The sequence below is a fragment of the Akebia trifoliata genome, chromosome 12, assembly GCF_017979445.1.
Source record: "Akebia trifoliata isolate Shusen 1 chromosome 12, ASM1797944v1, whole genome shotgun sequence".
NCBI classification, from domain to species: Eukaryota; Viridiplantae; Streptophyta; class Magnoliopsida; order Ranunculales; family Lardizabalaceae; genus Akebia; species Akebia trifoliata.
Genome location: NC_141386.1, coordinates 26,318,506 through 26,462,684, shown reverse-complemented (window position 1 = coordinate 26,462,684; position 144,179 = coordinate 26,318,506). Strand labels below are relative to the sequence as shown.

General features: G+C 33.0%; 6 protein-coding genes, 3 long non-coding RNA genes and 1 pseudogene across 29 annotated transcripts; 5 read left to right on the top strand and 5 right to left on the bottom strand.

Annotated features, from left to right (window-relative positions):
- Positions 1 to 1,589: 1,589 nt before the first annotated feature.
- On the bottom strand, positions 1,590 to 3,609 carry LOC147389188 (uncharacterized). Of its 3 annotated transcripts, none has more exons than XR_015170861.1 (4): positions 3,187 to 3,609; positions 2,671 to 2,698; positions 1,858 to 1,898; positions 1,590 to 1,772 (listed from the first exon to the last, which is right to left on the bottom strand). It is a non-coding gene; the product is annotated as an uncharacterized LOC147389188 (long non-coding RNA). The 3 variants fall into 3 exon arrangements; XR_015170863.1 differs by lacking the exon at positions 3,187 to 3,609 and adding an exon at positions 3,108 to 3,179; XR_015170862.1 differs by lacking the exon at positions 2,671 to 2,698 and having other exon boundaries at positions 3,187 to 3,540.
- A 25,862-nt stretch (positions 3,610 to 29,471) lies between these two features.
- Positions 29,472 to 32,653, top strand: LOC147389187 (receptor-like protein EIX2). Its single transcript, XM_086419950.1, has one exon. The coding sequence runs from the start codon at positions 29,491 to 29,493 to the stop codon at positions 32,578 to 32,580; it is 3,090 nt and encodes a 1,029-aa protein (XP_086276076.1). The 5' UTR covers positions 29,472 to 29,490; the 3' UTR covers positions 32,581 to 32,653.
- Positions 32,654 to 46,357: 13,704 nt separating this feature from the next.
- Positions 46,358 to 49,714, top strand: LOC147389186 (receptor-like protein EIX2). The gene has a single exon (XM_086417480.1). The coding sequence runs from the start codon at positions 46,372 to 46,374 to the stop codon at positions 49,432 to 49,434; it is 3,063 nt and encodes a 1,020-aa protein (XP_086273606.1). The 5' UTR covers positions 46,358 to 46,371; the 3' UTR covers positions 49,435 to 49,714.
- Positions 49,715 to 55,857: 6,143 nt separating this feature from the next.
- On the bottom strand, positions 55,858 to 63,250 carry LOC147389185 (transcription factor MYB62-like). 6 transcript variants are annotated; one of them, XR_015170600.1, is made up of 6 exons: positions 62,764 to 63,250; positions 59,185 to 59,908; positions 58,973 to 59,098; positions 57,289 to 57,396; positions 56,960 to 57,109; positions 55,858 to 56,099 (listed from the first exon to the last, which is right to left on the bottom strand). XR_015170600.1 is itself a non-coding variant. In XM_086418389.1 (3 exons), exons 1-3 carry the CDS (start codon positions 57,437 to 57,439, stop codon positions 56,059 to 56,061), a joined length of 342 nt encoding a protein of 113 aa, XP_086274515.1. In that variant the 5' UTR covers positions 57,440 to 58,931; the 3' UTR covers positions 55,862 to 56,058. The 6 variants fall into 6 exon arrangements, 1 of the variants encoding a protein (XP_086274515.1); XR_015170599.1 differs by lacking the exon at positions 62,764 to 63,250 and having other exon boundaries at positions 55,860 to 56,099; positions 57,289 to 57,399; positions 59,185 to 62,747; XR_015170601.1 differs by lacking the exon at positions 59,185 to 59,908 and having other exon boundaries at positions 55,861 to 56,099; positions 62,764 to 63,196.
- Positions 63,251 to 64,397: 1,147 nt separating this feature from the next.
- LOC147389184 (receptor-like protein EIX2) lies at positions 64,398 to 67,573 on the top strand. The gene has a single exon (XM_086419872.1). The coding sequence runs from the start codon at positions 64,404 to 64,406 to the stop codon at positions 67,434 to 67,436; it is 3,033 nt and encodes a 1,010-aa protein (XP_086275998.1). The 5' UTR covers positions 64,398 to 64,403; the 3' UTR covers positions 67,437 to 67,573.
- Positions 67,574 to 68,286: 713 nt separating this feature from the next.
- LOC147389183 (uncharacterized) lies at positions 68,287 to 74,378 on the bottom strand. Of its 5 annotated transcripts, XR_015170605.1 has the most exons (10): positions 73,992 to 74,376; positions 73,766 to 73,871; positions 73,585 to 73,641; positions 72,161 to 72,248; positions 71,858 to 71,958; positions 71,541 to 71,667; positions 71,315 to 71,390; positions 69,606 to 69,725; positions 69,273 to 69,510; positions 68,287 to 68,565 (listed from the first exon to the last, which is right to left on the bottom strand). It is a non-coding gene; the product is annotated as an uncharacterized LOC147389183 (long non-coding RNA). The 5 variants fall into 5 exon arrangements; XR_015170606.1 differs by having other exon boundaries at positions 71,559 to 71,667; positions 73,766 to 74,378; XR_015170603.1 differs by having other exon boundaries at positions 73,766 to 74,374.
- Positions 74,379 to 77,604: 3,226 nt separating this feature from the next.
- LOC147389182 (L-3-cyanoalanine synthase 1, mitochondrial-like) lies at positions 77,605 to 92,924 on the bottom strand (annotated as a pseudogene). The gene is made up of 8 exons (XR_015170997.1): positions 92,894 to 92,924; positions 92,420 to 92,635; positions 92,098 to 92,234; positions 91,942 to 91,991; positions 91,602 to 91,681; positions 91,372 to 91,431; positions 78,472 to 78,552; positions 77,605 to 77,852 (listed from the first exon to the last, which is right to left on the bottom strand). The product of XR_015170997.1 is annotated as an L-3-cyanoalanine synthase 1, mitochondrial-like (transcript).
- On the bottom strand, positions 85,658 to 122,850 carry LOC147389180 (L-3-cyanoalanine synthase 2, mitochondrial-like). 9 transcript variants are annotated; one of them, XM_086418383.1, is made up of 11 exons: positions 122,282 to 122,847; positions 121,954 to 122,089; positions 121,795 to 121,848; positions 121,457 to 121,536; positions 121,229 to 121,288; positions 120,642 to 120,913; positions 86,764 to 86,844; positions 86,526 to 86,603; positions 86,368 to 86,433; positions 86,203 to 86,283; positions 85,658 to 86,108 (listed from the first exon to the last, which is right to left on the bottom strand). In XM_086418383.1, exons 1-6 carry the CDS (start codon positions 122,513 to 122,515, stop codon positions 120,749 to 120,751), a joined length of 729 nt encoding a protein of 242 aa, XP_086274509.1. In that variant the 5' UTR covers positions 122,516 to 122,847; the 3' UTR covers positions 85,658 to 86,108; positions 86,203 to 86,283; positions 86,368 to 86,433; positions 86,526 to 86,603; positions 86,764 to 86,844; positions 120,642 to 120,748. The 9 variants fall into 9 exon arrangements, with proteins under 9 accessions (XP_086274509.1, XP_086274508.1, XP_086274514.1 ...); XM_086418382.1 differs by lacking the exon at positions 86,203 to 86,283; XM_086418388.1 differs by lacking the exons at positions 85,658 to 86,108; positions 86,203 to 86,283 and having other exon boundaries at positions 86,366 to 86,433; positions 120,642 to 120,936; positions 122,282 to 122,850.
- LOC147389181 (receptor-like protein EIX2) lies at positions 110,253 to 113,806 on the top strand. Its single transcript, XM_086418379.1, has one exon. It carries the CDS (start codon positions 110,262 to 110,264, stop codon positions 113,673 to 113,675), a length of 3,414 nt encoding a protein of 1,137 aa, XP_086274505.1. The 5' UTR covers positions 110,253 to 110,261; the 3' UTR covers positions 113,676 to 113,806.
- A 14,205-nt stretch (positions 122,851 to 137,055) lies between the features above and the next one.
- Positions 137,056 to 139,633, top strand: LOC147389179 (uncharacterized). Its single transcript, XR_015170395.1, has 4 exons — positions 137,056 to 137,145; positions 138,141 to 139,019; positions 139,213 to 139,291; positions 139,384 to 139,633. It is a non-coding gene; the product is annotated as an uncharacterized LOC147389179 (long non-coding RNA).
- Positions 139,634 to 144,179: the final 4,546 nt, after the last annotated feature.

The following is a 144,179-nucleotide window of genomic DNA, read 5'->3' as shown; positions in this document are numbered from 1 at the left end:
TATTAGGCGAACTACGTCCGTTATCAACTTTAGTAGACAGCTGATTAAGAAGAATAGAAAATGATCATAAAACAACTCACATGAAATATTTATTGAACATTTTAAATATTGTTCATGCAAGGTACCTTGTATTTTGTGGAGGAAGAGAATGATACTTCAGGTGAATGGTTCATTGGTATTGTTTCAGATGTCTTTTTACATGATTCAATTTCTTCTTCTTCTTCGTGAAGTGGATACTCATTTGGGCAAGTATTCGTTGAGGGGGATGCCTTGTGTATACCAAAAGGAACACTAGAGCCCATTGTCGGAGGCGATGACTTAGGTATACCTAAAGGATCGTCTAAGAGCCCTGGTAGGGGTCGATGCCTTAGGCATATCTGAAGGATTGACAGAGGTGTTGGTATGGGGAGATGACTTGGTTTTCGAAGGTGCAAAGTCCGAGGCTTTATCGAATTTAACGTTATACTGTTGATATTAAAACAAACATTCATAATGATTTCTAAGTGGATGTAACCTATATGTGGATTTATCACACATAGTAGAGAAACAATACCTTAGGGGCCAGATTCATTATATGACTTCAAACATTTGATGTCCTTTTTCAATTCTTGGATAACTTTAGACTGATCTTTCAACTTCTGTTCCATCACCGTCATTTTCTTCTTCAACTTATCAACCTCCTCTAAGTTTTTCCTTTTGACCGAACACCATTTCCTCTTTTCCTCCTCTTATAACCCTTACAAAATGAGCAAGAACAGCCTCACAAAGTTCATGATCGGTCAATTTCAACTTATTGATAATCTGTTAAAAATGATGATACATGCATATAAAAAAATTTGTATTAGATGGAGGTATATATATATATATATACGATTGAAATCGTAGTTCAATAATTCATACCGTGCAATTGACAAACTTATCGACGTAAAATTGTCGTTCCTCATTTAAATAATAAGGATACTTCAGGTACCTTGGAAAATGATTGGCAAATATGCGGGGGGCTATTACAGGTATATGTTCGAATGCCCATACCTACAAGTGCATAAGAATACAGGACGAGTGCTTAAATAAACATCAATAGTTTATAAAACTAGTACTTCGCGAAGTAAGATTAAATTAATAACTCAAATTTTTCTTTACCTACCTGAAGCACCACCAATGCACAACCATAAAATGTACATGTTTACCAGTTTCCTTAAACTTCGTCGCACAGATGCGTAAAGACTTTAAAAGGTGGTTGTGTACTAATCTGCCCCATGGGATTCTATTGAAGATCTCATCGCACCATATCATACTTAAAAGTTCTTTATTTATCTTCAGTCTGTCCTTAGGAAGTAAAAATGTAATAACTATGTATAATAAAAATTCTTTTAAATTCAATAATATTTTCATTTTTTAGACTGTATTAAGTATAGTCTCAAAAGAATCTAAGGTTATCTCTGTTGGCACGTCAAAGTACTTATTCCAAAATAATTGTACACAAAGCTCGTCTTTCTTTGAGAGAACCGATTCCATCACTACTATACAAACCTCCCAAGCTAATATCAATGCAACCTCCCTTCTGAAATAGAAATATCTTTAATTCCAAATGAAAAATAACCATTTTTAGGATTAAATTTCTCTATGAGAAGAAAAATCAAATTGCTACACATTGGGACGCGTGGCATAGATAGTAGTGGAGCAAAACAAGTAGAATTTAAACATGTCTTCTGCTCAAATGTTAAATTTGAGAAGAATTGTGAAAATCTTTCCGCGTTACACACAACACGTGCCTGCAAAATATATATTGCTATGTCATCGTATTTTCAAAATGTAAAAAAATATGATACTTAATGTCATAAAAAGAGGATAACATACCATGTCAACGTAGATGAAAGACTATTTCCAATACGATTGACCTAACGTAGACCCATTCAAAATAATTAATTAATTCATAAGCAATACAAATAATATCATCAGAATGATACTTTTGACATTATATCAGAATGTATTGTATATAATGTCGGAAGGAACCTTCTGACGTGAGATAAAAAAAACATTTGACATTAAATCATAACAAAAATAAATTATAATCAAAATGATTCTCTATGTACAATTTACATTTGACTAAAATAGTTATGATCTAATGTCAGAAGGATCCTTCTGACATTAACTAAAATAGTTCTGATCTAATGTCAAAAGGCTTCTCCTGACATTGGTTAAATAGTTCTGATCAAATGTCAGAAGGATCCCTTCTGACATTGAGTAAATAGTTCTGATCTCATGTCAAAAGGAGCCTTTTGACATTGACTATAATAGTTCTGATCTCCTTCTGACTTTTACTAAAATAGTTTTGATCTAATGTCAAAGGAACTTTCTGACATTGAGTCAAATAGTTCTGATCTAATGTCAAAATGTGCCTTTTGACATTGACTAAAAATAGTTCTGATCTTATGTCAAAAAGTACCTTTTGACATTGACTAAAATAGTTTTGATCTTATGTCAAAAAACACCTTGTTACAGTCCTTTCATTATCCTGAAAATATCATGGTTTAATGATATGAGGACTACATCTTTTTTCCCCTAACGTAATTAAATTCATCAATAATAAACTTTCACTATGAATAATTTGCATTCCATTCATTGGTAGAAACAAAAAAATTATAAATTAAAATCAAATAAAATGGTCACCTTGAAGTATTCAATTTTTCCAAGGTTCCTGTTGAAAGAGATTTAACAACAAGCAAATAATGACAATATTTAATAAAAAGTCAAAAAAGAATTTGGACAAAATATTATGGAAAGTTTAGGGTTCGAATACTCCAAAACACAAACACAAACACTTTCGATTCAAATTTCTCAAAATCTCCACAACGGAGAGAGATAGAAAGAGACTTGAATCAAAATTATTTTAACAATCTCCACAACAAAGAAAGATAAATTTGGAGAAACTTGCAAGTTTCTCACGTTCTCCACAATGGAAAGAGATAGAGAGAGGGAGAGGGAAACTTGCAATATTTTCTACATCTCCCCAACGGAGAATCTCCACAACAAAGAAAGATAAATACGGAGAAAGTTGCAAGTTTCTCACGTTCTCACAACGGAGAGAGAGAGAGAGGGTAACTTACAATGTTTTCAAGATCTCCCCAATGGAGAGAGAGAGAGAGAGAGAGAGAGAGAGAGAGAGAGAGAGAGAGGGTAACTTACAATGTTTTCAAGATCTCCCCAATGGAGAGAGAGAGAGAGAGAGATGGAGGTGGCACTCTTCGTCTTGGACTTGCAGAACAAGGAAACAGTAAAACTGAAATTACAGACATTTTTATAAAAGAGGCGAGGATAAAATGGTAATTTCAGTCAAAATTAACAAAAGGGCATTTTCGGAATAAAAAAGTAATGGATTACTGTTTTTACCGTTTTGGTAAAATAAATTAATTCCGAAAACGGTAAATTTACCGTTTTCGGAATTAATTGCTGCAGTGTACCGTTTTGGTAAATATTTTCCAAAACTGTACCGTTTTGGTAATTTTTCCTTCTTTTTTTGCATGTGGATAAAATATTAGCGTATCGTTTCAGCATCACCTTCACCAAGCCTCAAACATCTTACGCTTTCAACATAATTTCTAGCTTTTTTTTCACTAAATGAAAATTTTTCAATGCCCCCTGCTCGGGCAGTAAATGAAAGAAATGATTTGCATACTGGTATCCCGACACTATCGTTCAATTCAAGTTATTTTTTCACCTGTTCATTCAATCTTTTATTGTTCTTATAAAATCTTGAATTTGCTAGACTAACCATATGATTATGTTCGGAATTCACTTTTGTAAATACCATATACCATCTATATCCTGTTTTAAATTAACTTTACCCTCCTTAACACATGTGAAGAGGCATTTTATCATTTCTTCTTCTTCACGCCAAGTGCTTCTAATTTTGGTACCAAATCCTATTTTTCGAGCATAGATATTATAAAAAATATAAGCATCTTTCGAGCATAGATATTATAAAAAATATAAGCATCTTTCATTAAATTGAACTTCATTTCGGTCTTCGGTATTATATCATCTCCATCCATTCCTTCCTTTAGGGGACTCTCTTCTACCTCACCTAATTCCTTTTCTTTTCCCTTATCTTTCGACGATAACCCGTCAATGACTTTACGATCTTCCATATCTTATATTTAAAAAAATATATTAAATAAAAAAAATTAATTCAAAATAATGTGTATCTATGATTGACACAAAAATAAAAAATCAAAGAAGTTCATATAACGCCCATCTGACAGGCCATGGGAAGGCCATCCGATAGACCATTGGGTAGGCCATTGGATAGAGCGTTACTAAAAAAATAAAATAGTTCAATAGAAAATAGAATACTTTTATAACTTTATAAACTATTGGTGGAGATGAGACACAAAATTGCTCATCACACCACCAAACCATGAATTGAATCCCAAAGAACTTATTCAATCGAAACATGCTGTACCTTTTTCATAGACAAGTTAAACTGATACTCAATTAAACAATAGATACACTCATGACAAGCATAATACCATAAAATGTACAAATTAGGGATATTTCCACCAAAATTTAAATTCAAAAAAAGACAAAAAGAAAAACTAAAAAGGCAAGCATAATGTCACAAATCAGGGGGTTTGGGTTGTTGGAATGGTGGAGGAATAGTCGGTTCATTGCAATATTCGAATTAACGTTGCTATGATTTAGTGAAGAATGGGGTTCATTGTTCACGAGGGAATGGTTCAAACTTCAATGGAGCTTTCGAAATTCAAAGAGAGGACAAGACAAGACAAGAGAGAGAGAGAGAGAGAGAGAGAGAGAGAGAGAGAGAGAGAGAGAGAGAGAGTGTGTGTGTGTGTGTGTGTGTGTAGCTTTCGTTCAACGTCGTTAATGAAGTTTTCAGTGATTAAGAAGAATTGAATCTTCCAATAATTCATTAAAAATACCATTGTTTATTAAAAAGAAACATAACCCAGTATTCATAAAAACAAAACAAAGAGAAGAAGACAAGTCCAAGTGGAGAAAGAAAGACCCATCAATGACAATTATTTGGAAAAAATCACAAATCCACATATAGAAAACTAGAAAGAAATTTGAGAAGAACCCAAAAGGCCAAAAGAAAATACAAACAAATACCTAATGAGCCATACATCCTTGAGTATTTGGGCTTGTTAACTTCAATCAAGAAACAAGGAGAAAAGAGTCGTCTCGATCGAGTCATCAGTATGAAATCATAGATTATAGCTCCACCACACATCTTATCTTGTTCACTTGCAAGATTATCTGATACGAATCAGAAAAATCTTGTTTTGGAGAAGTCTATAACAGATTGGTGAACTAATTTGAAAAGTTGAGAATCAAAACAAGGGTTTTAATAGATCGTAGATTGTTTTGAGGTTCTGCAAAAGAAAAGAGACACAGAAAATAGGACAAGACGTTAGTTTTCTTTACCAAGTTTTTGTTTTATTTTTTTTAATAATAAAAGATGACGTGGCTACTGATTCATTAAGTGGGTGACATGGATATTAAGCTATATCAAATTGTGAGAATCACCATATAAGGCATGTGTCACCTCAACATAACTCTGAATTTATGGGAGTAAAAAAATTTATTTAATTCATATTTTAAATTTACAAATATACCCCTAATTTCTTAATATAATAGGAAAGAGTGCCCGGGTTTATTAGCAAATGAAATTTTTTGTTGAAAGGGCCAGAATTCGAAAAGGAAAAAGTGAAAACTTTAAGGGTATTTTTTTGAGAGTGGAGCTCTTAAACACTGCAGCTGAACAGGAAAAACTAAAGAGAGGATCACGAAAGTTCCATGAAGCTCACTTTTTCACTTTCTTTTAATTAAATAGACTAAAATCTGTCCTAAATTACAAAACTACCATATTTTTTTTGTCTAAATCAGCAAAATCATCATATTCTTGGGTGTGATTTTTCATCTCCTGTCGTAGAAATTGTCCTTTTTTTCTATGGTACGCGTGGCATATTATGATTGGGATCCATACTCCCACTAATTACCCTTTTTGAACTGTACGTATTGGGGCCTCTTAGAGGACCTGACAAATCTCCTCTTAGTGTCCCCACTCCAACTAGGGGTGCAAGTTGGTTAGGTTTGGTTCGATTTGAAGTCAAATCAAATATTGGTCAATTCCACAAAATAAGAATCAAAACCAAACCAAATTCCATTGAAATCAAACCAAATTAAAGATGATTTGATTTGGTTCAGTTCTATGAGTTGCCAATATTCTATAAATTGTTAGTCACATTTTTTAATGAAAAAATAAATATATAATAAACATAAAAATTTATACAATAAATCATTAATTTACATATAAAAAGCCATTAGTTTATCCATAAAAGATCATTAATCTATGTCTTTATTCCTAAAATAATTAATATATATATATTAATCTCATAAGGGTTTGGTTCTCAATTTGATTTGGTTCTCCATTTTCGTAATTCGGAATCGAATTGCAACTTATTCCAAACCACCTCAAAGCTATCGATTTGATTCAATTCTCGATTTGAATCAGACCAACTTGCACCCCTAACTCCCACCATACCATTGCTCTTGATGATTCTAACCCTTTAATCTATCATATTCTTCAAGACAGCAAGAAAAAGTAAAAATTAGTATAATATAAGGATTTCTTGATAGTTTTCCCCCCACGTTTTTGAAATAATTCAGGGAGTAAAGTTTTTTTCAACTAGATAATCCCCGACTCTAATGAAAAAGAGTAAATTATCTAAGACACCCTTTTAGTAAAATTACTTGTTAATGATTTTCACTCTTATTTCACTAAGATTCTAACAATAAAAATCAAAGCATGGTATTCATTCTCAAAAAATTGTTTTCGAAAAATACGTTTCACTCTTCACCTCATTCACAAAACTCAAAATAAATTAACAACAATTTCACTGCTTGGTCACCACAAGCAACAACTTTGCATAAGTTGTGGATTTCAAAATGATGAATTCATAACTTTTTTAGATATCTAAGAAGTGAATTCGTTCCTTCTAAATCCAATGAACAAAAATGTTGCTTCCAGAACAAATTCATTATTTCCAAAAACTAGGAAATCCCTATTTTTTTAATTCCCTATTTTATTTGTTACAAAAGAATAAAATCTCTGTCTAACAAAGGCGGTTTCATTACATTATGTATAAAAGTGAATTTTATATTTTTCGAAGAATTTTATATGCAAAGAGAACTTATTAGATTCTTAAACTGACCCAACCAATTAGGTAAATATGCCCACTAAGTAGATTAAATGACAAATCTAGCATATCCAAAGCATCCAAGATGCACGGGAAGATGACGTCGAGTTTTCAATAAGCATAAATTCCTCATCAAGGCCTCTTTATATGGGATTCCACTCATGTTAAGGTGTTGAAATGGGGGACGGATCCTTTGTAACTCCATTTTCCTATAGCGCTTCTTCTACAGTCACAAACATCACAATTTATAAAAAAGAGTCGTGATGAATGCACGCGGTGTTGGTGCATGGTTGGATACGCAGCTAACATGGCAAGGGCATAGAACAATAGATCAATTTCATCGGGATAAATGGGAAAAAATGTGCAGTTTTGTGCCCTGCCACGTCAGCTGCATACCAAGATTGCGTGCATTCATCATTATTCTTTAAAAAAAAAAAAAACTAACATTTCAGATCTCTTGGTTTGGATTAGATTTTTATAATAAAAAAAAAAATTCTTTTTTTTAACATAATCCAAGCCTCTGGAAATGGACGGTCAATGAACCTCTAACTTTCAAACAATTTTCAACGGCTTACTTTCAATGTGTTGTTGACGTGGCACTATCTTAACCATTTTAAAGTGCGCTATAGGAATAAAGAGCTACAGAGGATCCGCTCCGTTGAAGTGGATGATGGGTTCTATGCACAACAACACATGAATTAGTGAAAAAGCAAAAAATGATAAGTAATAAATTCCCACATGATTTGAAATGGGAATTTATAGGCAAAAAGTGAAAAAAGAAATGGAAATTTCTTGAATGTGTGTGGTTACTGGTTGGTTAAATGTATTTCACAAAAAATGTAAAAAAGACGATTAATATAGAAAGATTTTACAATTAAATATATTAATAGAGAAATATTTGATAAGTTGTAAAATCTTGGGGGAATTACTCCACCGATAGTGAAAATGTTTAGAATTCTGAAAAGAAAAACTAGGTGAATTTTTAACTCTGAAAATACTAAATTACCATTTTCAAAATTAATTTTTTTTTAAGTGAGGAATAAATTTACTATTTTACAAAGTAGAATTTTTTAACCCTTTTATTAAAATGAAAGCAGAACAAATATTTACTATTTCACAAAATAATAGTTTTTCACTTTTTCCCCACTTACATAAAATGTTTTAATTCCGAAAATAGTAATTTACAATTTTGAAATTAAATTAATAGTCTATTGTTTTGGGAATTTTACAATTTCCAGACTAAAATCTTTCCATATTTGTTATTGGTTGAGTTCATGTTAAAAATAAAATGGATTATTAATACATTATTTGGCAAGTTGGGAAATATTTTGGAATTAATTTTCATATATAAACGCCAGCCCACTCCTATACGGCTATACCATGATGTAGGATGGAGTGCTCAATGAAGGAATGCAACATATTGTTGTTGTCTTTTTCTTCTTGTTATGTTATTTAAGGATTATGCTACACTGTACTTATCAATCTCAAAGTTTGATCGATGTTCTTGGCATTTCTGGCAATGCAACATATTGCAGCCCGTCTAATGCCTCTAAAGCGATAGGGGCTGCTTGAAAAAGCTGTGACAAGGACTGTTGGCGGAGAAGGAAAAAAGAAAGTATTAGACACCAAAATAATGCTGCTTGAATCTTACAATTAAAACATGAGATTATTCCTCCTCTTCAAAGAATTACGATATCTCGTGGGAAGTTCCTCCAATGGGGTGGCTTAAAATAAAGAGAAATTTATCAAAACGGTACAGTTTTCGTAATTAATTATCAAAACGGTAAACTATAGCAATTATTTTCGAAAACGATAATTTACTGTTTTCAGAATTAATATTTTTTATCAAAATGGTAAAAACAGTAAAATGCACTTACCATTTTAACCTTAAAAATAAATCAAAATCCAACTAAATCTTTCTCTTCTTGTTAATCTTTCCAACACTAACAAAAACCCATACTTCGTCTTCTCCATCTTCTCAAATCTGACCCAATACAAATGACACCAAATAGAAATATGAAACAGGGGAGGATTTTTTCATAATTCAGTAAAAAAAAGTTTACATTTTTTTTTTTAAATAAATAAAAATACTTATATGTAAATATATAGCATCGGATTTGGATTGAATTAGATTGCCCAAAGCCTCAACTCGAATTCAATTCAAGCTGAGATTTCCTAGTAGGCTCGTCCATCAATTGGGTTAGTCTGCCCAAATTGCAACACTAATGGATAGTGACTCAAAATTCTATCTAAGAAAGACCTTTTATGCAAAAAAGACAAATTGTTTTAACTCTTATGTGACAAACTAATTAATAAGAGTCCACATTGAAACCCTCCTTCCACACCTCAACTCATGCCATGTAAGGCACAATCCAAGAAAATTTTAAAAATGAGATATTTTAGGCGTCAATCTCTTGGATTGTGGTTTAGTCACATTCGTTGAGGTGTGGGAGGAGGGCTTTAATCCTCCGCCCTAGGTGCATAGGATCCGGACTCAATAAACAAAGACTTTGAAACATTCCAAGTCTCTAGCGGGTTTAACATGTCTTGAATTTTAACATGTAAAGTGTGTAATCATTAATAACATTCCAAGTCTCAGCTGGCGGGCCAAACATTTCATGACTTTAAACTTTTACAATTGTAACATGTAAAGTCTGGACTCATTAATTCAGTTTTCTTGAGTTTGTAGCATTTGAAACATGCATATCAATAGTTAAATTTACATAATTGATTAACAAATTGACTTGAGGATTGTATAGAAAATATGAATGAGAAGGAAGTGGCGAAACTAAAAGTGTTTCTAAATCAAAAATGGCTATGTCCGACAGCTCGATTGTAATATTTATGTTTGAGATATTTGGAATTGTAGGTCATGAACAAATGTGATGAGCTCTTCTTTGATATGGACATCAGTGTCTCAACTTGTTAGGTTTAATACATATAAACACCCTATTAAGTATTATTAAGTGAGTTTTTGTTAAAAAAAATTACAAAGTCATAATAAAAAATGTTTTAAATTCTTCATTAACTATCAAGGAATTATATTTTTATTATTATTCAAAAGTAATTATTTTCTTGTTAGTTATCTAACGCAAGCAAAAACCACACAAATGAAAAATACAAAAGTATCTTTAAATAGAAAAATGCTTATATGTATTTTTTATATCTAAACTACTTAAAAAATGAATTTTCTGATCCAAATGTCGAACGTGAATTAAAAATTGAATTTCACCCAGAATGCATATATAATTAAGAAAAACAAGTAGCCATAGCACAAAGGGTGACTGAAAAAAGTTAAGATTTTGGCAAGGCATCATTATTCTATGCGTAATAGGTATTAGTAGAATTGATTTTGATTTCAGCGATCACACATTTGAAATCGATATTTTATTTAGATTTTTAAAATCATAAACATTTAGAACTGTTCCATTGACACATCCCTAATCCTAACTATATCTCGAAAATTGATGTCTCTAAAATTATATTATGGTATTCTTATATAGTTTCCTGGAGAGAATATTTTTGAATTTTACCAAGGGTAAATGAAAAATCAACAAGTCAAGAACATCCAAGTGCACATCAAGGGTAAATGAAACAGTGATACTTTTGAGTTTTGACTATTACACCTTTCTCATATTAAAAATAAAAACAATTTTGACTCTTTAGTGTGTGTGTCATGTCATGCCTAGCAAGGGTAATTTTATAAATTAGGGATGCATTCAATATAGGGGGTTAATGTGATTGGTGGATCCCAAATTCTATGAGCAATTTTTTTTTCCACATCAGACCAATATCTTCCTCTCTCAAAAGGAAAACAAATAAAAGAAGAGAGTTATTATTAGTTTGCAAACTGTAGTGGCTTTGAGAAGAAAGATACAAACATAATCAAATCTCAAACAAGTTGGGAAATCTCATGTAATTAAGTGGATGAATGTGATCTCCCACCACAAAATTGGGATAATCAAATGGTTGGACCATTGAGAAAATAAATTTTTTGAACATATTTGAATTGTTGATTAGGTCTGATACACACTTTTAAGATCATTGACCCCATGAAATGCAGGAATGACACTGGTGGCAATAAAATCCTATGTCAATCTTGATGGAAAAGAATTGATTAAGCTTGATACTTAATCTATGCTTCGTTGTGACACTTCAAGATGCATATATTTAACATCTTATATTCAAGACAAAATAATTCACTCATAGTACAATAAAGATATACAAGAGATTATACACCCCTTTTTGTAATCATTTTTGTTAATTTTTGCCAATTTGTGCATTAATTTTTACACGTTCCTAAGGGCCCGATTGATTCAGCTGCTTGAATCTGTTGTCAGCTTCTGCTGTCAAAATCTGAAACACTGAAAAGCTTGTTTGATAGAGCTTTTGTAAAAGTGTTGTGTTGTCAGAATCTGATGATTACTGTTTGATACAGCTTCAAGAATTTGCTGTATTAGGGTAAAATGACCAGAATACCCTTAAGGTTGATAATGCACCCAGAATACATTAAAAATGATCAAAATACCCCTATAAATATATAATTACACTAAATATATATAAATATAATAAAATTATATAAAAATTAAAAAAAATTTATTTTAATTTTAAAATTTTTATAATTATAAAAAAAATTATAGAAAAATTTATAATTCTATAGAAATTTCGGCAATATCTCCTCTTAAAAATGGATATATGAAAATTTCCTAATAAACAAAATACCTATATAGTATGCAATCCAAATTTCACATTTTACATAAGCACTTAAAAGTACCAAAGACCAATCAATTGGCACATGTTAGGAGATAATGAATTACCTTTCAACCCCCTTTAAATGGAACCCACGATTAGATATCAAGCTAATATTCACAGAGACTCTAATAATTACAACTAAGGGAGTTTTGGTTATTTAATATAAAAAAATCCTAAAGGAATTACTTTAAAAAGGAAAGTAATTTAGACAGACATACACCTCTACATTTAAGTGAATATTTGAGATGCACCCTTGGTTTTTAAATACCCTTAGATGTCTTTAGTAAGGTTACTATTTTTATATCTGAATCTATAATCAAGTTAAACTAATAAAAATATCTATCCTAAAGAGTAAATTTCACTAAGGTATGAAACAAAGTAGCCCGTGAGGTTCGGCTGTAAATTCTTTAAATTCAACATAGGACATATAAACTGAGTTCACCTTTACTATCCCCAAGAATTGCATTTATCACACGTTTCACCCAAAAAAAAAAAATACAAGACTACAACATGTAAATCATCGTCCTCTATACAATAGTTGTCATACTTACTTTCCCTATAAAACAACGTTATGAGCTCCAATATTTTAGCGGAACAAATATAAATGGAAGTCTTATAAAAAAATTTCTTATACCCATCAAAAGAAAAATATAATAAAAATTCATAGTTTCACAGTTCTCATTCCTAGCATGCTGTACAAGGTGAGGAGATCATCCTCACAAATGTTTATGTTGTCTAAATTTACGCACGCAAGTATACGTATCGAAACAAGTAATAAAGCGATTAGAAAGTATCGTTCCCACGGAGACTAAATACCAATCTATTGTTAATTACCAATTTATCTCAATCTAATTTTATCCAAACAAAAGTAAAAATATGATTTAAGACTAAACAAGAAAAGTAACGGAGAAAATAAATTTGTAAATTAAAATCAATGAGTGATGAAATCTAGGTTTATAATTTCCCCCAAACAATCCACTTAATTAGATTATCTTTCCTTCTATGATAAATTAATCCACTATAATTATCACCCAAGAGCACTAAATTCTCTACAAGCCTCTGTCGATGGTCATGTAAAAATATCCTTCTAAACTAACTCCCTATATGTCTATGAGAATTAAATCAAGAAGGATTCATTAAGAATAAGCTCTCATAAGGGATGCACACGCAGTATATGTCTATCTCAAATTAGCGTATGTTACTCTATCTAGGTCATGAACACAAAATAACTCTATCGATATTATTAAAGTTCATCGAATCAATTCAATCAATGGCCAGTTAATTAAATCGCATTAAACATAGGACAGAATAAACAATCACATGTGGAATCAGAGAAGAAAGAAATAAAACTAATCAAATATCATGAATGGGTTCCATTATAACCTTAGAATAGAAATTAGTTCATCATTAAAAAGAAAACAAAATCACAAAAGTATTCAACCATTCTTAGAGATTACAAATATCAAGAGAAGAGATAAAGTTCAGAAAGATAAAACTCAAAAGTCGAATCTCCAGTTCTCGTCCTCCTTTTCGATCTTGTGCCTCCAAGAAAAATCCTAAAACTTCTGTCCCCAAATAAGGGTTAAACTTTCCTATTTATAGATATGGAGTCATTAGGGTTTAAGAGTCCCAAAATCCGTCTCTAATTCGGTCACCACAAATTAACGTGTAAAGCTGGAAACGTAAGCAGGTCATGGCCTCCCAATATATCATGCCGCAACTTGCATTTTCATATTTCTATTGTGCAATTCTTGAATTCCCGCCACGGCCTCATTTTCTATCAAGCAGCGGCTTGAAGACTTTTTAGCTTGTATGTTTAGCTTCCTTCTTCCGAGAGTGAACCAATTTGGAGTCAGAATTTCTCCTAAACGTATGCAACCATCCCAATGTTCCATATTGTTCCTAATCTGTAAAATAAGCATAAAAATCAAATAAAAACATATAAACACATAAAAAGTATAAAACTAACTAAACTTAAATAAAAACAACTAAAAGACTCTAAAATTAACAAAATATTATATTTAAAAGTGGTTAATTCGTAGGTATAAAACCTACTCATCCGTTTAGAAGACTGGAAATACGTAATTTTTAATTCTAACGTTCATCTTTAACACTTAAAGAATAGGTTATATATTTATTTATGAATAAAATATAAAATTATGTTCTGTTTTGTTTCGATTTTTGGAATAAACGATATAACTCAATGATAGTTAAATCATGGTCGCACCCAATCAATAAGCTCTCACCATCCTAGATTGGCTTCACTTGGCCTTGACTTGTTGACTTTGAGATCGATATTGTGATGGGTATACAGGTAAAACCCATTTTCTAAACCAAAAATCCCAAACTAAAAACGTATCCGATCTACAAAAGAATCGAAATGAGAAGCATACCTGTAAGAGTTGATGAGTGCTGATGTAGAGGTCGAACTCCTTCAAGATCCATGCAAGATCTGTGTGAGAGAGAGAGAGCTTTGAGAAGGAGATGGATTTGTGCGAGATTTGTGCGAGTTGGAGATCGAATAACTGTGCGCAGCTGTGTTAAACGTTTGAAGACAAAGATGATACAGAGAGAGAGGTGTCTGAGAGCAAGAAAGAGGTTTGAGAGCGAGAGAGAGATTCGAGAGAGCTGTTGTGTGCCCAAAGAGAGGTTCGAGAGAGCTTCTGTCGGTCTATTCGTCTATTCGAAGGAGAAAATAGGCAAGGGCAAAAATGTCATTTACATGAACCGTTTATTCGGTATCTCAATCTCCCGCAAACACAATTTTAAAAAGCTCATCTATACTGCTTCACTTCTTTACATTTCAAAACGCAATATTTCAACGCAATTTCAAAACGCAGTTGCTGGGTAATTATAGGTCGCGTTTGATTAAGCTTCAAAACCCAACTTTTGACCACAAACACAGGAAAATCTGCGTGTTGAAGCTCAATAAATCAGCCCCTAAACAATTGCACGAGCTGTAAAACGATCTTATAACTATTCATGACTTGGAGTGATTTTCGCTATGTTCAGAAATGGGCGATGCAAGCATTTATGGTCATCACTCACCATCTAAATCTAGACCGTTGAATAGGTAGGTCCACTAAGTTTAGTTTTCATGGGTTATAGTGGGCCTAATCAATGACTGCCACCTGTAAAGCAATTGTGGCCCCGTACAATTAAGACAAATCTTTTATTATTAGTTCTTCCTTTATTTTGTTTTTGACTAAATTTTACCGCTATGAAGACGGTAAACCACTTTCCGTCATCTAAAACCACTATTTTTCAAGTGTGTCCGTTATCTCTTTGTACAGTTTGATGATTTTCTTTAATTTAGGGAATCTTATTGTTATGGCAATAAAAAAAATTATTTAATTAATATTTTAAATTTATGAATATATCCCTAGTTTCTTAATATAATAGGAAAGAGTGCCCGGTTATTAGCAAATGAAATTTTTTGTTGAAAGGGTCACATTTTGAAAAAAAATAAGTGAAAACTTTAAGGGTATTTTTGTAAGAGTAGAACTCTCAAACAATGCATGAAAAACTGTAGAGAGAACCACGAAAGGTCCTTGAAGCTCACTTTTTTCACCTCTTAATTAAAAAGATTAAAATCTATCCTAAATTACAAAACTACCATATTCTTGACTAAATTAGCAAGACCATCGTACTCCTTGGTGTGATTTTCATCTCCTATCCAAATACAACAAAAGATGATTTGATTTGGTTTGGTTCTATGAGTTGCCAATATTCTATAAATTATTAGTAATATTTTTTAATAAAAAAATAAATATATAATAATATAAAATTTTATATAATAAATCACTAATTTAAACATAAAAAAATAATTAATTTATCCATAAAAAATCATTAATCTATTTCTTAATTCCTAAAATAATTCATATAAATTATTATATACATATATATTTATTTATCGCATAAGGATTCGGTTCTACACAAGATTGATTTGAGAATCGAACCAAACTGATCGGTTCTCCATTTTCGTAACTCGGAATTGAACCGCAACTTGTTCCAAACCACCACAAAGTTATCAGTTTGATTCAGTTCTCGGTTTGAACTGGACCAACTTGCACCCCTAACTCCCACCATGCCATTGCTCTTCATGATTGTAACCCTTTAATCTATCATATTCTTCAGGACAACAAGAAAAAGTAAAAATTAGTATATCACCACTTAGTATAGGGATTTCTTACTAGTTTTCCCCCTAACTTTTGAAATAATTCAGGGAGTAAACTTTTTTCAACTAGATAATCCTTGGCTCTAACGAAAAAGAGTAAACTATCTAAAACACCCTTTTAGTAAAATTACTTGTTAACGATTGTCACTCTTACTTCACTAAGTTACTAATAACGAATATCGAAGCATGGTGTCTATTCTCAAAAAATATTTCGAAAAATACGTTTCACTCTTCACCCCATTCACGAACTCAAAATAAACCAACAACAATTTCACTGCTTGGTCACCACAAGTAACAACTTTACATAATTTTTGAATTTCAAAACGATGAATTCATAACTTCTTTAGATATCTAAGAAGTGAATTCGTTCCTTCTAAATCCAATGAACAAAAATGTTGCTTCCAGAACAAATTCATTATTTTAAAAACTATGAAATCGTTATTTTTTTAATTCACTATTTTATTTGTTTCAAGGGAATAAAATCTCTATCAAACAAAGGCGGTTTAAAAGTAAAAATGAATATTATATTTTTCCAAGAATTTTATACACAAAGAGAACTTATTAGATTCTTAAACTAACCCAACCAATTAGGTAAATGCCCACTAAGTAGATTAAATGATAAGTAGATTAAATGACAAATCCAGTATCTCCAATGTATCCAAGATGCACGGGGAAGATGTTGAGTTTTCAGAATAGTACTGGTCAGTTTTCAATAAGCATAGATTCCTCATCAAGGCCTCTATATATGATTGGACCATCATAAGTGAAAGAGTTGATGAGATGAAAAGATCGAGGACAATAAGAGAAGTCATGTTCCAAAGAGCAGTTGGGATTGGACCTCCCAAATAATTTTTGCTTCTATATAATTCAAGCTAAGATCAAGGATGGAAAGAGATGTGAGATTATTAAGAAATGATGATGATGAAAGACTACTAAGAAGAATTGAATGTAGTACACATTTAGACAAGCATAACTCTTTCAAAGAAGGAAGAAAGTTGATCACTTGTAGCCAATCATGATGATGATGATGATGTCTAAATTTTAGAAAGTGGGATTCCACTCATGTTTAGGTGTTGAAGTGGGGAACAGATCCTCTTAGCTCCATTTTCCTGTAGTGTTTCTTCTACAGTCACAAAATATCACAATTTCAAAAAAGAGTCATGATGAATGTGTGAAAAATCGAAATAGCAAAGATAACACAATAACACAAAACACAAGGATTTACGTGATTCGGCAGTGTGCTTACGTCCACGGAATAAAACAAGAACAATCACTATTTGGAGATCTAGATTTATATAACCAAGAGTTACCAAAGCATGTAAAACTTTCCAAAACAGAAACCCCCAAAAATAGAAAATCTCTTAGTCTATGTTTGGATTGAGAGAAGTGAAGAGAAGAGAAACTCAATTTCTCTTCACCATGTTTGGATTGATAAGAGAGTACTTGGGACAACTTTGGAATTTTAAAATATCATAAAAGAGATCAAGAGGTAGAGTTGGAATTTTAAAATACTTTATAAGGATTTCTCTCCTCTTCTCTCCACTTCTAGAGAGAAAGAAAACTAACATTTTTTTTTCTCTCCTTTTCCCTCCAATTATTTTTTCTTCTCTCCCCACTTAACAATTCAAACAAGAGAAATGGAGAGAAACTCATTTATTTTCTCTTCTCTTCTCTTCTCTTTTCTCCATTTCTCTCAATCCAAGCATAGCATTAAGAAAATATTACACGATTGCCCTTTTCATACTAATTAAAGAATCTTGGAATGGGGTCTCCATCTATTGACTGGGCAGCGGGACCCCCACAACTCTGTGTAGCGTAACAGAATACAAGACGTTTACAAAAAAGAATGCAGATGACCTTGGTATGCAGTTGACATGTCAAAGGCACAAACCACATATCGTTTTCATCGGGATACACAGGAAATAGATGGGCGATTTTGTGCCTTTGCCACGTCAGCAGCATACCCAGCCTTGTGCATTCATAATTATTCTTTTATATATATAAAAAAAACTAACCTTTCAGATCTCTTGTACTCATGGTTTGTATTAGATTGGAAGAAAATCAGAAAAAAGTTTTATTTAAAACATAATCCAAGCCTTCATAAATGGACGGTCACTGAACCTCTAATTTTCAAACAATTTTCAACGGTTTACTTTGAAGGTGTTGTTGACGTGGCACTATCTTAACCGTGTAAAAGCGCTACAGGAATAGAGATACAAAGAATTTGCTATGTTGAAGTGGATGATGGGTTCGATGCACAACACATGAATTGGTGAAAAAGCAAAAAAATGGTAAGTAATAAATTCCCACATGATTTGAAATGGGAATTTATAGGCAAAAAATAAAAAATAAAAGGAAATTTCTTGAATGTGCTTGCTTGGTTAAATGTATTTTACAAAAAATTTAAAAAAGACTATTAATATAGAAAGATTTTTCAATTAAATATATTAATAGAGAAATATTTGACAAGTTGTAAAATTTTGGGGGAATTACCACACCATTAGAGAAAAAGTTTAAAATTCTGAGAATAAAATAATTTTTAACTCTGAAAATACTAAATTACCATTTTCAAAATTAAAATATTTTATTTAATTCATGTTTAAGATAAAATCAGTTTAAAATCTTTCCATATTTGTCCTTGGTTGAATTCATGTTTAAAATAAAATGGATTATTAATACATTATTGATTATTTGGCAAGTTGTGAAATCTTTCGAAAATATTTTGGAATTAATTTACCATATCTATGTTGCTATAAATTCCATAAAATTTTCCTATAGCCCACTCCCATGCCATGATGGAGGAGTGCTCAATGAATGAATGCCATTGTACTTGTCTTTTTTCTTCTTGTTATGTTATTTAGGATTTATGATACACTATACTTATCAATCTCAAGAAGTTCGATCGATGTTCTTGGTATTTCCGACAATGTAACAGCGAAAGGGGCTGCTTGAAAAAGTTGTGACAAGACTGTGGAGGTTATTTTTGTGGTTGATCTCGAGATCTAATTTTTAACAAGATCATTCACTAATAAATCATAAAAATCATGAAAAAATAACGAAAAAGAGAAAGAGCACAAAAATGTTTTTTACGTGTTCGGCAAACATGCCTACGTCCACGGTCTCGGGGAGTCGTGTCACTATAGATCTCAAATTTACATAACCTCCTCTCCCCCTCTCCATCTTTCCTCCCCCCTTTTACAATGGCGTCAAGGCCTTTAAATAGAGAAACCTAATTAGAGTCTTAACCCTAATTAATTATAATTGACCACATTGTCCCTTATCCAAAATATCAATTACATAAAAAAAATGGGAAGAATCCATTTAAATTAAGATTCTTCTTTAATAAACTAGAATACTCTTCAAATAATACCACGTGTCTGCCTCGGGATGTGTATTTATAATGTAGATGAACAATCCGGATGAAAAATGATTTTATCCCTTCACACAACCCCCTCTCGAATGTGAAGATTGATACATCTAGATCCGCCTTCAAGAAATACTTCTGACTTGATTGAGTACCATCGAACTAGTGTGATTATTGATCCCTCGGACTTATTTTTTGCAAACTTGATAATCAACTCAATTGAGCTCCCATAATAAATAGATGTTTTAATAATATACTTGACTGTGAGCTAGACTTGATTTCTTTAATGAGCCAAAATTTCGATAAATGCTAGAAGAGCCGATCGAAATCCCAGATCGGACTTGGATCCCAAAATTATCGAAGACTTTGATAAGTAATAAAAGAACCGACCGAAATCCCAGATCAGACTTAGATCCTAAAATGATCAAAGACTTTGATAATAGAAGAACTGATCGAAGTCCCAGATCAGACTTGGATCCCAAAATGATCCAAGACTTTGATAATAGAAAAACCAACCGAAGTCCCAGATCAGACTTGAATCCCAAAATGATCCAAGACTTTGATAATCAATAGAATAACCAACCGTATTGAATTTCGCATCACTCACCTCATAGAGTGACGCTTGGGTCCGGAAGGAATCGACCTTATTAGAGTTTTGTGCCACTCACCTCACAAAGTGACACACGAGTCCACAGAGGGAACCGACCTTCTTAGAGTTTCGTGCCACTCACCTCATAGAGTGATACACAGATCCGCAGGGGGATCCAACCTTCTTAGAGTTTCGTGTCACTCACTTCATAGAGTGACACACGGGTCTGCAGAGGGAACCGACCTTATTAGGAAGAACCGACCTTCTCGCCTTATAAAAATTTGCTGAATATACCTGAAAAACTTGAACCAACAGAGATCACAACGTTCATAGAATATTATCATTTTGTCTTTGTGGATTAGAATTATGGGCTGAACCTCCCACCTCAACAGAGTCCCTAAACTCAATCAAGTTGAATACGAGGTTAGCCCCCATACTACTTTTAAATCGAATCTCCCAAAATAACAAATTGAGTCACATGGGACCTTTATTACGAGCTTGAACTAAGCCCCCAAACATACAATAATGGATTATAAATTGAGTTACTTAACTCAGTGGAGTCTGTAGACTCGACCGAGTTGGACATATAATTAGTCCCCAAAATTTTATTTTTGTCGAGCCAACTAAACAAACGAATTGGGCTCAAACTAAGCCCCTAAACATTAGCTCCTACATTAATTTCAAGATGAGTTAAGTCGCGTAATAATTGTGTCACGTGGCACTTTATTATGGGTGCGACCCCAACCCCTGAGCAATACAGTTGTTTGATGTCCTTCTTGTCTTGTGTTTCCTTATATAAGAATGTGGATTTAATATACATCAAGTATTGATGTGTGTACCTTTTATTACTATTGTTATTTACTTTATTGAATAAGCAATAAGCAATGTAGTAAAATTAAATTTTCTATATTTACCTTTTTAATGTATATAATACTTGATAATATCGGTGTTTCCCGTATGCTTCGAGCGGAGTAGCCTTGTTGTGGTGTATATCTTCGTGTGGAATACCTTTGTTGTAACCATTGAAGCGAGAGTGCACGGGTCCCTAAGCATTGCAACTGTTGATGACAACCCATGGCTATGTAAATCAACATAGCCTATAAACCCATTAAACAAACTTGATAAACTCATATTAGGCCTGGTGATATTGAAATTTTTGCAACCTAATGCCTAACACTTTATCTTCCTGATGTTGCCTCCATTAGAACCTTTTTACTTGTTGGATCTTAGCCCCCCTTGACTTAATTAGTCAATGAACTTTATTATTTGATTCTTTCTCTCTCACAGAACCCAATTTTTCTCTCAATTTGTTCATCTTAGAAAAGAAAAACTTAGATTTATCCCTGCCGCTAGTGCTCCGATCATGTGTCAAAAATGATGGTCCGATCAGTTCCAATCCACAGATCAAAAATCTGGTTGGACCGATCAAGGATGGAGAGTCATGGGTTGAAGGTCAACGTCATCCATAACAAGATGTAGGAGTTCTCTTACTGGTTTCCCGACTCCACCATTAATGAAACCTTCACCTCCTTTTGTTTTCTCAACAGCATACCCATGGCCACGTTTTCTTCTTTTATTATTCTATATCTCTCTCCCTGAGAAAAATTTGTCAATCTCTTCCTCTAATGGCATCTTCTCCTTTGTTGACTTGTGATAATTCGCTTGAATTGGCCTCTTTTCTGTCGAGTTCAGATCGTTCGATTCAAAGTGATCACTTGGTGTAGACGTCTCTCTCCTTTTTCTGTTGAACAAATTCGTTGAGTTTAATCCTTCAAAACCCTCTTCCTCCAGATCTACCACTGATCTCCTCAACCTTTCGGCCATCGCCGCAACTACACACACAAACTTGTTTTTTTTAATTTTTTATATTCTCTTCAGCAGTTTAGCCCCTTGTCGCTAAACCCATAGCCCTTACATTCCATATTTTTTTCTTTTTTCTTAGCAGTATTGCGATTTGTCCTTCGAGAAAATGCGATCTGAAACCCTAGATTCGTAAAGGTTGAAATTGACGGTAACCCCCCATTTCTGATTTGGAGCCCCGATCGTCCCATGTGATTTGTCATGAATTTTCCCTTTCGTTCCCACGAACGGCGCCAATTGTGGAGGTCATTTTTGTGGTTGACCTTGAAATCTAATTTTTAACAAGATCATTCACTAATAAATCATAAAAAAAAATAACGAAAAAGAGAAAGAACACAAAAAGGTTTTTTACGTGGTTCGTCAAACGTACTTACGTCCACGGTCTCAGGGAGTCGTTTCACTATAGATTTCAGATTTACATAACCTCCTCTCCCCCTCTCTATCTTTCCTCCCCCTTTTACAATGGCCTCAAAGGCTTTAAATAGAGAAATTTTAATTAGAGTCTTAACTCTAATTAATTACAATTGACTACATTGTCCCTTATCCAAAATATCAATTACATAAAAAAAAAGGGAAGAATCCTTTTAAATTAGGATTCTTCCTTAATAAACTAGAATACTCTTTAAATAATGCCACGTGTCTACCTCGGGATGTGTGTTTATAGTGTAGATGAACAATCCGGATGAAAAATGATTTTATCCCTCCACAAGGACCATGTCTAAGCATTCCCAAAATGCAAACATTTTTAATTGATAGATGAGTTACCTTATTTGAATAAAAATTGATTTGAGAGATTAAGATTGATTATCTTCCTTTTAGGACTTTTATTTTTATATATTTAAAGGGAGTGGAATTTGTCTTTTTAATCTTTTTTGTGATTTGATTGATTGAATAAGCATCCAAGCAATGATCTAATTTTGATGGAGGAATTTTGGGAAATCGATGGCTTTCAAATTTTTTCTTAAAATTAGGGGGATTTAGAAAGAAGTCCCCCATTAGGGTTTGTTATGCCACTTGTGCTGCAACTGTTTCAGAACGTGTACAAATTAATGCACGAGAAGTTGTAGATAATCATCCAACTATAGAATATCCCGGTCCTGTATTACAATATCGAATTATTTTGTTTTGTCCTGCATATATGACTCTTAGATGTTAAATGCATGCATGTATCTTGAAGATTATTAAAAAAAATAGAAAGGAAACAATCGAAAGTTCAACAAATTAACCCAACAAACAAACTAAGAAGATCCCCAGAGAAGTTCTATACAATTGAAAGTTCAACAAATTAACCCAACAAACCATTTTGTGTCTTGCCATGTGGCACTCTCTTTACTGTTTAAAAGTGCTACATGAAAAAAGTGTTATAGAAGATCCGTTTCCGAGAAGTATGTTGTTAGGATGGAGATTGAATAGAAAGTTGATTGGAGTTTGATCCGAGAATAAAGTATAGGAGGTTCATAATTTTCTTCTTCTACGTCATCCTCTTCTCTTAATTTTTTTTTTAATTATATAATTTTACTCAACAATACCTTATAGGTGTTATACTACAATCTTATTAGATTGTAGCATAGGTTCCATGCTAAAAGAGTTGAATAACTTTTTCTTAAAAAAATTTCACTATGTAGAGGATAAGGGATCTTTGATCTTTGGGTGTTAATTTTTGGATCTTGTCAAACAAATAATTCACTTTTTAAAAGCATTGTATTATATATCTCACCCAATTCTCTCGGGTACATGTGATTCCCCACAAACCAAACATACCAGGTAAGCTGGGATAAATCCCTGTGAGCGGCTGATGCTAAGTAAAAAACCCTTATTTTATTGGATCACCATGAAAACACAATTTGAATGATCTCTACCAAAGGCTTTGAATAAACTTAATGAAATGTCATCACACTAGTAGATCCTAAATATTGGGGTCAACTCTCTTTCTCTAACTGTAACCAAGAAAAATAGACACAAGGGAGTACAATTCCATTTGTAGAGGAAAAAAATCGGATCTTGTCGATTTATCAAAATTCTATCATCAAACTTAGATCTTTGCATCAATGCTTGTTCAATCAATCACACCAAAATATAAAATATAGAAAGAAGAAAAATTTTGTTCCTTTTAAATAGATAAAAAAAAAGTCCTAATATGAAGATAATAAATCCTTATCTCTCTAAGATCCTTACTACAAATCAATATTTATCCAAATCAGGTAATTCACTATCAATTAGGAATACTTACAATTTAAGCTTATTTTCCTTATTAGATAATATCATATTTGAAGGTGCTACCTTAGGTAAGTTGGTTAAGTTTATAGAGGGTTAATACCTTAACATGGTTCAAAATCATTGAATTCACCTTCACGTTGACCACTAACCCCTTGCTTGCCAAGTAAAGGAGAAGGATATAAAATTATATTTTGATCATGCCATGTGAGACAATATATGAGTTTGATTCTTACCTCAAGATATGCACCAATCTATTCTCCTAAATTTGAACCATCCTTAGCATCAAGATTCTCACTTTAATTTGGTTTGCCCGATCCCAATGAAGTGTCATTTTATTCCCTCACAAATTTGAATGTTGGTTAAGCCGCATAAAACATATTCTTCACTCAAATCGTTTTGAGGCTAAAAAATTTTAGGATTAGGATCAAGTAATGTGTCTCATTCCTATACAATAGGAACGGTGTCTACATGGCACCTTTTGGTTGGGCATCAAAATACGTCGAATTTCTACTTAGCATAATCTCCAACCAAATGTTATTATAAGCACAACACACTTCTATGGATGGTAGGGCTGCAAGCTGAGCGGGTTGGAGGGTCAACCCAAGTTGTAGAACCCTCAACCCGAACATCGGGTTAGAGCTCATTAACCCAAGCTCAATCCGAGATTGAGCTTCTAAAATCGGGTTGAATTCGGGTTAGCCCAAATTAGGTAATTTTGGATGGGTTGGGCTTATTGAGAAATTCTAATTTCATTTTGAATAATACATAAATTTTATTTTATATCTTAAAAAATAAATACACTATAAACAAATAAAATCACTAATAAATAAATTTGCACATAACCTCCAAATCCATTAATTTTACAAATATATTTAAGAAGAGATAACTACTATTTTTTTTAAATTAATAAAAATATTTATAAGTAAATATATAACATCGGGTTCTGGTTGAATTAGGCTGCCAAGAGCCTCAACTCAAATTCAATTCGGGTTGAGGTTTCCTAGCCCAAGCTTAACTTAATTTCCATATAACCTGATCCAGACTCATCCATCAATCGGGTTAGCCGCCCAAGTTGCAACCCTAATGGATAGTGACTCAAAATTCTATCTAACAAAGACCTTGTATGTAAAAAAGACAAATTGACTTAACTCTTATGTGACAAACTAATTAATAAGAGTCCCGATCATATGCACTCAAAGTGGAGGATTGAAACCCTCCTCCCACACCTCAACTAATGCCACGCAGGGCACAATCCAAGGAAATTATAAAAAGGAGATATTTTAGGCATCAACTCTTGGATTGTGATTTAGTGGCATTCGTTGAGGTTGGGGAGGAGGAATTCAATCCTCCGCCCTAGGTGCATAGGATCCGGACTCAAATAATAAAGACTTTGTAGCATTCCAAGTCTTTGGTGGGCTTAACACGTCTAGAATTTTAACATCTAAAGCGTGTAATCATTAATAGCATTCCAAGTCTCAGTTGGCGGGCTAAACATTTCAAGACTTTAGACTTTTAGCATGTAAAGCTTGGACTCATTAATAGCATTCCAAGTCTCTGACGGGCTTAACACATCTAAAATTTTAACATGTAAAGCGTGTAATCATTAATAGCATTCCAAGTCTCAATTGGCGGGCTAAACATTTCAAAACTTTAGACTTTTACCATGTAAAACTGGGACTCATTGATAGCATTTGAAGTCTCTAGTAGGCTTAACACTTGTAACATGTAAAGTCTAGACTCATTAATTCACTTTTCTTGAGTTTGTAGCATTTGAAACATGCATATCTACAGTTAAATTTGCATAATTGGTTAACAAATTGACTCGTGGATTGTGTAGAAAATATGAATGAGAAGGAAGTGGCAGAACTAAACCAAAAATGGCTATGCCCGACAGCTCGATCGTATTATTTGTGTTTAAGATATTTGGGATTGTAGGTCATGAACAAATGTGACGAGCTCTTCTTTGATATGAACATCAGTATCACAACTTGTTAGGTTTAATACATATAACAACTATTCAAAATGCTAGGTGCCCTAATTAGCAATCCACCCTATTAAGTATTATTAAGTGATTTTTGGTATAAAAAAAATTACGAAGTCATAGGAAAAAAATGTTTTAAATTCTTCATTAACTATCAAGGAATTACATTTTTTATTATTATTCAAAAGTAATTATTTTCTTGTTAGTTATCTAATGTCGGCAAAAACCACACAAATGAAAAATGCAAAAGTATCTTTAAAATAGAAAAATGATTATATATATATATATATATATATATATATATATATATATATATATATATATATATATATATTATCTAAGCAAGTTAAAAAATGAATCTGATGTTCCAAATGTCGAATATGAATTAAAAATTGAATTTCACTCAGAATGCATATACAATTATGAAAAACAAGTAGCTGTAGCACAAAGCGTGAACGAAAAAAGTTAAGATTTTGGCAAGGCATCATTATTCTATGTGTAACGGGTATTAGTAGAATTGATTTTGATTTCAACGATCGCACATCCGAAATCGATATTTTATTTAGGTTTTTAAAACCATAAACAGTAAGGATTGATCCATTGACACATCCCTAATCCTAACTATATCTCAATAATTGATGTCTCTAAAATTATTTATGGTATTCTTATATTGTTTCTTGGAGAGAATATTTTTGAATTTTACCAATGTATGTTGGTTAGAAAAATCGACGGGGCAAGAGCGTAAAGTTAAGTGCACATTATGGGTAAATGAAATAGTGATACTTTTGAGTTTTGACTATTACACCTTTCTCATATTAAAATTAAAAACAATTTTGACTCTTTAGAGTGTGCCATGTCATGCCTAACAAGGGTAATTTTGTAAATTAGGGATGCATTAAATATAGGGGGCTAATGTGATTGGTGGATCCCGCATTTTGTGAGCAATTTTTTTTTCGACATCAAACCAATATCTTCCTCTCTAAAATGAAATACAAATTAAAGAAGGGAGTTATTATTAGTTTGCAAACTATAGTGGTTTTGAGAAGAAAGATACAAACATAATCAAATCTCAAACAAGTTGGGAATTTCATATAATTAAGTGGATGAATGGGATCTCTCACCATAAAATTGGGATAATTGAATGGTTGGACTGTTGAGAAAATAAATTTTTTGAACATATTTGAATTGCTAATTAGGTCTGATACAGGCTTTTACGATCACTGACCACATGAATGCTTGGCCATCCCTTGCACACTAATACTAGCTTTAAGATAAAACACTTTTTTCATCAAAATTGAAGTGCAGGAATGACACTGGTGGCAGTAAAATCATATGTCAATCTTGATGGAAAATTTTTGATTAAGCTTGATACTTAATCTATGCTTCGTTGTGACACTTCAAGATGCATGCATTTAACATCTAAGGGTCATATATTCAGGACAATATAATTCGCTCGTAGTACAATAAAGATATACAAGAGATTATATACCCCCTTTTGTAACCATTTTTGTTAATTTTTGCCAATTTGTGCATTAGTTTCTACACATTCCTAAGCAATTGCATGAGTGGCTAAACGATCTTATAAGCTTTCATGACTTAGAGTGATTTTGGACAAACTATTTGTTTGATACCATGGCATGGGTTCAAAATCGTTGAACTGGCCTTCATGCTGGTAATATACCACCTTGCTTGCCAAGCAAAGAAGAAGGATAGATGAGTTTGGTGAATACCTCAGGATATGCATCAATCTATGCTCCTAATTTTGTGCCATATGCCCATTCCATATGAAGTGTTGGTTAAATTGCATAAACGTATGTACTAAAAATACAATTCTTTTCTCAAATCATTTGAGGTTAAAAAATTTCAAACAACAAAAACCTTGTGAGCAAAAAAGACAAATTGAATTGACCACCCATGTGAGTGGCATAACAAAGTCCTTTTCTAGAGAGAGAAACAAAGGGTAAGACTCTGCAGCATTTCAAGTCTTTGGTAGGGTTAATACGTCTAGACTTTTAACGTATAATGCTTGACTCATTAATAGCGTTCCTACAATTCTTGTCTCAAATCATTTGAGGCTAAAAAATTCCAAACAACAAAGACCTTGTGAGCAAAAAAGACAAATTGAATTGACCCCCTATGTGAGTGGCATAACAAAGTCCTTTTCTAGAGAGAGAAACAAAGGGTGAAAGACTCTACAGCATTCCAAGTCTTTGGCAGGGTTAACATGTTTAGACTTTTAACATATAATGCTTGACTCATTAATAGCGTTCCAAGACTCTAGCGGGCTTAGCTTGACCTTTAACATTTGAAACTTGCTCATTAATTCACTTTTCTTGGCTTTGTAGCGTTTGAAACACGCACATCTATAACTAGATTTACGTAATTTGTTAACAAGTTCTTTTTTTTTTTTTTAAATCGGGAATCAGACTGGGCCTGTATCTGGGGTTTATCCATTCCATAGGCCATGGTCTTGTCTAAGGAGTATCTAATATCTCCCTACATTCTCTTTTGGCTATTGACACTCCAACTTTTACTTATTACACCCACATTTCTTAAATTATTTATCACTCCAATTAACTATTAAACAACACCACTCAAAATTAAACATTGAAACAAATTTAATATTTGTTTACAATAAGGATCAAGCCCATATAAAATTCTAAATCATTGAAATTTTATTTTATTTATTTGTGTTGAAATAGAGTACCCAACTTCTACTTATTACACCCTAATTAAAATAAAATAAAAATTCAATGATTGATATTAAGTAAAAGTTGGGGTGCCAATAGAAACTCTCTATATTTTCTTAGGACTTCTATGGCATAGATTTAGAATGTTATACTGGCTTGATCCTTTTGGTAAACAAACGTTAAATTTGTTTCAATGTATAATTTTGAGTGGTGTTGTTTAATAGTTAATTGGAGTGTGATAAATAATTTAAGAAATGAGGGTGTATAGGTAAAAGTTGGAGTGCCAATAGCTCTAATTTTTCCACGTAGAGACAGCAGGAGGTGTTAGATATAGAAAATTAAATTGAGGGTAGAATGGATATTTAAAAGTGTATAATGACGTGGATCTGATTAAAAGGTTTATTGAGGTACAAATTTCATAAAGCAACGTTGCCTTGGAGCTGTCCGAACTCCAAGAGAGTTTTTGTAATAAAAAGGCAACAATAAATCTCTCTTTTTTTATTTTCTTCTCTGTCAATGTCAAGGAGAAAACAGAGAAACGAAAGGTTCCACGAAGGAAAGGGAAGGGGCCACCACTTTGTTCTATAAATAAATAAATCTTGTTAATGTAAAAAAGGAATTAAAATTGAGGAAGAAAGTAATGGCTAGATTCATGACTAGTGTTGTGTTGTTATTCTCTTGTATCATCCACTTCACTTATTGCTTCAGTGAAGAAGATCCCAAGTTACTGCTACGTTGCTTACCGAATGAGAGAGAAGCTCTACTAAAGTTCAAAGAAGGTCTCATTGATCCTACACATCGCCTCTCTTCTTGGGTCCTCTCCCAACAACGACAAGAAGATTGCTGCACTTGGAATGGAATAACCTGCGACAATACTACCGGACACGTCATCAAGCTTGATCTCCGAAATCACCCATTTCTTTACGAAAAAAGTCTGGTGGCGAGTAGAGAGGTAAATCCTCTATTGCTTGAGTTGAAACATTTGAATTACTTGGACTTGAGTTTTAACAATTTCTCTTATTTCAAAATTCCCAATTTTTTTGGATCTTTCCGTGAATTGAGATATCTCAATCTCTCTTTTGCAATGTTTCGTGGTGTTATTCCACCTCATCTTGGTAATCTCTCCAACTTGTATTCTCTCGATCTCTCTTGTGCCTTCCATTTGGACTCATTATCCATGTACTCAATTATTTCCACATTCTCAAATGCTATTGAAAATATGAATTGGATCTCTCATCTTTCTTCTCTTCAACACCTTGACATGAGTGGAATCAATTTTTCCAATATTACTAGTAATGAGGCATCACAATTCATCAACTTGCTTCCTTCTTCTTTAAAAGGGTTGCGCTTGTCTAAATGTCAACTATCTCATCTTTCATCATCTTCATTTCTTAATAATTTCACATCTCTGTCCATCCTTGATCTTAGCTGGAATGATTTTGAAGGTCCAATCCCAACTGCTGTTTGGAACATGACTTCTCTTATTTATCTTGATCTCTCCGGTAATTATTTCACTTCTAATCGTCCAATTCTTGATGCTTCAAGGAATCTCTGCTCATTGAAAACATTATACCTTTCTGGAAACAAATTAGCAGGGAAAATAACTGATAAGTACTTTTCTTCTCCATGCTTCATGGATACTTTGGAGTCACTGGATTTGATAGCTAATGAACTCAGTGGGTATTTGCCTAATTGGTTGGGCCAGTTTAAGAATCTAAAATACCTTTCTCTTTCATCCAACTCATTTTATGGTCCTATTCCCACATCTCTCGGCTCATTGTCGACTTTGAGAGAATTACATCTTGATGGCAATCAATTGAATGGTCCTATTCCCACATCTCTCGGCTCATTGTCAACTTTGAGAGAATTATATCTCAATAACAATCAATTGAATGGTTCTATTCCCACATCTCTCGGCTCATTGTCGACTTTGAGAGAATTATTTCTCACTTCTAATCACCTGAATGGGACTGTTCCAGAAAGCCTAGGACAACTTTCAGAGCTAAAAGAATTGGATCTTTCTTTCAATTCTTTAAAAGGTGTTGTATCTGAGGTTCATTTTGCTCAACTCTCCAAATTACAATATTTGGATATGAGTTCCAACTCTTTGATTTTGAAAGTTAGACCTGATTGGGTACCTCCTTTCCAACTGAATTCTTTGGGAATGTCATCTTGCGTAATAGGTCCCCTGTTTCCCAAATGGCTCCGAACACAAACTACTGTTGCTTATTTGGATATCTCCAATGCAAGCATTTCAGATTCCATTCCAAACTGGTTTGTGAACCACTCTTCTCATTTATACTTCTTAAATCTCACTCACAATCAGATCTATGGCAAGGTGCCTACTTTTGTGGAGTCAAACAATCACGATTTGACTCTGGATTTGAGTTCCAACAAATTCGAGGGTCACTTACCACATTTTCCTTCCAATGTTTATATGTTGGATCTCTCCAATAACTCAATTTCAGGAACTATACCACAAAGTATAGGTGATATGATGCCTGGATTAGGGATTTTGTCTCTTTCTGATAACGTTATTGGTGGCAGCATTCCTCGTTCATTATGTAAAATAAAGAACTTACGGATTCTTGATCTCTCAAAAAATCATTTGTATGGACATCTCCCTCATTGTTTGGGTAATTTATCCTTGGGAGTTTTAGATTTATCATCCAATCATCTCTCAGGAGTTATTCCAAATTCAATGGTTAATCAATCATTGCTACAATCATTGCACTTGAACAACAACAGCTTTACTGGAATGTTCCCCTTGGCCTTGCAAAACTGCTTAGGCTTGACTGTTCTTGACCTTGGAGAGAATAAATTATCCGGGAACATGCCTGCATGGATCGGAAAGAGCCTGACGTCGTTACAAATTTTAAGGCTGAAGTTGAATAACTTTGATGGTGATATTCCTTTAGAACTGTGCCATCTATCTCATCTTCAAATAATGGACCTTGCTAGTAACAATTTATCTGGAATCATCCCCCGTTGTTTCAGCAATTTCAGTGCTATGGCTTCCAATCAAACAGGAGATCACATGTTTAAGGACGAACAAATTCAGTACACGGATCAAATAATGGAAGTCATAAAAGGAAGAGAAGATGAATATAGAAAACTGCTGCCATTTATAATCAACATGGACCTTTCAAATAATAAGTTGGTAGGACAGATACCCGAGGAGCTAACCGATCTTTATCGACTGTATAATTTGAATTTATCAAGAAATTTTTTAACCGGAAGTATCCCAGTGAAGATTGGTCAATTGAGTTCATTGGAATCTCTCGATTTATCCAAGAACCGTCTTTCAGGCACAATTCCTCAAAGCCTATCAAATTTAACATTTTTAAATCACTTGAACCTATCATACAACAACTTGTCGGGACAAATTCCATCAGGCAACCAGCTCCAAACCCTTGATGATCCTTCGATTTATAAGGGCAATCCAGAACTTTGTGGAGTTCCATTGGAGAAGAAGTGCTTTGGTGATGTGTCATCAAAAGCTCCCACAGTTGATGAAGAAGAGTCAAAAATAGGTTGGTTCCATATTGGAATGGCATCAGGATTCGTGGTAGGAAATTGGGGAGTTTTTGGTGTTTTATTATTCAAAAAGACTTGGAGGTGCGTTTATTTCCAATTTGTGGACGATATCACAAGCACATTGTATATGGTGATAGTAGTGTCAGTAACTCAACTGAAGAAGAGGCTCAAGTGCAAGCGGGATGAAGAATAAAAAATTTTGCTTTGTTTGTTGGTCAGTCGTGTACTCTTTATATATTTTTTAATTATAATTTTACTCAATAATACCGTAGGTGTCATACTACAATCTTATTAGATTGTAGCGTAGGTTCCATGCTAAAAGAGTTGAATATCTATTTCTAAGAAAATTTTCACTCTCAAGAGGATAAGTGCTCTTTGATTTTTGGTTGTTAATTTTTGAATCCTATTAAACAAATAACTCACTTTTTAAAAGCATTACATTATATATCTCGCCCAAATCCCTCAAATGCATTTGATTCCCCACAAACCAAACATACCAAGCAAGCTGAGATAAATCCCTGTGGACGGCCGATGCTAAGTAAAAAACTCTTATTTTATCGGATCACCAAGAAAACACAATTTGAATTATCTCTATTAGAGGCTTTGAATAAACTTAATGAAATGTCATCACACTAGTCAATCCTAAATCTTGGTGCCAGATCTCTTTCTCTAAATACAACAAAGAAAAATAGACACAAGGGAGCACAATGTCATTCGTAGATGAAAAAAATCAGATCTAGCTGATTGCACAAAATTCTTCCGTCAAACTTAATCTTTGCATCAATGCTCATTCAATCAATCACATCAAAATATAAAATATAGAAAGAAGAACAATTGTGTTCCTTTTAAATAGATAATAAAAGTCCCAATATAAAGATAATAAATCATAATCTCTCTAAGATCATTACTACAAATCAATATTTTCAATATTTATCCAAATAAGGTAATTCACTATCAATTACGAATACCTACAATTTAAGCTTATTTTCCTTATTAGATAATATCATATCTAAAGGTGCTACCTTAGGTAAGTTGGTTAAGTTTATAGAGGTTTAATACCATGACATGGGTTCAAAATTGTTGAACTCACCTTCACGTTGACCACTAACCCCTTGCTTGCCAAGCAAAGGAGAAGGATATAAAATTATATTTTGATCATGCCATATGATGGGCGAAGGATGGGAATTGAACCTGCGCATGGTGGATTCACAATCCATTGCCTTGAGCCACTTGGCTACATCTGCCCCCTTACTCCCTCAAACTCACAAAAAAAAAAAAAAAAATTGAAATTTCTACCATTGGTTTTCATATTGAATAAGTAATAAGAATGAGAGGCGTTAAGCTTTTTATCATCCTGGCGTCGAGCTATTTTTCCGCAGGAGCCCCCCTACAGTGAGACAATAGATGAGTTTGATGCATACATCAACATATGCACCAATTTATTCTCTTAAATTTGAACCATCCTTAGCATCAAGATTCTAACTTTAATTTAGCATCATATGCCCGATCCTAGTGAAGTGTCATTTTATTCCCTCACGAATTTGAATGTTCGTTAAGCCGCATAAAACGTACTCTTCCCTCAATCGTTTTGAAGCTAAATATTTCTAGGATCAGAATCAAGTAAAGTGTCTCGTTCCTATACAATTGAAATAGTGTTTACATGACACCTTTTGGTTGGGCATCAAAATACATCGAATTTCTAAACAAACTATTTCTACTTGGTACACAACCCAATGTATTTAATCTCTAACCAAATGTTACTATAAGCACGAGACATTTTTATGGATAGTAGGGCTACAATCTGGGCAGGTTCGAGGGTTAACCCAAGTTGTAGAACCCTCAACCCGAACATCGGGTTAAAGCTTATTAACCCAAGCTCAACCCGAGATTGAGCTTCTAAAATCAGGTTGAGTTCGGGTTAGCCCAAGTTATCTAATTCTTGGTGGGTTGGGCTCATTGAGCAATTCTAATTTCATTTTGGTTAATACATAAATTTTATTTTATATCTTAAAAAATAAATACAATATAAACAAACAAAATCACTAGTAAGTAAATTTGCACACAACCTCCAAATCCATTAGTTTTTTTTATCTTAAATTTACAAATATATTTAAAAAGAGATAACTACTAATTTTTTTCTAAATAACTAAAAATATTAATATGTAAATATATAGCATCGGGTTCAGGTTGAATTAGGTTGCCCGGAGCCTCAACTCGAATTCTATTCAGGTTGAGATTTCCTAGCCCAGGCTCAACTTAATTTCCATATAATCCAACTCAGGCTCGTCCATCAATCAGGTTAGCCTTCCCAAGTTGCAACCCTCATAGATAGTGACTCAAAATTTTATCTAACAAAGACCTTGTATGCAAAAAAGACAAATTGACTTAACTCTTATGTGACAAACTAATTAATATGAGTACAAATCATATGTCCCCAAATTGGAGGAGTGAAACCCTCCTCCCACACCTCAACTCATGCCACGTAAGGCACAATCCAAGGAAATTTTAAGAATGAGATATTTTAGGTGTCAATCTCTTGGATTGTGGCTTAGTGGCATTCGTTGAAGTGTGAGAGGAGGGCTTCAATCCTCCGTCCTGGGTGTATAGGATCCAGACTCAATTAATAGAGACTTTTTAGCATTCCAAGTCTTTGGCAGGCTTAACACGTCTAGAATTTTAACATGTAAAGCGTGTAATCATTAATAGCATTCCAAGTCTTAGTTGGCGGACTAAACATTTGAAGACTTTAGACTTTTAGCATGTAAAGCTTGAACTCATTTATAGCATTCCAAGTCTTTGGCGTGATTAACACGTTTAGGAATTTAACATGTAAAGCGTGTAATCATTAATAACATTTTAAGTCTCAATTGGCGGGCTAAACATTTCAAGACTTTAGACTTTTAGCATGTAAAACTTGGACTCATTAATAGCATTCCAAGTCTTTAGCGACCTTAACACTTGTAACATGTAAAGTCTGGACTCATTAATTCACTTTTCTTGAGTTTCTAACATTTGGAATATACATATCTACAGTCAAATTTGCATAATTGGTTAACAAATTGACTCGTTGATTGTGTAGAAAATATGAATGAGAAGGAAGTGGCGGAACTAAAAGTGTTCTAAACCAAAAATGGCTATGTCCGACAACTTGATTGTGTTATTTGTGTTTGAGATATTAGGAATTGTAGGTCATGAACAAATGTGATGAGCTCTTCTTTGATCTAAACATCAGTGTCACAAATTTTTAGGTTTAATACATATAAACACCGTTCAAAATGCTTGGTGCCCTAATTAGCAATCCACCCTATTAAGTATTATTAAGTGATTTTTGGTATAAAAAAAATTACAAAGTCATAATAAAAAATGTTTTAAATTCTTTATTAACTATCAAGGAATTACATTTTTATTATTATTCAAAAGTAATTATTTTCTTGTTTGTTATCTAACGTTGGCAAAAACCACACAAATGAAAAATACAATAGTATCTTTAAAATAGAAAAATACTTATATATATATAGGGTCTCGTTCAGCAACAAACATTTTGGCAAAACATTTTTCAAAACATGAGTTAGAGGTTTTGGAATGGGCTGATTTTTGGTGAGGATGATCTCCTTAGAGGTTTTGGAATGGGCTGATTTTTGGTGAGGATAATCTCTACGGTGAGGAGATCATCCTCACCAAAAAGCAGCCCATTTCAAAACTTAGAGCCCCATGTTTACAAGTTGAAAAATCGTGGACCGTCTATTTTTTGTAAACCATTTTTGATGGGGTTAGAAGTTTTGGAATGTTCTGATTTTTGGTGAGGATGATCTTCTAATCATAGAGATCATCCTCACCAAAAATCAGGCCATTCCAAAACCTCTAACTCATGTTTTGGAAAATGTTTTGCCAAAATGTTTGTTGCTGAACATTTCCCATGTATATATATATATATATATATATATATATATATATATATATATATATATATATTTTATATCAAAACTACTTAAAATATGAATCTGATGTTCCAAATGTCGAATGTGAATTAAAAATTGAATTTCACCCAGAATACATATCTAATTATGAAAAACAAGTAGCCATAGCACAAAAGGTGACTGAAAAAAGTTAAGATTTTGGCAAGGCATCATTATTCTATGCGTAATGGGTATTAGTATAATTGATTTTGATTTCAGCAATCACACTTCTGAAATCGATATTTTATTTAGGTTTTTAAAATCATAAACATTTAGAACTGTTCCATTGACACATTCCTAATCCTAACTATATCTCAAAAATTGATGTCTTTAAAATTATATTATGGTATTCTTATATAGTTTCCTAGAGAGAATATTTTTGAATTTTACCAACATATATTAATTAGAAAAATCGATATGGCAATGGCGTTAATTGCACATCAAGGGTAAATGAAATAGTGATACTTTTGAGTTTTGACTATTACACCTTTGTCATATTAAAAATAAAAACAATTTTGACTCTTTAGTTGTGTGTCATGTCATGCCTAGCAAGGGTAATTTTGTGATTGGTGGATCCCAAATTCTACGAGCAATTTTTTTTTCCACATCAGACCAATATCTTCCTCTCTCAAAAGGAAAACAAATAAAAGAAGAGAGTTATTATTAGTTTGCAAACTGTAGTGGCTTTGAAAAAAAGATACAAACATAATCAAATCTCAAACAAGTGGGAAATCTCATGTAATTAAGTGGATGAATGTGATCTCTCACCACAAAATCCTATGTCAATCTTCAAGATGCGTGTATTTAACATCTAAGGGTCATATATTCAGAATAAAATAATTCTGGGTTGGTCCACTAAGTTTAGTTTTCATGGGTTATAGTGGGCCTAATCAATGACTGCCACCTGTAAAGCAATTGTGGCCCCGTACAATTAAGACAAATCTTGTATTATTAGTTCTTCATTTATTTTGTTTTTGACTAAATTTTACCACTATTTTTAAAGTGTGTCCGTTATCTCTTTGTACAGTTTGATGATTTTCTTTAATTTAGGAATCTTATTGTTATGGCAATAAATAAAAAATTATTTAATTAATATTTTAAATTTATGAATATATCCCTAGTTTCTTAATATAATAGGAAAGAGTGCCTGGGTTATTAGCAAATGAATTTTTTTTTTTTTTTGAAAGGGTCACAATTTGAAAAGAAATAAGTGAAAACTTTAAGAGTATTTTTGTAAGAGTAGAACTCTCAAACAATGCAGGAATCTTGGGTGTGGTTTGGTTCTATGAGCTGCCAATATTCTATAAATTGTTAGTAATATTTTTTATACAATAAATCACTAATTTAAACATAAAAAATCATTAGTTTATCCATAAAAGATCATTAATCTATTTCTTAACTCCTAAAATAATTCATATAAATTATTATATACATATATATTTATTTATTGTATAAGGATTCGGTACTCGATTTGATTCGGTTCTACACAAGATTGATTTGAGAATTGAACCAAACTGATCGATTCTCCATTTTTGTAACTCGGAATCGAACCACAACTCGTTCCAAACAACCTCGAAGTTATCAGTTTGATTCGATTCTTAGTTTGAACTGGACCAACTTGCACCCCCTAACTCCCACCATACCATTGCTCTTCATGATTGTAACCCTTTAATTTATCATATTCTTAAGGACAACAAGAAAAAGTAAAAATTAGTGTAACACCCTTAATATAGGGATTTCTTACTAATTTTCCCCTAACTTTTGAAATAATTCAGGGAGTAAACTTTTTTCAACTAGATAATCCCTGGCTCTAACGAAAAAGAGTAAACTATCTAAAACACCCTTTTAGTAAAATTACTTGTTAACGATTGTCACTCTTACTTCGCTAAGATTCTAACAACGAATATCGAAGCATGGTGTCTATTCTCAAAAAATATTTTGAAAAATACGTTTCACTCTTCACCCCATTCACAAACTCAAAATAAACCAACAACAATTTCACTACTTAGTCACCACAAGCAACAACTTTACATAATTTTTGAATTTCAAAACGATGAATTCATAACTTCTTTAGATATCTAAGAAGTGAATTCGTTCCTTCTAAATCCAATGAACAAAAATGTTGCTTCCAGAACAAATTCATTATTTGAAAAACTATGAAATCGTTATTTTTTTAATTCATTATTTTGTTTGTTTCAAGGGAATAAAATCTCTATCAAACAAAGGCGGTTTCATTACATTATGTATAAAAGTAAAAATGAATTTTATATTTTTCCAAGAATTTTATACAGAAAGAGAACTTATTAGATTCTTAAACTAACCCAACCAATTAGGTAAATGCCCACTAAGTAGATTAAATGACAAATCCAATATCTCCAATGTATCCAAGATGCACGGGGAAGATGTTGAGTTTTCAAAATAGTACTGATCAGTTTTCAATAAGCATAGATTCCTCATCAAGGCCTCTATATATGATTGGGCCATCATAAGTAAAAGAGTTGATGAGATGAAAAGATTGAGGACAATAAGAGAAGTCAGGTTCCAAAGAGCAATTGGGATTGGACCTCCCAAATAATTGTTGCTCCTATATAATTCAAGCTAAGATCAAGGATGGAAGGAGATGTGAGATTATTAAGAAATGATGATGATGAAAGACTACTAAGAAGAATTGAATGTAGTACACATTTAAATAAGCATAACTCTTTCAAAGAAGGAAGAAAGTTGATCGCTTGTAGCCAATCATGATGATGTCTTAATTTTAGAAAGTGGGATTCCACTCATGTTTAGGTGTTGAAGTAGGGAACGGATCCTCTTAGCTCCATTTTCCTGTAGTGTTTCTTCTACAGTCACAAAACATCACAATTTCAAAAAAAAGTCATGATGAATGTGTGAAAAATCGAAATAGCAAAGATAACACAATCACACAAAACACAAGGATTTACGTGATTCGGCAGTGTGCTTACGTCCACAGAACAAAACAAGAACAATCACTATTTGGAGATCTAGATTTATATAACCAAGAGTTACCAAACCATGTAAAACTTCCCAAAACAAAAACCCCCAAAAATAGAAAATCTCTTAGTCTATGTTTGGATTGAGAGAAGTGAAGAAAAGAGAAACTCATTAAGAGAAGAGAAGAGAAGAAAAACTCAATTTCTCTTCACCATGTTTGGATTGATAGGAGAGTACTTGGGACAACTTTGAAATTTTAAAATATCATAAAAGAAATCAAGAGGTAGAGTTGGAATTTTAAAATATTTTATAAGAATTTCTCTCATCTACTCTCCACTTCTAGAGAGAAAGAAAACTAACATTTTTTTTAATCTCCTCTTCCCTCCAATTATTTTCTCTTCTCTCCCCACTTAACAATCCAAACAAGAGAAATGGAGAGAAACTCATTTATTTTCTTTTCTCTTCTCTTTTCTCCATTTCTCTCAATCCAAGCATAGCATTAAGAAAATATTACACAATTACCCTTTTCATACTTATTAAAGAATTTTGAAATGGGGGCTCCATCTGTGGACTGGGCATCGGGCCCCCCACAGTTTTGTGTAGCGCAACAGAATACAAGACATTCACAAAAAATAATGCACATGATCTTGGTACACGGTTGACATGTCAAGGGCACAAACCATAGATCATTTTCATCTGGATACACAAGAAAAAGATGTGCGGTTTTGTGCCTTTGCCACATGAGCCATGTGCATTCATCATTATTCTTCTATAATATATAATAAAAAAAACTAACCTTTCAGATCTCTTGTACTCATGGTTTGTATTAGATTGGAAGAAAATCAGAAAAAAGTTTTTTTTAAAACATAATCCAAGCCTTCAGAAATGGATGGTCACTGAACCTCTAATTTCAAACAATTTTCAACAGTTTACTTTGAATGTGTTGTTGACGTGGCACTATCTTAACCGAGTAAAAGCGCTACAAGAATAGAGATACAAAGGATCTGCTCCGTTGAAGTGGATGATGGGTTCGATGCACAACACATGAATTGGTGAAAAAGCAAAAAATGGTAAGTAATAAATTCCCACATGATTTGAAATGGAAATTTATTGGCAAAAAGTAAAAAAGTAAAGGAAATTTCTTGAATGCGCTTGCTTGGTTAAATGTATTTTACAAAAAATTTAAAAAAGACTATTAATATAGAAAGATTTTTCAATTAAATATATTAATAGAGAAATATTTGACAAGTTGTAAAATTTTGGGGGAATTACCACACCGTTAGAGAAATAGTTTAAAATTCTGAAAAGAAAAGAATTTTTAACTCTGAAAATCCTAAATTACCATTTTCAAAATTAAAATATTTTATTTAATTCATGTTTAAGATAAAATCAGTTTAAAATCTTTCCATATTTGTCCTTGGTTGAATTCATGTTTAAAATAAAAAGGATTATTAATACATTATTGATTATTTGACAAGTTGTGAAATCTTTCGAAAATATTTTGGAATTAATTTACCATATCTATGTTGCTATAAATTCCATAAAATTTTCCTATAGCCCACTCCCATGCCATTGTACTTGTGTTTTTCTTCTTGTTATGTTATTTAGGATTTATGATACACTATACTTATCAATCTCAAGAAGTTCGATCAATGTTCTTGGCATTTCCGGCAATGTAACAGCGAAAGGGGCTGCTTGAAAAAGTTGTGACAGGACCATGTCCAAGCATTCTCAAAATGCAAACATTTCTAATTGATAGATGAGTTACCTTATTTGAATAAATATTGATTTGAGAGATTAGGATTGATTATCTTCCTTTTAGGACTTTATATATTTAAAGGGAGTGGAATTTGTCTTTTTAATCTTTTTTGTGATTGATTGATTGAACAAGCATCCAAGCAAAGATCTAATTTTGATGGAGGAATTTTGGGAAATCGATGGCTTTCGAATTTTTTTTTTAAATTAGGGGGATTTAAAAAGAAGTCCCCAATTAGGGTTCGTTATGCCACTTGTGCTGCAACTGCTTCAGAACGTGTACAAGTTAATGCACGAGAAGTTGTAGATACTCATCCAACTATAGAATATCCCGGCCCTGTATTACAACATCGAATTGTTTTGTTTTGTCCTGAATATATGACTTTTAGATGTTAAATGCATACATGTATCTTGAAGATTATTAAACAAAATAGAAAGGAAACAATCGAAAGTTCAACAAATTAACCCAACAAACAAACTAAGAAGAGCCCTGAGAAGTTCTACACAATTGAAAGTTCAACAAATTAACCCAACAAACATTTTGTGTCTTGCCATGTGGCACTCTCTTTACCATTTAAAAGTGCTACATGAAAAATGTGTTATAGAAGATCCATTTCTGAGAAATATGTTGTTACGACGGAGATTGAATAGAAAGTTGATTGGAGTTTGATCCGAGAATAAAGTATAGGAGGTTCATAATTTTCTTCTTCTACGTCATCCTCTTCTCTTAATTTTTTTTTAATTATATAATTTTACTCAACAATACCTTGTAGGTGCCATACTACAATCTTATTAGATTGTAGCATAGGTTCCATTCTAAAAGAGTTGAATAACTTTTTCTTTAAAAAATTTCACTCTCTGTAGGATAAGGGATCTTTGATTTTTGGGTGTTAATTTTTGGATCTTGTCAAACAAATAATTCACTTTTTAAAAGCATTATATTATATATCTCGCCCAAATCTCCTGAGTACATGGGATTCCCCACAAACCAAACATACCAGGTAAGCTAGGATAAATCCCTGTGAGCGGCTGATGATAAGTAGAAAACCCTTATTTTATTAGATCACCACGAAAACACAATTTGAATGATCTCTACCAAAGGCTTTGAATAAACTTAATGAAATGTCATCACACTAGTGGATCCTAAATCTTGGGGTCAACTCTCTTTCTCTAAATGCAACCAAGAAAAATAGACACCAGGGAGCACAATTCCATTTGTAGTGGAAAAAAATCGGATCTCGTTGATTTACCAAAATTCCTCCATCAAACTTAGATCTTTGCATCAATGCTTGTTCAATCAATCACATCAAAATATAAAATATAGAAAGAAGAACAATTTTGTTACTTTTAAATAAATAAATAAAAAAAAGTCCTAATATGAAGATAATAAATCCTTATCTCTCTAAGATCCTTACTACAAATCAATATTTATCCAAATAACGTAATTCACTATCAATTAGGAATACTTACAATTCAAGCTTATTTTCCTTATTAGATAATATCATATCTGAAGGTGCTACCTTAAATAAGTTGGTTAAGTTTATAGAGGTTTGATACCATGACATGGTTCAAAATCGTTGAATTCACCTTCACGTTGACCACTAACCCCTTGCTTGCCAAGTAAAGGAGAAGGATATAAAATTATATTTTGATCATGCCATGTGAGACAATATATGAGTTTGATTCTTACCTCAAGATATGCACCAATCTATTCTCCTAAATTTGAACCATCTTTAGCATCAAGATTCTCACTTTAATTTGGTGGCATATCCCTAATCCCAATGAAGTGTCATTTTATTCCCTCACAAATTTGAATGTTGGTTAAGCCGGATAAAACATGTTCTTCTCAAATCATTTTGAGGCTAAAATTTATTAGGATTAAGATCAAGTAAAGTGTCTCATTCCTATACAATAGGAATGGTGTTTACATGGAAACTTTTGGTTGGGCATCAAAATACATCGAATTTCTAAACAAATTATTTCTACATGATACACAGCCCAATGTATTTAATCTCCAACCAAATGTTACTATAAGCACGACACACTTTTATGGATGGTAGGGCTGCAACCTGGGTGGGTTGGAGGGTCAACCCATGTTGTAGAACCCTCAACCCGAGATTGAGCTTCTAAAATCGGGTTGAATTCGGGTTAGCCCAAGTTAAGTAATTTTGGGTGGGTTGGGCTTATTGAGCAATTATAATTTCATTTTGATTAATACATAAATTTTATTTTATTTCTTAAAAAATAAATACACTATAAACAAGCAAAATCACTAGTAAATAACCTCCAAATCCATTAATTTTTTTCCTTAATTTTACAAATATATTTAAGAAGAGATAACTACTATTTTTTTTAAATAAATAAAAATATTTATATGTAAATATATAGCATTGGGTTCGGGTTGAATTAGGTTGTTCGGAGCCTCAACTCGAATTCTATTCGGGTTGAGGTTTCTTAGCCCAAGCTCAAGAGTGACCGAAAAAAGTTAAGATTTTGGCAAGGCATCATTATTCTATGTGTAATGGGTATTAGTAGAATTGATTTTGATTTCAGCGATCGCACATCCGAAATTGATATTTTATTTAGGTTTTTAAAACCACAAACATTTAGGATTGATCCATTGACACATCCCTAATCCTAACTATATCTCAATAATTGATGTTTCTAAAATTATTTATGGTATTCTTATATTGTTTCCTGGAGAAAATATTTTTTAATTTTACCAACGTATATTGATTAGAAAAATTGATAGGGCAAGACCGTAAAGTTAAATTCACATCAAGGGTAAATGAAATAGTGATACTTTTGAGTTTTGACTATTACACTTTCTCATATTAAAAATAAAAACAATTTTGACTCTTTAGTGTGTGCCATGTCATGCCTAACAAGGGTAATTTTGTAAATTAGGGATGCATTCAATATAGGAGGCTAATGTGATTGGTGGATCACGCATTTTGTGAGCAATTTTTTTTTTCGACATCAGACCAATATCTTCCTCTCTAAAATGAAATACAAATTAAAGAAGGGAGTTATTATTAGTTTGCAAACTGTAGTGGCTTTGAGAAGAAAAATACAAAATAATCAAATCTCAAACAAGTTGGGAAATTTCATGTAATTAAGTGGATGAATGGGATCTCTCACCACAAAATTGGGATAATTGAGTGGTTGGTCTGTTGAGAAAATAATTTTTTTGAACATATTTGAATTGCTAATTAGGTCTGATACAGGCTTTTAAGATCACTGACCCCATGAATGCTTGGCCATCCCTTGCACACTAATACTAGCTTTAAGATAAAACACTTTTTTCATCAAAATTGAAGTGCAGGAATGACTCTGGTGGCAGTAAAATCCTATGTCAATCTTGATGGAAAAAATTTGATTAAGCTTGATACTTAATCTATACTTCGTTGTGACACTTCAAGATGCATGTATTTAACATCTAAGGGTCATATATTCAAGACAATATAATTCGCTTCTAGTACGATAAAGATATACAAGAGATTATATACCCCCTTTTGTAAACATTTTTGTTAATTTTTGCCTATTTGTGCATTAATTTCTACACATTCCTAAGCAATTGCATGAGTGGCTAAACGATCTTATAAGCTTTTATGACTTGGAGTGATTTTGGACAAACTATTTGTTTGATACCATGGCATGGGTTCAAAATCATTGAACTTGCCTTCATGCTAATAACATACCCCCTTGCTTGCCAAGCAAGGAAGGATATAAGATTGTATTTTTATCACACCATGTGACATGATAGATGAGTTTGGTGAATACCTTGGGATATGCATCAATCTATTCTCCTAAATTTGCACCATCCTTACATCAAGATTCACACTTTAATTTTTGCCATATGCCCATTCCATATGAAGTGTTGGTTAAATTGCATAAACGTATGTACTAAAAATACAATTCTTTCCTCAAACCATTTGAGGCTAAAAAATTCCAAACAACAAAGACCTTGTGAGCAAAAAAGACAAATTGAATTGACCCCCCATGTGAATGGCATAACAAAGTCCTTTTCTAGAGAGAGAAACAAAGGGTGAAAGACTCTGCAGCATTCCAAGTCTTTGGTAGGGTTAACACATCTAGACTTTTAACATATAATGCTTGGTTCATTAATAGCGTTCCAAGACTCTAGCGCGCTTAGCTTGACTCATTGATAGTGTTTATAATGCGCTCATTAATAGCGTTGCAAGACTCTAGCGGGTTTAACTTGACTCATTAATAGCGTTCCAAGACTCTAGGGGGCTTAGCTTGACTTTTAACATTTGAAACTTGCTCATTAATTCACTTTTCTTGGCTTTGTAGCATTTGAAACACGCGTATCTACAACTAGATTTACGTAATTTGTTGACAAGTTCTTTTTTTTTCAAAAACTGGGAATCACTATAGACAGGTGACCGGGCTTGTTTTTGGGCTTTACCCATTCCATAGGCCATGGTCTTGTCTAAGGAGTATCTAATATCTCCCTACATTCTCTTTTGGCTATTGGCACTCCAACTTTTACTTATTATACCCACATTTCTTAAATTATTTCTCAATTCAAGTAACTATTAAACAACACCACTCAAAATTACACATTGAAACAAATTTAATATTTGTTCACAATAAGGATCAAGCCCATATAAAATTCTAAATCATTGAAATTTTATTTTATTTATTTGTGTTGAAATAGAGTACCCAACTTCTACTTATTACACCATAATTAAAATAAAATAAAAATTCTCAACCAAAGTTGGGGTGCCAATAGAAACTCTCTATATTTTCTTAGGACTTCTATGGCATAGATTTAGAATTTTATACTGGCTTGATCCTTCTTGTAAACAAATGTTAAATTTGTTTCAATGTGTTATTTTGAGTGGTGTTGCTTAATAGTTAATTGGAGTGTGATAAATAATTTAAGAAATATGGGTGTATAGGTAAAAGTTGGAGTGCCAATAGCCACTCTCTAAATTTTACAAGTAGAGGCAGCCGGAGGTGTTAGATATAGAAAATTAAATTGAGGGTAGAATGAATATTTAAAAGTGTATGATGACGTGGTAACGAAGTTGAAAAACTGAGGTATAAATTTAATAAAGCAAAGTTGGCTTGGAGTTATTAGAACTCCAAGGGAGTTTTTTTAATAAAAAGGCAACAGTGAGGCCTTCCTAGTAAATCTCTCTTCTTTTATTTTCTTCCGTGTCACTGTCAAGGAGAAAAAAGAGAAACGAAAGGTTCCACGAAGGAAAGGGAAGGGACCACCACTTTATTCTATAAATAAATAAATAAATCTTGTTATTGTAAAAGAGGAATTAAAATTGAGGAAGAAACTAATGGCGAGATTCATGATTATTGTTGTGCTGTTGTTCTCTTGTATGATCCACTTCACTTACTACTGCTTCAGTGAAGAAGATTCCAAGTTACTGCTGCGTTGCTTACCGAAGGAAAGAGAAGCTCTACTAAAGTTCAAAGAAGGTCTCATTGATCCCACACATCGCCTCTCTTCTTGGGTCCTCTCCCAACAACAACAACAAGATTGCTGCACTTGGAATGGAATAACCTGCGACAACACTACCGGACACGTCATCAAGCTTGATCTTCGAAATTACCCATTTTTTGACGCAAGGAGATATCTTGACTTTGGTTACGATATTGACTTTCTTTATGGGAGAAGTCTGGTGGCAAGTAGAGAGGTAAATCCTTCATTGCTTGAGTTGAAACATTTGAATTACTTGGACTTGAGTTTTAACAATTTCTCTTATTCCAAAATTCCCAACTTTTTTGGATCTTTCCATGAATTGAGATATCTCAATCTCTCTTTAGCAATGTTTCGTGGTGTTATTCCACCTCATCTTGGTAATCTCTCCAACTTGCATTCTCTCGATCTCTCTTGTACCTTCCATGTGGTCTCATTATCCATGCACTTAACTATTTTCACATTCTCAAATGCTGTTGAAAATATGAATTGGATCTCTCATCTTTCTTCTCTTCAACACCTTGACATGAGTGGAATCGATTTTTCAAATGAGGCATCACAATTATTCAACTTGCTCCCTTCTTCTTTAAAAGAGTTGCGCTTGCATTTTTGTCGACTATCTCTCACTCATCTTTCATCATCATCATTTCTTAATAATCACACATCTCTGTCCATCCTTGATCTTAGCTCGAATGAATTTGAAGGTCCAATCCCAACTGCTCTTTGGAACATGACTTCTCTTATTTTTCTTGATCTCTTCGGCAATTATTTCACTTCTAATCGTCCAATTCTTGATGCTTCAAGGAATCTCTGCTCATTGAAAACATTATACCTTTCTAACAACAAATTAGCAGGGAAAATAACTAATAAGTACTTGTCTTCTCCATGCTTCATGGATACTTTGGAGTTACTGGATTTGTCATTTAATGAACTCAATGGGTATTTGCCTAATTGGTTGGGCCAATTTAAGAATCTAAAATACCTTTATCTTCGATTGAACTCATTTTATGGTCCTATTCCCACATCTCTTGGCTCATTGTTGACTTTGAGAGAATTATATCTCGATTCCAATCAATTGAATGGTCCTATTCCCACATCTCTTGGCTCATTGTCGACTTTGAGAGAATTAGATCTCAATGACAATCAATTGAATGGGACTGTTCCAGAAAGCCTGGGACAACTTTCAGAGCTAAAACGATTGGATCTTTCTTTCAATTCTTTAAAAGGTGTTGTATCTGAGGTTCATTTTGCTCAACTCTCCAAACTACAACATTTGGGTATGAGTTCCAACTCTTTGGCTCTGAAAGTTGGACCTGATTGGGTACCTCCTTTCCAACTGAATTTTTTGATAATGTCATCTTGCCTAATAGGTCTCCCGTTTCCCAAATGGCTACGAACACAAACTACTGTTACTTATTTGGATATCTCCAATGCAAGCATTTCAGATTCCATTCCAAATTGGTTTGTGAACCACTTTTCTCATTTATCCTTCTTAAAACTCTCTCACAATCAGATCCATGGCAAGGTGCCTACTTTTGTGGCGTCAAACAATCAACTTTTAACTCTGGATTTGAGTTCCAACAAATTTGAGGGTCACTTACCACATTTTCCTTCCAATGTTAATATATTGGATCTCTCCAATAACTCAATTTCAGGAACTATACCACAAAGTATAGGTGATATGATGCCTGGATTACAGAGTTTGGTTCTTTCTGATAACGTTATTGGTGGCAGCATCCCTCGTGCATTATGTAAAATGAAGATCTTACTGCTTCTTGATCTCTCAAAAAATCATTTGTATGGACATCTCCCTCATTGTTTGGGTAATTTACCCTTGGCAGTTTTAGATTTATCATCCAACCATCTCTCAGGAGTTATTCCAAATTCAATGGGTGATCAATCATCGCTACAATCATTGCACTTGAACAACAACAGCTTTACTGGAATGTTCCCCTTGGCCTTGCAAAACTGCTTAGACTTGATTGTTCTTGACCTTGGAGAGAATAAATTATCCGGGAACATGCCTGCATGGATCGGAAAGAGCCTGACATCGTTACAAATTTTAAGGCTGAAGTCGAATAACTTTGATGGTGATATTCCTTTAGAACTGTGCCATCTATCTCATCTTCAAATAATGGACCTTGCTAGTAACAATTTATCTGGAATCATCCCCCGTTGTTTCGGCAATTTCAGTGCTATGGCTTCCAATCAAACAGGACAGAAAATGTATGATGACTATGGACAAATTCAGTACAATGACCAAATAAGCGAAGTCATAAGAGGAAGAGAAGATGAATATAGAAAACTGCTGCGATTTATCATCAACATCGACCTTTCAAATAATAAGTTGGTAGGACAGATACCCGAGGAGCTAACCGATCTTTATCAACTGTATAATTTGAATTTATCAAGAAATTTTTTAATCGGAAGTATCCCAGCGAAGATTGGTCAATTGAGTTCATTGGAATCTCTCGATTTATCCAAGAACCGTCTTTCAGGCACAATTCCTCAAAGCCTATCAAATTTAACATTTTTAAATCACTTGAACCTATCATACAACAACTTGTCGGGACAAATTCCATCAGGCAACCAACTCCAAACCCTTGATGATCCTTCGATTTATAAGGGCAATCCAGGACTTTGTGGAGTTCCATTGAAGAAGAAGTGCTTAGATGATGTGTCATCACAAGCTCCCACAGTTGATGAAGAAGAGTCAAAGATAGGTTGGTTCCATATTGGCATGGCATCAGGATTCGTGGTAGGAAATTGGGGAGTTTTTGGTGTTTTATTATTCAAAAAGACTTGGAGGTACGTTTATTTCCAATTTGTGGACGATATCACTGGCACATTGTATATGGTGATAGTAGTGTCAGTAACTCGACTGAAGAAGAGGCTCAAGTGCAACCCAGATGAAGAATGAAAAAATTTGCTTTGTTTATTGGTCAGTCGTGTACTCTTTATATATAGTGGGGCTTATGTCTTTACATTTACTAGAATAATGTGTAATTTTATTAGTTTCTTTGTACAATAAATATAGTTATCTTAAGAGGTCATTTAAGCCCATTGACTCAATTCAACCTTTGTAGACCTACACCGAAATTACTTGGATCATTGTTAGCACTTTGACCAACAATTCACAAATATACATGAATTATACAATAATTGATTAAAATAGCTGTGCAATTCAATTATTGATAAAATATGCCTTTTTGACTTAAAACGAATTACTCACAATTTGTTCATCTCTCGGATTAAATAATTCAAAAAACTGTGTATAATTATGGGTTAAAACACAAGTATATTTTTTACGTGGTAATGCATTCTTCACTCTCCCCTTATCCTTTACAGTTTCCTTTATTTTTGTTTATCTTTCTTTACTTCTTTCCCTATCTCTTTGGATTTTTTGGATGGGAATCTCAATGGAAAATCTTGTTCAACTGAGTAGGAGAATCTATGTTGTGTGTTTATGAAGTTTTGTGTTAGTGCAATTTGCTTTTATTGAATCTTTATATATATTTTTTTTTAATCTTAAATGTATTTTATACTAGTTTAGAATGTATGAATTAAAATGTCTTCCATAGGAATCAGCCGTCGAATGTCTAACTTTATCAATCTTAAGAAATTAATGGTTTGGAATCAGTTGTTGAAAAGTTGATTTAGCAAACAACTCTGCAAATTTAACGTAAACATGTAAGAGGTCCTCGGGGGTCTTCATTGTTTGTAAGGTTACTTTGTTGAACTTCAATTGTTTTCTTGATATTCTTCTCAAAAGATTTTCATTAATATCTCGATTCGACCATGTAGTTCATCGGCATACAGTCGAAATTAGAGCACATCTAAAACAACAAAATTGATGCTAAAGAGTGGAGATAATCTAACTGGTAAGAATGAAAACATTGGAAATTGAAGGTGAACCAAAAAGGTTATCTCCACATAGCATACACATGTATCATGTAGACACGCGGGCTTTGAAACCTTTGAAAAAGGTTTCAGCTCATCTACATGGATTTAGGAGTCGCCACCATTCAATTAAAGTGTGAGTGGACACTATAGAATTTTTTTTTTTTTTTGAAATCTAATTTTTGGCTTGTAGTGACTCACATATCCAAAAGATGAAGAAAATGACCTACTTCGAGATCTATGGTAAGGAGGTTCTGTTGAGGGACAAGGAAGGTGTTAGGCACCTTGTCCCACCTATCCTAAGATGGTTACCAATATATAACCATAAGTATGATTTTGAAACATTGACTTGCTTTGGAAAAATAAAAGAAAACTAAGGAAATTCAACTATAGCTTTGTTTTGGAAAATTGACAAATCTATATGATGAGCAAGCCCTTACTAGAAGTAAGTGCTTGCTGAAATTTTTTGTTAGCCTAGGATTTTGGTGAGAATCCATGAAGATTTCACCTTATTTTGGATTCAAATCCTATTTTCAAAAGAGCTATAGTTCAAACTTAGAAAAAGAGCAAAATGAGACAATGAACAAACTAAAATGGAAATGTAGCTTGCTAGAATTTTTTATGAGCCTAAGATTTTGGTGAGAATTCATAAGGATTTCACCATTTTGAGATCCAAAAGCTGTTTTAGAGATTATGTACTCTCTTGGGAACATGTTGTTGTTGGTTTAGCTTTTAGGAGGTGTCTATGGGTTGGACACCACCATGGAAAGTCTAAAGACCTTATGCTTGGAATGTATCCATTTTGACTTATTTTTGTTTGCTCTAAATGTTGAATATAGGTCCATAAGGACCTACACTCTTGCTTGTAGCCATTTTATAAGTATTGTGTGTGTGTATGTGTGTGTGTGCAAAGTGTATGCATGTGATGGGCTTATCAAGAGAAGATTACCTTCAAGGAGGGTTTACTCTCTAACTTTATTGTTATCAAAGTGGGTAAAACAAAAAGAACTATTATTCTAGGAAACTTAAAGTGCAAGTAAAGTAATGACATTAAAACATCTACACTATGAAATTAAATTGCATAAATATAAAGAAAGAAAGAAAAAAATATATAATTTAGTACTCTCAAAGAGCTTATTGAGGACTTATAGGAGGAAATTGCCTTTAAGAAGTCTTACTCACTACCTCCAAGTCTCACAAAACAAATTTGAGATCTATACTATTGCATGTAAAGAAAACATAGATGTAAATTTTGCTTAAATGAAATAAGGGGATAAGTAGAAAGGGGGATTTAAAAATGGGAGAAAGGGGGTTCAACCCCACCTTGGTTCTCTTTTTCTATTTTCTTTTTTATTCTTCGTCTTTTTGGTTTGAACTTCTTGAAAGTTTGGGAATGGGTTTGGATAGAGTTTAAGTAGGCTAGAAGACTTTAGGAAGTAATTTGGACAGCATTTTGGCTTCTTGAGAGCTTCTATTCTTTGAAGAGAAATTTGGACAAAAATTTGGATTCTTCCTTCTTTTTTATTTTCTTTGCTTTAAATAGGGGTCCTATTTATAAGAGTTTGGGAGACCCTTGGGGATAAACTTGTCTTAAATCTTAGACTTCTCAATATACTTAACAAAATCTTCATAGGAAATCCAAATGACCTCTACTCTCCTTGGACTTAAAGGTCTTTCACTCACATGAAGTCTCACCAACCATGATGATCAAGAGGGTAAGATTGTAAAATGTCAAAGTTTCTAAAGAATTCTTTGAAGAGGGTAGAAAAGTCTTAGATCTTCGACTTTGATCAAATCCTAGAAAATTAGGCTAGATGGCATGTAAATTTTGATGAGGACTTTGGGTATTAAGGTCATCTAGCGCAACTAACTCTCTCACAACCTAGGGGTAATCTTGTCTTTACTCACAAGTTCTAGAGAATTCTATGAGTTGGGTAAAATTGTCAACACCTCTAGAACTTGGTCTAATTACATTGACTTTCCTAGAATTGAAGATAGACCTAGGGGGCATAAGTGTAAACTACCTAGATTAGGTTCTAACAACTTGAGGTTAGGGTAGTAATTACACTCATGTGGAGACCAAATTGACTAAGGGTCTATGTTGGAAGAAAAGAAAAATTTACAAAAGAACCTTGATAGTGGGTTTATTATGAAATTGAACTAGGTAAAAAGGTAAAAATGTGGATTTTCTTGAGGGAAAAGTTAATGAGGAAGTGAGTTAAAGGGTAATTAACCCTCACAAAATTCGAATGCACATGGGTTCAAAATTTTCTAACAGAATTGGTCTTAGGTGACCAATGGCCAGTGCAAAATTTCCTTTTGGCTGTTGGTCACCTTCAAACCCTATAAGAATTTCTTCTGGCTATTGATAATCTATGACCAGGCTAAAAAACAAATAAGTTTGGCCGTAGGTTACCTCCATATTATGTTAAAAAAAAGACTTTCTAGCCATTGGTAACCCATGATTAGGCTAAAAAAATAAGCTTGGCCGTTAGTTACCTCCATACCAGGCCAAAATCACAAATTTGGTTAGTTTGTTGGATAAACGTGGGGCCCTCGCGATCATTTGAAAATTGACTCAAGTCGAATCCTTTCTCGGAATGTTTTTAGTGCTCTCGAGCTTGGTTTAGGGGAAAATGGGGTGTCTACATATCCGACTCACGACCAATTATTAAAAGGATCAATTATCAGTCAGATGACTGCCATCATGAAATTAACCTTCACCACATTAGAGCACACTTGCTTTTGAAAGCATCCCTTAAACATTATTAAACACGTTAGTGTTAACCAACCTACCCAAAGAATGAGCATGAAACTTTCATGACATAGTACAATGATAAAAGGTATAAGCTAACTTGAGTGAAAACATCTACAATTAATAGAAATATATGATATTGCAATGGAAAATGAAATCGTGATAGTTACAAGCACACAAGCAATCCTTTGCTTTTACACACAAAGAAAGGCTTTTGATCGATAATATAAACAATATAAATTATTCCACTGAAACAGGTTGCATCTTTTCAACCTCTTGCCCCAGTTTTTGAAATAATACGAACGATAAGTATCTCTCTTCAAAACTTGGATGAATAGTCTGAAAGTGATATCATAGGTAGTTGTTAGTAAACCTAATCCTCAACACTAGTAAGATCGTTAAAGGGTTACTATAGAAGTGTAACAACTTCATCATTATAATCAAAGCCTTGTCCCAAAGATTTGGGGTCAGCTAAATGGATCTTCTTCATCTATTAATTCCACTGTATCTAGATCTAGAGACATGTCTTCTATTATTGAAAGTGTATTCCTATCTCCTTCTACTATCTGCATCCACATTCTTGAAGTCTTCCTCGTTCTCTTTTATGATTTTGAACTTGAATATTTCCTCCAATTGGGATTGTAGTCAGTCTTTGTTGAACATGTTTAAACTAGGGGTGCACATTGGATTGGGTAAATCCGAGCACAAAAGGTGACCGAAAAAAGTTAAGATTTTGGCAAGGCATCATTATTCTATGCGTAATGGGTATTAGTAGAATTGATTTTGATTTCAACGATCACACATCCGAAATCAATATTTTATTTAGGTTTTTAAAATTATAAACATTTAGAACTGTTCCATTGACACATCCCTAATCCTAACTATATCTCGAAAATTGATGTCTCTAAAATTATATTATGGTATTCTTATATAGTTTCCTGGAGAGAATATTTTTGAATTTTACCAACATATATTGGTTAGAAAAATCGACAGGGCAAGAGCATAAAGTTAAGTGCACATCAAGGGTAAATTAAATAGTGATTCTTTTGAGTTTTGACTATTACACCTTTCTCATGTTAAAAATAAAAACAATTTTGACTCTTTAGTGTGTGCCATGCCATGCCTAACAAGGGTAATTTTGTAAATTAGGGATGCATTCAATATAGGGGGCTAATGTGATTGGTGGATCCCGCATTTTGTGAGCAATTTTTTTTTCCACATCAGACCAGTATCTTCCTCTCTAAAATGAAATACAAATTAAAGAAGGGAGTTATCATTAGTTTACAAACTGTAGTGGCTTTGAGAAGAAAGATACAAACATAATCAAATCTCAAACAAGTTGGGAAATTTCATGTAATTAAGTGGATGAATGGGATCTCTCACCACAAAATTGGGATAATTGAATGGTTGGACTGTTGAGAAAATAAATTTTTTGAACATATTTGAATTGCTAATTAGGTCTGATACAGGCTTTTAAGATCACTGACCCCATGAATGCTTGGCCATCCCTTGCACACTAATACTAGCTATAAGATAAAACACTTTTTCATCAAAATTGAAGTGCAGGAATGACACTGGTGACAGTAAAATCCTATGTCAATCTTGATGGAAAAAATTTGATTAAGCTTGATACTTAATCTATGCTTCGTTGTGACACTTCAAGATGCATGTATTTAACATCTAAGAGTCATATATTCAGGACAATATAATTCGCTCATAGTACAATAAAGATATACAAGAGATTATATACCCCCTTTTGTAATCATTTTTGTTAATTTTTGTCAATTTGTGCATTAATTTCTACACATTCCTAAGCAATTGCATGAGTAGCTAAACAATCTTATAAGCTTTCATGACTTGGAGTGATTTTGGACAAACTATTTCTTTGATACCATGGCATGGGTTTAAAATCGTTGAACTTGCCTTCATGCTGGTAACATACCCCCTTGCTTGCCAAGCAAAAAAGAAAGGTATAAGATTGCATTTTGATCACACCATGTGACAAGATAGATGAGTTTGGTGAATACCTCGGGATATGCATCAATCTATGCTCCTAAATTTGCACCATCCATACATCAAGATTCGCACTTTAATTGTGTGTCATATGCCTATTTCATGTGAAGTGTTGGTTAAATTGCATAAACGTATGTACTAAAAATATAATTATTTCATCAAACCATTTGTGACTAAAAAATTCCAAACAACAAAGACCTTGTGAGCAAAAAAGACAAATTGAATTGACCCCCCATGTGAGTGGCATAACAATATCTTTTTCTAGAGAGAGAAACAAATGGTGAAAGACTGCAGCATTCCAAGTCTTTGGCAGGGTTAACACGTCTAGACTTTTAACATATAATGCTTGACTCATTAATAGCTTTCCAAGACTCTAGCGGCACTACGTGAAAATACCATAAATTCGACGGCCCAAATCCGTCGAATTATGTAACAATTCGTCAGCCTTGACCGTCGAATTGGTCTGTCGAATTTGAGTTTGTCGAAAAAAAATTCGACGGTTTAAAACCATAGAAATTTTCAGTAATTCGACGGCTTAAGACCGTCGAATAACATATCTTCGACGACTCCTAGCCGTCGAATCACTGCAGTAAATTAGGGATATAGCGACGGTCGCTATTGCCTTTAGCGACGGTCTATGACCGTCGCCATAAGTTATTTTTTAAAAAAAAAAATTAGAGCTTTAGCTGCGGTCACGGCCGTGGCTATAATAACTTTTGAAAAAAAAAAAAGAATTTTACACCTGGCCCCCTCACATGTTACTGAATATTGGAGATACCCCTTTATTTTAAAATTAATGACTTTGACCCCAACTAGCAACATGAAAAGACCCAAATGCCCCTCGTCTTCAACTAGAATATCCGAAGAACACACCCATTAACCAAACTTTTCCCATCGACGGCAACGAAAAACACAATCTGCATGTAAAAGTTGAACAATTTAAGTGAAAATCAATTTGAAAATAATTTAAAAAATACACCCAAAATGCAATCAATCGAACAATCCCACATTCATTCTGAAACCCCAAGAAAAAAAATGGAAGAATTTCATTCATCAACCGAATTTTGAGTTATATTCAGAAAATCAACAATACTAAGATATGAAATTCTATCAAATGTAACAAATGGGAATCTAAAAATCGACTTTATTTTTTTTCCTTCATAGCCAAGAAAAATGAGCTCTGATAGTTTTCAGTTGAATCTTTCCACTTCGTATCACATGTCATGCCTACTCAAGGACCAGACAAGCTATCTACCAGCATCATTTCAACTTCTACACACCACTGACGCCTAAAATCACGTTAATGCCTAAGTTCAAAACTTCTATAGAACCGAACCCTTAATGACTCGCTGCTTTTTAGAAGTTAGGATATAAGTTCATGGTTTTTGTTTATGGATAGATTAATGACTTATTTAATGAAATTTCAAGTTCATTATTTATTTATTTTTGGTTAAAAATATGCTACTTCCAAGGAGGTTTTTAGGATATTGGCAATCCATAGAACAAAACCAAACCAAACAGAACTTAGTCCAGTTCTACGGGAAATTTGGTTTAGTTCTGGTTATGGTTCTGGTTCTTATTTAGTAGATAAGATATGTTGGTTCAGTTTCAATTTGGCCCCAAACCGAACCAAGTTGCACACCTAAGAAAAAGAGGGCTGAGGTGACCACCCGAAAGAGTACAAAAAGCGACCAAAAGAGAAAATAAAGAGGATGCCATAACATAACAAGAGCGAATGAAATATAAACAGTTGGTGAAGGTTGGTTGTGTTACTTACGATACAAGTAGAATGAGTACCGGTTACCCCATTTGGAATGGAGTTCAAGAATCAGGATCTGTTCTTCAAGAGTAAGGTTGCCGCGCTTTACGTCAGGTTTTAGATAATTCAGCCATCTCAATCTACAGCTCTTTCCAGTTCTCTTCAATCCTGTAAAGATAATTCCAAAGAATAAAGGGTTGTGAGATAATCATCCACTTATTTAAAGTTTCATACCATCTTGAGATGTGTCGATCGTTTTGATATAGACCAAGACCAAACTCATGAAATTTTAATTTAAATGCCTATAAAATGTTTTAGATTGTCTTAGAAAAAAGATATAGTTTTACCTGAACATTTGGGTAACATATCCCAGCGACCTACACCATGAGAAGCAATGTAATGTGTGAGAAGAGCATCTTCTTCAAGAGTCCATGGTCCTTGCCTTAGCTTAATATCTTCTTCAACATGATTACATCTCTTCTTAGTATCAATAGACATGGTTACTCATATATATATATATAGAGACACACACACACCTACATATATATGTATTAAACTAGAGAATAAAGATAATGAAAAAGTTTAGTATTTTTTATCAGTGTTGGAAGTTAAAAGTAGTGAAGCTGAAGCTATAGCCCAAGATTTATAGACTCCCAACACTCTTAAAGCCTTGGCACCCTTTCAAAACAAGTAGTTGAAAAAGTAAACTCAGCTGGAGTTTCCTTCCAACTATTTTCCACATGTTTTCGTTTCTACAAACAAAAGAACAAAAAATTAAAAAATAAATAAAAAATGATAGAATTTTCAGAGATGAGTTTGTCTCTCTGTCTAAGTCTCTATATCCAACTTCATTAGTGGTATATTATACATATAAAATGTGGGTAGCTATCAACCCATGATTTGATATAGGTCCTACTCCTACATAGATCACAAGCACACAATTAATTTTATTTATTTTTAACTACTTTTTGATAAGAAACTATGCCTAACACTTAATTACTTCTTGAAATAAGAATGCAATATTAATCTTATTTCTGTAGAGTGCTCTTGTAATCATTTCAATTAGATCATTTCAATTATTTCTGTAGGGTGGAGATGACTGGTTTTGAAAACGGGAGTTTTAGATACGTTGAAGAAGAGGGCATTGTGGTCATTTTTAGTTAGTCTACTAGAGAAAATCAGCCAAAGGGGGCATGCCATCAATTTCAAAACATAGGAGAGTTCCTCATTAGTATTTGGTGAGACATTAGCATTATTCAAGTCATTTCACACTTAGTATTTGGTAAACATTCTTAACTATATAAATTTTATTAATCACTACTCTCTAAGAACAAACAGTTACCAAATTACATGGGTTTAAATTCCTAAATTAAAATGTTTGAGATCCAATTTACATACGTTTAGAATGTTTTTAACTAAAAGCAGTAACAAACTCTTCTTCCAATGCCGTGAGTCTCAAGTCCATTGCTCGCAGCAATTCATTTCTGTTAAGTAAGAAATACTCTGGTTTGCAAGATTCCATTCCACTATTCAGCTCTATCTAGAGCTACAATATGTTAAGATCTCCTATCGTGAAAATTTTCAAACCAATTACACAAATAATTGAAATGTTCGAAACAATCCAAGATCTAATTTTGTTTCATCTCAACCAAAATTGAAATGTTCCACCAAAACATTCTGGAACGGAATGAAAGGATTTATATTAGTGAAGAGCTTGTTAGCTATCTATTTTGACTTTTGAGACAAAATAAGAGGATAAATTCCGCATAGCTTTAGAAACAAACAAATATAAAATCTTCATAGAATGAGTGTATAACAGATGTGAGGATAATTATTCAATTTGAAGGTTCAGACAGAGGCTACAAATGCTTTTAACAGCTTGGATTTGGAGGTAAATAGAACAAGTGAGAGGGGATTACTATGAATAAGGAGAACATTAAAAATTGAACAGTGAAATTTAAGGTCTTAAGCAAGAAATTCCTATATTATAAATTAAAAGTTAAAACTAGAGGAAATGGAAGTTCAAACTACCTTAATTCCACCTTTATCTTCTTCAATCTGGCCCTTAAATAGTGTTATAAATGATCAACCACCAACACCAACAACAACAATGTCAGCATCCAACACTCTCCCATCCTTCAGTTTCACTGCCTTTACCTGAAATGTAGCAACACTTATTTATGAAAAACACTGTAAACAAAATTGAACGTTAATATAAATTGCTTGGATGCTGAGAAACTAACCTCTCCATTTGCATCGGAATCAAACCCTACAGCTAATACACCTTAGAACAAAATTCCAAATCTTAGCAAACTAAACTGGAAAACAAAAGAAACTCATTACACCCTATGAACAGAATAGTGAAGTCAAGGAGGTCAGTTCTGTTTCATGGTGTGTAAAAAAATGTTTTTTTTTTTTTTTTTGGCTTTTCATATATTTCTTCCTTATATTTATTTAAAAACTTTTGAGTTAAATATAATGAAACTTATATATTATAATATGTGTATAGGGACATGTTCACGGGAAAAATGTTGGGGGCATCCTGGATCGACTAACTTTGATCATTCTACCCACTCTGATCACTCTAGAGAATGATGATGATATTTGAAGAAAAACAGAACACACACACATCAAGGCATGATTATATGTTTATACATGTAATTCATAAGGATAGGTAGGCATGTGCGGGCAATTTGCCTGAAAAATAATTTAAGGTTCTGGTGATAGAGGAGGCGTAGGCAATGGTGGAGAGTAATTTACATACATGGGGTAAAATTTTCTCTATATATTTTACTTCTGAACTCTTGAGCCAAAACTAACATCTATGTCAAGTAACATCCATTAAAAACAAACTACATCTCTTGAGAAATTGAACGGATATAGGAACCATACTGTTTTACATCATTATGTTTGCTAATGACCTCCACATAGTCTGCAACTAGATATATAGTAAAACCCAACTCCAAGCTGCATAAAAGGAAAATTACCTAGCTAGTTGAGTTTCCACCCTTTTGTAAGATACAAAAAACATGAAGCTTCTAAAGTACTTTCTACAATACTCAAAGTTGCTTGTTTGTGTTATACATACTGACACAAGATGGATCTAGTGATATTTAGTTAGACTACAAGGTTCCTTCCCATGAACAATGGAATGATGTGCTTCAATTTGATATGCAGTTGCACTATTTACATTTAAGTAGTTGAGCCAACCAACTAACTACTCCAAAAGACTATCGAAGAACATGTCATGGGAACATTTGCGAAATCAACATAAAAGATATAGATTAAAATTAATCAGAATGATAATTTTTCTGTTCTACTTGTTTTGTTACCCGTGTGTTGTTTTTATTCTAAAACCATCAAGCATCACATAGTTTCAAAGGGTTAAATGTTATAATTGGGAACATTTTGTTCTGTTAGCCCTATTGTTTTTTGTCACACTTTGTTCTGTTTTGTTGGTGGAAGCAAAGAGGAATGTATGCCAAATATAATGATCTAACCACTATGTACTTGTTATTTGCTATTATCATTATAGCACATTTTACACATTAAAACAGATAACAAAGCATTAAAAGCTGCAGCTAAATAGGTCCTTAAACTCTCCTTACAAGGAAAAAACTTAGATCCAACATTGAGAGCAATGTTTTTCTCATGATTCAAACAACAGTAGCATCAGCTAGGCTTTGGCATTCCTTGATAGGCTCATTCAAGTAATTTTAGACACAAAAAAGGGTATAAAAACTGCTTATGATTATGACCATTAGATTTAAGGCCCCATTGTCTCTGCTGAATGTACTCCAATACAAGAAAGGGTTTACGCTACTTTGCATTCTAAAAAGATATTCTATAGTTTTCTTTATTAAAGCATCAATTTAGTTTTGCACAAATTGGATTAGCTTGCATCAGAATATAAACAGATCAAAAGTCATAAGAAACATACTTTTAGGATCAAATAGACCTACAATACAACAGCATTGACCGTGGACTTGACCAAGCCACTTGATGGTGGGTTCTAGCCCATGATAAACAAAGGAATAGAAATCATCAATCAATCAAGTTTACCTAACTTAACTTAGGTGTATAAGTCCACACATAAAAATACAATCGAGGTCGAGGTGAGATCAATATTATATATATGGTATAAGTAGCAGTTTGCTACCTCCCCTAGATACATCAGCGGGAGTAAAGGATCTGCGCAGTCCCACGTCCTCTCCCTTTATTAATTAATACTTCAACTAAAAACTATATATAAAAGGAGTGATATGTTTTGGATCCATGGTGATAGGAATGACTTTAACGACCCCAAGAAACCCTACTCACCCATTGGTCCACGTGAGGGTTGTGAATTTGTAAGCATTACCGGTGTAGACAGAATCGCACCCAAAAATAAAATAAGACAAATAAATACTGACGTGTTCAAAAATAAAATAAAACAAATAAATACTGACGTGTTTTTTTAATATTATTATTACCTATGATTTACTACAGGCTAGGTAGTACTTTGTGTTTTTACCTTCAAATGCTAGGTGTGCTTTTACTCTTTATTTCATTTTATTTTTGTGTGATTTTACTTGAAGAGATTTAACAAGTAGACATTTGACATACCAACATCAAACATTCATCTGAGTTTGGAAGATGTTCATGGGAATTCCCAAGAGAAACTATTTTCCCTCCCATCTTAATCCATCTTTTGATGCAAAAAGTTGCTTTAGGCTAGAAAAGTCCCTTGGTTGAACGTGAAAAGTAGAAGAAACAAAATTGAAAACAGAGACTTTTTGGTTGATTTAACATATGAACCAAGGTGTAGACTTACACTAAGTTTTTTGCAAATATTTAAATAAGTTTTTTGAAGAGCTAGCAAATATTTAAATAAGTTTTTTGCTCTTACGCAAAGAGATCAATACACGTGACGTGTTTGCATTGGTTCATCAGCTTGGCACAAAATATTTATAACAACAAATCATTGTTCCATAAGATGTAGTTCTTCAGGACATAACATTTGTTTTAGGAGTTTTAAAAATACTATTATGGTCATTTTGATAGAATCTAGTGGTTGAAAGCAATTTGACCTTACAGTAATTACAGCTTCTCCACCAATCATGGAAAAAAATGTGAAAATATCTTCCTGATATAGGTTCGGGTTAAACAATATTTTCCTGCCAATATAAGAAAATATATTTATCCAAAAAATATTTCCTTATGAAAATGTGCAAATGTACACTGCAAAATGAGTTGTATAGGGAAAACCATTTTCCTACTAATTTTTTTTTTCTTCTGATTACACAGACCTAAATGTGTGGTGCCATTGTCCCCACTTCAAAACAAACTTAAAATCACCCAATCCACAAATGGATTTCCTAACCATCTGATCTAATGTCGATGATTGAAGTGTCAAAGAAGTAACTATTGAAAAAGCCAGACAATCAAATTTAAGCAAATCAGACAGTTCAATATGATACAAGAAGTGGCCTACTTCATGATCTGATTTTACATGAGCAAATGTTGGTCATTCATCGAAGCCTTATCCAAAAGATTTGGTGTCAAATAAAAAATATCGTGTTCATCCATTCAATTTTGTTCATAGTCGTGTGTCTTATGTTATTGAAACTTTGTCCATATAAGATTTTACTATCTTAATAACTCAATACATATATTTTTAGGCCTTAAATTCATAATAAATTATGTAAATACTACTAACATCAATCAGAGGAAAAAAAACCCTAAAAACAAGGGAAATTGATGAAGAATCAGAATAATTTAAAAATTGATGAAGAGTTAACAATTTCTACAACAAATGTTTAGAAATGTGAAGCAATACTTACTGGATCTGAACCAATCAAATGGCTGAGAAGAGAAGATCAAGGATTTGAGCTTCAGTTCTTGGAAGGCGCAGATGACGACGAGATCGAGAGGATTTGAGCTTAAGTCAAAGAAGACGATCAGCAACTTTTATAAATTGATCGATCGAGAGAGACAAAGAGGAGAGATCGAGAGAGACTTAAAGAGGAGAGATCGAGAGTTCGAGAGAGACAGAGAGGAGAAATCGAGAGAGACTTAAAAGATGAGAGTTCGAGAGATCAAGATAGGCAGAGAGACGAGAGACGAGAGTTCGAGAGAGATAGAGAGACGAGAGACGAGAGACGAGAGTTCGAGAGAGATTGAGAGAGACAAAGAGTAGAGTTCGAGAGTTCGAGCGAGAGAGATTTACAGGGAGAGTTCGAAGGAGAGAAAGAGAAAAACAGAAAAACAGAACGGGCCGGTAAAACGATAGAAAAATTCGGTGCGCCAAGTCTGTCGAAATATTTTCTGGGCCTAAACGTGGGCTTTGGACCGACGAAATATAAACGACGGCTTAGGGCCGCCGAATTTACCGCTACAGTGATGCCGAAATATTCCTGTTTTGACGTTGTGCGGGCTTGGCTTGACTCATTAATAGCGTTCCAAGACTCTAGCGGGCTTAGCTTGACCTTTAACATTTGAAACTTGCTCATTAATTCACTTTTCTTGGCTTTGTAGCATTTGAAACACGCACATCTACAACTAGATTTACGTAATTTGTTAATAAGTTCTTTTTTTTCAATAGAGACTAATATCTAATATCTCCCTACATTCTCTTTTGGCTATTGACACTCCAACTTTTACTTAATATTACACTCAAATTTCTTAAATTATTTATCACTCCAATTAACTATTAAACAACACCACTCAAAATTACACATTGAAACAAATTTAATATTTGTTCACAATAAGGATCAAGCCCATATAAAATTCTAAATCATTGAAATTTTATTTTATTTATTTGTGTTGAAATAGAGTACCCAACTTCTACTTATTACACCATAATTAAAATAAAATAAAAATTCTCAACCAAAGTTGGGGTGCCAATAGAAACTCTCTATATTTTCTTAGGACTTCTATGGCATAGATTTAGAATTTTATACTGGCTTGATCCTTCTTGTAAACAAATGTTAAATTTGTTTCAATGTGTTATTTTGAGTGGTGTTGCTTAATAGTTAATTGGAGTGTGATAAATAATTTAAGAAATATGGGTGTATAGGTAAAAGTTGGAGTGCCAATAGCCACTCTCTAAATTTTACAAGTAGAGGCAGCCGGAGGTGTTAGATATAGAAAATTAAATTGAGGGTAGAATGAATATTTAAAAGTGTATGATGACGTGGTAACGAAGTTGAAAAACTGAGGTATAAATTTAATAAAGTAAAGTTGGCTTGGAGTTATTAGAACTCCAAGGGAGTTTTTTTAATAAAAAGGCAACAGTGAGGCCTTCCTAGTAAATCTCTCTTCTTTTATTTTCTTCTGTGTCACTGTCAAGGAGAAAAAAGAGAAACGAAAGGTTCCACGAAGGAAAGGGAAGGGACCACCACTTTATTCTATAAATAAATAAATAAATCTTGTTATTGTAAAAGAGGAATTAAAATTGAGGAAGAAACTAATGGCGAGATTCATGATTATTGTTGTGCTGTTGTTCTCTTGTATGATCCACTTCACTTACTACTGCTTCAGTGAAGAAGCTTCCAAGTTACTGCTGCGTTGCTTACCGAAGGAAAGAGAAGCTCTACTAAAGTTCAAAGAAGGTCTCATTGATCCCACACATCGCCTCTCTTCTTGGGTCCTCTCCCAACAACAAGACCAAGATTGCTGCACTTGGAATGGAATAACCTGCGACAACACTACCGGACACATCATCAAGCTTGATCTCCGAAATCACCCATTTCTTGACCATAGTGGAGATCTTGACTTTTATTCCAATACTAATTATATTTATAGGAGCAGTCTGATAGCGAATAGAGAGGTAAATCCTTCATTGCTTGAGTTGAAACATTTGAATTACTTGGACTTGAGTTGGAACAATTTCTCTTATTTCAAAATTCCCAACTTTTTTGGATCTTTCCATGAATTGAGATATCTCAATCTCTTTGAAGCAATGTTTGGTGGTGTTATGCCACCTCATCTTGGTAATCTCTCCAACTTGCTTTCTCTCGATCTCTCTTGTTTTTCCAGTTTTATATTATACAATGACAATGTTATTGGAAATATGAATTGGATCTCTCATCTTTCTTCTCTTCAACACCTTGACATGAGTGGAATCGACCTTTCCAATGAGGCATCACAATTCATCACCTTGCTTCCTTCTTCTTTAAAAGAGTTGCGCTTGTCTTTTTGTCGCCTATCTCTCATTCATCTTTCATCATCATCATTTCTTTATAATCTCACATCTCTGTCCATCCTTGATCTAAGCTCGAATGATTTTAAAGGTCCAATCCCAACTGCTCTTTGGAACATGACTTCTCTTATTTTTCTTGATCTCTCCAGAAATTCTTTCACTTCTAATCGTCCAATTCTTGATTCTTCAAAGAATCTTTGCTCATTGAAAACATTATATCTTTCTTACAACAAATTAGCAGGGAAAATAACTGATAAGTACTTGTCTTTTCCATGCTTCATGGATACTTTGGAGTCACTGGATTTGTCATTTAATATTGAACTCAGTGGGTATTTGCCTAATTGGTTGGGCCAGTTTAAGAATCTACAATACCTTTCTCTTTCATCCAACTCATTTTATGGTCCTATTCCCACATCTCTCGGCTCATTGTCGACTTTGAGAGAATTATATCTCAATGACAATCAATTGAATGGTCCTATTCCCACATCTCTCGGCTCATTGTCGACTTTGAGAACATTATCTCTCACTTCTAATCACCTGAATGGGACTGTTCCAGAAAACCTGGGACAACTTTCAGAGCTAAAACAATTGGATCTTTCTTTCAATTCTTTAAAAGGTGTTGTATCTGAGGTTCATTTTGCTCAACTCTCCAAACTACAAGTTTTGGGTATGAGTTCCAATTCTTTGGTTCTGAAAGTTGGACCTGATTGGGTACCTCCTTTCCAACTGAATTATTTGCGAATGTCATCTTGTTTAATAGGTCTCCCATTCCCCAAATGGCTCCGAACACAAACTACTATTACTTTTTTGGATATCTCCAATGCAAGCATTTCAGATTCCATTCCAAACTGGTTTTTGAACCACACTTCTCATTTATCCTTCTTAGATCTCTCTCACAATCAGATCCATGGCGAGGTGCCAATTTTTGTGGCGTCAAACAATCAATCTTTGACTTTGGATTTAAATTCCAACAAATTTGAGGGTCACTTACCACATTTTCCTTCTAATGTTGATATATTGGATCTCTCCAATAACTCAATTTCAGGAACCATACCACAAAGTATAGGTGATATGATGCCTGGATTACAGAGTTTGGTTCTTTCTGATAACGCTTTTGGTGGCAGCATCCCTCCTTCATTATGTAAAATGAAGAACTTACAGCTTCTTGATCTCTCAAAAAATCATTTGTATGGACATCTCCCTCATTGTTTGGGTAATTTATCCTTGGCAATTTTAGATTTATCATCCAATCATCTCTCAGGAGTAATTCCAAATTCAATGGGTGATCAATCATGGCTACAATCATTGCACCTGAACAACAACAACAGCTTTACTGGAATGTTCCCCTTGGCCTTGCAAAACTGCTTAGGCTTGATTGTTCTTGACCTTGGAGAGAATAAATTATCCAGGAATATGCCTGCATGGATCGGAAAGAGCCTGACATCGTTACAAATTTTAAGGCTGAAGTCGAATAACTTTGATGGTGATATTCCTTTAGAACTGTGCCATCTATCTCATCTTCAAATAATGGACCTCGCTAGTAACAATTTATCTGGAATCATCCCCCGTTGTTTCGGCAATTTCAATGCTATGGCTTCCAATCAAATAGGACAGCACATGTATGAGGCCTATACACAATTTCAGTACACGGATAAAATAATGGAAGTCATAAGAGGAAGAGAAGATGAATATAGAAAACTGCTGCCATTTATCATCAACATGGACCTTTCAAATAATAAGTTGGTAGGACAGATACCCGAGGAGCTAACTGATCTTTATCGACTATATAATTTGAATTTATCAAGAAATTTTTTAATCGGAAGTATCCCAGCGAAGATTGGTCAATTGAGTTTATTGGAATCTCTCGATTTATCCAAGAACCGTCTTTCAGGCACAATTCCTCAAAGCCTATCAAATTTAACATTTTTAAATCACTTGAACCTATCATACAACAACTTGTCAGGACAAATTCCATCAGGCAACCAACTCCAAACCCTTGATGATCCTTCGATTTATAAGGACAATCCAGAACTTTGTGGAGTTCCATTGAAGAAGAAGTGCTTAGGTGATGTGTCATCACAAGCTCCCACAGTTGATGAAGAAGGGTCAAAAATAGGTTGGTTCCATATTGAAGTGGCATCAGGATTCGTGGTAGGAAATTGGGGAGTTTTTGGTGTCTTATTATTCAAAAAGACTTGGAGGTACGTTTATTTCCAATTTGTAGACGATATCATAGACACATTGTATATGGTAATAGTAATGTCAGTAACTCGACTGAAGAAGAGGCTCAAGTGCAACCCGGATGAAGAATAAAAAAATTTGCTTTGTTTGTTGGTCAGTCGTGTACTCTTTATATATATAGTGGGGGCTTATGTCTTTACATTTACAAGAATAGTGTGTAATTTTATTAGATTCTTTGTACAATGCATATGGTTATCTTAAGAGGTCATTTAAGCCCATTGACTCAATTCAACCTTTGTAGACCTACACGAAAATTACTTGGATCATTGTTAGCAATTTGACCAACAATTCAGAAAGCATACATGAATTATATAATAATTGATTAAAATAGTCATGCAATTCAATTATTGATAAAATATGCCTATATGACTAAAAACGAATTATTCACAATTTGTTCATCTCTTGGATTAAATAATTCAAATAATTATGTATAATTATGGGTTAAAACACAAGTCATATTTTTTACATAGTAGTGCATTCTTCACTTCCCCTCATCCTTTACGGTTTCCCTTATTTTTGCTTATCTTTTTTTACTTTCCCTATCTCACTACAACAAATATGGAAATTAGGAATGGTTTTATAACTGTTCCTAAGCCAGTACGAAACGGTTTACAAACCGTCTCTAATCGAGGCGTCGTTAATGAGTTTAAACGACTGGAAGCCGTTCTAGACTTCAAGATTTGGAAGCGTTGAAAACCGTTCCATATCTCAAAATTTGGAACGGCTTAAAACCGTTCCAAATCTAAAAGCACTAACACAATAACAACTCCTTGGACATCAATTTAAAATCCAATGTCTATATAAAACTGATGTTCTAAGTTTGAGACTTTAGACATCAGTTACAAACCGATAACTAAACTTTTTTTCAAAAATTTAATTTTTAAATTTTTTTTTTCTACACGCCTATTAACCACAATCAAAATAGACACAAATAGAAAACATTGAGGTTCTCTATCACATTCATTTATAGATGAAAAGAGATACAATTAGTCATAATTTATAAAATTATTAAATATTTCACCATCGAAATTGCAAAATGTCGCATAATATTACAAACAAATCGCAATTGTCCCTCATTTGGCGATCCACTGCCACCAGGACTACCATTCCCAAGTACTTTACCATTGGTTAGCAATAGAATTGTTTGTCCCTTACGCCCATAATCAGATCTACTCATTGGGAAACGTTTGGGATTGGAAACCTTAAGAAAAGAAAGTACGACAACAATGTTAGAAGAAAACCTAAAACACCATGAAATTGCAGTAATTATGAAGCCAATGCCACTTATCAAGATTGGTAAGTATAACTAAATGACCATTCAATGACAGATGTTTTCCACCATAAAATTAACTTGCATGTTAGAAATCTCCATTATTACCAAAATCACATTAAAATATGAAACAAAACCTCAAGAAACTAAAGGACTACTCAAATTTCATGAATAAAAAGACAAGGTAGTTACTACTTCATACCGAATCTGTAGCAGCTTGTAAACAGAAAATCTTTCTGCATTAAAACCTATCAAAGTGGGTTGCCTTTGAAATAGAAAATACATCTCCAAGTACATCCTTTTTGGAGTACCCCTTAAAAGAAGACCAACAAAGCTAATCAAAGTGGACAATGGTGTGTTTAACTTTATTCATTAGGTTTAAATATAATATTTAACACACCCCATACAGCTACCACATCTGCACACTTGCATATCTACTCATTTATTAATATTTGACAGAGATTTCTTTTGCTAATGACAAGGGTCCCCCACGAACTTACTACTTCAAGCCAATATATAGATAAATATAATTAAATCGTGGGGTCCAAACAGTTAAACTTCTCTAGTTTTACAGAGTGGAGTTTTATAATATAACTTTGCTAGGGATACACAATAGGATAAAGATTATATGGGGTTACCTTCGTAATGAGGTGCCAAACTTCAATGGGCCAAAGATGCAGAAGCTACAGCCCATTCATGCAGATAGGATTTCGGCACCCTTTCATCGCCAACAAATGCCAACCTTGATCTTTCACCATCACTGGTAAAAACCCATCTTACCTTTTTGGGAAAGTCGAAGATCAAAGCTGGTTTTTCTACCCTCTTGCTGACCCAATTAGATCTACTTTGTGCACATGGATCAAAACAGTCCAAAGCCTATAAAAAGTAACAGAACCACATGTAGATAAAAACAATAAAAATAAGTAAATTCCTGATGGATCTACTAAAAAATAGGTTATTATCTTGCTTACCGAAAAATTAGCTTTAAAATTCTTTCCCTTCGCCCTGGATGGACAACTTCCAGTTTTACAGTAAAGGTACCCCTCTTTCAATGACCTAAATTGGTGGCCTTCGATCGGATCATAATAAAACTGCATAATATTATAAACATTTCCTGAGCTTCTTAACCATGTTAACCTTTTTTTTCCAGTTATACATTGCTAGTCCCAAAATCAATAGAATTTTAGATATGAAAATGCATTCAATAAATCATTACATACTTTCTGCATGAATACTTTTTGTAATAGTTTCCGTTATTATTATTATGCCCATACAAGTCAATCATTGCTCAAAATAATATTTTAACCATCAACTACATGTGGCTTGATACCTATTTGAGTACATAGGTAACCTTTTCAAGGTGTAACCCAGATTTATAATAAAGATAATTTTGTATTATAGGCAAACAGGCCTTGGCACTCATACGTTATGAGTGTTTTTCATTCCTAACGAAAAATTGCAGATACATGTGACTTGATGCCATAGTAAACCTCAAAGTTTTACTAAGACTATAGGAAGTGAACTTCGAGACAACTCATTTTTCATTGTTCTCACATGCACAAAGATCCTTTTCACAGATTCAAACTTTTCCATTGCGAGGAAGGTGGTCCCATTGTGAGTATGTGTTGACACATTCAAGAAAGGTGGTTCCTCCCTTCTTAAACTAAACTAGGTGGCTTATGCAATTGCACATGTATCGAAAGCGCCTATTTGTAATTTAAAATATTTATTAAAAGGTCTTTTATTATGTAGTAAATAGAAATTTTGTAATGAGCCACAAGAAACTGACTTGGAAAGCTGAAGCTCTTGATGTGGCAGTGCACTAAACCATAGATCTTTTCTTTGGGATACACAAGAAAAAGATATATGGTTCTGTGCATATGCCACGTCAAGAGCGTCCATTTTGCGATTCAGTTTATCATTAGTCTATTGTAATTAGGAAAACTATGCAACATGATTGTACAGTGGTAGGTTTCAATTTTCAAACCAAAATGACCCTGAGTATATTAAATTTAAATGTAAAAGGAGGGAGATTTATGGACACTCAAATTTTGGTGTTCAACCTCTATTAGAAAAGCCATATGATTCATAAAAACCTAATCTGAATATTGATGGCTTTAGATCCATTTCTGATCCAATCCATTTTATTCCCGTATCGGTTCCTAAACCCTGATTAATGTGCTAATCCTACCATCTATCGAACATTTCATGGTGTCTACGCTTTAGAAAACAAACTACTTATATGGATCTTATCGACAAAATGAGCCATTGTTTTGAACAAAGATAAATGTAAACCTTATGTTATTTTTCATCATCTTGATTTGATACACATTTGAAACCTAACATTGTTTATTAATCTAGATCAGGTTCTTACTTAAACATTAAAAAATCCAAAAGGTAATTTATACATTAGAGTTTTTCTTTCTTTCTTCCATATTAATCCAAAATAATTAGCAAAACAAAATAAACCTTAAAAATAATTCAAAGAGACAATAATCCACACACTGAAAGAGAGTAAAGCTAAAGCAGGAGTATAAATTATTTCGAGACAAGCAGTAATAATAAATAAATAACCAAATTTCATAATCATGTCAACCAGTAGTGGTTATGTCAGTCAAGTAAATGAGTATTCAGATCAAATCTTATAGAACCACATTAACAGAATGCAACACTATCATACCAGTTCCAAAGGGTTGAATGCGCTTATTGGCTTCTTCTAATATCTTATTAACCGATTCAATAGACTCCAAACGGATCTGGAACAACAGAGAAACAAGCAGGCTTAGAATCATGAAAAATTGATAGTTCAACATCAGGACCACCACTTGTCTGCGTGTTTAACATTGCTGACACAGTGATATACGTGACATTTTGAATACCGAGAATGAACATGTTTTCAAGGAGACCTTCCAATCAGGACAGACCAAGTTCTTTAGCAGAGTAGGTGTGATCTTCCCACTAATATCTTCACGTGGCAAGCCATCTAATCCACCAGCAGATGTAGACGTTGTGCTCTTTCATGATTTTGTAAAGCTATAACAAGCATCAGTAATAAAATTCATGATTCATTGGAATAAGAGCAAGTGAAAGCAACTAAAACAAAAACTATCGTGTCTTTTGTGGCAGAAGAGAAACGTATGAATAGTTTTCCATTATAAATATTTTTAAAAAAAAATTCATCTCAAGATCAAGTGAAAAATGCCAAGTTGGTAACTATGCTTACCCGCTCAAAAATAAAACCTGGACCAACTGCCTCAGAAAAACTAGTAAGGCACTTCATTGCATGTGCATGGGTCTTAATGTCAACTACCCATTCACTTGTACCTGTAAATTAGCACATGATTTAAAGTTTTGCCCAAGTTTCCACTCCAATTCTTTAATAGTTTACTGCTTTTCAGCTATATGTGGAACTATAAATTAACTTATAAAGTCAAATAAGCTTGGACCACAATTGAATTGGAGTGTGTTGAAATTTTGGAATTTTCAATAACTACGAAGCAACTTCTTTTGCAATTTGAATGATTACCGAAAAGGCAGAGTACAACACATCTTTTGGGGAACCTTTTCACTGGTGAAGCTATATGAGTAATGACTCCAATAACTTGTTGCTGAACCTGATTCATACAAAAAATAAATAAATAAAAATGAATGATCTAGTAAAGACATATAAAAAAATTCAGACTGCTCCTTGCCCTCAAAAATTCCTCTCCTTCCAAACACCCCAACAAATTGCAAAGGGAAGCAAACTCCGCAATTTCCTCTTAAACGAAGGGGTGTTTTCAAAGATTTTGTTGAGGGCAAGGAGCAGTCTATGCATTTTGGTGAAAAAAATAAACAAATACTTAAATGGGCATATGAACATGTCTAAACCAGTAATTTCAGACTCATTTGTTCCCATTGTTTTACTTTTCTCAAAAATCAGAGTTAGAACGGTTGTGAGAGATGAATCTTAATCACCTCTCCTTGACAATTTGGTAAACCCACTGAAATTTAAAGTTTATCTGGAGCTACACCCCAAAATTCTAAGATCACCAAAAAAACAAAAAAAGAAAACAAAATTATTACAAACGTTGGTCTACCCAGACTTAAGTATCATTTTCAAAGGATAAATCAATCAAGAGTAAGTCTTTTGATGATGGTGGTTGCATGCAACATGAAAAAAATTTACAAGAATCCAAAACATGTAATATGAAAGAAAACATTAACATATCTGATGGTTGTTGTATGCAACATGAATCCTGTTTCGTCGTTCAACTCTCATGAGATTTCTCTATGTCTAAGAAGTGTACCACAAGACATATCAAACAACGGTGTTGTCTAGACTTGGTAGGTGTTGATGTAAATAGTTGGCAGATGTTAGTGTAAACAGATTAGTTGACGTACTTACCACAAGTTAATTGTAGATTTTCCATGATAGAAGAAGTACAAAATTTCAAAGCCACTAAAGTCTTAAAGAGATTACGAAATTTGTTGAATTCTTGAGAATTAAGCAATTTAAAAATAATGAAAATTCTGTTCACCAAGTTTACACTAACAAGCAATTTAAAGATAAAGATCTGTTAAAATTATGTTCACCAAGTTTACACTAACATTCGAAAAACTTTCAACATGGACATTAAACAGACTAGTTGCGGGCTCCAAGTCCATGATGAAACAAACTATTTTTATTATGACTATAAAATTATTGATCATATTGATTTGTAGTGTAAAGATCCACCATGGAGAGAACCAAACATTAAACAGTTCTGAATAAGCCATGTGGCCAGAAAGGGGACTGAAGTTAGGTTAATAAAATGGAGATCTAGAGCATAAAGTGCAATCCTATTGCCTTTAGGGGATTGGTTCATGCACACAGATCAACATCATAGTCATCACCATCATCAAAGCCTTACCCAAGGCTTAGAGCACATCAAAACAAAAACCCAGTCCAAGTTTTAGATCGAAGCTTACCTCTATGTTTCGAGAGAATCTGCAGGTGATCCGAGATGATTTAATCAGAACTAAAACCTTCAATAAAGCAACAAAAAATGTTCTTAAAAGATCAAACAAGATATTAAACCCTACATTGATCGGAATTCCATCTAAGAAATCCAAAATCACTAAAATTCAAATCTAGGGATCGAAGACGTACCAAATGTAAGGATTCTCAGTCAAAAACGATAGATTTCTACCTCAGATCGACAAATCAACATAGCAATACTAGCTAAACACAACCGATTGACTCCAAATGCAACGATCTCAGCAAAAAATTAGCAAATCAAATCAGATCTAACTAAGAATCGCATAATAGGGTTCCAAAATCATTAAAAAAAAAAATGATAGATCGAAGAGGAAATTGAAAGAAAACAATATCTTACATGGGAGACAAAGGGTTTTCGACAATCCCAGCCTTAGGTTTCGCAGGTCTTAGATAAAGAATCGATCGACACTGAGGAACGAAATGATTTTCGCTCTGAAATTGATAAATCTTCGTCGATCCTGAGTTCGTCGAGAAACGACTGGATTTTCATAGATTTCGAGCGACTTACCCTTCCTCTCAAACTCTTTCTGTCTTTCGTTATTGTAAGAAGGATAGAATGACCTCTTCAGTTTGGTACGGGTTAAACCGAGTGGATTAAGATATAAAAACGGTTTTTAACATAAAAAACGGTTTTAACCCGTTTTTTATTAAAAACGGCCAAAGTTCGTTTCGCCCTCTTGCTCCAAAATAGATATGTTCTTGTAGTGTCTCTTTGGATTTTTTGGATGAGAGTCTCAATGGAAAATCTTATACTAGTTTAGAATATATGAATTAAAATGTCTATCATAGGAATTAGCCATCAAATGTCTAACTCTATCAATCTTAAGCAATTAATGATTTGGATTCAGTAGTTGAAAAGTTGATTTAGCAAACAACTCTGCAAATTTAATGTAAACATGTAAGAGGTCCTCGGGGGCTTCATTGTTCGTAGGGTTACTTTGTGGAACTTCAATTTCTGTCTTGATATCCTTCTCAAAAGATTTTCATTAATATCTTGAGTTGATCATGTAGTTCATTGACATATAGTCGAAATTAGAGCACATCTAAAACAACAAAATTGATGTGAAAAAGTGGAGATAATCTAACTGGCAAGAATGAAAACATTGAAAATTGAAGGTGAACCAAAAAGGTTCTCCACATAGCATACACATGTATCCTGTAAACACACGGGCTTCAAAACCTGTGGAAAATGTTTCAACTCATCTATACAGGTTTAGGAGTTGCCATTATTCAATTAAAGTGTGAGTGGACACTATAGAAATATATTTTTTTTAAATCTGATTTTTGACTTATAGTGACTCACATATCTAAAAGGTGAAGAAAATTGCCTACTTAGAAATCTATGGTAAGGAGGTTCGGTTGAGGAACAAGGAATGTATTAGGTACCTTGTCCCACCCATCCTAAGATGGTTACCAATATATGACCGTAAGTATGATTTTGAAATATTAACTCGCTTTGAAAAAACAAAAAAAAAACTAAGGCAAATCAACTATAACTTTGTTTTGAAAAATTGACAAATCTATATGATAAGCAAGCTCTTACTAGAAGTAAGTGTTTGCTGAAATTTTTTGTTAGCCTAGGATTTTTGTGAGAATCCATGAGGATTTCACCTTATTTTGGATCCAAATCTTATTTTCAAAAAAGCTATAATCTAAGCTTAGAAAAAGAATAAAATGAGACAATGAGCAAACTAAAATGAAAATGTAGCTTGCTAGAATTTTTTATGAGCCTGAGATTTTGGTGAGAATTCATAAGGATTTCACCATTTTGAGATTCAAAAGCTGTTTTAGAGATTATGTGCTCTCTTGGGAAAATTTTATTGTTTGTTTAGCTTTTAGGAGGTGTCCATGGGTTTGACACCCACATGGAAAAACTAAAAACCTTATGCATGTAATGTATCCATTTTGACTTATTTTTGTTGGCTTTAAAAGTTGAATATAGGTCCATAAGGACCTACACTCTTGCTTGTAGCCATTTTATAAGTGTGTGTGTGCAAAGTGTATGCAATATGATTAGCTTATATCAAGAGAATATTACTTTCAAGAAGGGTTTACTCTCTAATTTTATTGTTATCAAAGTGGGTAAAACAAGAAGAACTATTATTCTATGAAACTTAAAGTGCAAGTAAAGTAATGAAATTAAATCATCTACACTATGAAATTAAATTGCATAAATATAAAACAAGAAAAAAAAAATCTAATCTAGTGCTCTCAAAAAGCTTATTGAGGGCTTATAAGAGGAGATTGCTTCTAGGAGATTTTACTCGCTACCTCCAAGCCTCACAAAACAAGCTTGAGATCTACATTATTGTAAGTAAAGAAAATATGGATGTAAATTTGTTTAAATGAAATAAGTGGATAAGTAGAAGGGGGGATTTAAAAAACGGAGAAAGGGGGTTCAACCCCACCTTGATTATCTTTTTCTATTTTCTTTTTTCGTTCTTCATCTTTTTTGTTTGAATTTCTTGAAAGTTTGGGAATGGGTTTAAATAGAATTTATGTAGGCTATAAGGCTTTAGGAAGTAATTTGGACGGAATTTTGGCTTCTTGAGAGCTTCTCCTCCTTGAAGAGAAATTTGGACAGAAATTTGGATTCTTTCTCCTTTTTTTTTCTTTTTTCTTTTTTTACTTTAAATAGGGGTCATATTTATAGGAGTTTTGGAGACCTTTGGGGATAGACTTGTCTTAAATCTTAGACTTCTCAATATACTCAGCAAAACCTTCATAGGAAATCCAAATGACCTCTACTCTCCTTAGATTTAAAGGTCTTTCACTCACATAAAGTCTCATTAATCATGATGATCAAGAGGGTAAGATTGTAAAAGGTCATAGTTTCTAGAGAATTCTTTGAAGAGGGTAGAAAAGTCTTAAGTCTTTGACTTTGAGTCAAATCCTAGAAAATTAGGCTAGATGCCATGTAAATTTTGATGAGAACTTTGGGTATTAAGGTCATCTAGCGCAACTAACTCTCTAACAACGTAGGGGTAATCTAGTCTTTATTCACAAATTCTAGAGAATTCTATGAGTTGGGTAAAATTGTTAACACCTCTAAAACTTGATCTAATTACATTGACTTTCCAAGAATTGAAGAAAGACCTAGAAAGCATAAGTGTAAACTACCTAGATTAGGTTCTAACATCTTGAGGTTAGGGTAGTAATTACACTTATGTGGATACCAAATTGACTAAGGGTCAATGTTGGAAAAAAAAAAGAAATTTACAAAAGAACCTTGGTAGTGGGTTTATTATGAAATTGAATTAGGGGTAAGAAGGTAAAAATGAGGGTTTTCTTGAGGGAAAAGTTAATTAGAAAGTGGGTTAAAGGGTAATTAACCCTCACAAAATTCGAATGCACATGGGTTCAAAACTGTCTAACAGAAGTGGCCTTAGGTGACCAATGGCCAGTGCAAAATTTCCTTTTAGCCGTTGGTCAACTTCGAACCCTATAAGAATTTCTTCTGGCTATTGGTAACATATGGCTAGGCTAAAAAAAATTAAGCCTAGCCGTAGGTTACCTCCATACTATGTTAAAAAAACCTTCTGGCCATTGGTAACCCATGGTCAGGCTAAAAAAATAAGTCATGCCGTTATTTACCTCCATACCAGGCCAAAATCACAAATTTGGTTAGTCTGTTGGCTCAACGTGGGCCCCTCGCTATCATTTGAAAATTGACTCGAGTCAAATCCTTTCTCAAAATGTTTTTAGTGCTCTCGAGCTCGGCCTAAGCAAAAATGGGGTGTCTACATATCCAACTCATGACCAATTATTAAAAGGATCAATTATCAATCAGATGATTGACTTCATCAAATTTACCTTCTCCAAATTAGAGCACACTTGATTTTGAAAGCATCCCTTAAACATTATTAAACACGTTAGCGTTAACCAACCTACCAAAAGAATGAGCATGAAACTTTCATCACATAGTACACTGATAAAAGGTATGACCTAACTTGAGTGAAAACATCTACAATTAATAGAAATATATGATATTACAATGGAAAATGAAATCGTGACAGTTACAAGCACACCATCAATCCTTTGCTTCCTTTGCTTTTACACACAAAGAAAGGCTTATGATCGATAATGTAAGCAATATAAATTAATCCACTGAAACAGGTTGCATCTTTTCAGCCTCTTGCCCCAGCTCTTGAAATAGTACTGACGATAAGTATCTCTCTCCAAAACTTGGATGAATAGTCTGAAAGTGATATCATAAGCAGTTGTCAATAAACTTAATCCTCAACACTAATAAGATCGTTAAAGGGTTACTATAGAAGTGTAACAACGTCATCATTATAATCAAAGCCTTGTCCCAAAGATTTGGGGTCAGCTAAATGGATCTTGTTTATCTATTAATTCCATTCTATCTAGATCTAGAGACACGTCTTCTATTATTGAAAGTGTATTCCTATCTCCTTCTACTATCTCCATCCACATTCTTTAAGTCTTCTTCATTCTCGTTTATAACTTTGAACTTGACTATTTCCTCCAATTGGGATTGTAGTCAGTCTTTGTTGAACATGTTTAAACCATCTTCTTCCAGCAGTAGTGTAACAACAATGTTACTTATTTCATTTAACTATGAAGTTAGAAGATCAATAGTATATGGGTGTCAATGGGTTCACGATTTTCCAACATAGATGAACTCAAACCCAGAGGTGAGTTTCTAGACCCAATTAATAGTTAAGTTGGGTTTGGGTATCCCTATTATATGTGAATATATTGGTACCCAACCCATCGTCACCTGTATTAAATCCTAAAATGTAAGTTTAGATACTTCGTTGATAACTTTGTGAAGAAAAAAAAGTTATTCATACCACAATAAGTTTGGGTTTGTTCTCTGGCTTTCTTGCAAGCCTTAATGCTGCAACTGTATTAGCACCAGAAGAAATCCCCAACTATAAAATAGAAGGTTGACACATAATTGATAAATAAGAAATGAACACCTATACATCATCATGAAGAACACCTGCTATGGGGGTTTGGTCCCATAGCTTGGTTGACAAACTACAATGCAAATCTGGCTTTAGACAGTCAAAAAAACTAAATTCGATGACTTTGGGCCTTAAAATCTGGCATTGAATCATTAAATATTGAATCATGAATTGATATCAAATGATTTTCTATTAATTTCTGGCCTTTACAGATTGCAGGTGGTGATAACTTTCTTTTGGTGGACTCAACCAGATGATCAAAAGGCCATTCCAAGGCATTGCATCCTCACCAATTAGTTCTACTTTCTTCATTAACAGTAATCTCAGCCCAAGGGGAAGAGGAGAAGGTGAGCTTTTAATATAGATTATACATCAAATAACTGTTTTTTATACATCAAGTTGTTGGAATTTAGAGGGTTGAATTAGAAAACCCTTTAATATTCATTTAATTGCAACCATATGGTAAATCAATCTATTAACCATAGGGTATTTAAATCCCATGTTTGCTTTATGCTTTTTACTTTATGCTTTATGCTTTTTACTTTATTGCTTTATGTTTAGTTGAATGTTTTGATTTTGCCTTGAGAAATTTTAGTCCCACATCGACTAGGAGAAGAATTGATTTGCAATTCTTAAGTAGTTGTGCTTCTAATAACTTTAAAGTGGATAGAAGTAGTGGGCGGGCTCACGCGCGCACACGAGGGTCCAAGAGGGAAACCCATGGTCGCACGTACGACGTGCGCGCAGGGGGGGTGCAAATTCTCGGATTTACACCTCACGTGGATGCGCGCAAAGGCCTGTTTTTACTTTAATTATCAAGGCCCAAGCCCAATTCTAATTTTCAAAAATTCTGTTTTGAATTAGTGTGTTTATTCTGAACCAGCACAATGTGTCTGTTCGGAACCAGTTTGTGACTGTTCTAAACAGTCACTTTCTCTTTTATTTATATCAATTGTTTAATCGATTTTAACCACTTAATTTTCTCTGCTATTTCATATTTTCAAATTATCAGTAATTTATTATTAGTTGTGAGAGCACACAACATCGTCGAGTTCGAAGTTACGTTCCAATTTAGAGTACCCTTTTGGATACGTGGGTTGTTGAATCCTGCAGAACGAACGCCTACAGACTGTGGTACCGTAGCAGGGGCGAATTTCGTTTTAGGACAGTGCTTTGTGCACGCCTCAACCATTTTCTTTTTAGGTAATATTTTTCTTTATATTCTATTTCGAAATTAAGATTTGTTTAAAACTTCTTCTCTCTTTGCCATAAGAAATCAGTATTCAGAAACAACAATCTAAAACGAAATTTCTTTATTACTGATTTCTATTGAGACAGTTTCTAATTCCGTGCACAGTGAAAAACCCGATAAATTCGATGGAAAGAATTTTAAATTCTGGCAACAAAAAATGTTGTTTTATTTAACAACATTACATTTGGCTCATATCATCACTCAAGAACCAGTTTCTTTAGATGATGATGAGGATGACCGAATCAAAAGAACCGAATATCAGAAATGGGAACATTCCAATTTCATGTGCCGGAATTATATCCTGAATGGATTAAATACTGTTCTTTATAAGGTGTATTCCTCTATTGAGTCTGCCAAAACTTTGTGGGAAATTCTTGAAAAGAAATATACTTTAGAAGATACCGGCACAAAGAAATTTGTTGTTGGGCGTTTTCTAGATTTTAAGATGGTAGACTCTAAGTCAGTTGTATCACAATCCGAAGAGCTCCAAATCCTTATTCATGAGATCCATGCTGAAGGCATGAGTATAAGTGAAGGATTCCAAGTTGGATCGATAATTGAAAAATTACCACCATCTTGGAAAGACTTCAAAAATAATTTGAAGCATAAGAGAAAGGAAATGGGACTCGAGGATCTAGTGATAAGACTTAGAATTGAAGAGGATAACCGAAAGAATGAGAAGAAGAGTGAAACAAACTCTATGATTTCTAAAGCGAATGTAGTGGAAGAAGAACCTTCCAAATTCACTAGAAAGTTCAAACCCGGATTCCAGAAAAAATATGTAAAGAAAAATTTTCATGGTCCAAAAGCCAATATCCAGAAGATCAAGGGAAATTGCTATTTTTGCAATAAACCTAGACATCGGGCTAAGGATTGTCGCAAAAGGAAAAATCAGCAACACCATCAGAAACATGAACAAGCCAATGTGACTGAAACACAGAACCTATCAGCGGTTGTTTCAGAAGTGAATCTGGTAGGAAATACCAATGATTGGTGGTTGGATACGGGAGCCACCAAGCACATATGCTCTGAGAGAGGCATGTTTTCCTCTTACAACAACGTTGGAGATGAAAAGTTATTCATGGGAAATTCTTCCACATCCGCTGTGATCGGAAAAGGAAAAGTGAATGTGAATTTCACATCTGGCAAAGTTCTGACTCTGAATGATGTGCTACATGTTCCAGAAATTCGAAGAAATCTGGTTTCAGGATCTCTTTTAAGTAAGAGAGGCTTCAAAATGGTGTTTGAGTCTGATAAATGTATAATTACAAAGAATGGAATGATTGTGGGCAAGGGCTATCTATGTGATGGGTTATTTAAACTCAATGTAATTTCTGATTCTATTAATAATATTAATTCTTTTGCTTATGTTTCTGAGTATTCTAATATTTGGCATGCTAGATTAGGCCATGTTAATAATAAATCAGTTATCAAATTAATGAATAGTGGTATGATTCATAAAATGCATATTGATTTATCTAAAAAATGTGAAATTTGTGTTGAATCCAAATTTTCTAAAAAAACTTTTAAAAATATTGAAAGATGTACAAAACCTTTAGAACTAATACATTCTGATTTATGTGATCTCAAATACATTCAATCTAGAGGCGGTAAAAAATATTTCATAACTTTTATTGACGATTGCACTAGATTTTGTATGATATATCTTTTAAGTAGTAAAGATGAAGCATTGGAAATGTTTAAAATTTATAAATTAGAAGTTGAAAATCAACTTGAAAATAAAATTAAAATTTTAAGATCTGACCGAGGAGGAGAATATGAATCTAATTCTCTAACTATATTTTGTCAAGATAATGGAATAATACACCAAACTACTGCTCCTTATTCTCCCCAACAGAATGGTGTAGCAGAGAGGAAAAATAGAACTTTAAAAGACATGGTAAACTCTTTACTTGTTAGTTCAGGTGTATCTTTAAATTTATGGGCAGAAGCTCTTTTAACATCTTGTTATATTTTAAATAAAATTCCATTAAAGAATTCTGAAAAATCACCTTATGAACTTTGGAAAGGTAGAACACCTACTTTTAAATATATGAAAGTGTAGGGGTGTTTAGCCAAAGTGGCTGTCCCTTTACCTAAAAGAACAAAATTAGGTCCTAAAACTATAGATTGTATTTTTATTGGATATGCCATTAATAGTAGTGCATACAGATTTCTTGTTTATAAATCTGATATAAATGATATTAATCCTAACACTATAATTGAATCTAGAGATGCTGAATTTTTTGAGGATGTGTATCCTTGTAAGGATAAAATTGAAAAACCATTAAAAAGATCTCACATTGAATTATCAAATAATGAACCTAGAGAACAAGAGTCTGATATAGAACCTAGGAGAAGCAAGAGATCTAGAACAACAACTTCCTTTGGACCTGATTTTATTAGTTTTCTCTTAGAAGGAGATCCTCAGACTTTTAAAGATGCAATTTCTACACCTGAGGCTCCATTTTGGAAAGAAGCTATAAATAGTGAAATGGATTCAATTATGAGTAATAACACTTGGGAATTAGTTAATCTACCTCCTGGTAATAAAACAATTGGTTGTAAATGGATTTTTAAAAGAAAATTAAAATCTGATGGAACTATAGATAAGTATAAAGCCAGATTAGTGGCTAAAGGGTACAAGCAAAAAGAAGGCATTGACTTTTTTGACACTTATTCTCCTGTTACTAGGATCACTTCTATTAGAATTCTTATTGCTATAGCTTCCATTTATAAATTAGAAATTCATCAAATGGATGTAAAAACTGCATTTTTAAATGGAGAACTTGATGAAGAAATATATATGGATCAACCGGAAGGATTTGTAATTAAAGGACATGAAAATAAAGTTTGTAGATTAATTAAATCCTTATATGGTTTAAAATAAGCTCCAAAACAGTGGCATGAAAAATTTGATACTATAATGATATCAAATGGATTTAGAATCAATGAAGCTGATAAGTGTGTTTATTATAAAACTATCTTTGATTCTTATGTGATTATTTGTCTATATGTAGATGACATGCTAATTTTTGGATCTAATATAAATGTTATAAATCAAACTAAGAAATTATTGTCTAGAAATTTTGACATGAAAGACTTAGGTCCTGCTGATGTAATTCTTAGAATAAAAATTTTTAGAAATAATAATGGATTTGGTTTATCACAATCTCACTATATTGAAAATGTTCTAAAACGTTTTAATCAGTTTGATTGTATTCCTGCAAAAACACCTTTTGTTTCGAATTGTAAGTTAATGAAAAATATTGGTAAAGGTGTTTCTCAATTAGAATATTCTCAAGTTATTGGTTGTTTAATGCATATTATGAACTGTACTAGGCCTGATATTGCATATTCAGTAAATAGATTAAGCAGATACACTAGCAACCCAAGACATGATCACTGGGAAGCTTTGGTGAGGATCATGAGATACTTAAAGTATACCATGAGTTACAGGCTGCATTATAATAGGTATCCTGCCGTATTAGAAGGATACAGTGATGCCAATTGGATATCAGACTCGAAAGAGTCGAAATCCACTAGTGGCTATATCTTTACACTTGGAGGTGCAGCAATCTCATGGAAATTCACCAAGCAAACGTGCATAGCTCGTTCCACCATGGAATCTGAGTTTATTGCCATGGACAAGACTGGTGAAGAAGCTGAGTGGCTAAGGAATTTTCTTGTTAACATTCCTATTTGGCCTAAACCAGTATCTACAATATCTATTCACTGTGACAACCAAGCTGCCATTGCAAGAGCAAAAAATAATGTATATAATGGCAAGTCAAGGCATATTAAACGGAGACACAACTCTGTAAAACAACTACTCTCTAATGGAATTATTTCCATTGACTTTGTAAAGTCTAAGGAAAATTTGGCGGATCCTTTAACAAAAGGATTATCTAGAGAGTTAGTTGCATCAACTTCGAGGGGAATGGGCCTAAAGCCTACTGATTAAAAATTATTTCAATGGAAACCCAACCTAATTGATTGGAGATCCCAAAAAATAGGTTCAATGGGAAAACCAGTTGAATGTAATTTTAAAAAGAAAACACTAATGGAACAGAGTGTTCCAAGTCCATTCCTATGAAGTGTTTAGTGTTGCCTGTAAAACAGAAAGGTTGAATTATAATTCTTAATGTTGCCTATACTTGTAAAAGTGGAGTATATCAGGGTACTTCTCATAGGCACACCTAAATGAGTGTAGAATTGGGCCGATTCTATGAGAGTTAAGGCTAAACTCTCTAAAGCACTCATGATACCAGGATATGTTCAGGGCCAAAATGAACACCATCGATAGAACTTGATAGTTGATTGAGTAACCTGTGTGTATAGTCTATTGTTTAGGTTTACACTAAAGGTTGACAGTTCAAGGCTTAAAGTCCACTGATCGACTTGTAAATCCGATAGACTTATACTAGGTAAGGTTCAAGTCCAAAAGACACCTATACTGAAACATGGTTATTCAAAGTGCTCTCTCTTTATATATATTTTATATATATTTTTATTTTGAGTTTTCTGCATTCATGTGGGGGATTGTTGGAATTTAGAGGGTTGAATTAGAAAACCCTTTAATATTCATTTAATTGCAACCATATGGTAAATCAATCTATTAACCATAGGGTATTTAAATCCCATGTTTGCTTTATGCTTTTTACTTTATGCTTTATGCTTTTTACTTTATTGCTTTATGTTTAGTTGAATGTTTTGATTTTGCCTTGAGAAATTTTAGTCCCACATCGACTAGGAGAAGAATTGATTTGCAATTCTTAAGTAGTTGTGCTTCTAATAACTTTAAAGTGGATAGAAGTAGTGGGCGGGCTCACGCGCGCACACGAGGGTCCAAGAGGGAAACCCATGGTCGCACGTACGACGTGCGCGCAGGGGGGGTGCAAATTCTCAGATTTACACCTCACGTGGATGCGCGCAAAGGCCTGTTTTTACTTTAATTATCAAGGCCCAAGCCCAATTCTAATTTTCAAAAAATTCTGTTTTGAACCAGTGTGTTTATTCTGAACCAGCACAATGTGTCTGTTCGAAACCAGTTTGTGACTGTTCTAAACAGTCACTTTCTCTTTTATTTATATCAATTGTTTAATCGATTTTAACCACTTAATTTTCTCTGCTATTTCATATTTTCGAATTATCAGTAATTTATTATTAGTTGTGAGAGCACACAACATCGTCGAGTTCGAAGTTACGTTCCAATTTAGAGTACCCTTTTGGATACGTGGGTTGTTGAATCCTGCAGAACGAACGCCTACAGACTGTGGTACCGTAGCAGGGACGAATTTCGTTTTAGGACAGTGCTTTGTGCACGCCTCAACCATTTTCTTTTTAGGTAATATTTTTCTTTACATTCTATTTCGAAATTAAGATTTGTTTAAAACTTCTTCTCTCTTTGCCATAAGAAATCAGTATTCAGAAACAACACAAGTAACTACTACTGGATATTACCATCATATAGGTTTGATCCAACATCCTCATAAACCTAATAAACATTCCAATGGGAGACGAATTACGGGTTCCAACAAATGGCTAGGACGGAAAGATGTCCCTCGGACAAATCTTTATAGATCCCTAGGAAACCTTTATGGTTCCCAACCTCGTTGGACCATTGAAAATTCTAAATGCAATATTCTCATGCAAGTCAAAACACTTTACACTAGTTTTGGATATAAGGCAAGCATACAAAAATGGGAAAATGCAACATGGCATCCTCTCTGGCCCACTTTGTATAACCTACAAACCTAGTAAGTGGTATGTCTCTAAGGACAGGGCTTCAATTGCAAAAATCTTAAACACCTATCAGATGCAGTAAACTTTCTTTCTTTCTTGTTTGATAAAAGCAGTAAAGATATGGGTACGTTTCCATTTTATTGGATAAAGAAAAAAAATTGAGTATCAGTGACATACTAAATGTGAGGGTTGGGAAACAAACGTCCAAACCCCATTAAGACTAAGATATCAGAACTCGTAAACAACAAAAATATCAGGCAAATACGATAAGGGCTGCGTGTTTCTTCCAACAGGGGCTGACACCAAAACTTCCCCTGCTCTCCTGCTGTATACCACATACGTAAATGATCGTGTAGAGCCGCAGGTGAGGCTTGTTAGTAAAAAAGTGTACTTTTTGGATCACTATATGCATGAATCACAAGAGTATCGTCTTGAGGATTAAGAGGACCAGCATGATGAAGCACATGCTAACAAGCACCATGACACACATTACCATTCCCCCTTTTTTTTGTGTTCTTTCCACCTGCAATTGGAGATAGCCATTGTCAATGAGGAAGGTGAAGATTAACAGCAAATGTATTGCAATTTAGATAAATGAACAATAAAAGAAAGACAACCTTCTGTAATTATTTATAGCCCTTTTCAACCGAGGCTGCAACATTCTGAATGTTATAATCTATCCTATCTATGATGGTTCCCTACTTGGAGAAATAAATTCAGTTATCCAAATTGGATCCTTAAGGAGGATTTGTGGACATAGTAAAAGGGATACAGATTCAAACCTGATCTATCACAAGGACTGAGAGATCCTTCATGATTTTAGCCAGCTCATTTACTGATTCCACAACCTAGTAGTGAGTTTCCGAATGGTTATAAGAGAAGCATTAGGCTTGTCTTCGATCAAGGAACAGTGACAGCTTGTTAAGTATTTCTTACTAACCTGATTTATCTCTCATTCCCTTCGAGCTGTGAGCGCCTCGTTTTTCTTTAATTTGGACATTTGATGATGATTAAACCCCTAAAGAGATGAAGCAACAAATTAAATAGAATTCAATGACTATCTAGTATTTTCTTTACCAGGATCAAGATTCAAGGCACTATTCTGAGAGGCTCATATTTCCTATGATTAAGGACTATATAACTAAAATTAAACATTATAAGCAAGCAAAACATCATACTATGTCACTGAAGTCATCGTCACCTTCTAGTTTAGATGCATTTCCATTCAAATTCATTTCCAAGTCAACCCCATCCAAACCCTAATGACAAAGTAGTAATCAAACGAAGTTTAGAAGGAAAACAAATGTGCGTGAACTATTACGCATTAAATTATCAATGTAATTCAGGTTTGTCTTTGTCGGAGATGCTTCAAATAAGTCGATTGTTTCTTATGAAGCTCTAATGAAAGGTTCTGAAGATCTATAGCAAGAGAACGCTGCAGACGAAATATTAAAATGTGATCACCATCCATCACTAAAGGTCACATAATGAGACATATTAGGTCTTATTACACTGTAAAACTTATCTTTCAAAATGAGTAAGTGAAAGTGGCTTATATTTGTCCATGTATGTAATGAAGACAGATAACACTTTTCCTGAAAACAAATGGATCTCTGTTTCCTACACCAAAAAACATCTAAAATCATGGCATATTTTAGCTAACAAGGAACAACACTTGTAGGATCTTTGCCACATCAGATATATATTGACACAAGGACACAATCCTAAACATCCTATTATGTGCTCCAAGAAGCCTCATCACAATTTCCCATTTCCCTTGAACATCAATGGGCCCAGAACTTATTAAAGTCTAATCAAACCATTGAAATCCAAACCCATCTTTATATAACCAGAAATCTAACTGACTAAACAGTCATCAAACTTCATCTTCATAATCTGCATTTGAATGGCCAGATGCATCCCATCAATGACCCTAAAAGTGGATTCTACTTTGGCATGGAGGGGAAGGGATGACCATCTTAAGGCAGCAGCTTGAGAAACCTATATCTTTTCAATCCTGAGCATTCATTGGCGGCCACCATCTCTAACTGTTTTAATTTTTTCCTAAACAGGTTGGCTGGACAAAATGACTACTCTCTGTTATTATTCATGTAAAGGTGGACATCTAATCATTGGAGAGACTCAAGGACAATCTTAAGAAAGCCATTGGTTTTTGCTGAATTTGGAGAATCAAAGAAAGATAAAGGATACACTTTAAGTGATAGGGATTCATTCTTGAACACTATTAAAAAAAACATCTACAACTTAGCAAGAAGTGAAGAAACAATTGGAGGTGGGTTGGTCTGGCAAATCATGGCAGAGGGAATGGAATCATATTATGATGGTTATGAGATAGTTTTATCTCAGAATCGATCAACATCTGGAGTCATTACAAGCCAATCTCACACAAGAAAAATTATATATAAGGCACTCAACAACAGAAACCCTATTATTATACAAGAAAAACAAGCTTAGAGAAATTCCTTAAACCCAAGTACCCAACATTCTGAGCTATATACCTCAACTGTAAGAAGCCTAAAGAGATTCCTAAAACCCAAGTACCCAACATTCTGAGCTATATACCTCAACTGTAAGAGAAAGAATGTCAATACATGGTTGCCAATGGGTTCATATTCTAGATGGGAGTTGTTGCAGTGGGTTCATATTCTAGATGACTAAGGCAACCAATTATATATGAAGGAACTCTGAAATAGAGTAAGGAAAACCATCAACACAGTGATTGGAGCAGGAAAAATTACATTGTCTATATGTCACTCGAACCACTGCCACCAAATAAACTCTGTTTCCTGCTCCAAAATCAGCATCTTGTGGCATTGTCATAAACCAACGTGTTAGACTAAACCCTATGATCTGAAGTATAAATCAAGCAAGAACACAAGAATCTCACACGACACAAAATATACGTGGTTCGGTCAAAGAATCGACCTACGTCCATGGGCGAAAATGGCGATTTCACTATATTAACCAAAGAAGAACACGGTTACAATTTCTCTCTGTCTCTCGTATATTTCTCTCACGCTTTAGGGTTTCATCTCTTACCTTTTATATACTTAGGGTTACAAAGAGGTTAAACGGGTCGTTAACGGATCTCAAAAGATCTGGGTTGAATCCACAACAACCCTCCACATACAAGAATAGAAGACATAACCAACACAACGCATAAGCAACTAAAATTTCATTAGAAAGTGGTCGAGATGACTAACGAGGTTTACAAACAAAGACCATCCCCCTTTATTTTCTTGAACTACTCACCCTTTTTTCATTTTCAGCATTCCAGCATTATTAACATCATTGTGTAGCTTAAAACACCTCTTGAAGCAAATCAGCAATCCATAGACTAGAACCAACAATGGAATCGTCCCATTTTTAATAGTCAAATAATCTCATATTGTATTGATGATGAAAAGGTTTTCATCATCCCCTCAACTAAGTCTAACATCTACCTAACAACGAGCCTTCTAAGTTTATAATTTTAGTAATCTCACCTAATATCTGAGTCCGAGTTATCTAAATAATCTACCAAGTTTAACATCTACCTAATACTGACCTTTTAAGTTTATAATATTAGTAATCTCACCTTAGCATGAAAACAATATCCAATACAAAGGGCATTTGCAGACCCGATACACAAAGTGAACTTCCTTGCAGCTACACCTCACTATTTATGGAACGATATCAGAATGCCTCAATAAACATGACAGTAACCACGGTGCACCATTCATCATAAATCTAAAACACTTTCTGAATAGTTTTAAGAGTAAGAATCATTCAACATTTAAGATATTAGATTCATCAAAACGAACTCTAAGTACACAAGGAGATATAAAAAAAAAAACAAAACACAACAGAGATTAAACGCATAAGATTAAACACAACTGACACAATATTCAAAATGCCAATTTAACATTTCTATAAACAACAAGAGGGATGCTAACAATTTTGTAGCTGTAAACATTAGATTAATACTTACCATTTCTTCTGCCTTTTTTGCTATCCCTTTCTACCGATTGTATGTGGAGTTTTATTTTTCTTACGAAGCTATTAGAATCCTCTATCGACGACATAATGCCTGTATGGAATAACATTAAAAAAATAGTATAGATATTTAAAAGAAATAAGATTAAAAGTGAAGCAGAATATATAAACGACGATATTAGACTATTTCATTCCACATTATTGTAGCCTTTACTAAGTTCCAAATTTCTTCTCTTATCAACATATTTACAAAAGACAACATTTTTAGCTTGTATCATGAGCATCATAGGCTCTACATGGGAGGAAAGTTTATGTATATTTATAAAAATTAAAAATCTCAGTTTTCAAGAATTACTTCCCCCTATGAAATAAGAAATTGTTTAATTAATTGGAGAATATAGAAATACAGACAATTGAAGAGAAGTCTTCTAAATGTTTGGAAGTGAAGTTAAGAGTTTTGAAAACAATTGATGTGATTATAAGATGATGTATGCCTCAATATAAAGCATAGATGCAGCACCTTGCATCCCAAAAAGATGAGAATAAACTCAAATACTCATATGAAGAGCAAAGTGAACACATTCTTGCTCATTGGGGTGCAAGAACTTGAAAGAACTAAATTTGGAATTCATCTCTTTTCATTAAAATAAAATGGAACATCTCATGAACCTGAATTCTCCACATCCTACCAATACAGGGAAGAATATTATATATGGGAAACTCAAGTTTATTAATATTCTTCCTTTTTATTATTGGTTTTAAGCATACTAAAGCCCAAATGAGAAGGTTAAACTCAACAATTGTAAAAGCAAACACAGAATCCAGCCCCAAATTAGTTACAGTTACCACTAACACAGTTTTTACCCCAATTTGTTGTTTGAAATCTTTTTTCCTTGAGCCTCGACATGAGGCATCATTGACATAGCTGTAAAAGAGAAAAAATCTACAATATAAATAACCAAAACATATTCATCCACTACCCACTAGGCTACAAAGCACTTCAAAACAACATCTACAATACAAATAACCAAAACACCTTCCCGTTGAGGTGTAATGAAGTTCAACATTTTAGAAAATTTTCAAAAATTACAGTTGAGCAAAACAGGGATGGAATTACATCATTTGGAAACAAACTAATAGACATTTTTAGGGCTTTTTAGGGTTTTTGAGAGAAAAGGACTTGCAAATGAGATCTGGAATGGTTTGATCAGTGGCACTGATGAGTGAGCTACAATTCTTAGGGTTTTTTTACTTAAACTCTAATTTCTTCTTCTATTTGAGCTCTAAGAGATTAAAAATCCATCGACAAAGTGACAAGAGCTTGTTCGGTGCTCTCGATCGATCCAAAACGGGAGACTAAGGGACGTGAGTGAGAGATCTTTCGATGCTCTTGATCACTCGGTGTTCTTGATCACTCGGTGCTCTCGATCAAACCAAATCAAGAGGGATTTGTGAGTTTCTTCTTCAACAAATCTGGTTTTCCTCTGAAACGGTTGAAAAGGAGAGTCTGTAAGACATTGAGCTTCTTTTTTGTTAAAATAAATAAAATTCGGTGGTTCGTTAGGCTTAAGCTGTCGAAATTTTTGTTTGGGCTTAATTGTGGGTTTTGGGCCGGTAAAAACGAACGACAGACTTGGGCCGCTGATTTTAATGCTAAATAAGTGTAGAATTTGGGCTTTTTTTACGAAGTGAACTTTGAGGTTGTAGGTTCAATACCGCAACATATCCATCTAAAACAAAAAACAAAATTATGCGTAAAACACACAAATTATCAAAATGAAAACTATTACCATATGTCCTTCCGATAGAGCTAACTTTCTAGCCATATTCACTGCATCTTCACTAGTGACCTATCACCCAAAAAATATATATATTCAAACTATGAGTTGAACATTACTCAGGTTAAATACAGTGTTTTCATTTATTAGAATGGGTGTTATAAAAATATTAAACTGATATTGTTTAAATTCTGTACTTATCAAAGAAAAAAAGAAAGTGAAAAATCCTTAGTAATACTTGCCTCGAGGACTCGTTCCATTACATCCATGTCCAATATATCTGGTTTGAAGCTGTCCACATTTCCAGTTATTTGATGAGGACCTATTTCAAGTAATTTCTGCATATATTAATAATCTCGGCATTGGAATAATATTATAAATCAAAATTGCAAATATGAATAAGATGAACAATCTCTCAACATCAAAGTAGCTATCAATCATAGAAATACTAAAGTTTTCATTTTTTTATGCTTCTTCAATAATAGATTGCAGAACCCAATTAATTACTACTTAACTATTAATTAGTATACAAATGCAGATTGAATGAAGTAGACTCGTAATAAAACTATAATTATAATTTACTTAGTTTACCACCATTTAGTATGTTGCTTTCTGCAGGCTCGAGCCCATAACTCTACAAAACAAAGAAACAAAAAAAAAAGTGAGAAAATGGAACAATATGTTTAACATGTATTAAAATGATTCATTAATAAATGAACAAATATATGAAATAATTACTTAACATTAGGATTCTTTGATTTGAGATACCTTCCAATACCAGAGACAGTACCTCCACTTCCTATTCCCATAACAAAGATGTCAACTTGTCCAAGAGTATCTTCTCATATCTTAGGACCTGTAGTCTCAAAATGCACCTGTTTCATAAGAATGTAAGTTTAAGAAAAAATAAATATTACATATTTTAAATAGATAACGGATCCTCAAATCCTTTGAGCAGGAGATATGAATTCTCTCGAATATGTGCCAAACGCAAATTTTACGATTTCATGTGTCTAGATGATATTTTCCTCATCTAATTCGACAATTGCAGGATATCTACCTAAGTATTAGCAGGATTTGAAAATTGTTGTAGCATGAAAGCATCTGGTGTAGATTCTAAAAGCTGATAAGCCTTCTTCACTGTTCTACCCATTCCTTTAGTAGGATCGGGGAAGATTAAATCGGCTCCGAATGGTGAAAACCATTTTGTAGCCTTGCATACCTGCCATAAATGCCATACTTATCCCCATATTTCCTAATGTAGGCTCAATCAACACTGTTTATTATACCATACAAGCAGAGGTTAGAAGAATTATAAATCAAGACACTATTTGGTTGAAGCCATAACAATATTCAAGTAAAACTATTTGAAGCGTAAATCGTCTCTTTTTTAGGATAAACTTATCACCATAAAACTTGTATTTTTAGCAAAACAATAAAATAACCCTACATCCCAAATATTTGGGGCCAGCTAAACGAATCTTGTTCTCTTACATTCCACTCGATTTAGAGTGAAGTCTTCTGTATTTGAAACTTGGAAGTGTGTTCATATCTGCTTTCACCATCTCTATCCAGGTTTTATTGGGTCTTCCTCTCACTTTTTTAGGACCTTCAACTTGAATCTTTCTTCTAACTGGGGTAGTAATTAGCCTTTATTGAACACACCCAAATCATCTCAGTCAATTCTCTATGAGTTTATCACCTATTGGATCTACTCTTACATTTTTTTTTTTTTTCAAATGTAGTCCTTTTATTTGTATCTTTTCTAGTCTTTCTACTCATATGGCTCAACATCCTCATCTCGCTATACTCAATATTATTAGCATAAAGCTTCTAGATTGACAAACATTTAACTCCATAAAGCATAACTATTATTACCACTGACTTAGATATTAAGAGAGCTGCCATTGGCACCCCATCTTTTACTTATTACATCCAAATTTCTTAAATTATTTATTACACCCCAATTAAAAATTAAATCACACAATTCAAACATTATAAAGGTTGCCTCAAGTTATTATCTCAACATTATAAAACTCATTCAAACAATTTCAGTAGTTGTTTATGATTAGGATTAGGCTCATATAAAAATAGAAATCTAACCAAAAGAAAAATGAGAGGGTTATAATGGCACCCCAACTTTTACTTTTTCTCAACCATTCACTTGTTTTTTGGAAAAATAAAATAAAATAATGGGTTGTAACAAGTAAAAGTTGGGGTGCCCATAGCAGCTCTATAAAATAACTATTATGATCTCATACCTCTACTCAGATAGAATTATACTATGAATCAAACACCCTCAAAATCTAAATCATGAATAAGAGCTATCGAGATGATGAATTAAGGGAAAGTTGAAATTCACCTTGCCAGATCGTTGCCAACGCAGGTCTGGTATAACAAGTAATTAAATAAACTAATAAAGTGGGTGTAATGAACAAAATAAATAATTGTTCATTTACTTTCAACTACGTCCTTGATAAATATTTAATTAGACTACTTATTGTTCTTATAGATAATTTACAATAATCGAAGTTTTTAAAAATGCCGAAAGTGTTACATGTGTTGACATTTGATACACCTATCACATAATGTTTACAAATTAGTATCACATTGTCAACATTACGTGATAACCTTGTCAATATTACCAACACTTTGAAAATGTCAAATTTTTTTGTAATTATTTGAGAATTTACCTTTTAGTTAACTCGTCTGATTTCTTAGTTAGGATTTCATTGTTCCAGGTACTTATTTGTTAAGGAGATATCGATTCAACTCCAAGTTGTTAATTGATCATAGAAGATAAATTTTAATCCATTTCGATCAAGTTTCTTTCTTATTAATCTGGAAGTTATCTTTAAGATGCAACGAAATGATTAAGTTCTTGAGAAAAAAAAATCTATTTGTTTATTTTATATTAAAATAAGTATATACATGATCATTTTTTAAACAAAATTTACTCTTAAGTCTGGGTTTCGTATTTTATGTAAAATCATGATCCAGAATGGTGTCTCGTCTTTATAATAACATATAATGCCTATGTGGCACATTTTTATTGGAGTTTAAACACATCAGACTATGCGTTGTTTAGAAAAAATAATTTGGCTAGGAGCGAGACACCATTCTTGACCTTGATTCTTATATAAATACTATTTTGTTTGGGTTCAAAAAAAGGGTATAAAAGTAAAATCATAAAATGAAGATACGATTAATATTCCTTTAATTAAAAACAAAAATAAATTTGTAATTTTAATAAATATTTTAAAAATGCATGCATCTTGATAAAAACGTCCTAAGCTAAAGATACACATCAAACCTTAAACCATGGTGTATAATATTTGGTAAAATGTTCCTTTAAAGAGAAAGTTCAATTTCATAGTATTTACTTAATAATAAAAAGAAGAGAGCAATTTAATGACATTTGATGGACTCATTCTTTTGTCAAGGTGCATGTCTCAATCCATATCATTTTAAATCCTCTTGCATTTGAAAACCTTAAACTTGCACTATATAAGGTCATAGGATTGGTTAGTCGCCAACGAAATCTCTACCGTATCCCCAGATTGGGTATAAGATGGGGATAAAAAATATATGCCCAATTCGAAAGTTGTCTATTATGGACGGTTCTCACAACCCTATCCCTCAAGGTAGGCCTGTCAATGGATAGTCGAAATCCAAATCCCAATTCGAAAAATCGGATATTATCCGAAATTTTCAGATATCGGATTTGAATTCGGATGTATTTTTAAGATTCAAATATATTTCGGATACGAATTCGAATATCGCTACATCCGATTCGTTAATATCCAATCCGAATACTTTTCTCTTTCTTTATATATATATCTAAACATTAATTGAGACAACAGACGTCTGTTTTACTATATATATATATATATATATATATATATATATATATAAAAGGACAATCCCTCTCTCTCTCTTTATAACAAAAGACAACTCATATACACTCTCTCTTAAATGAAGACAAGACATTAATTGAGAAAAGACACGTTTGTTTTACTTTATATATATATATATATATATATATATATGGGTCGGGTTCCTGCGACACACATATAGATAACGTGTTTGTCTTATATGGGCAAAAATGTTTGGAATGGGCTGATTTTTTTGTGAGGATGATCTCTGTGATGAGGGGATCATCCTGGCAAAAAATCATCCCATTCCAAAACTTGTAACCCCATCAAAATTGATTTACAAAAATTGAACGGTCTATAATTTTTCAACAAAAATTGGACGGTCTGGAAGTTTCATAATGAGCTGATTTTTGGCAAGGATGATCTCCTCACCACAGAGATCATCCTCACAAAAAAATCAGCCCATTCCATATATTTTTGCCCATATAAGACAATACACGTTGTCTATATGTGTGTTGAAATGGTTGTCGTTTGAACCTGACCCTATATATATATATATATATATAAAATCCCTCTCTCTCTCTCTTTACACTCACTCTCTTTCTCTTAAATAAAGACAAGATATATCCTCTCTCTCTCTCTCTCTCTCTCTCTCTCTCTCATAAATACGAGACATCTCTTTTTGTTTTATTTTTTTTCTCTCTGTAAGACGAGACAAGGTAAGATGTGTGATGGATAACTTTTCTTCCCCTCTCCCTCTCTCAACTCAACTGCGCAAATACTCTGTAAATGATTTCCATGGCGCGCCTGGGCTACAATTCAACTAGAATTAGAAACTATAAGCTTGAAATTCAAGATCAATGGTAGATATTAAAGGGAAAAAGGTTTGCGAGCTTGCCGTCTGTAATTGTATACTTTTACTTTAGTATACCAAGCATTTTCCAAACAAGATCATCAATGGTATAACTTTAAAGGATGCATTGATACGATTAGCGATGAATTGGGTGTTCTTTTGCCAGAAAAAATCTTATTTTTCAGGTAATTTTTTTTACTTTATTTAACTCTTATTTTACCTATAAATTAACTGTAAAAAATCAAATATTTTTTTATTATTTAAATTCGAATCGAATATTTTCGGATGCGAATTCGAATAGTGGTTAGTGATATCCGATCGGATTCGAATTCGAATATTACTATTTTTTTTCGGATTCGAATTCGGATATATTAGTATCCGATCGGATACCTATCCGTTGACAGCCCAACCTCAAGGGTAGCCCATCCATCAATATAACAACCACATATTCAAAAATTATGTCAAAGGACTAATAGCCTCAAAATTCTACGATACCAAACGATAGAAAAAATGGAGTTTTATCCAAATCACAAACAAGAACTAAATTCCACTACTGAAACCAACTGCCCTGAGTTCAACACTTAAAATCCAAACAAGTAGTAACCCAAAAGATACCAACTTGCATCAACTCTACCCTTAGTGATGGAAAGAAGTGAAAGCTCCAATATGGGCGCAGAAATTCTCCAAGTTATTTTCTCAATTTAAAGGATTAGTTGCTAATTCAGCCACTTAAAATCACTTAATCAGCTCCCCATTCATCCCAAAATATTGATTCAAGAACAATCAAATACACTAGTCAGTGAGATCAAACAAATTACACACTTCAATCCAAACCCATTACCCCAAACAGTACTACAATTCAAACACCCTCTTAACAATTCAATGGAAAAAAAAAAAAACCCCAAATTCCTCAATTTGTAAGAAAGATTGACCCTGGAATGTTAAGTAATTTACGAGACTGCCCCTGTCTTTGTTTCTACGAACAAAACGCTTTTTTAAAAGGAAAAAATCTTCAGATTGTAAAGACGATTGAGGCTTAATACCAATCCAACGGCTGGAGTGAGAGGATAGTCCTAGAGATTCTCACGATAAATATATTTTGTGATTTCCTCACATCTCACCCGTATGTTTGATATGGATTCTAAAATAGAAACATTTTCTTTACTAACTTAGTAAAGATAGTTTTGGTCAAATGGATTAGCACATTAGCAATCTAACGCTACAACCCTCTAAATTTCATCAAAAACTTAGATTCATTTATTTTCTAAAATAATTCTTTTGGGCTTGATCCAAGATTTTGAAAATGAACAACTATCGAAATTCCACCTAATTTCAAATTTTAAATTTTAAATTCAATGGTGAAAAATATTTTTTTTCAAAGTGAATAGAATTTTGTTCTATACAATCCTGAAAATTTGGATCAAAAGTGATAAGGTGAGCCCAAGGACTGTTAGTAAGGGTGAAATCCTTAGTAACTTAGTAAAGTTAGTTTTACTCATTTCAAAACCTCATCTGACAGCCAAAATTGTGGGTCCCACTGACTCACAAAAGTTGACCATGGTGATCTTGATTTTTACATGTGATGATCTTTTATATCATGGGCTTTTATAAGCAAGCCCATAAATGTAAAACATTGGTTCCTAGGCCCACGATAAGACAAAATAATTCACAAATCCAACGTCTAGGAATCATTGTTTCCATCATTTTCGCTGTCTAGGTTCAGAAATGGGCGATGCAAGCATTTAGGGAATCTTATTGTTATGGTAATAAAAAAATTTATTTAATTAATATTTTAAATTTACGAATACACCCCTAATTTCTTAATATAATAGGAAAGAGTGCCGGGGTTTATTAGCAACTGAAATTTTTTATCGAAAGGGCCAGAATTCGAAAAAAAAAATAAGTGAAAACTTTAAGGGTATTTTTGTAATAGTGGAACTCTTAAATACTGCAGCTGAACAGGAAAAACTAAAGAGAGATCCAGGAAAGTTCCGTGAAGCTCGCTTTTTCACTTTCTCTTAATTATATAGACTAAAATCTGTCTTAAATTACAGAACTACCATATTCTTATCTAAATTAGCAAGACCATCATACTCTTGGGTGTGATTTTTCATCTCCTATCCAAATCGAACTAAAGATGGTTTGATTTGGTTTGGTTCAATGGGTTGCCAATATTCTATAAATTGTGAGTAATATTTTTTAATGAAAAAATAAATATATAATAAACATAAAATTATATAAAATAAATCATTAATTTATATATAAAAAATCATTAATTTATGTCTTAACTCCAAAAATAATTCATATAAATTATTATATACATATATATTTCTTTATCACATAAGGGTTCGGTTTTCTATTTGATTCAGTTTTATATAAGATTGATTTGAGAACCGAACAAAATTGATCGGTTCTCCATTTTCATAATCCGAAATTGAACCGTAACTTGTTCCAAATCACCTCAAAGCTATCGCTTTGATTCAGTTCTCAGTTTGAACCAGACCAACTTGTACCCCTAACTCCCACCATACCATTGCTCTTGATGATTCTAACCCTTTAATCTATCATATTCTTCAGGACAACAAGAAAAAGTAAAAAATTAGTGTAATATAGGGATTTCTTGTTAGTTTTCCCCCTACTATTTTGAAATAATTCAAGGAGTGAAATGTTTTCAACTAGATAATCCCTGGCTCTAATGAAAAAGAGTAAACTATCAAAAACACCTTTTTAGTAAAATTACTTGTTAATGATTGTCACTCTTACTTCACTAAGATTCCAACAATAAATACGAAGCATGGTGTTAATTCTTAAAAAATTGTTTTCAAAAAATACGTTTCACTCTTCACCTCATTCACAAAACTCAAAATAAACTAACAACAATTTCACTGCTTGGTCACCACAAGCAACAACTTTACATAATTTGTGGATTTCAAAATGATGAATTCATAACTTTTTTAGATATCTAAGAAGTGAATTCGTTCCTTCTAAATCCAATGAACAAAAATGTTGTTTCCAGAACAAATTCATTATTTTCAAAACTATGAAATAGCTATTTTTTTAAATTCCCTATTTTATTTGTTTCAAAAGAATAAAATCTCTATCTAACAAAGGCAGTTTCATTACATTATATATAAAAGTGAAAATGAATTTTATATTTTTCGAAGAATTTTATATGCAAAGAGAACTTATTAGATTCTTAAACTGCCCCAACCAATTAGGTAAATATGCCCACTAAGTAGATTGAATGACAAATCCAGTATCTCCAAAGTATCCAAGATGCACGGGAAAATGATGTCGAGGTTTCAATAAGCATAGATTACTCATCAAGGCCTCTATATATGGGATTCCACTCATGTTAAGGTGTTGAAATGGGGAACGGATCCTCTGTAACTCCATTTTCCTATAGCGCTTCTTCTACAGTCACAAACATCACAATTTATAAAAAAGAGTCGTGATGACACCCTATCATGTATTAGTCTTCTAACTTCAAAATCAAATGAAGTAAATGACATTTTTGTTCAATGAAGACCAATTACAAATGTATAGTCTACCGTTTTGGGAGTGTTTCAATTTTCAGGACATGTTTTGGTAAATCAGAGTAAAATCTTTCCATATTTGTTCTTGGTTGAATTCATGTTTAAAATAAAATGGATTACTAATACATTATTGATTATTTGACAAGTTGTGAAATATTTTGGAATTAATTTACCATATATAAACGCCAACCCACTCCCATGATGGAGTTTGGAGTGCTCAATGAATGTATTTAAAGGTAGTGAAATTTGTCTATTTCAGTAATTTAATTTAATTTTTTAATTTTTATTATTTTTATTATTATTATTATTTTGTGATTGATTGAAATAGCATCCAAGCAACGATCTAATTTTGATGGAGGAATTTTGAGAAATCGACGGATTTTGAATTTTTTCGAAAAACGATTAATTTCCCATCTTTAGGAAATTTATTGTACTATGAGTGACTTGGGTGTTGGCGCACTTATGCATGTATATCCCCTTGCCCAAGCGAGAAGTTGTAGATCAACATCCAACTATAGATCTCAAGAAACATTGGAGAGTGTTCCTAATGTAATAATGTTTTCCGGGCTTTGAAAAAAAAAATTATTTTGACCACATCAAAGGCTCTGAAAACATTTAAGGTTAGCTTGACTAACTTAGTAAGATCTGACTCTTACCAAGGGTCATTGGACCCATATTGATCACCACATTGGCTATCCAACACAATAGCCCTCTCAATTTCATAGAAAGTAAGACCAAAAAAGGAAAAAAGAAAAAAAAAAAAGAAGTCTTTTTGGGGCTTGGTTCAAGGTGTTGAAAATGGAAGGCCGACAAACTCTCAAATTTAAATTTAAATTTCAATACTTACTATTTAGGAATAGGGCATCTCTGAGTCTAATGGGCTGATCATGGTCCATTGGGCTTTGCCCAACCTAAGGAGTAACCTTATCCCATAAAATTTAGATAGAAAGATCGAATCTTTTTTTTTTTTTTTCTTAAAAGTTTTGTGACCTACATCCTTGTGGCATCTAATAATGCTTTTTGATGCCACATGCATCAGCCGTCCAAAGACTTTCCTTACTAATTTAATAAGAAAAGCGGTTTAACTTTGAAAATGGACGGTAAGTGAGCTCCAAATTTCAACCATTTTGTGTCTTGCCATGTGGCACTCTATATACTGTTTAAAAGTGCTACATGAAAAAAGTGTTATAGAAGATCCCTTTCCATGAAATATTTTAGGAGAGAGATTGAATAGAAAGTTAATTAGAGTTTAAGTTGAGAATAAGGTGTAGGAGGTTCATAATTTTCTTCTTCTACGTCGTCCTCTTCTTTTATTTATTTATTTTTTAATTATAATTTTATTCAACAATACCGTAGGTGTCATACTACAATCTTATTAGATTGTAGCATAGGTTCCATGCTAAAAGAGTTGAATATCTTTTTCTAAGAAAATTTTCACTCTCAAGAGGATAAGTGCTCTTTGATTTTTGGTTGTTAATTTTTGGATCCTATTAAACAAATAACTCACTTTTTAAAAGCATTATATTATATATCTCACCCAAATACCTCAAATGCATTTGATTCCCCACAAACCAAACATACCAAGCAAGCTGGGATAGATCCCTGTGGGCAGCCGATGCTAAGTAAAAAACTCTTATTTAATCGGATCACCAAGAAAACACAATTTGAATGATCTCTACCAGAGGCTTTGAATAAACTTAATGAAATGTCATCACACTAATCAATCCTAAATCTTGGTGCCAGATTTCTTTCTCTAAATACAACCAAGAAAAATAAACACGAGGGAGCACAATGTCATTTGTAGAGGAAAAAAATCAGATCTCGCTGATTGCACAAAATTCCTCTGTCAAACTTAATCTTTGCATCAATGCTCATTCAATCAATCACATCAAAATATAAAATATAGAAAGAAGAACAATTGTGTTCCTTTTAAATAGATAATAAAAGTCCTAATATGAAGATTATAAATCATAATCTCTCTAAGATCATTACTACAAATCAATATTTTCAATATTTATCAAAATAAGGTAATTCACTATCAATTATGAATACCTACAATTTAAGCTTATTTTCCTTATTAGATAATATCATATCTAAAGGTGCTACCTTAGGTAAGTTGGTTAAGTTTATAGAGGTTTGATACCATGACATGGGCTCAAAATCGTTGAAATCACCTTCACGTTGACCACTAACCCCTTGCTTGCTAAGCAAAGGAGAAGGATATAAAATTATATTTTAATCATGCCATATGATGGGCGAACGATGGGAATTAAACCCGCGCATGGTGGATTCACAATCCACTGCCTTGAGCCACTTGGCTACATCCGCCGCCTTACTCCCTCAAACTCACAACAACAACAAAACAAAAAAAAAATGAAATTTCTACCGTTGGTTTTCATATTAAATAAGTAATAAGAATGAGAGGCGTTAAGCTTTTTATCATCCTGGCATCGAGCTATTTTTCCGCAGGACCTCCCCTACAGTGAGACAATAGATGAGTTTGATGCATACCTCAAGATATGCACCAATTTATTCTCCTAAATTTGAACCATCCTTAGCATCAAGATTCTCACTTTAATTTAGCATCATATGCCCGATCCTAGTAAAGTGTCATTTTATTCCCTCACAAATTTGAATGTTCGTTAAACCGCATAAAACGTACTCTTCCCTCAATCATTTTGAAGTTAAATATTTCTAGGATCAGAATCAAGTAAAGTGTCTCGTTCCTATACAATTGGAATAGTATTTACGTGACACCTTTTGGTTGGGCATCAAAATACATCAAATTTCTAAACAAACAGTTTCTACTTGGTACACAACCCAGTGTATTTAATCTCCAACCAAATGTTACTTTAAGCACGAGACATTTTTATGGATAGTAGGGCTACAACCTGGGTTCGAGGGTTAACTCAAGTTGTAGAGCCCTCAACCCGAACATTGGGTTAAAGTTTATTAACCCAAGCTCAACTTGAGATTGAGCTTCTAAAATCAGGTTGAGCTCGGGTTAGCCCAAGTTAGATAATTCTGGGTAGGTTGGGCTCATTGAGAAATTCTAATTTCATTTTGATTAATACATAAATTTTATTTTATATCTTAAAAAATAAATACAATATAAACAAACAAAATCACTAGTAAGTAAATTTGCACATAACCTTCAAATCCATTAGTTTTTTTATCTTAATTTTATAAATATAATTAAGAAGAGATAACTACTATTTTTTTTTTCTAAATAAATAAAAATATTTATATGTAAATATATAGCATCAGGTTCAGGTTGAATTAGGTTGCCCGGAGCCTCAACTCGAATTCAATTCGGGTTGAGATTTCCTAGGTTCAGGTTGAATTAGGTTGCCCGGAGCCTCAACTCGAATTCAATTCGGGTTGAGATTTCCTAGCCCAGGCTCAACTTAATTTCCATATAATCCAACTCAGGTTCGTCCATCAATCAGATTAGCCTTCCCAAGTTGCAACTCTCATAGATAGTGACTCAAAATTCTATCTAACAAAGACCTTGTATGCAAAAAAGACAAATTGACTTAACTCTTATGTGACAATCTAATTAATATGAGTCCAGATCATATGCACCCAAATTGGAGGAGTGAAACCCTCCACCCACACCTCAACTCATGCCACGTAAGGCACAATCCAAGGAAATTTTAAGAATGAGATATTTTAGGTGTCAATCTCTTGGATTGTGGCTTAGTGGCATTCGTTGAGGTGTGAGAAGAGGGCTTCAATCCTCCACCCTGGGTGTATAGGATCCAGACTCAATTAATAGAGACTTTTTAGCATTTCAAGTCTCTGGCGGGCTTAACACGTCTAGAATTTTAACATGTAAAGCGTGTAATCATTAATAGCATTCCAAATCTCAGTTGGCAGGCTAAACATTTCAAGACTTTAGACTTTTAGCATGTAAAGCTTGGACTTATTAACAACATTTCAAGTCTTTGGCTTGATTTACACGTTTAGAAATTTAACATGTAAAGCGTGTAATCATTAATAACATTTCAAGTCTCAATTGGCGGGCTAAACATTTCAAGATTTTAGACTTTTCGCATGTAAAACTTGGACTCATTAATAGCATTCCAAGTCTCTAGCGACCTTAACACTTGTAACATGTAAAGTCTAGACTCATTAATTCACTTTTCTTGCGTTTGTTACATTTGGAATATGCGTATCTACAGTCAAATTTGCATAATTGGTTAACAAATTGACTCGTGGATTGTGTAGAAAATATGAATGAGAAGGAAGTGGCGGAATTAAAAGTGTTTCTAAACCAAAAATGGCTATCTCGGACAACTCAATTGTGTTATTTGTGTTTGAGATATTTGGAATTGTAGGTCATGAACAAATGTGATGAGCTCTTCTTTGATCTAAACATCAGTGTCACAAATTTTTAGGTTTAATACATATAGCAATCCACCTTATTAAGTATCATTAAGTGATTTTTGGTATAAAAAAATTACAAAGTCATAAAAAAAATGTTTTAAATTCTTCATTAACTATCAAGGAATTACATTTTTATTATTATTATTCAAAAGTAATTATTTTCTTGTTTGTTATCTAACGTTGGTAAAAACTACACAAATGAAAAATACAAAAGTATCTTTAAAATAGAAAAATTCTTTTATATATATATATATATATATATATATATATATATATATATATATATATATATATATATATATATATATATATATATATATATTTATATCTAAACTACTTAAAAAATGAATTTGATGTTCCAAATGTCGAATGTGAATTAAAAATTGAATTTCACCCAGAATACATATATAATTATGTATATATATATATATATATATATATATATATATATATATATATTATATCTAAACTACTTAAAAAATGAATTTGATGTTCCAAATGTCGAATGTGAATTAAAAATTGAATTTCACCCAGAATACATATATAATTATGAAAAACAAGTAGCCATAGCACAAAAGGTGATCGAAAAAAGTTAAGATTTTGGCAAGGCATCATTATTCTATGTGTAATGGGTATTAGTAGAATTGATTTTGATTTCAGCGATCACACATCCGAAATCGATATTTTATTTAGGTTTTTAAAATTATAAACATTTAGAACTATTCCATTGACACATCCCTAATCCTAACTATATCTCAAAAATTGATGTCTCTAAAATTATATTATGGTATTCTTATATAGTTTCCTAGAGAGAATATTTTTGAATTTTACCAACATATATTGATTAGAAAAATCGACAGGGCAAGAGCGTTAAGTGCACATCAAGGGTAAATGAAATAGTGATACTTTTGAGTTTTGACTATTAGTGTGTGTGTCATGTCATGCCTAGCAAGGGTAATTTTGTAAACTAGGGATGTATTCAATATAGGGGGTTAATGTGATTGGTGGATCCCAAATTCTGTGAGCAATTTTTTTTTTCCACATCAAACCAATATCTTCTTCTCATGTAATTAAGTGGATGAATGTGATCTCTCACCACAAAATTGGGATAATCGAATGATTGGACTATTGAAAAAATAAATGTTTTGAACATATTTGAATTGTTGATTAGGTCTGATTCACGCTTGTAAGATCACTGACCCCATGAAATGCAAGAATGACACTGGTGGCGGTAAAATCCTATGTCAATCTCGATGGAAAAGAATTGATTAAGCTTGATACTTAATCTATGCTTCGTTGTGACACTTCAAGATGGATGTATTTTACATCTAAAGGTCATGTATTCGGGACAAAATAATTAACTCATAGTTAATCATTTTTGTTAATTTTCGACAATTTGTGCATTAATTTCTACACGTTCCTAAACAATTGCGCGAGCGGCAAAACGATCTTATAACTATTCATGACTCGGAGTGATTTTCGCTGTCTACGTTCAGAAATGGGCGATGCAAGCATTTATGATCATCACTCACCATCTAAATCTAGACCGTTGAATAGGTAGGTCCACCAAGTTTAGTTTTCATGGGTTATAGTGGGCCTAATCAATGACTGCCACCTGTACAGCAATTGTGGCCCTGTACAATTAAGACAAATCTTTTATTATTAGTTCTTCATTTATTTTGTTTTTGACTAAATTTTACCGCTATGAAGACGGTAAACCACTTTCCGTCATCTAAAACCACTATTTTTCAAGTGTGTCCGTTATCCCTTTGTACGGTTTGATGATTTTCTTTAATTTAGGTAATCTTATTGTTATGGCAATAAAAAAAATTATTTAATTAATATTTTAAATTTATGAATATATCCCTAGTTTCTTAATATAATAGGACAGAGTGCCTGGGTTTATTAGCAAATGAAATTTTTTTGTTGGAAGGGTCACAATTTGAAAAGAAATAGGTGACAACTTTAAGGGTATTTTTGTAAGAGTAGAACTCTCAAACAATGCAGGAAAAACTATAGAGAGAACCCCGAAAGATACTTGAAGCTCACTTTTTTCACCTTTTAATTAAAAAGACTAAAATCTATCCTAAATTACAAAACTACCATATTCTTGTCTAAATTAGCAAGACCATCGTACTCTTTGGGTGTGATTTCATCTCCAATCCAAATCCAACTAAAGATGATTTGATTTGGTTTGATTCTATTAGTTGCCAATATTCTATAAATTGTTAGTAATGTTTTTTATATAATAAATCACAAATTTAAACATAAAAAGTCATTAGTTTATCCATAAAAGATCATTAATATATTTCTTAACTCTTAAAATAATTCATATAAATTATTATATACATATATATTTATTTATCGCATAAGGATTCGATTCTACACAAGATTGATTTGAGAATCGAACCAAACTGATCGATTCTCCATTTTCGTTACTCAGAATCGAACCGCAACTTGTTCCAAACCACCTCGAAATTATCAGTTTGATTCAGCTCTTGGTTTGAACTGGACCAACTTGCACCCCTAACTCCGACCATACCATTGCTCTTCATGATTGTAACCCTTTAATCTATCATATTCTTCAGGACGGCAAGAAAAAGTAAAAATTAGTGTAACACCCTTAATATAGGGATTTCTTACTAGTTTTCCCCCTAACTTTGAAATAATTCAGGGAGTAAAGTTTTTTCAACTAGATAATCCCTAGCTCTAACGAAAAAGAGTAAAGTATCTAAAACACCCTTTTAGTAAAATTACTTATTAACAATTGTCACTCTTACTTCACTAAGATTCTAACAACGAATATCGAAGCATGGTGTCTATTCTCAAATAATATTTCGAAAAATACATTTCACTCTTCACCCCATTCACAAATTCAAAATAAACCAACAACAATTTCACTACTTGGTCACCACAAGCAACAACTTTACATAATTTTTGAATTTCAAAACAATGAATTCATAACTTCTTTAGATATCTAAGAAGTGAATTCGTTCCTTCTAAATCCAATGAATAAAAATGTTGCTTCCAGAACAAATTCATTATTTCAAAAACTATGAAATCGTTATTTTTTTAATTCACTATTTTATTTGTTTCAAGGGAATAAAATCTCTATCAAACAAAGGCGGTTTCATTACGTTATGTATAAAAGTAAAAATGAATTTTATATTTTTCCAAGAATTTTATACACAAAGAGAACTTATTAGATTCTAGGTGCCCTAATTAGCAATCCACCCTATTAAGTATTATTAAGTGATTTTTTGATTAAAAAAAATTACAAAGTCATAATAAAAAATGTTTTAAATTCTTCATTAACTATCAAGGAATTACATTTTTTTTTTATTATTCAAAAGTAATTATTTTCTTGTTAGTTATCTAATGTTGGCAAAAACCACACAAATGAAAAATACAAAGGTATCTTTAAAATAGAAAAATGCTTATATATATAAACAAGTTAAAAAATTAATCTGATGTTCCGAATTTCACTCAGAATGGATATGCAATTATGAAAAACAAGTAGCTATAGCACAAAGCATGACCAAAAAAAGTTAAGACTTTGGCAAGGCATCATTATTCTATGTGTAATGGGTATTAGTAGAATTGATTTTGATTTCAGCTATTGCACATCCAAACTCGATATTTTATTTAGGTTTTAAAAACCATAAACATTTAGGATTGATCCATTGACACATCCCTAATCCTAACTATATCTCAATAATTGATGTTTCTAAAATTATTTATGGTATTCTTATATTGTTTCCTGGAGAGAATATTTTTGAACTTTACCAACGTATATAGGTTAGAAAAATCGACAGGGCAAGAGCGTAAAGTTAAGTGCACATCAAGGATAAATGAAATAGTGATACTTTTGAGTTTTGACTATTACACCTTTCTCATATTAAAAATAAAAACAATTTTGACTCTTTAGTGTGTGTCATGCCATGCCTAACACGGGTAATTTTGTAAATTAGGGATGCATTGAATATAGGGGGCTAATGTGATTGGTGGATCCCGCATTTTGTGACCAATTTTTTTTTTCAACATCAGACCAATATCATCCTCTCTAAAATGAAATACAAATTAAAGAAGGGAGTTATTATTAGTTTGCAAACTGCAGTGGCTTTGAGAAGAAAGATACAAACATAATCAAATCTCAAACAAGTTGGGAAATTTCATGTAATTAAGCGGATGAATGGTATCTCTCACCACAAAATTGGGATAATTGAATGGTTGGACTGTTGAGAAAATAAATTTTTTGAACATACTAGCTTTAAGATAAAGCATTTTTTTCATCAAAATTGAAGTGCAGGAATGACACTGGTGGCAGTAAAACCCTATGTCAATCTTGATGGAAAAAATTTGATTAAGCTTGATACTTAATCTATGCTTCATTGTGACACTTCAAGATGCATGTATTTAACATCTAAGGGTCATATAATCAAGACAATACAATTTGCTCATAGTACAATAAAGATATACAAGAGATTATATACCCCCTTTTATAACCATTTTTCTTAATTTTTGCCAATTTGTGCATTAATTTATACACATTCCTAAGCAATTGCGTGAGTGGCTAAATGATCTTATAAGCTTTCATGACTTGGATTGATTTTGGACAAACTATTTGTTTAATACCATGGCATGGGTTTAAAATCGTTGAACTTGCCGTCATGCTGGTAAAATACCCCCTTGCTTGCCAAGCAAAGAAGAAGGATATAAGATTGTATTTTGATCACACCATGTGACACGATAGATGAGTTTGGTGAATACCTCGGGATATGCATCAATCTCTGCTCCTAAATTTGCACCATCATTACATCAAGATTCGCACTTTAATTGTGTGCCATATGCCCATTCCATATGAAGTGTTAGTTAAATTGCATAAACGTATGTACTAAAAATACAATTCTTTCATCACACCATTTGAGACTAAAAAATTCCAAACAACAAAGACCTTGTGAGAAAAAAAGACAAATTGAATTGACCCCCATGTGAGTGGCATAACAAAATCCTTTTCTAAAGAGAGAAACAATGGGAGAAAGACTCTGCAATATTCCAAGTCTTTGGCAGGGTTAATACGTCTAGACTTTTAACATATAATGTTTGACTCATTAGTAGCTTTCCAAGACTCTAGCGGGCTTAGCTTGACTCATTAATAGTATTCCAAGACTCTAGCGGACTTAGCTTGACTTTTAACATTTGAAACTTGCTCATTAATTCACTTTTCTTTGTTTTGTAACGTTTGAAACACGCACATCTACAACTAGATTTACGTAATTTATTGACAAGTTCTTTTTTTTCAAAAATCAGGAATCACTATAGACAGGAGATCGGGCCTGTATTTGGGCTTTACCCATTCCATAGGCCATGGTCTTGTCTAAGGAGTATCTAATATCTCCCTAAATTCTCTTTTGGCTATTGACACTCCAATTTTTACTTATACACCTACATTTCTTAAATTATTTATCACTCCAATTAACTATTAAACAACACCACTAAAAATTACACATGGAAACAAATTTAATATCTGTTTACAATAAGGATCAAGCCCATATATAATTCTAAATCATTGAAATTTTATTTTATTTATTAGTGTTGAAATAGAGTACCCAACTTCTACTTATTACACCCTAATTAAAATAAAATAAAAATTCAATGATTGAGAATAAGTAAAAGTTGTGGTGCCAATAGAAACTCTCTATATTTTCTTAGGACTTCTATGGTATAGATTTAGAATTTTATACTGACTTGATCCTTATTGTAAACAAATGTTAAATTTGTTTCAATGTGTTATTTTGAGTGGTGTTGCTTAATAGTTAATTGGAGCGTGATAAATAATTTAAGAAATGTGGGTGTATAAGTAAAAGTTGGAGTGCCAATAGCTACTCTCTAAATTTTACAAGTAGAGGCAGCTGGAGGTGTTAGATATAGAAAATTAAATTGAGGGTAGAATGAATATTTAAAAGTGCATGATGACGTGGTAACGAACTAGAAAAACTAAGGTACAAATTTAATACAGCAAAGTTGCCTTGGAGTTGTTAGAACTCCAAGGGAGTTTTTGTAATAAAAAGGCAACAGTGAGGCCTTCCTAGTAAATCCCTCTTCTTTTATTTTCTTATGTGTCACTGTCAAGGAGAAAACAGAGAAACAAAAGGTTCCACGAAGGAAAGGGAAGGGACCACCACTTTATTCTATAAATAAATAAATCTTGCTATTGTAAAAGAGGAATTAAAATTTAGGAAGAAAGTAATGGCGAGATTCATGACTAGTGTTGTGTTATTGTTCTCTTGTATGATCCACTTCACTTACTACTGCTTCAGTGAAGAAGATTCCAAGTTACTGTTGCATTGCTTACCGAAGGAGAGAGAAGCCCTACTAAAGTTCAAAGAAGGTCTCATTGATCCCACGCATCGCCTCTCTTCTTGGGTCCTCTCCCAACAACAAGACCAAGATTGCTGCACTTGGAATGGAATAACCTGCGACAACACTACTGGACACGTCATCAAGCTTGATCTACGAAATAGCCCATTTCTTTACGATAGTAGAAGTCTGGTGGCAAGTAGAGAGGTAAATCCTTCATTGCTTGAGTTGAAACATTTGAATTACTTGGACTTGAGTTGGAACAATTTCTCTTATTTCAAAATTCCCAACTTTTTTGGATCTTTCCATGAATTGAGATATCTCAATCTCTCTGGAACAATGTTTCGTGGTGTTATTCCACCTCATCTTGGTAATCTCTCCAACTTGCTTTCTCTCGATCTCTCTTATTATTCATATTCGACTGTTATTGAAAATATGAATTGGATCTCTAATCTTTCTTTTCTTCAACACCTTGACATGAATGGAATCCACCTTTCCAATAAGGCATCACAATTCATCAACTTGCTTCCTTCTTCTTTAAAAGAGTTGCGCTTGTCTTCTTGTAGAATATCTCTCACTCATCTTTCATCATCATCATTTCTTAATAATATCACATCTCTTTCCATCCTTGATCTTAGTTGGAATGATTTTGAGGGTCCAATCCCAACTGCTCTTTGGAACATGACTTCTCTTATTTTTCTTGATCTCTTCGGCAATTCTTTCACTTCTAATCGTCCAATTCTTGATGCTTCAAGGAATCTCTGCTCATTGAAAACATTAGACCTTTCTGACAACAAATTAGCAGGGAAAATAACTGATAAGTACTTGTCTTCTCCATGCTTCATGGATACTTTGGAGTTACTGGATTTGTCAATGAATGAACTCAGTGGGTATTTGCCTAATTGGTTAGGCCAGTTTAAGAATCTAAAATACCTTTATCTTTCATCCAATCAATTGAATGGTTCTATTCCCACATCTCTCGGCTCATTGTCGACTTTGAGAGAATTATATCTCAATGACAATCAATTGAATGGTCCTATTCCCACATCTCTCGGCTCATTGTTGACTTTGAGAAAATTATATCTCTATGATAATCAATTGAATGGTCCTATTCCCACATCTCTTGGCTCATTGTCGACTTTGAGAGAATTACATCTCTATTGCAATCAATTGAATGGTCCTATTCCCACATCTCTCGGCTCATTGTCGACTTTGAGAGAATTACATCTCTATCGCAATCAATTGAATGGTCCTATTCCCATATCTATCGGCTCATTGTCGATTTTGAGAGAATTATATCTCTTTGACAATCAATTGAATGGTCCTATTCCCACATCTCTTGGCTCATTGTCGACTTTGAGAGAATTATATCTCAATGACAATCAATTGAGTGGTCCTATTCCCACATCTCTTGGCTCATTGTCGACTTTGAGAAAATTACATCTCTATCACAATCAATTGAATGGTCCTATTCCCACATCTCTCGGCTCATTGTCGACTTTGAGAGAATTATTGCTCACTTCTAATCACCTGAATGGGATTGTTCCAGAAAGCCTGGGACAACTTTCAGAGCTAAAAGAATTGGATCTTTCTTTCAATTCTTTAAAAGGTGTTGTATCTGAGGTTCATTTTGCTCAACTCTCCAAACTAGAATATTTGGATATGAGTTCCAACTCTTTGGTTTTGAAAGTTAGACCTGATTGGGTACCTCCTTTCCAACTGAATTCTTTGCGAATGTCATCTTGCGTAATAGGTCCCCTGTTTCCCAAATGGCTCCGAACACAAACTACTGTTGTTTATTTGGATTTCTCCAATGCAAGCATTTCAGATTCCATTCCAAACTGGTTTGTGAACCACTCTTCTCATTTACAGTTCTTAAATCTCTCTCACAATCAGATCCATGGCAAGGTGCCTACTTATGTGGCGTCAAACAATCCATTTTTTACTCTGGATTTGAGTTCCAACAAATTTGAGGGTCACTTACCACATTTTCCTTCCAATGTTGATATATTGGATCTCTCCAATAACTCAATTTTAGGAACTATACCACAAAGTATCGGTGATAATCTGCCTGGATTAGAGATTTTGTCTCTTTCTGATAACGTTATTGGTGGCAGCATCCCTCATTCATTATGTAAAATGAAGAACTTACAGCTTCTTGATCTCTCAAAAAATCATTTGTATGGACATCTCCCTCATTGTTTGGGTAATTTATCCTTGGTAGTTTTGGATTTATCATCCAACCATCTCTCAGGAGTTATTCCAAATTCAATGGTTGATCAATCATGGCTACAATCATTGCACTTGAACAACAACAGCTTTACTGGAATGTTCCCCTTGGCCTTGCAAAACTGCTTAGGCTTGATTGTTCTTGACCTTGGAGAGAATAAATTATCCGGGAACATGCCTGCATGGATCGGAAAGAGCCTGACATCGTTACAAATTTTAAGGTTGAAGTCGAATAACTTTGATGGTGATATTCCTTCAGAACTGTGCCATCTATCTCATCTTCAAATAATGGACCTTGCTAGTAACAATTTATCTGGAATCATCCCCCGTTGTTTCAGCAATTTCAGTGCTATGGCTTCCAATCAAACAGGGCAACTCATGCATGAGGTCAATCTATCAATTCATTACACAGATCAAATAACGGAAGTCATAAGAGGAAGAGAAGATGAATATAGAAAATTGCTGCCATTCATCATCAACATGGACCTTTCAGATAATAAGTTGGTAGGACAGATACCCGAGGAGCTAACTGATCTTTATCGACTGTATAATTTGAATTTATCAAGAAATTTTTTAACCGGAAGTATCCCAGCGAAGATTGGTCAATTGAGTTCATTGGAATCTCTCGATTTATCCAAGAACCGTCTTTCAGGCACAATTCCTCAAAGCCTATCAAATTTAACATTTTTAAATCACTTGAACCTATCATACAACAACTTGTCGGGACAAATTCCATCAGGCAACCAGCTCCAAACCCTTGATGATCCTTCGATTTATAAGGGCAATCCAGAACTTTGTGGAGTTCCATTGGAGAAGAAGTGCTTAGATTATGTGTCGCCACAAGCTCCCACAGTTGATGAAGCAGAATCAAAAATAGGTTGGTTCCATATTGGAATGGCATCAGGATTCGTGGTAGGAAATTGGGGAGTTTTTGGTATTTTATTATTCAAAAAGACTTGGAGGTACGTTTATTTCCAATTTGTGGACGATATCACAGGCACATTGTATATGGTGATAGTAGCGTCAGTAACTCGACTGAAGAAGAGGCTCAAGTGCAACCTGGATGAGGAATAAAAAAATTTGCTTTGTTTGTTGGTCAGTCGTGTACTCTTTATATATAGTAGCGTTTATGTCTTTACATTTACAAGAATAATGTGTAATTTTATTAGTTTCTTTGTACAGTACATATAGTTATCGTAAGAGGTCATTTAAGCCCATTGACTCAATTCAACCTTTGTAGACCTGCACCGAAATTACTTGGATCATTGTTAGCAATTTGACCAACAATTCACAAATATACATGAATTATACAATAATTGATTAAAATAGCCGTGCAATTCAATTATTGATAAAATATGCCTTTTTGACTTAAAGCGAATTATTCACAATTTGTTCATCTCTCGGATTAAATAATTCAAAAAACTGTGTATAATTATGGGTTAAAACACAAGTCATATTTTTTACATGGTAGTGCATTCTTCACTCTCCCCTCATCCTTTACAGTTTCCTTTATTTTTGTTTATCTTTCTTTACTTCTTTCCCTATCTCTTTGGATTTTTTGGATGGGAGTCTCAATGGAAAATCTTATTCAACTAAGTAGGAGAATCTATGTTGTGTGCTTATGAAGTTTTGTGTTAATAGTGCAATTTGCTTTTAATGAATTTTTATATAGTTTTTTTTTATCTTAAATGTATTTTATACTAGTTTAAAATGTATGAATTAAAATGTCTACCATAGGAATCAGCCATCAAATGTCTAACTTTATCAATCTTAAGCAATTAATGATTTGGAATCAGTTGTTGAAAAGTTGATTTAGCAAACAACTCCACAAATTTAACGTAAACATGTAAGAGGTTCTCGGGGGGTCTTCATTGCTCGTAAGGTTACCTTGTTGAACTTCAATTGTTTTCTTGATATTCTTCTCAACAGATTTTCATTAATATCTCGATTCGACCATGTAGTTCATCGGCATACAGTCTAAATTAGACCACATCTAAAACAACAAAATTGATGCTAAAGAGTGGAGATAATCTAACTGGCAAGAATGAAAACATTGGAAATTGAAGGTGAACCAAAAGGGTTGTCTCCACATAGCATACACGAGTATCCGACTCACGACCATTATTAAAAGGATCAATCATCAATCAGATGATCGCCATCGTCAAATTAACCTTCTTCACATTAGAGCACACTTGCTTTTGAAAGCATCCCTTAAGCGTTATAAAACACGTTAGCGTTAACCAACCTACCAAAAGAATGTGCATGAAACTTTCATCACAAAGTACACAGATAAAAGGTATAATCTAACTCGAGTGAAACATCTACAATTAATAGAAATATTTTATATTGCAATGGAAAATGAAATCATGACAGTTACAAGCACACAAACAATCCTCTGCTTTTACATACAAAGAAAGGCTCCTGATCGATAATATAAGCAAATATAAATTAATCCACTAAAATAGGTTGCTTCTTTTTAGCCTCTTACCTCAGCTCTTGAAATAGTACGGACAATAGGTATCTCTCTCCAAAACTTGGATGAATAGTCTGAAACTGATATCATAAGCAGTTGTCTGTAAACTTAATCCTGAACACTAGTAAGATCGTTAAAGGGTTACTACAGAAGTGTAACAACATCATCATTATAATCAAAGCCTTATCTCAAAGATTTGGGGTCGGCTAAATGGATCTTGTTCATCCATTAATTCCACTCTATCTAGATCTAGAGAAATGTCTTCTGTTATTGAAAGTATATTCTCATCTCCTTCTACTATCTCCATCCACATTCTTTAAGTCTTCATTGTTCTCGTTTAGAACTTTGAACTTGAATATTTCCTCCAATTGGGGTTATAGTCAGTCTTTGTTGAACATGCTTAAACCATCTTCTTCCAACAGTAGTATAACAACAATGTTACTTGTTTCATTTAATTGTGAAGTTAGAAGATCAACGCAGTATAGGGTGTCAATGGGATTATGATTTTCCAACATAGATGAACTCAATCCCAGAGGTGAGTTTCTGGATTCAATTAATAATTAAGTTGGGTTTGGGTATCTTGGTATACAATTTTTTTAAATAACCATCGAACTAAATAACCAAACATTCCATAGCAAAAACCCCTTTGGGCTCAAATTTGTAGACTATATCATATGTGAATATATTAGTACCCAACCCATCGTCACCTGTATGAATTCCTAATATGTAAGTTTAGATTCTTCATTAATAACTGGATTCAAAGATTTTAACATAATTTGTAAAGAAAAAAAAGTTATTTTTACCACAATAAGTTTGCCTTTGTTCTCTAGCTTTCTTGCAAGCCTTAATGCTGCAACTGTATTAGCACTAGAGGAAATCCCCACCTATAGAACAGAAGGTTGACACATAATTGATAAATAAGAAATGAACGCATTTACATCATCATTAAGATCACCTGCTATGGGATTTCGTTACTACGGAATTGCATTATTTTGGCATTCCATTTTTCAAAACTAACAACTTTAAGAGTTGTGATAATATGACTAGCCAGGTGGCATACTCAATCGATTCCCTGACGTGACAAGTTCGGGAACCATAGATCTATATGCCTCGGACTACACGATTGCACTTCCCCATAAAAAGTGTATCTCAAGGGACCTATGTATCCCGAGGGAACTGTACGATTCTCAAACTTGTCCACGTTAGGGAGTCGATTGAGTATGCCTGGTGAGTCATATTATCACTTCTTCAACTTAAAGATTGGAATATCCCTCTTTTTTTCTTACTTTTGTGTGTGTGTGTGTGGGGGGGGGGGGGGGCGGGTGTGATTTAAAATAATTGTCAAATTTTAATCCACTTTTTTCTTGGCTCATTATTTTTAAGATCCAAACTCCATAAACTATAATGATTGTAACTATAGGGATTTAAAATAATTGCCAAAATGGTACCAAGTGGGGGGGGGGGGGGGGGTGATTTAAAATAATTGTCAAATTTTAATCCACTTTTTTCTTGGCTCATTATTTTTAAGATCCAAACTCCATAAACTATAATGATTGTAACTATAGGGATTTAAAATAATTGCCAAAATGGTACCAAATTCAAATTTTAATCCATTTTTTTCTTGGCTCATTATTTTTAAGATCCCAACTCCATAAACTTTAGTGATTGTCATTATAGGGTAAACCTAATGTACCACTTTTGTAATTGATCCCTTTAACGTTGTTAGAACTTAATAAGGTACAAATTTGTTGGGCCCAACCCAGGGATGGACTAGGGTTGGTCTTTCTTTATCTTGGGTTGGATTTGGATTGGAAAAGATGTAACCCTAGTGATTGGATCCTTCGACTAGGAGTGCTGCTCTCACTCCCAAACCTCACTTTGGTGCTTTAGGAGCTGATCCTTCTTCAATCCTCACTTCCGAAATAAAGGAATCCGCTTCCAAAATGTTGGAATCTCATTTCTTCCATCATATTAAGTTTTTTTTTTTTTTTTTTTCTTAAATAAATATTGATCTCATGTGCCTTTAGAAATAAACATTGAAAGAAAATATGGATGAATGAAGATCATTAAAGTAGAAAATTGTTAAAACATATATTGAATACTTAAAATCATGGGTATGATTCTACTTCATGGTGGAAATATGTGGGTCAGTCTTTCTTTCTTTCTTCTTTCGTTTTTCCTTTTTGACTTTTACTGCTTTTTCTTTCTTGAACTTATTCTTGGTGAGAAATGGAGGCTAATCAATGAAAGAGTAAGAACGACAAGTTTTTAAAATCTTACATTGGAGTGTTTAAAATCGGATGAACTATTAGAGTATAAGATATATTGTATTAAGATGTATGAAATAAATTGGATCATTGTTAGTATATCTCATCACAAATAGAAGGTTTTATATCACGAATGATTTATGTTAATTATGATTTTTATATTAGACTTTTACCATTTTGATTGGTGTAATCTCTATAAATACTTTATTATGGTTCATGTAATAATCATCCAAGAAATTTTTAATAATAGATTTCTTCATGAACCATTGGTTTTTTTTTTTTTTAATTAATTTAGGGGGAAATGTACATATTTTTAACATGTTAATGAATATAAATCGAATGTCTATATAAATCAGATTTATATTTAATTTCTTTCTACTTTGTTTTTTATTTCATTGGTTATTTATTTTCTACTTTTCTTGCTTGAGAAAATAAATAAATTCAATCAACCACAATGAATCATCATTCAATTTGATAAATTTTGTTTTCAATCATCGATTCGGATTTTAAGACATGGATGATTGATCTTATGTCTGATTATATGGGCCCACTTTACATGGATATCACTGATTGGATCCCCACACCAATCGAGAATCGTCCTAAATCGTAAATTTGCTCACTCAACAGCTACAATTATTCAATCAAAAGAACCCTAAGACACATAAAGGGAATCTGATCTGGATAGAATATATGTAGTCACATGGAGTGGTACATAGCTCACATAAAATGACAAAGGGATTTTAAACCTACCCCTCCAGTTTCAGTCCATATTTGAGAGGCCACTGGCGTGCTCAAACTGATGACCTGCCTCGTTGACCTCGGTCTTCTCTAATATACTAATAAAAAATGACCTAAACCGCCTCATCTTTAACCTTTAGTCAAAAGTCATACCCTGGATTGTTCTTCCCAAAATACAGTCATCTTGAACATGTTAGATCAAATATTTTACCCTCATCTTCAAACTTAAGATTTTATCTACTTCAACCTTCAAATCTTAGGAACAATATAAGATATTTGAAGAAATGAAAGGCAACGAATTTTGAGATTACTGCTTTTAGAAAAAAAAAAAAAAAAAAAAGGTTGAAGATGAGGGTATTTATGTCATTTTTTATTAGTCAATAATAGAAGACTGATGTCAAAGAGTCATGTTACCAGCTTAAAAACAAAAGGGTATCTCAAATATTCCCCCAAAACATGGATGGGTATACCTAAATCACCCATTAATAAATGAAAGCTCTACAGTAGGGCAAACTCATAGCCTATATAGGGAATTGAATAGTAATGAGGATGGACTTGGGTTTAAGAAGAGTGATTGGGCTTGGGAAGAATAATATTGGGTTGAATTTAAGGATGTAGGAGGGTGGTGAGGTGTGCGGGTCCATGGGCCACGTGAATGGCCTCGGATATTTATTAATTGAAAAATACATTGGGTTTTTGTAGGTTTGGGCTTGGGTGGCCCATTCCAATTTTTCGATTTTTTTTTAGGCATCTTGCGTCGAGGGCCCGCTCAAATTCGGGTGTCTACAGAAGCAAATCGACAATCCATAGAGTAGAACCAACAATGGAGTCGTCTCATTTTTAATAGTCAAATAGTCTCGGATTGTATTGATGATGAAAAGGTTTTCATCATCCCATCAACTAAGTCTAACATCTACCTAACAACAAACCTTCTAAGTTTATAATTTTAATCTCACCTAATATCTGAGTCTTTCTGAGTTATCTAAATAATCTACCAAGTCTAACATCTACCCAATACTGACCTTTTAAGTTTATAATTTTAGTAATCACACCTTTTCATGAAAAGAATATCCAATACAAAGGGCATATGCAGACCCGATACACAAAGTGAACTTCCTTGCAGCTACACCTCACTATTTATGGAACGATATTAGAATGCCTCAATAAACATGACAGTAACCACGGTACACCATTCATCATAAATCTAAAACACTTTCTGAATAGTTTTAAGAATAAGAATTATTCAACATTTATGATATTAGATTCATTAAAACGAACTCTAAGTGCACAAGGAGACGTAAAAAAAATATAAAACACAACAGAGATTAAAAGCATAAGATTAAATACAACTGACACAATATTCAAAATGCTAATTTAACATTTCTATAAACAATAAGAGGGATGCTAACAATTTTGTAGCTGTAAACATTAGATTAATACTTACCATTTCTTATGTCTTTTTTGTTATACCCTTTCTATCGATTGTATGTGGAGTTTAATTTTTCTTACGAAGCTATCAAAATCCTCTATCGACGACATAATGCATGTATGGAATAACATTAAAAAAATAGTATAGATATTTAAAAGCAATAAGATTAAAAGTGAAGTAGAATATATAAACGACAATATTAGACTATTTCATTCCACGTTATTGTAGCCTTTACTAAGTTCCAAATTTCTTCTCTTATCAACATATTTACAAAAGACAACATTTTTAGCCTGTATCATAAACATCATAGGCTCTACATGGGAGGAAAGTCTATGTATATTTATAAAAATTAAAAATCTCAGTTTTCAAGGATTGCTTCCCCCTATGAAATAAGAAATTGTTTAATTAATTAAAGAATATAGAAATACAAACAATTGAAGAGAAGTCTTCTAAATGCTTGGAAGTGAAGTTAAGACTTTTGAAAACAATTGATGTGATTATAAGATGATGTATGCCTAGATATAAAGCATAGATGCAGCACCCTGCATCTCAAAAAGATGAGAATAAACTCAAATACTCATATGAAGAGCAAAGTGAACACATTTTTGCTCATTGGGGTGCAAGAACCTGAAAGAACTAAATTTGGAATTCATTTCTTTTCGTTAATATATGGGAAACTCAAGTTTATTAATATTCTTCCTTTTTATTATTAGTTTTAAGCATACTAAAGCCCAAATGAGAAGGTTAAACTCAACAATTGTAAAAGCAAACACAAAATCCAGCCCCAAATTAGTTATAGTTCCCACTAACACAGTTTTTTCCCAAATTTGTTGTTTGACATCTTTTTCCTTGAGCCTCGACATGAGACATCATCGACATAGCTGCAAAAGAGAAAAAATCTACAATACAAATAACCAAAACATATTCATCCACTACCCACTAGGCTACAGAGCACTTCAAAACAACATCTACAATATAAATAACCAAAACACCTTCCCGTTGAGGTGTAATGAAGTTCAACATTTTAGAAAACTTTCAAAAATTACACAATCGAGCAAAATAGGGATGGAATTACATCATTTGGTAAACAAACTAATAAACATTTTTAGGGTTTTTGAGAGAGGTGAACTTACAGATGAGATCTGAAGTGGTTTGATCGGTGGCACTGATGAGTGAGCTTCAATTCCTAGGATTTTTTTACTTGAGCTCTAATTTCTTCTTCTATCTGAGCTCTAAGAGATTAAAAATCCATCGACGAAGTGCCAAGAGCTCGTTCGGTGCTCTCGATCGATCCGAAACGGGAGATTGAGGGACGTAAGTGAGAGTGAGAGATCGTTCGGTGCTCTTGATCGAACCAAATCAAAAGGGATTTGTGACTTTCTTCTTCGACAAATTTGGTTTTCCTCTGAAACGGTTGAGAAGGAGAGTCTGTAAGACGTTGAGGTTCTTTTTTGTTATAAAACAAAAAAAAAAAAATCGATGGTTCGTTGGGCTTAAGCTGTCGAAATTTTTGTTTTGGGTTAATTGTGGATTTTGGGCCGGTAAAAACAAACAATAGACATGGGCCACCGATTTTAACGTTAAATAAGTGCAGAATTTGGGCTTTTTTGATGTAGTGAACTCTGAGGTCGTAGGTTCAATACCCCAACATATCCATCTAAAAAAAAAAAAAAAAGAATTCTGTGTAAAACACACAAATTATCAAAATGAAAACTATTACCATATGTCCTTCCGTTAGAGCTAACTTTCTAGCCATATTCACTGCATCCTCACTAGTGACCTATCACCAAAAAAAAAAATATTAAAACTATGAGTTGAACATTACTCAGGTTAAATACAGTGTTTTCATTTATGAGAATGGGTGTTATAAAAGATTTAAACTGATATTGTTTAAATTCTATACTTATCAAAGAAAAAAAGAAAATGAAAAATCCTTAGAAATACTTGCCTCGAGGACTCTTTCCATTACATCCATGTCCAATATATCTGGTTTGAAACTGTCCCCAATTCCAGTTATTTGATGAGGACCTATTCCAAGTAATTTCCGCATATTAATAATCTCGATGTTGGAATAATATTATATGTCAAAATTGCAAATATGAATAAGATGAACAATATCTCAACATCAAAGTAGCTATCAATCATAGAAATACTAAAGTTTTCATTTTTTTACGATTCTTCAATAATAGATTGCAGAACCCAATTAATTACTACTTAACTATTAACTAGTATCCAAATGCAGATTGAATGAAGTAGACTCGTAATAAAACTATAATTATAATTTACCTAGTTTACCACCATTTAGTTTGTTGCTTTCTGCAGGCTCGAGTCCATAACTCTACAAAACAAGGAAACAAAAAAAAAATGTGAGAAAATGTAACAATATGTTTAACATGTATTAAAATGATGCATTAACAAATGAACAAATAGATGAAATAATTATCTTAACATTAGGATTCTTTGATTTGAGATACCTTCCAACACCAGAGACAGTACCTCTACTTCGTATTCCCATAACAAAGATGTCAACTTGTCCAAGAGTATCCTCCCATATCTCAGGATCTGTAGTCTCAAAATGCACCTGTTTCATAAGAATGTAAGTTTAAAAAATATATATGTATATATATTACATATTTTGACTAGATACCGGATCCCCAAATCCTTCGAGCAGGAGATATGAATTCTCTCCAATATGTGCCAAACGTAAATTTTACGATTTCATGTGTCTAGATGACATTTTCCTCATCTAATTCGACAATTGCAGGATATCTACCTGAGTATTAGCAAGATTTGAAAATTGTTGTAGCATGAAAGCATCTGGTGTGGATTCTAAAAGCTGATAAGCCTTCTTCACTGTTCCACCCATTCCTTTAGTAGGATCAGTGAAGATTAAATCGGCTCCGAATGCTCTCATAGTCACCCTCCTCTCTAGGCTTGTGTAAGAAGGCATAGTGAGAACCATTTTGTAGCCTTTCATAGCTGCCATAAATGCGATACTTATCCCCATATTTCCTGATGTAGGCTCAATCAACACTGTCTGTTATACCATACAAGCAGAGGTTAGAAGAATAATAAATCAAGACACTGTTTGGTTGAAGCCATAACAATATTCAAGTAAAACTATTCGAAGCGTAAATCATCTCTTTTGGAGGATAAACTTATCACCATAAAACTTGTATTTTTAGCAAAACAATAAAATAACCCTACATCCCAAATATTTGGGGCCAGCTAAATGAATCTTGTTCTCCTACATTCCACTCGGTTTAGAGTGAAGTCTTCTATGTTTGAAACTTGGGAGTGTGTTCATATCTGCTTTCACCATCTCTATTTAGGTTTTATTGGGTTTTCCTCTCACTTTTTTTTGACCTTCAACTTGAATCTTTCTTTTAACTGGAGTAGTAATTAGCCTTTATTGAACACATCCAAATCATCTCAGTCAATTCTCTATAAGTTTATCACCTATTGAACACATCCAAATCGTTTTGATTTCTATTAATAGAGAAATCTAATACTTTGTATGAAAGTCACTAGCCTCGGGCTATTAATTCTAGAATGACTATTTATTTGTCATATGGATATCAAAATGGGGTTAGAAAACACACACACAAACAAAAGGCTTTTTTTTAATTGGTCACACACACACACACACATACACACACGAATGACTAAGGTCCATCAACCCTAGACCACATCAAGAAAATCTTGCTGACGGTGGACTCCATTACATATTTAAATTAGAAGGTCCCATATAGCATTTTGCATTAAATCTACTTATAATAATATCACATCATAATAATACATGATTATTAAAAAATGAAGTTCCAACTTGCCAAGTTAGTTAAAGTTTGCAAATACCAAACACTTTGAAAATACCAAATTTTTTTTGTAATTATTTGAGAATTTACCTTTTGGTTAACTCTACTGATTTCTTAGTTAGGATTTCATTGTTCCAAGCACTTATTTGTTGAGGAGATATCGATTCAACTCCAAGTTGTTAATTAATCATAGAAGATAAATTTTAATCCATTTCGATCAAGTTTCTTTCTTATTAATCTGGAAGTTATCTTTTAGATGCAACGAAATGATTAAGTTCCTGAGCAAAAAATCTATTTGTTTATTTTATATTAAAATAAGTATACATATGATCTTTAAAAAATAAAATTATATTTTATGTAAAATCATGATCCAGAATGGTGTCTCGTCTTTATAATAACATATAATGCCTATGTGACACATTTTTATTGGAGTTTAAACACATCGGACTGTGAATTGTTTAGAAAAATAATTTGGCTAGGAGCCTTACATGTTTTAAACTCCAATCAAAACATACCACACAATTACAGTATGTTGTAATAGGAACGAGACACCATTCTTAACCATGATTCTTATATAAATACTATTTTGTTTGGGTTCAAAAAAAGGGTATAAAAGTAAAATCATAAAATGAAGGTACGATTAATATTCCTTTTATTAAAAACAAAAATAAATTTGAAATTTTAATAAATATTTTAAAAATGCATGCATCTTGATAAAACGTCCTAAGCTAAAGATACACATCAAATCATACACCATGGTGTATAATATTTGGTAAAATGTTCCTTTAAAGAGAAAGTTCAATTTCATAGTATTTACTTAATAATAAAAAGAAGAGAGCAATTTAATGACATTTGATGGACTCATTCTTTTGTCAAGGTGCATGTCTCAATCCTCTGGTGGTTTCAGTCAAACCCTAAGCATAATTTTTATTTATTTATTTTTTTAAGATTTTGCAATATCGTAGAAACAGCCTCTTTTTTTTTTAAAACTGTCTGTAACAAAGATTGGCCCTGGAATGTTAAGTAATTTACGAGACTGCCCCTGTCTTTGGTTCTACGAACAAAACGCTTTTTTAAAAGGATAAAATCTTTAGATTATAAAGACGGTTGAGGCTTAATACCAATCCAACGGCTGGAGTGAGAGGATAGTCCTAGAGATTCTCACGATAAATATATTTTGTGATTTCCTCACATCTCACCCGTATGTTTGATATAGATTCTAAAAGAGAAACATTTTCTTTACTAACTTAGTAAGATTTTAATTTTTACCTAGGATAATTTTGGTCAAATGGATTAGCACATTAGCAATCCAACATCACAACCCTCTAAATTTCATCGAAAACTTAGATTCATTTGTTTTCTAAAATGATTCTTTTGGGCTTGATCCAAGATTTTGAAAATGAACAACTATCGAAATTCCACCTAATTTCAAAATTTAAAATTAAAATTCAATGGTGAAAAATATTTTTTTTCAAAGTAAATAGAATTTTGTTCTATACAATCCTGAAATTTTGGATCAAAAGTGATAAGGTGAGCCCAAGGACTGTTAGCAAGGGTGAAATCCTTAGTAACTTAGTAAGGTCAGTTTTACTCATTTCAAAACCTCATCTGACAGCCAAAATTGTGGGTCCCACTGACTCACAAAAGTTGACCATGGTGAACTTGATTGGTGATTTACATGTGATGATCTTTTATGTCATGGGCTTTTTTAAGCAAGCCCATAAATGTAAAACATTGGTTCCTAGGCCCACGATAAGACAAAATAATTCACAAATCCAACGTCTAGGAATCATTGTTTCCATCATTTTCGCTGTCTAGGTTCAGAAATGGGCGATGCAAGCATTTAGGGAATCTTATTGCATTTAGCAAATGAAATTTTTTATCGAAAGGGTCAGAATTCGAAAAAAAATGAGTGAAAACTTTAAGGGTATTTTTGTAATAGTGGAACTCTTAAACACTGCAGCTGAACAGGAAAAACTAAAGAGAGAACCACGAAAGTTCAGTAAAGATGGTTTGATTTGGTTTGGTTCAATGGGTTGCCAATATTCTATAAATTGTGAGTAACATTTTTTAATGAAAACATAAATATATAATAAACATAAAATTATATAAAATAAATCATTAATTTATATATAAAAAGTCATTAATTTATTCATAAAAAATCATTAATTTATGTCTTAACTCCTAAAATAACTCATATAAATTCTTGTATACATATATATTTCCTTATCACATAAGGGTTCGGTTTTCTACTTGATTCGGTTTTATACAAGATTGATTTGAAAACCGAACAAAATTGATCGGTTCTCCATTTTCGTAATCCGAAATTGAACCGCAACTTATTCCAAATCACCTCAAAGCTATCGCTTTGATTCAATTCTCAGTTTGAACCAGACCAACTTGCACTCCTAACTCCCACCATACCATTACTCTTGATGATTCTAACCCTTTAATCTATCATATTTTTCAGGACAACAAGAAAAAGTAAAAATTAGTGTAATATAGGGATTTCTTGTTAGTTTTCCCCCTAATATTTTGAAATAATTCAATGAGTAAAAATTTTTCAAGTAGATAATTCCTGACTCTAATGAAAAAGAGTAAACTATCTAAAACTCCCTTTTAGTAAAATTTCTTGTTAATGATTGTCACTCTTACTTCACTAAGATTCCAATAACAAATATCGAAGCATGGTGTTAATTCTTAAAAAATTGTTTTCAAAAAATACGTTTCACTCTTCACCTCATTCACAAAACTCAAAATAAACTAACAACAATTTCACTGCTTGGTCACCACAAGCAACAACTTTACATAATTTGTGGATTTCAAAATGATGAATTCATAACTTTTTTAGATATCTAAGAGGTGAATTTGTTCCTTCTAAATCCAATGAACAAAAATGTTGCTTCCAGAATAAATTCATTATTTTCAAAACTATGAAATAGCTATTTTTTTAAATTCCCTATTTTATTTGTTTCAAAAGAATAAAATCTCTATCTAACAAAGGCAGTTTCATTACATTATATATAAAAGTGAAAATGAATTTTATATTTTTCGAAGAATTTTATATGCAAAGAGAACTTATTAGATTCTTAAACTGACCCAACCAATTAGGTAAATATGCCCATTAAGTAGATTAAATGACAAATACAGTATCTCCAAAGTATCCAAGATGCACGGGAAAACGATGTCGAGTTTTCAATAAGCATAGATTCCTCATCAAGGCCTCTATATATGGGATTCCATTCATGTTAAGGTGTTGAAATGGGGAACGGATTCTCTGTAACTCCAATTTCCTATAGCGCTTCTTCTACAGTCACAAACATCACAAAAGACAGTTGTGATGAATGCATGCAGTATTGGTGCATGGTTGGATACGTGGTTGTGTGGCAAGGGCACAGGATAATAGATCATTTTCGTCGGGATATATAAGCAAAAGATGTGTGGTTTTGTGCCCTTCCACATCAGCAGCATACCAAAATTGCGTGCATTCATCATTATTCTTTAAAAAAAAAAACAAAAACTAACATTTCAGTTCTCTTATACTCATGGTTTGGATTAGATTAAAAAAAGTATTTTTTTTAACATAATCCAAGCCTTTGGAAATGGACGGTCAATGAATCTTTAACTTTCAAATAATTTTCAACGGTTTACTTTGAATGTGTTGTTGATGTGGCACTATCTTAACCGTTTTAAAGCGCACTATAGGAACAAAGAGCTACAGAGGATCCGCTCCATTGAAGTGGATGATGGGTTCGATGCACAACAACACATGAATTAGTGAAAAAGCAAAAAATGATAAGTAATAAATTCCCACTTGATTTGAAATGGGAATTTATAGGCAAAAAGTGAAAAAAGAAATGGAAATTTCTTGAATGTGTATACTTGGTTAAATGTATTTTACAAAAAATTTAAAAAAGACTATTAATATAGAAAGATTTTACAATTAATATATTAATAGAGAAATATTTGACAAGTTGTAAAATCTTGGAGGAATTACCCCACCGATAGAGAAAAAGTTTAGAATTCTGAAAAGAAAAACTAAGCGAATTTTTAACTCTGAAAATACTAAATTACCATTTTAAAAATTAAAATATTTTATTTAAGTGAGAAATAAATTTACTATTTTATATAGTAGAATTTTTTAACCATTTTATTAAAATGAAAGCAGAACAAATATTTACTATTTCACAAAATAATAGTTTTTCACTTTTTCCCCACTTACATAAAATGTTTTAATTCTGAAAATAGTAATTTACAATTTCGAAATTAAATTATAGTCTATTGTTTTGGGAATTTTACAATTTTCAGACTAAAATCTTTCCATATTTGTTCTTGGTTGAATTCATGTTAAGAATAAAATGGATTATTAATACATTATTTGGCAAGTTGAGAAATATTTTGAAATTAATTTTCATAAATAAACGCCAGCCCACTCCTATACGGCTATACCATGATGTAGCTTGGAGTTCTCAATGAAGGAATGCAACATATTGTTATTGTCTTTTTCTTCTTGTTATGTCATTTAGGGATTGTGATACACTCTACTTATCAATCTAAAGTATTTCTGGCAATGCAACATATATATTGCAACCCGTCTAATGCAACATATTGCAGAAACATTGTACATGAGTATACACAAACCGAACTTAATTATTAATTGACCACCCAGATTCTTAAGTTCATTCTATGTTGGATATATAGAATGACACCCTATCATGTATTAGTCTTCTAACTTCAAAATCAAATGAAGTAAATCAAATGAAGTAAGTGACATTTTTGTTCAATGAAGACCAATTACAAATGTATAGTCTACCGTTTTGGGAGTTTTTCAATTTTCAGGACATGTTTTGTTAAATCAGAGTAAAATCTTTCCATATTTGTTCTTGGTTGAATTCATGTTTAAAATAAAATGGATTATTAATACATTATTGATTATTTGACAAGTTGTGAAATATTTTGGAATTAATTTACCACATATAAACGCCAACCCACTCCCATGTTGGAGTATGGAGTGCTCAATGAATGTATTTAAAGGGAGTGAAATTTGTCTATTTCAGTATTTTAATTTAATTTTTTAATTTTTATTATTATTATTATTATTTTGTGATTGATTGAAATAGTATCCAAGCAAAGATCTAATTTTGTTGGAGGAATTTTTAGAAATCGACGGATTTTGAATTTTTTTGAAAAATAATTAATTTCCCATCTTTAGGAAATTTATTGTACTATGAGTGACTTGGGTGTTGGCGAACTTATGCATGTATATCCCCTTGCCCAAGCGAGAGTTGTAGATCAACATCCAACTATAGATCTCAAGAAACATTGGAGAGTGTTTCTAATGTAATAATGTTTTCCCGGCTTTGAAAAAATAATTATTTTGCTATGAAAAAAAATTAAGGTTAGCTTGACTAACTTAGTAAGATCTGAATCTTACCAAGGGTCATTGGACCCACATGAATCACCACAGTGGCTATCCAACACAACAGCCCTCTCAATTTCATAGAAAGTAAGATCGAAAAAGAAAAAAAGAAAAAAAAAAAAAGTCTTTTTGAGGCCTGCACTATGTGAAAATGTCAAATTTGTATAAAAAAAAGTCTCATAGTGGCTCTCTCGATCGATCGACTTTGTTTTTTCATTCGTTCTCTTGATGTACTTCGCATGACTTGCAACGACTCTGGAGTAAAGGCTCAGACGAGAGAGAGAGAGAGAGAGAGAGAGAGGCCATGAAGAAGAAAGGAGGCTCAAATTCTAAGCTCAAGCTTTCTCTCCCTTCTCCAGACGCGGTTTCCTTTGCTAAATTTCTGTAAATCTCTGTGTTTCTATCTCTCTTGATTAGTTTTTCTGGATTTCTAGGGTTTTATTTAGATGATCTTCGTTGATGCTTAGTTATGATTGAGAATTCTTAACAGGACTCAGAGTGGTACCTTTAAGGATGGAGATCTGCCTGTCAACAAGGACGGCGTTCGAATTGTTCCTCAAAAGAAGACGAAGAAGTAAGATCTAAATTCAAATTGAAACAAATCGCTTAGTTTTTCATGATTTTATGGTCACTTTTGCATTTCTTCTGGTTATTCTACCACTCCATGTGAAGAATTTTTAAAAATGTTGCTTTTTTTTGTGCTACAAATCGGTTTTATTTTGTATGAATTTGATAAACATTCTTAGATCTAATTTATGATGATGGAGAAAGCGTGAAACAGTCTCAATTCCTCAATTTTGGGTTACATATAGTTTAAATTACAGTCAAGCTTGAGATTGGAAGAAAATTAGTTCTAATTTGTCTACAAGGCTTAAAATCTCGATCTGGTTGGGCATCTTGGTGATATGGTGGATGTGACGATCCAAACACATTTTACAACATCTCGTCATGGAAAGATACGGATATGATGTTTAATATTTGCACGTTTGATACTTATTAAACTGAAATATGGAGTTTAGTGAAATAATACTATTTTATAATACCAATAGCATAAAGACAAGTTTTAAATTACTAAAGTTAAGGGAATTCATGCCCCTGTATTGTCTTGGAACTTTAACTGAACAAGACGTCTCCATCATATTTTATAGTCCAAGCTCGTCTATCAAAGCCAACTACAATATTGACTTGGAATTGAAGGTCATCTATGGGTTGGATGGAGGTTCTTTGTGTAGAAGTTTGTTTTGAATCTTTTTGAAAAAAATTAATATATCAAGTCGTTATATAGTAGGTAAATATGCTTGATATACTGACCTCTAGATTAAAAGTATATTGAGATTTCATTTTTCCTTAATACTTGTGTTGACTCATCATTAGAGGTTTGACTTACTTTAACCTCTGTTTAGTGCATGCATTGTTGGAAAAAATATAACTTGAAAAATTGCTTTGAGGCACGTAGTAATCTACGTTGTCTTATAGATAACATACGCCTCCACTCCGATTAAACACGAAGATGCAGATGGGTTGCTGGCGAACTTGTCTTCAGGATACAACAGAGCCCAATTCTAACACAATTGTATATTTCCTCAAAATTTGTACTATTTTGAGAAAATCTGTCACAGAGAATCTCGGATACACGAATGCTTCTTTTTGTAGAAAATTTTTGAATTAGTTATTTTAACAGAATTAATCTCCATAAATATATAACAATTATAAAAATCACACCCATTCGTAAATGGTTTTTGAATCTCGATAGGTATGAAACCCATTGGAATTACTAGGCACCTATTCGGATCAAGGAATTCGTTAAGCACCCTTAGGCCCCCTTCGACACCTTTCGGATCGGCCTTGGTGCCTATCCAAAATTGGACGACTCTATTAAATATTTAATTTTTCTCTCTCTTTCTCTTTCTTTCTTTCTTTCTTATTATATATATAAATAAAATAAAAAAGAATTATTAAATTTTCATATAGCTTGAAGCCATTAGGAACTCTCAAGGAGAGAGTTTTTGGAATGAAGAAAGAGTCGAGAATATGTTCTTATTTATAAGTTTAAAAATCCCTCCAAAACATTTTAAAAAGCAATGTGGGATTTATAAAAATTTGAAAAAATGAGCCAAAAGAACTTTTACAAATTTCAATCCATGTGAAAAGTTATCAACCAATAGAAATGTTCTTTTAAAAAATACTTACTTTTCTTTAACAAAAAGTACACCAACCATAATGTAACTTTCAAATATCATTTTAAAATAAACTAAATTAATTTTATTTGAATCAATTTTAAATAAATATTAATCAACATTTATTAATATTTATTTTAACAATCCCCCACTTGATTCAAAAAATAATTAATTAATAGAGGCAAACTGAATGCGTATCAGAATGATCATAATAAGTATAACCATAGGTACCTAACGGTTTGAACCTTTGGCTTATATATATAATTCAAAGTTTATAAGATATTTAAGTAGCTTATAGCTTTGAACTTAAATTCTATGTAATAAATCGGAATTATATATACACTTATTATAATCTAACTCATTAGTGACAAAGAATAGCGATTTGCAGTCAAGCGCTTAAATCCTGATTTTCATGAGTATTTCATAGAGATGACCAATTCTCTGTTTAAAGTAGTTAAACTTTTATACTCATATAGGTGAATTTGTCATGAGTGCTCTTGTAACTTTTTTAACACCCAAGCTTAAAATAGCCTATAAATTCATTAAGAGTTTAACTCATCATTTTCACATTACAAGATATGTGCACTAAATAACATCATAGGGATAGCCAATATAAACATTGTGTGCACTTACAAAGACAGTAAAGTAACTTCTTATCTCTTTGAACGTAGAAAATGGGATCTCCAAATCTACTAAGTTGAGGTTCCACTACTCTGTCTTTATGGATATAGGTCTTAGGCCCATCCCCCTCGATGTTCTCAAAACTACTTCTCTAGGTGGTGCTTTTGTTAACGGATCCGCTAGCATTTCTGAAGTTGGTACGTACTCGAGCACGATCACCCCATCTGTTAACATCTGTCGAACAATGTTATATCTAAGACCTATATGCCTTGATTTACCCTTATATTTTCTGTTTACTGAAATGGCTAACACAGCTTTATTATCACAATAAATAGTAATTGCATAATCTCGAATAGGAGTTAATGGAATAAATTTAATAAAACTTCGAAGCTATTCTGTTTCTTTTACCGCAGCCGATAATGCTATGTATTCTGATTTCATACTTGAAGCAGAAATACAAGTTTGTTTATTTGACCCCCACGATATCGCTCCTCCTGCTAAAGTATAAATCCAACCACTTGTAGATTTTGAATCATGAGAATCAGAGTTCCATGTAGCATCTGAGAACCCTTCTACTAGTTCAGGTTTACTATTATATTGTAAATAATAATTTTGAGTACCTTTTAAATATTTCAGAACCCTTCTAATTGCTTCCCAATGTTTAGGTCCTGGGTTACTTGTAAATCTACTCAATACCTCCACTATAAAAGCTATATCGGGTCTTGTACATTGCATTAAATACATAATGCTACCAACTATTTTAGAATATTCTAATTGAGATTCCGCTCTACCCATATTCTTAAATAATTTCTTACTTGGATCAAAAAGAGTAGGAGAAGGTGAACAGTCAAACATATTATATGTTTTCAATATTTTTTCAACATAATGTACTTGAGATAAACTAATGGTTTTATCTTCTTTTATAATTTTTATTCCAAGAATAAAGTCTACCTCTCCAATGTCTTTCATATCAAAAGATGATTTAAAATAATTTTTAGTTTCTACAATTATATCAATATCTGTATCAAAAATTAATATATCATCTACATACAATGACACAATCACATAACTTTGATTTATAACCTTACTATAAATATATCTATCACACTCATTTGATTTAAAATCAAATTCTTTTATTTTCTTATCAAATTATCATGCCACTGTTTTGGTGATTGTTTAAGACCATATAAAGATTTATTCAATTTACAAACCAGATTACTTTTACTTGATTCTACATAACCTTCTGGCTGTTTTAGGTAAATTTCTTCATCTAAATCACCATTTAGTTTTTACATCCATCTGATGTATATATAAGTTATGAATAGATGATAATGCTAAAAGAACTCTAATAGAGGTTAATCGAGCAACATGAGAAAATGTATCAAAATAGTCTATTTCTTTTTTTTGCCTAAAACCTTTGGCTACTAATCTTGCTTTAAATTTTTCTATACTATCATCTGGTTTTAGTTTCTTTTTGAAAATCCACTTATGTCCTATAGCCTTACAACCTGGAAGTAAAGATACTAAATCCCAAGTTCTATTAGATTTAATAGATTCTATTTCATCATCCATAGCTTCTTTCCAAAACACACTATCTAAAGATGTTACAGCTTCTTTATAAGTCCTAGGATCTGCTTCTAAAACATAGGTGTAAAAATCTGGACCAAAATTATAATATGGATCCCTTCTTGGTCTCTTACTTTTCCTAAGTTCTAGTTCTCCATTTTCTTGTCTTTTTCCTAATACTTGTTCAGAATGGGTTTCATTTTTTAAATCAGAAACATTATCTTTATGTTGAAGATTTTCAAAAAATTGTGCTTCTACAGATTCGATAATAACATTATCATCTAAGTTTAAAAATCGATAAGCTTTACTATTTTGAGCATATCTTATGAAAGCACACTTATATGTTCTAAAGCCTAATTTTTTAATCTTATCATCTGGTTTTCTAACATAGGCTAAACAACCACATACTTGCAAATATTTTAAATTCGATTTTCTATTTTTCCAAAGTTCATATGGTGTTTTGTTCACTTTATAATACGGTATTCTATTTAAAATATGACATGCAGAATACAAAGCTTCACCCCATAAATTCATAGGCAAATCAGAATTTATTAGCATAGAATTTATCATTTCTATTAATGTCATATTTTTACGTTCCGCTACACCGTTTTGTTGAGGTGTTCTAGGGGCAGAAGTTTCATGTATAATTTCAAAATTTTCACAATAAACAGTAAAATCATTATCAAAATATTCCCTTCCTCTATCACTTCTTAAAATTTTAATTTTCTTTTCTAATTGATTTTCTATTTCTGCTTTATATAATTTAAAAGCTTCAAAAACATCATTTTTGTTTCTTAACAGATATATATAACAGTATCTACTAACGTCATTAATAAAAGTGATAAAATATCTTTTACCACCTCTAGTTAGTATCCCATTTAATTCACATAAATCTGAATGTATTAATTCTAAGATAGTAGAAGTTCTTTCTACACTACGATGTGATTTCTTTACTATTTTAGACTGAATACATATATGACATTTATCATCATTTTCTTTATTAAACTTAGGTACTAAGTTTAAATTCATCATATTTTTTATAACTTGAGAATTTAAATGTCCTAATCTAGCATGCCACAAATCAAAAGATTCAACAATATAAGCAAAAGAACTTTCATTGATTACATTCAACTTAATCATATTGTTTACAACATACCCTTTACCAATAAAAATATCATCTTTAGTCAAGATCAGTTTTCCAGAATGAAGGACTAATTTGAACCCATTTTTGTCTAACATACAAGTAGAAATTAAATTCTTCCTAATTTCTAGAGCATGTAGAACATCCTTCAACAAGAGAATCTTTCCAGAAGTGATTTTGAGTTCCACAGTACCGGACCCCGCAATCTTGATGGTAGAAGAATTTTTCATGTAAAGTTGTCCTTCATCTTGAACTTTGTATGATTTGAAAGCAGATCTATCAAATGACACATGCCGTGTTGCACCTGAGTCGATCCACCAATGTCCTTTTGTTTCAACCATATTTACTTCGGACACAACGGCAACTACTACATCTCCTATCATGTTAGATTCGATTTTCGATTTTTTACCTTGATGTTTTCTACAATCTCTTGCAAAATGTCCTTTTTTCCCACACACATAACAGTCGCCTTCATTCTTTTTGAACTGACCATGACCATTGTTTTTGATAAATTTCTTGAATGGTTTTCTATTGGTAAAAGGTTTGTTGTATTTTTTCTTTTCTTGAATTACAGACTCAACTATATGAGCCTTAATTGATTCAGAGCGATCATCCTTTTTATCTCTGATCTTATTTTCTTCTTCTATTTTTAAACCTTTGAAAATCTCATATAGAGTTTGCAAATTTTTATTATGAGACAGGGTTTTTCTATAGTCTTTCCAACTGGGTGGTAATTTGGAGATTATTGCACCCACTTGAAAACTTTCAGGAAGTTTAATATTTTCTTCTTCCATCTCAGTAACAATAAATTGCAACTCTTGAACTTGTTCAAGAATAGGTTTATTTTCTGTCATTTTAAAATCGAAGTATTTAAAAACTAAAAAAGTTTTTGTACCCGCATCTTCGGTTAAATACTTCTTCTATAGTGAATCTCATAATTCTTTAGCAGTTGTGTACTTGCAAAACAAGTTGAACAATCTGTCAGTCATTGCATTGAGTACATGATCTCGACAATCCAAATCATCATCTTGCCATTTTCATTGAGCGTCGATTTGTTCAGAAGTTGCATCCGTTGAAATAGTTGGACATGCTGTTGTAAGCACATAAGCGACCTTAAATTGACGGAGCATAAAGAACACCTTCTATTGCCATCGTTTGAAATTCGACCCATCAAAACGATCAAGTTTTACAAGGTCTTGATTCATAAACTTGATGCTTTGTGCCATTAGAGCAATAATATGTTGTCTATAAATTGTTGGAAAAAATATAACTTGAAAAATTGCTCTGAGGCATGTAGTAATCTACGTTGTCTTATAGACAACATACGCCCCCACTCCGATTAAACACGAAGATGCAGATGGGTTGCTGGCGAACTTGTCTTCAGGATACAATAGAGCCCAGTTCTAACACAATTGTATATTTCCTCAAAATTTGCATTATTTTGAGAAAATCTGTCACACAGAATCTCGGATACACGAATGCCTCTTTTTTGTAGAAAATTTTTGAATTAGTTATTTTAATAGAATTAATCTCCATAAATATATAACAATTATAAAAATCACACCCATTCGTAAATGGTTTTTGAATCTCAATAGGTATGAAACCCATTGGAATTACTAGGCACCTATTCGGATCAAGGAATCCGTTAAGCACCCTTAGACCCCTTTCAACACCTTTCAGATCGGCCTTGGTGCCTATCCAAAATTGGACGACTCTATTAAATATTTAATTTTTCTCTCTCTTTCTCTTTCTTTCTTTCTTTCTTATTATATATATAAATAAAATAAAAAAGAATTATTAAATTTCCATATAGCTTGAAGCCATTAGGAGCTCTCAAGGAGAGAGTCTTTGGAATGAAGAAAGAGTTGAGAACATGTTCTTATTTATAGGTTTAAAAATCCCTCCAAAACATTTTAAAAAGCAATGTGGGATTTATAAAAATTTGAAAAAAATGAGCCAAAAGAACTTTTACAAATTTCAATCCATGTGAAAAGTTATCAACCAATAGAAATGTTCTTTTAAAAAATACTTACTTTTCTTTAACAAAAGTACACCAACCATAAAGTAACTTTCAAATATCATTTTAAAATGGGAAATGTTCAGCACCCTAAGTTTTACCACACACTTTAACAAACGTTTTTTGTCCTACATGGGTTAGAAGTTTTGGAATGGGCTGATTTTTGGTGAGGATGATCTCTATGATTAGAAGATCATCCTCCCCAAAAATCAGCCTATTCCGAAATGTTTAGCCCCATGTTTACACGTTGAAAAATCGTGGACCGTCCATTTTTTGTAAACCATTTTTGATGGGGTTAGAAGTTTTGGAATGAGCTGATTTTTGGTGAGGATGATCTCCTCACCATAGAGATCATCCTCACCAAAAATCAGCCCATTCCAAAACTTCTAACCCATGTAAGACAAAACACGTTTGTTAAAGTGTGTGGTAAAACTTAGGGTGCTGAACGGGACCCTTTTAAAATAAACTAAATTAATTTTATTTGAATCAATTTTAAATAAATATTAATCAACATTTATTAATATTTATTTTAACATGCATTACCTAAGAATATCATCTTGAAGTCATCAAAAATAATATCGTGATGCTTTTAAATTAGGATGATTTAACAAAACATGCTCTGAAAATTGAAAAATTATCAAAACGACACACTATTCATTTTTATTCTGAAATCGGTAATTTACCCTTTTTGGAATTTAAACATTTTCGTTAAAGTGGGGAAAAAATTTCGTTAAAGTGGGGAAAAAATTCACTGTTTATAAAATAAAACATTTTTTTAAATTGGTTTACTGAGGATGGAAGCCCATTCTAGAGTCATCTTCACATATCACCTATTCAAAATGCTTCTGATAGGGTAATGTTTAACTTGACCCAATTATGAGGTAATCTTGAATTTTTGATATAATTGTCATATCGTTAATCTATTTCTTAGTACCTTAATCAACTCTTTAGTTTTATTAGGTTTTTCTTATTGATCAAATTTCCTATTCATTGCCCTTTATATCATGGAGAGGGCCAGCAGATACTTTGAGGAACTAGAGCTCATGTTTGTCTTCAAGGGTTAAAATCTTTGCCAAGTTATTAAGAAAAAATTTCAGATACCAAATCAATGGCAATCAGGAAAAGTCTAGTGCAGGGGCAGGGTCAATGATTCCCATAACAATGGGCAGTGGAGACTTGGCTGGTGAACGTGTTCTTTTACGGGAGGATGCGGTAATTTTTATTTTATCACAAGAGTGAAATCTGTTTTTTCTTTTGTTAAATTCCATTATTTAATTAGTTCACATATTTTCCCTCAAAGAAAGTTACGTTAGTAGTAAGATGCAGGTTTTAGGCATGAAATTGGCACCATTTACATGGTCAATTCATATGGAAGGTTGAATTGGCTATACCAACCCTCCTTGTGGAAAGGAAAACCTGCATTGGTCTCATGCTCCAAAATACCTTTTCATCATCATTATCAAATCCTATATGAATTTTCAAACATTATGTGGTAGGTTGCATAGATGTTTTGACATGGATACAAGGTGTCTGACATGATGCTTTCGAGAAGCACAAAATGGGAATACACACATATAAATGTATTGCAAAGAGCCTTCCATTCGTAAAGCGGATTCTGTTCTTGACTTTCATTTAGTGTTTTTCCTGTTTTCTCTATTCTAGTCTTTCATAATATAGTTTGTGACTTCTACTCTTATCTTTGTGTCCAATATTTATTTGATTAACAAACAGAAAACACTTTCTTCTAGCTAATTTTTTTCCCACACCAGTCATTACTTGATGTAGGATTTGTCATATTTAATGTATGCGGGTTTTTGCTTATTACATTCCCATGGAAGATTCATGGAACGGTCTTGTAATTCTTATATTATCGCAGGTGAATTTCAGCAGCCATCTCTTTTGGACTACATACCCCATTCCTTTTCTGTGACTTGAAGATAAATCTACTATAACCATTTCTGCAGTATTTAGTCTTTGTTTCATAGACCAAAGCTTTCCCCATTATCTTACCTGTAATTTTACATTGGATTTTTTCTTTCATTTTTTTAAGTACCAAGTATGCAACATTACTTATTTTAAACAGAAGTACTAGGAGAAAGAGTTGATATATACAATGCCCATGACAACAATGTTCATTTGTTCAGACTGAGTATGTTCCATGGCAATGGAACTTTGTATTACCTATATTTATAAAATATTTCATAGGTAGTCTTTCCATGAAAAGTCGATTTTTTATTTTCGTAGAATAATTTACTACTCAAAGCTTCTAAAAGGAGTCTTCAATAATTCATTAGTGTGTTTTGTATTCCTTATCTTATTTCAGTACTGAAGCAATTTCAAAAGACCCAAATTGCACGGATTTGTTTTTTACATTATTTATCACAGCTGAAACATTAATATGCCGTCGCAAGGGAAGAACTTTGCGAGAAAGCAGAAGAAATATTTGAGGAGTTTGAGATACATGGTGTTATTTATCGTGTTGGATTGCTCTATTTTCATTTTGTTAGAAAGCTTTAAGAGTCTAATGTTTGGAATCTATTTTGTGAATGTTGTTGTCTCTGTGAATAAGATAACCGATTTCAATATTTTGTTTCCTTAATGTTCTGTTTTAGGTGTGGTTGTGGTATGAAACTAAAGAACAACTTCAAGAGTGGCGTATTCCTTTACTTGAGGGGAAGATCCGGTCTGGATTTGCAATGACAAAACCACGAGTGGCATCTTTTGATGCGACTAATATAAAGTGTTTAATTATAAGGTAGGTTGCTTATCAAAATAAAAATAAAAATACAAGATAGGTTCATGCAACAATTGTAAAAGTGGAAGGATAAGCATTTATAAATTCATGGATATGGCATGTGCTGTCTTCTTAACATACAGCTTGGTTGTGTATAATCCAAACAGAAAAAACTGAATTTTAATCAGAGATGTCAATATTTGTATTGTTGCAGAAGTATCATTTGAGAATGTACGTGTGCCAACCTTAGTAAAATATGAGAATTTCAACAAACTAACAAGCGAACTCTTCAGGTAACAAGCCATGTATTCATACATATTGTATAGAGCTTGATATTCTCCTCTCCGAAGCAACTGTTCTGACTCTATTTTAACATGTGTATCAGGAATGCCGTGAAGGCTATGGGGGGCAAGGTCTGAAGACAGAAAACCGTGTTGGTCATCTCAAAGGTGAACTTAATGTGCAATTGACCTTTGAAGGGGACAATAATATTCTAATGCATCAGGTAATAGAGAAAATTTTATGTTTGTTTGTGTGTGTGTGTGTGTGCCCTGCGTGTGATTGTAGGGACTAGCTCCATCCCAAAAGGGATGCGAATACCCTGCACTAAAAAAAAAAAAAAAACAATTCTCCATCCTCAATCACTTTGGTGAGCCTCATTCCTACAATCAATTTAAAATTTAAAATTCAATACTTATTTTTTTGGAATAGGGCATCTCTGAGTCTAATGGGCTGACCATGGTCCATTGGGCTTTGCCCAACCTAAGGAGTAACCTTATCCATTAAAATTTAACATAGAAAGAATAAATATTTTTTTTTCCTTAAAAGTTTTGTGATCTACATCCTTGTGGCATCTAATCATGCTTTTTAATGCCACATGCATCAGCTGTCCAAAGACTTTCCTTACTAATTTAATAAGGAAAGCGGTTTAACTTTGAAAATGGACGGTAAGTGAGCTCCAAATTTCAACCATTTTGTGTCTTGCCATGTGGCACTCTCTATACTGTTTAAAAGTGCTACATGAAAAAAGTGTTATAGAAGATCCCTTTCCGTGAAATATTTTAGGAGAGAGATTGAATAGAAAGTTAATTAGAGTTTAAGCCGAGAATAAGGTGTAGGAGGTTCATAATTTTCTTCTTCTACGTCGTCCTCTTCTTTTATTTATTTATTTTTTAATTATAATTTTACTCAACAATACCGTAGGTGTCATACTACAATCTTATTAGATTGTAGCAGAGGTTCCATGCTAAAAGAGTTGAATATCTTTTTCTACGAAAATTTTCACTCTCAAGAGGATAAGTGCTCTTTGATTTTTGGTTGTTAATTTTTGGATCCTATTAAACAAATAACTCACTTTTTAAAAGCATTATATTATATATCTCGCCCAAATCCCTCAAATGCATTTGATTCCCCACAAACCAAACATACCAAGCAAGCTGGGATAAATCCCTGTGGGCGGCCGATGCTAAGTAAAAAACTCTTATTTTATCGGATCACCAAGAAAACACAATTTGAATGATCTCTACCAGAGGCTTTGAATAAACTTAATGAAATGTCATCACACTAATCAATCCTAAATCTTGGAGCCAGATTTCTTTCTCTAAATACAACCAAGAAAAATGAACACGAGGGAGCACAATGTCATTTGTAGAGGAAAAAAATCAGATCTCGCTGATTGCACAAAATTCCTCTGTCAAACTTAATCTTTGCATCAATGCTCATTCAATCAATCACATCAAAATATAAAATATAGAAAGAAGAACAATTGTGTTCCTTTTAAATAGATAATAAAAGTCCCAATATGAAGATAATAAATCATAATCTCTCTAAGATCATTACTACAAATCAATATTTTCAATATTTATCAAAATAAGGTAATTCACTATCAATTATGAATACCTACAATTTAAGCTTATTTTCCTTATTAGATAATATCATATCTAAGGGTGCTACCTTAAGTAAGTTGGTTAAGTTTATAGAGGTTTGATACCATGACATGGGCTCAAAATCGTTGAAATCACCTTCACGTTGACCACTAACCCCTTGCTTGCCAAGCAAAGGAGAAGGATATAAAATTATATTTTAATCATGCCATATGATGGGCGAACGATGGGAATTAAACCCGCGCATGGTGGATTCACAATCCACTGCCTTGAGCCACTTGGCTACATCCGCCGCCTTACTCCCTCAAACTCACAACAACAACAACAACAACAACAACAACAAAAAAATGAAATTTCTACCGTTGGTTTTCATATTAAATAAGTAATAAGAATGAGAGGCGTTAAGCTTTTCATCATCCTGGCATCGAGCTATTTTTCCGCAGGACCTCCCCTACAGTGAGACAATAGATGAGTTTGATGCATACCTCAAGATATGCACCAATTTATTCTCCTAAATTTGAACCATCCTTAGCATCAAGATTCTCACTTTAATTTAGCATCATATGCCCGATCCTAGTAAAGTGTCATTTTATTCCCTCACAAATTTGAATGTTCGTTAAACTGCATAAAACGTACTCTTCCCTCAATTATTTTGAAGTTAAATATTTCTAGGATCAGAATCAAGTAAAGTGTCTCGTTCCTATACAATTGGAATAGTGTTTACGTGACACCTTTTGGTTGGGCATCAAAATACATCAAATTTCTAAACAAACTGTTTCTACTTGGTACACAACCCAGTGTATTTAATCTCCAACCAAATGTTACTATAAGCACGAGACATTTTTATGGATAGTAGGGCTGCAACCTGGGTTCGAGGGTTAACTCAAGTTGTAGAACCCTCAACCCGAACATCGGGTTAAAGCTTATTAACCCAAGCTCAACTTGAGATTGAGCTTCTAAAATCAGGTTGAGCTCGGGTTAGCCCAAGTTAGATAATTCTGGGTAGGTTGGGCTCATTGAGAAATTCTAATTTCATTTTGATTAATACATAAATTTTATTTTATATCTTAAAAAATAAATACAATATAAACAAACAAAATCACTAGTAAGTAAATTTGCACACAACCTTCAAATCCATTAGTTTTTTTATCTTAATTTTACAAATATATTTAAGAAGAGATAACTACTATTTTTTTTTCTAAATAAATAAAAATATTTATATGTAAATATATAGCATCGGGTTCAGGTTGAATTAGGTTGCCCGGAGCCTCAACTCGAATTCAATTCGGGTTGAGATTTCCTATCCCAGGCTCAACTTAATTTCCATATAATCCAACTCAGGCTCGTCCATCAATCAGATTAGCCTTCCCAAGTTGCAACTCTCATAGATAGTGACTCAAAATTCTATCTAACAAAGACCTTGTATGCAAAAAAGACAAATTGACTTAACTCTTATGTGACAAACTAATTAATATGAGTCCAGATCATATGCACCCAAATTGGAGGAGTGAAACCCTCCACCCACACCTCAACTCATGCCAGGTAAGGCACAATCCAAGGAAATTTTAAGAATGAGATATTTTAGGTGTCAATCTCTTGGATTGTGGCTTAGTGGCATTCGTTGAGGTGTGAAAAGAGGGCTTCAATCCTCCACCCTGGGTGTATAGGATCCAGACTCAATTAATAGAGACTTTTTAGCATTTCAAGTCTCTGGCGGGCTTAACACGTCTATAATTTTAACATGTAAAGCGTGTAACCATTAATAGCATTCCAAGTCTCAGTTGGCAGGCTAAACATTTCAAGACTTTAGACTTTTAGCATGTAAAGCTTGGACTTATTAACAACATTTCAAGTCTTTGGCATGATTTACACGTTTAGAAATTTAACATGTAAAGCGTGTAATCATTAATAACATTTCAAGTCTCAATTGGCGGGCTAAACATTTCAAGACTTTAGACTTTTAGCATGTAAAACTTGGACTCATTAATAGCATTCCAAGTCTCTAGCGACCTTAACACTTGTAACATGTAAAGTCTTGACTCATTAATTCACTTTTCTTGCGTTTGTTACATTTGGAATATGCGTATCTACAGTCAAATTTGCATAATTGGTTAACAAATTGACTCGTGGATTGTGTAGAAAATATGAATGAGAAGGAAGTGGCGGAATTAAAAGTGTTTCTAAACCAAAAATGGCTATGTCGGACAACTCAATTGTGTTATTTGTGTTTGAGATATTTGGAATTGTAGGTCATGAACAAATGTGATGAGCTCTTCTTTGATCTAAACATCACTGTCACAACTTTTTAGGTTTAATACATATAGCAATCCACCTTATTAAGTATCATTAAGTGATTTTTGGTATAAAAAAATTACAAAGTCATAAAAAAAAATGTTTTAAATTCTTCATTAACTATCAAGGAATTACATTATTATTATTATTATTCAAAAGTAATTATTTTCTTGTTTGTTATCTAACGTTGGTAAAAACTACACAAATGAAAAATACAAAAGTATCTTTAAAATAGAAAAATGCTTTTATATATATATATATATATATATATATATATATATATATATATATATATATATATATATATATATATATATATATATATATATATATATATATCTAAACTACTTAAAAATGAATTTGATGTTCCAAATGTCGAATGTGAATTAAAAATTGAATTTCACCCAGAATACATATATAATTATGAAAAACAAGTAGCCATAGCACAAAAGGTTATCGTAAAAAGTTAAGATTTTGGCAAGGCATCATTATTCTAAGTGTAATGGGTATTAGTAGAATTGATTTTGATTTCAACGATCACACATCTGAAATCGATATTTTATTTAGGTTTTTAAAATTATAAACATTTAGAACTATTCCATTGACACATCCCTAATCCTAACTATATCTCAAAAATTGATGTCTCTAAAATTATATTTTGGTATTCTTATATAGTTTCCTAGAGAGAATATTTTTGAATTTTAGCAACATATATTGATTAGAAAAGTCGACAAGGCAAGTGCGTTAAGTGCACATCAAGGGTAAATGAAATAGTGATACTTTTGAGTTTTGACTATTAGTGTGTGTGTCATGTCATGCCTAGTAAGGGTAATTTTGTAAACTAGGGATGTATTCAATATAGGGGGTTAATGTGATTGGTGGATCCCAAATTCTGTGAGCAATTTTTTTTTCCACATCATACCAATATCTTCTTCTCATGTAATTAAGTGGATGAATGTGATCTCTCACCACAAAATTGGGATAATCGAATGATTGACTATTGAAA

Coding starts and splice junctions, on each gene's coding strand:
- LOC147389187 (XM_086419950.1), top strand. CDS start 29,491: ATGGCTAGATTCATGACTAGTGTTGTGTTGTTATTCTCTTGTATCATC.
- LOC147389184 (XM_086419872.1), top strand. CDS start 64,404: ATGATTATTGTTGTGCTGTTGTTCTCTTGTATGATCCACTTCACTTAC.
- LOC147389180 (XM_086418381.1), bottom strand. CDS start 122,515: ATGGGGATAAGTATCGCATTTATGGCAGCTATGAAAGGCTACAAAATG. Junction 121,849..121,953: donor ATCAAAGAATCCTAATGTTA/AGATAATTATTT, acceptor TCCTTGTTTTGT/AGAGTTATGGACTCGAGCCT. Junction 121,289..121,456: donor TAATGGAAAGAGTCCTCGAG/GCAAGTATTTCT, acceptor TTTTGGTGATAG/GTCACTAGTGAGGATGCAGT.
- LOC147389185 (XM_086418389.1), bottom strand. CDS start 57,439: ATGTCTATTGATACTAAGAAGAGATGTAATCATGTTGAAGAAGATATT. Junction 57,110..57,288: donor TATGTTACCCAAATGTTCAG/GTAAAACTATAT, acceptor TTATCTTTACAG/GATTGAAGAGAACTGGAAAG. Junction 56,100..56,959: donor GTACTCATTCTACTTGTATC/GTAAGTAACACA, acceptor TTTTACATGCAG/ATTGTGTTTTTCGTTGCCGT.
- LOC147389181 (XM_086418379.1), top strand. CDS start 110,262: ATGGCGAGATTCATGACTAGTGTTGTGTTATTGTTCTCTTGTATGATC.
- LOC147389186 (XM_086417480.1), top strand. CDS start 46,372: ATGGCGAGATTCATGATTATTGTTGTGCTGTTGTTCTCTTGTATGATC.